At 40.2% G+C, this 144179-nt stretch overlaps 2 protein-coding genes across 6 annotated transcripts; one reads left to right on the top strand and one right to left on the bottom strand.

The window, feature by feature from the left end:
• Positions 1-43384: 43384 nt before the first annotated feature.
• Positions 43385-53287, top strand: Mettl21a (methyltransferase 21A, HSPA lysine). The gene is made up of 3 exons (XM_051190355.1): positions 43385-43538; positions 44618-44729; positions 51670-53287. The coding sequence occupies exons 1-3, from the start codon at positions 43392-43394 to the stop codon at positions 52065-52067; spliced, it is 657 nt and encodes a 218-aa protein (XP_051046312.1). The 5' UTR covers positions 43385-43391; the 3' UTR covers positions 52068-53287.
• Positions 53288-63268: 9981 nt separating this feature from the next.
• On the bottom strand, positions 63269-118583 carry Creb1 (cAMP responsive element binding protein 1). Of its 5 annotated transcripts, XM_051190349.1 has the most exons (10): positions 118435-118583; positions 103645-103875; positions 103331-103452; positions 96948-97094; positions 96230-96271; positions 89389-89489; positions 86005-86147; positions 81307-81489; positions 79225-79375; positions 63269-64306 (listed from the first exon to the last, which is right to left on the bottom strand). In XM_051190349.1, the coding sequence occupies exons 3-10, from the start codon at positions 103442-103444 to the stop codon at positions 64162-64164; spliced, it is 1026 nt and encodes a 341-aa protein (XP_051046306.1). In that variant the 5' UTR covers positions 103445-103452; positions 103645-103875; positions 118435-118583; the 3' UTR covers positions 63269-64161. The 5 variants fall into 5 exon arrangements, with proteins under 5 accessions (XP_051046306.1, XP_051046310.1, XP_051046308.1 ...); XM_051190353.1 differs by lacking the exon at positions 81307-81489; XM_051190351.1 differs by lacking the exon at positions 96230-96271.
• Positions 118584-144179: the final 25596 nt, after the last annotated feature.

The raw sequence follows: 144179 nt of genomic DNA, 5'->3' as shown, positions 1-144179 counted from the left end.
TTTCCCCAGTAACTTGTCCTTCAACTTAAATTTTGGAGTCAAAGCATTTTTTTAAATTTATTATTTTACATGTCGATCCCAGTTCCCTCTCCCTCACTCCCTCCCTTTCTCCTTCCCTCCCTTTTACCCTCTCTGCCCTCTCACATGTACTCTAACCACCCTCCCCTCCCATCCCCCCACCCCAATTCCATATGTAGGGGAATGCCATCCAGCTGGGGTCATGTAGATCTGACAGGTCCTGTGAAGTAGGGACTAGGGCTTCTCTCCTGTCTATAGATTAAGGCAGTTATCCCTCCATGGGGGATGTGTTCGCAAAGTCCTTTTGTGCACCAGGGATACATCCTGGCTCCACTGTCTGAGGTCTCTTAGACTGCTCAGTCCTTCTGGCTGAGACCCATATTCAGGGGGGCCTGAGTCAGTCCCATGCTGGCTTCCCAGCTATCAGTCTAGTGGCCGTTAGCTGCCAGGACTACTTTGACATAAGCTTGTACATATATGTTTCTGATTTCGAGTTTTAAATTGTGTTCTGATCCTAGGCATTTCCTTTGCAGGGCTATTTTTAAAGTGTTAATGCATTTTATCCAAAAATATTATGTTCCAAGGGAAGGATCCCGTGGAACTTTGGGATTTTGGAATGGAAAGAGTTATCTCAATTGGATTACAATTCTTTGAAGAGTTACTTAAATTTCTCTCTCTCTCTCTCTCTCTCTCTCTCTCTCTCTCTCTCTCTCTCTCTCTCTGTATCTCTGTTTGTGCTCACACAGACACCGTGTGTTCATGAAGGCCAGGAGATGACTTCCAGAAGTTGGTTCTCTCCTGCATCAGCTATCCTGGCAATCGGAGTCAAGTCTTGGACAGTGATGCTTTTACCCACTGAGCTTTCTTGCTAGCCTTTTGGTGTCTTCTAAACAACAGCATTGTACATTGTAGACTCTAGTGACACAGCTTGTGTGTTTCTGTTCATTTTGAGGATTGCCACAAGAGACTGGTCACTAGCCAGCGTCATCAGCGATTTACAAATTTTTTCTACCTTTTAAAATAAATTCAAGGCTCTTCCTATATGATGCCATGATCCTCATTTCTTCAAATTCCTCACTGGGTCAGAATTATCTGCCAATGAAATCTGTTATGAGTGTAGATGTTGGCAAAAAATAATGAGATGATACTCGGGGTCACACAAACACTCAAATTCCTCTCAGGCAGCCTCTGAAGTTGCTCCGACACCCAGAACACTGTTGGAATTCTCTAGAAAGGAAACTCTGCCTTAGGGTGACAACCAGAAATCTAGATTTTCTTTCTGCACCTTTCCCAAAGTTCTCCTCGTTAATTCTCAAGTGCAATTTTAGTCAAGCGAAACCTAATTTATAAAGTATGTGTTTAACTGTCTGCTCACCAGAGCAGTAAAGTGATTGTGCTTCCTGAATTACCCCAGGTCTAGTCTTGAAACTGTGAAATCAAAACAAGGGGAAAGAAACTCTTAGTGGAGTATCCAAAACCTTGGGCCTTTTTCTCCATGTCAGCAGCCATTCTTGCGCCTGAATTCTCTTGGTTTGTACCTGCCTTGACTTATTGGTGATGAAATTCCTATATGGGTATATACATGCGGGGTCATTGACTGGTGTGTTTTGATTTTTATCCATATCACTTAATGAACTATCTTCAATGACACATCATCTTGAAAAGACTCATGATAAAAATGGCCTTTAATATGTTACTTCAATTTAACTACAGTGTTAATTATATGTGTGTGGGGCATGTGGTATGCACACATGAGTTCAGGGTTCTGAGAAAGTCAGTTTCTGCTGTCTGGAGCTGGAGTTACAGTGGTTGTGAGACAGTTGATGTGGATGCTGGGAACTGAACTCAGGTCCTCTGAGAGCAGTACACAGTCTGCTAAGCCATCTCTTTAGCCCCAGTAAGTTACATTTTTGTGTGTAGAATATTACCAAGATTCTACTAAGTTGTGTCTGCCCACCATTTTACTGACAGTGCATAAGGCAGCTCTTTGTTCCAGAACCCACAGTTGTCCACTGAGTGCATCTCAGGTAGCTCATAAAACACTGATGTGAAACCTTCTTGACTCAGTTTGCCCTTTTGCAACCAGAATCTGAATGTAGTTGCTCCAGATTTTCCTCTGTGCCTCCGTTTTACCTCTGCGGAAATTCTCGCGCATCTCACTACTGCTCCACCACAACTCATCCATCTTTTGTTCCTGAAGAAAATCTGGTTGGACTTCCATACGAGCCAGCCACGTTTATCACTGTGGGCTGTACTGACCATAGGTTGTAATTCTTTAAGTTATAACAGACGAGCCAGCATGATTCACAAAGGAATGGGAAGAACGTGGGAAGAACACTGTGACAAATACTTGGAAAAATAAACATTACTTTGTACCTCACTTCTGATGGGAAAATGGTCAGTCTTTTAAAAGGCATCTGAATGTGACAAGCAGATGTAGCAATAATGTAACTACTAATATATGGGATTTTTCTCACACTCAGATAACAGCTTTATTGCATGCTAGCCCTTATCATGTATTGCTTTCTAGGACTATAAAAACAGAAAAGAGCATGGTATGTTTTCACTGGCTGACTTTTAATTTGTGATTTATTTGACAAGAAACCTGCCCTTTAACCATGGCACCTTGGTTTATGATCACAGTAGGTTAGGCAGTAAATTAAAAACATAATTAGTACTTGGCAGAGAGCTAATGCCCTAAATTAGAATTTCTAGTTCTGTTTTTTTATTTTAAGATAAAAAGTTGCTTATGCTTTTGTTTTGCAACTTTGCAAATGTTATACAGATTAAGTCATTGGAGGCCACCATGGCAGACTTTGTCACGGTGCTGATAAGGACGTTATGACTAGGATTGCTTTAGAGGCATGAGAACTAAGAAATAGCAGGAAGTGATGAGGTCATCTTCATGGAAAATAGTCAGGCAAGGATCCCCAGACTAAGAAATGCCAGAAATGAAATGATCAGATAGTATGGTGTGGTGTGCGGGAATGTGAGCCATAGACTCACACATTAGTAGAATTTGGAAGTAGAGCTTTTGGGAAGCATGATGGGATCATGAGGCTGGGGCTGCTAGGATAACATGTCTTTGCAAGAAGAGGAAGAGACTTACGCTCACACACACCCTCACTTGTGCCATTAGATGCCTTCTGTCACAGCAAGAAGGCCATAACCAGATATTAGCATCTTATAATGTTGCCCATCTCAACTGTGAAGATAGATTTATTTTCTTTTCTATAAGTTACCCACTCTGAGGTTCTGTATCATAATAGGTGATTATCACTAGATTTGGGGGGGGGTAAAAACCAATAAAACTCCCCTTCTCTCTGATCCACTCCCTTTCTGCCTTTCATTAGAAAAGAACAGGTGTCTAAGTGATAACAACAAAACACGACAAAATAAAATATAAGATAAAACAAAAGCCATCACATCAAAGTTGGACAAGGCAAACCAACAGAAGGAAAAGAGCCCCAAGAGAAGGCACAATTACCCTCTCATTCACACACTCAGGAATCCCATAAAAACACTGAACTGGAAGCCATAACATATGCACACAGCATCTTCTGCAGACCAGTGCAGGTGCTGTGCTCGCTGCTTCAGTCTGCGAGGCATATGAGCTTTGCTCAGTTGATGTAGAGGGCTTTGTTCTTGTGGTGTCCTCCATCACCTCTGGCTCTTACATTCTGTTTCCTTTTCTGTGGGATTCCCTGAGCTTTGAGGGGAGGGATTTCTGGCTGTAGGTCTCTGCATCTGTACCCATTTGCTGCAGGAGAAAGCTTCTCTGATGATGGCTGAATAAAGCACAGGTCTGTGAATATTAGCAGAATATCATTAGGAGTCGTTTTATTATTACTTTTATTTTAGACCAGTAGTATTTGGTTTTACCCTAGGTTTCTAGGCTATCTAGTCTCTGGACCATGGTTACCCAAACAGACATTACTTGGTTACTCACACAAGCTTTATGCCTCCATTTCCCTGGTGTATTTTGTTGGCAACACAGATTGTATATCAAAGGTTTTGTGGCTGGGTTGGTGTTTGTGTCTCTATTTCGGTAGCCTACAGAGTATTTTCCTGTACCAAAAATAGTAGATGTAGGAGTGAAGGCTCTATGTAGGAACCAGTCACCCTCTCCATAGCCAATGAGTTGTGTAGATGCTGTCTTCAGCAACTGGGCCTTGCTGTTCATTTGCAGAGAGCAACCAATTGTCTTGGGTACAGCCTGGGTTGTTTGGAGATTCCCGTGGGACCCCTTTGGCCAACAACTCAATTGGATGTACTTGTACTGGAAGCTTCATTTGGTGACAAGAGATGGCCAGTTGGAGCTTTGTCTCCCTCTTTGTTAGGCGACTTCTTTAAGATTGCCTTCATATATTTTAGGAAGTTCCACCGCATTAGATTGCCCCTCATTTCTGGCTGTCTTGCCTAGTACTTCCTCCCTCAACACCATCTCCCTTCCAAGTTACATCTTCACCCCTGACTTTTGTTACTTATAATCCAAGGCTGTAGCACAGAAGGGAGATCTATGACAAGAATTGAAAGATGAAAAAGTCAAGAGCCACAGGAGGAATATCCTTCTTGATAAAGCTGCATCCATTTCCTCTGGACTATTCCTGCTCTCTGGCGTGGTACATTTCAATGGTGGGGCTTTGGAGTGATGATAAAGTTACCAGGATGGAGCCCTCTTGAATGAGATTTCACCTCATCTGACCTGTATGGAGAGGAGGCACTGCTTACGAAGCAGGAAGTGAGCCCTCATCAGACACCACGTCTGCTGGCAACCAAATTTTGAACTCCTACCTTCAGAATTTGAGGAATAAGATTCTGTTGCTTATAAACCACTCAGCCAATAGTATTTTGCTGTAGCAGCCCAAACATATTAGACACTCCAACAGCAGGAGACCTTTCCTCCTTCCAAGGTGGAGTCAGTGATGACTAGAGTGTCGTTTTTGCCTTGGGCCCTTCCTGTCCAACCTCTCATGCTCTTGTTGATGACACCCATGTGTATGGTCAACAAAGGGTCTTCAGGGACAGCAGCAACACTACAAAGTACTCTGGACATACAAAATCATCATCCACCATGGCCTGAAGAAAATGGGACAAATGGAGAAGAAACTTCAAACCTTCTCCCTGGACCTCACTGTGACAGCCGTTAAAAGCTGTGGCCTTCTTTAGGTTAAGCATATTGTTTCCCAAACAGTCTGTTTCTATTTACTTTTTAGGGTGTTAGGAAGGGGGAATCAGGGACACAGATTCTGTTACTGCACCCTACACCATAAGATGGACACTGCCATCTAACATACTGTTCAGTCTTGTTAATGATCAACCATGTCCCCCCAAACTATGGTTTTTGACTCCCATATAGTTGTCTTCTGGTATCCATTTGAGGAACATAGTGCTTGCCTGTCCACGACCACATTCTGTGAATGGTTTTACTTTTATATTACTGTTTTGAAACTACTACACCATTTCTCTTATTGGTGATTAGCATTCATTGAGTAGCTCTCACTGGTTAGGGAAAAGGGATTGGGAAACTGATGGATCACTTTAGGCCTCCCATCAATAGATATTATAAAAATGTGCCTGTTGTCTCACATTTTTGACAGGCGAATTTAAGCATTCTTATGTAATCTGAAAAACTATTTTAATATGGGAACATTTTTTCTGGTTTTGGTGAAATAATTAAATGCATTAGACATAGGCATGACCATCCTTGGGCAACAAGGCCTAGGCAGAGATAATGTCAGAAGAACTATTTCAAGCATCCTATCTGACTCACTGCTGGTGAGAGATTGGGCCTTACACCAAGAAAAATGAAGCCTAAGATTAAAAATTAAAAAGAAAGCAGTCCTTTCAAATTACTGGGCAAAGGCCCCAAACCAAGTTTCTCAGGTTTTAGATGACTTTAAAAGGAGCTTTTGTAGATGATACACTTTCCCTACCACAGTAGAAAACACCTTTGTGCTTGTAGTTAAAGTGGGTCCTGCTTTCAGTATGAATATGGATTTTTGCTTATATCTACTCATGGAGGACAAATACCTCACTATCCCCATCCCTGTGGGGAAAAAGCAGGAAGGAACTTAAATGCAAGGCCTTTCCTCCCATTTTCCATTCAGGCTCGTTGTACAGGAAATGAACAAATCGTGGTTCTCAAATATAACATTGTCCTTCTCTGTGCTGAAATGCCACAAAACCTTACAGGAATTCCGTGTATTTCATGAGTTGAGATTTTAAGGACAAATAGGAAACTTATATTTTCATTCTCTGAAGAATAAACAGTAAACCAATTTGTTCCCAGCTTTGCTCAAATCCATTCTTTCTCTATGACCCCAGCTATGCTCTGTGAACCTTATAAAATATTTTTATTGCCATATTCTTTTTGGAGAGGACCTTCGTGAAAATCTTTAAGGAAGGCTTCTACTCCCTATTCTCCAAATTAGGATTTCCCTTCTCGAGTTTCCATAATTTTCTATAATTGAAAGGCATAAAACAAGATTTGGTGGCACATACATGTAATGCCAGCAATTGCCACTGTACCCAGAAATGAAACTAAGGGAAGCAAATGTCTTCAGAACCAAAAAGACGTATTTGTACTTCAACTCTCTCTCTATCTCTATCTCTCTCTCACACACACACACAGAGACACACAGAGAGAGACACACACACACAGAGACAGAGTGCATGAAAATTCCAACCAATGCAAGAATTACTAACAGAACATATGACATTGTCCTATTGACTACAAAGAAGTTTTAAACAATAGAAATGAGAAAAAAGTATAGAAACTACCTTAATAAAAAAAAAAGGTGACCTAAAAGAGGGAACATGTTTAATGAGAGATTTTTAAAATTTAAATTAACATATGCTGCATTCTTACCAGTTTAATACAAATACTAAGCAATTCCAGCGTGACTTTTAAATAAAAATAAATGGTTCATTTAGGATAACCAGACAAGTAAATTTTGAGAAGAGACTGCATCAGTATAAGTTCTCCCTAGTATTAAGAAATATAAGAGCTGTGATAATTAAAGCACTATGTTGTCATGTGGTGAGTGGGGTGGATTATAGAACAGAGGGCATAGTTCATAAGTGAATCCCACTACACACAAACCTTTAGTAAGTGACAATGAGATATGAAAGCACTTTCAATAAATGGTACTGAGAAATTTTAACTGTTTAGGAAGAAGTACTTCACTTAATAATAAACTATATTCCAAGGAGAAAGTTAAACAGTAAAATTATGAAATTTTCAAAACAGAAAAGGCTATCAAACCTTAGAGAGTTTTTTAAGGTTACAAGTGTGCTGAACCAAAAGTAAGGTAACATTTGGCCAAATGAGCCCCAAACTTTATATATATATTTGCATATATGTATTGTGTGTGTGTGTGTATTTGTGATGTGGGGATTGAACCTACAGCTTTGCACATACTAGGCAAGGGCTGTTCTCACTGAGCTACATTTCTGGCTCAAGCCCTAAACCTTGATGTCCTAGCTTCTTTCTCCCAAAAAGCTCTTCCCTCCTTGTCTTAGTTAGGGTTTCTGTTGCTGTGATGAAACACCATGATCAAAAGCAAGTAGGGGAGGAAAGGGTTTATTTGTCTTCAATTTCCTGATCACTGTTCATCATCAAAGGAAGTCAGGGCAAGAATTCAAATATGGCAGGAATCTGGAGGCAGGAGCTGATGCAGAGGCCATGGAAGAGTGCCACTTGCTGGCCTGTTCTACATGGCTTGTTCAGCCTGTTGTAAAGCCCAGGACCATCAGCTGGATCTTATGGATGCATTTTCTCAGTTAAGAGTCTCTCTTTTCAGATAACTCTAATTTGTGTGTTGAGCTGACATAAGACCAGCCAGCACTCTCCTTGTCCTCAGGCCCTACATTCATTCCAGATGCAAGTATCATATAAAAAAGGGATAAATCAGGGCTGGAGAGATGGCTCAGTGGTTAAGAGCACTGGCTGCTCTTCCAGAGAACCTGCATTCACTTCCCAGCACCTACATGGAAGCTCACAACTGACTATAACTCCAGTTCCAGGGGACGACACTCACATAGTGACAGACAAACAAGCAAATACCAGTGGACAAAAATAAAAGTAAAGAAATTTGGGGGGAAAAGGGAGAAATCAGAGTGATGCAATTGAGTTCACAAGCATAAATGTAAAAACTACAGCATCATGGAGACAAAACAAAATTGGCACAGGGTTGCACCCATGTACATGCTGGCCTCTTATTGCTGTGATTATGGCTTCAGCTCCCTCAGGCTATTACATTCTAACAGTGTTTTCCACTGTTAGAGGGTTGAGGGTTGGGGTGAGAGTTGGGGCTCCTGGTGACAGGAGATTGAAAGAGCTCGCTAGCCCTTTATTTAAGCCGTGTATTCATTAGAAGCATGGTGGGAAGTAGAGTCAGAGGAGCATTATGATGTAGGGGAGGCTTTGTGATGTCTATGATATCACAATGTTCCTCCCTAGGTAGGGGTTTCTGGCTGTTTAGGAGGCCTGGGGTAGTGAGGGTATAAGGAATGAGAAAGATGGGAAATGAGTAAGAGACTGAAACACTTCCCTCTCCTTCTACAAAAGTCCTATCCCCAAACTGTGTTAAAATGCCTAACATGCCAAGAGGTAGGAACCCTACCTTCCCATTTGGAACATGATTTCCCTGTACATAAAATCTGTTGTGTAGAACTGTCTTGCAAATAATTGAAAATAGGAACTGGAGAGATGGCTCAGCAGTAAAGAACACTTGTTGCTCTTCCAGGACCACAGCTGAATTCCCAGAACTCAAATGGTGGTCGACAACCATCTGAAACTCAAGTTCCCGGAGACCCAGTGCCCTCTCCAGGCCTCTGAGGGCACAAGGTAGTGTACAGATGGAAGCGAAACACCCATGCTCATAAAGGAAAAATAAATCTTAAAAATAGAATTAAAAATGCATGTGCCTAAGTTGCTGAAAGAGATAAATGAAAACTATTCCATTAATAATGGACATGAAAATATGATGCAAAAAATTTAATCATGAAACCAAGAAGTCTTAGCCTTTGAAGATGATAGTTTTGTAGGTCAGTTGTATGTGGTTTAAATGTACTTAACACCACTGACCTGTACTCTTAAGAATGGTTAAGAATCAGAAAGACAGATATACTATGTACTCACTCATAAGTGGATAGCAAACATAAAGCAAAAGATACCTAGCCTATAATCCACAATCCCAGAGAAGCTAGAATCCTCTTCCAGAAACAGATGGAAGCAGATGCAGAAATCCACAACTAACCAATGGGCCAAGCTCCTGGAGTACAATCAAAGTGAGGGAGGAGCGATAATATGAACAAAGAAGTCAGGACCATGATGGGGAAACCCACAGAAACAGCTGACCTGAGCTAGTGAGAGATCACTGACTCAGGTCTGACAAATGGGGAACCTGCATAAGATCCAACCAGACTCCCTTAATATAGGTGACAATGGTGCAGCTGGGACAATATATGAGCCACTGGCAGTGGGTCTAAGACCTAACTCTAATGCACACACTGACTTAGTGGAGCCCATTCTATGTGGAGAGATACCTTGTTCAGCCTAGACACAGGGGTGTGAGGGTGGAGAAGTGCCTTGGTCCTATCTCAACTAGATGATGGGACAGACCTAGTAGACTCCCTATGGACGGCCTTACCCTCTCTGTGGAGCAGATGGGAGGAGGGGGGAGTGCAGGGAGCGGGAGGAGAGGAAGGAGGAGGAACTGGGATTGGAATGTAAAATATAAATTAATAAAAAAGAATGGTTAAGATAATAAGTCTTATCTTATTTCTATTTTTTTCTCTCCTACAACAACTTAAGTGATTCTCCCTCGGAGACTGTGAATTCATTTCTCTGTAGGAGCAGACAGAGGGGAAGGAAGGCAGTGTTCATTTCCTAAAGCTTCACTGCCTTGAGAGACTCAATGGGAAGGAAACCACATATATTTATGGGGAGAAAGCTTGGGAGAAAGGGTGTCTAGAGATGTATGAGATATAAAGCAAGCCCAGAAATAGAAGAAATGCACCGTAGCAGTTAATGATAGACAAGTTAGAGTGCGAAGCACAGAGCTTAGATAACAAGGATGGTCCCTGATAATCAAGAGGGAAACCATTCTTATAAATTTCTATGTAATTATCAACAGTGTCCTTAAATATATAAGGTTTCTATTGCTGTGTTGAAACACCATGACAAAAACAAAACAAAACAAAACAAAAACAAACAACAACAACAACAACAAAAAAAAAAAACAAGTTGTGGAGGGAAGGGTTTATTTGGCTTACACTTCCATATCATTGTTCCCGCCTTTCAACTATCTCTAGTTAGTGTCAAGTTGACAAAAAAAATATCCAGCACACAGGGAAGCACATTTTTTAATAGAGCCACACACAGGTACACCACGGTGGATCCTGACATCTGTATCATACAAAACCACACAGCTACACCACGGTGGATCCTGACATCTGTATCATACAAAACCACACAGCTACACCACGGTGGATCCTGACATCTGTGTCATACAAAGCCACACAGCTACACCACGGTGGATTCTGACAGCTGGCTCTTTAGACACTTCTCTTGAGCAGTTTGAGCACCCTTATAGCATAGTGGCCTCAGGGAGGCTGGACTTACATTGTGACTCAGGGCTTCAAGAGTGACAGGAAGGAAACTCTTACACTCGGGCACAGTCACTGTCGTTTCATATGTATTCTGTTGAGCAGCCTGCCCAGATTAAAGGCAGTGACATAGCCTCTGCCTGTCACTGGGTAGAGTGGCATGAAACAATAAGTCAGTTTTCCTCTGCAGAAGCTCACAAGACCAAATGGAGAATCTACAGGACCCCAGAGGACAGGCTGCTACCAGCATTTTGTATGTGATTGTGCTCCAGTTTCATTTCCATGGCTGGGTGACTATATCGGTCCCACTTAGGATATCAAGGCATTCATTCTCACCAAAGAGTGGATGGACGTCAGGGGATTAACACACCACACCACACACACACACACACACACACACACACACACACACACACACACACACACACACACACGGGATACAAATTCAAAAAAGTAACCATACATACACACTCTTCACAAAGAACAGGTGTTCTCCAGGCCACTCCTTCGATTCCAATAAGAAGTATTTCCTGTGGTAGTGCTTGGCAGGCCTAGGCTAGGGTCAGAGCTGCCCTCTCCTGCCCTCTCCCACCCCAGCGCTCACGTTCTAGTCAGGAAAGAGGAAATAGCAGTCATGGCAGAGGGGAAAGGGCAAGTGCCGTGAGGGGAACAAATGAAGTGCTCTGGAAACCCCGGGGCCAGGGATTGCTTCCAGCTCCTCACACCTCTTTCACGATCTAGTGCTGATGTTACCGGGGAAGGGCAGCAAAGCTGTCTGGACAGTTCTCCTGTTCCGTCCCTCCATATGTGGTCTTCGCTAGGACAGGCCCAGATAACTCAGAAGGCAAAAGACAGAAGCTGCTACCCATAGACTTCCTCACACCTACCCCAAAGAAGAGAATGCCAATCAAATGCTACCTGAAGGTAACACTGTAACAGTGTAGTTCACTACCTCACCAAGATTACATGCATTAAATGAAGTAGGAAATTAAAGATGATAAAGGTCGATTTTCCCTAGTGCCATCTTTTATTTACCTTTTTACCCGACTCCTGCTTCCAATTACTGACATTTTATTTGGATGTGTTCTTTCCCTTTGGCTACATAGAAATGTCAAATAAAGGCAACTGAGAAACAGCAAAGCTCTCCTCCGGTGTGGGCATCATTACATCACAATATTAGAGGTACTGTGAACACCATTACACACCTCAGGTGCAGACCATCGCTGCATTAGTCTCCTTATCCTGTGCCCACCATCAGAATGTTGCCTTTTGTATTGCCTTCCAGGCCTTTCTGGAAAAAAAAAAAAGTCATGTTTCCCTTTTTTTGTTTCTTATTTTTAAATGACAGATGGCTAGGAAATATCTTCTTCACTCTTGTAATTATTTCCCCCAGTTTTTCTCCATCAAATAGCAATTACTCTCAGCCATCGTCTTCCTAGGTAGTTATTTTCTAGCTCCTGAGGAGAGTAATCACAGTGAATGCATTCATCCTATGGGCGTTGTGGCTTTTCACAAACTTCCACTGAATTTAATTTATACCCCAGTAACTAACATCGACACTTTAAGCATACTACATCAGTCATTTTTTTTTTAAAGGAGGCACGTTTTCTGATGAAGTAGTCATCTGTTTCATGAAAAATAGTTTCCCTAAACTCTCTCCCAAAGTATACATTCAAAAAGAAATTAGAAATGTCACTACCACACTGCAGACATTTTCCAAGGGAGAGGTGGAGTGTGGGGTTATATTAGGCTTAGGTTACTGAACATTTTTTTTGCCACAATAAGCAACTTACAAAACAGGCAAATTATGTAGAGAAGTAAAATTCTTTCTGAAGTTATTTCTGAATGCTAGCAATATTGAAAACAAGTTAATTTACATTACACTAAAAATCTCTTAAAGTAGATTTAATAATTATGTAAATTAACTCCTGGCAAAGTGTCAGAGAGAAGAAATTACCAAGTCCACAGAGGCATTATCGCTTGTTAAAACTTGGAAGTGGTAAATGAATGTCAAAGGACAAAAATCCAGAGATTTGGGCATTTGCAAATTTGTAATATTAAATGTGCAGCAACCTTATTAGGCTAGAGATCATCCATGATGGTGTTTGCTGTCACAGATAATCGAAAGCCAGTGCAAGAACGCCAGTTTGTTGAGTCAAGCTTTGAGGTATGCTGAGATCAGGGTATGCCTAGAGCCTGTCACTAGAATCTCACCAGGCTGAATCTAGGCCACTTGTGTTGGAATGAGAAAATGTCTCACACTAAGTCATTTATAAGGGGGGAGGGGGAGCTTATCTCTCTGGCTGATGAAACGGCTCAGCAGTTAGGAGCACTGGCTGCTGTTCAGGAAGGCTAGGGTTCAAGTCCCAGCATCCACAGGACAACTTACAACCTTCTGCAACTCCAATTCCAGAGCACCCAGGGCCCTCTTCTGGCTTATGTAGGCACTGAACTCATGTGGTACCTGTACAGACATATAGGAAAAATGCCCAAACACATAAAACAGTATGATAATTTAAAAAAATGTTTTTCTGGAAGCTCTCAAGTTCAAGATCAGGGCACAGGCCTTGGATGGCTGGTTTCCAGGACAGAGTCACAAATGGCACCTCATCTGAAGATGAACACTGTGTCCATACCTGGCAGAGAGTGGAAGGGTGAAAACAAGAACCTGGTCAAGTCTTTACTAACGGAATCTAACTTCACCAGGGCTCCATCCTCATGGTCTCATTACCTCTGAGTGCTGTTATTTGGCGGCTATGTTTCAAATCGTGAATTTGGGAGGAGACACAAACATGCAGACAATAGCAGGCCCCTCCCCTCCCCTCCTCAGCACTTGAACTTCTAGCTCTTTCCCACTTCCTGTGATTCACCTACAGAAGTTAAATGTGAATGCAATTGGATGAAGGAAAGCATTTGTTGCCACTGGGCATTGAGGTTTCTCGAACATGGATATCCAAAATGCACTTCTGGAGAACAATAATGTCGCTGGCAGCTGCTATAGAAGGAGGATGAAGGTAAATACAAAGTTCATGAGTCCCTGGAAAGAATCAAAACCAGGACATACCCCCCCCCCCATGGTTCTCAACATGTGGCGGGGCATGACCCCTTTGGGGGCTCTAATGACCCTTTCACAGGGGTCGCATGTCAGATATCCTACATAATAGATATTTACATTATGAGGCATAACTTAACAAAATTACATTTATGAAGTAGCAACAAAAATACTTTTATGGTTGGGGGTGGTTACCACAACACGAGGAACTGTATGTATTAAAGGGTCGCAGCATTAGGAAGGTTGAGAACCACCATTAGGGTCTAATTGGTTTAAGGGAAATGCAATCTTGAATATAAGATTGTGGTATTCAAGGAAATCAATGCTACTGTTAAGAAAAGGAAAAGGAAATGCTGGAAGAAAGAAAATAGACAAGGAGAAGCAGAGGGCCCTTCTCAGAGTCACGAAGAGCAATGATTGTAAACCCGTTAATATGAATTCGGACACTGAGCCCTTTGTCTCCAACTGTCTCTAGTGCAAGGTCAGTAATAGCCAAGCTGGACAATGCTCAGATCCCTGCCCCACCCGAGCCAGGCAGTGTCCATGATTATACACCTCAGAGGTAATGATAGTGGTTCCCAGCCACTCCCACATTCCCCGCTGTCACACGTCCGTCCTGATTTTCTCTGAGCCTGTCCCACCCTCACCAGCCCTCTTCTGGACTATCCCAGATCTCCTAGCTGGTCTTCAGCTCTCCACTGCTGTGTGAAGCATTGCCTGCAGAGGTGCTATTTAACATGCCAGTCTATGCATGCCCCAGGAAGCTCTGAAGGAATGGTCATAGCCTTCATGAAATACCCACTCATAAGCCTGTTTCTACACTCTCATGCTCTGGCCTCAAGCCTCATTCCCCTCTTCTGTTTCACAAAGTCATGCTACGCACAGCTCCATGGGCAGTGCCCAGTGGGCTGTTCTCCCTGCCACACGTGTAGAGGCAGGACAAAACCTGTTTCAGTCAGAAAGACAGACTGCCTGGAGGGATTTGCCTCTAGAAAGCCATCTCTTGCCATGTTCTTACCCCCGCACATATTTGGACTCCCCTCCTCTGCACCCAGACCCTCAGCTGGCCTCTAAACTCCCTGAAGTCAGACCCAATCGAATTAATTTTCAGGTTAGTATGGGGATTGCCAGGGTTAATATTTTTTTTAAGGGAACAGTGTGTGGTGATCATGCCTGGAATTCCAAGGGCTAGAGAGGCTGAGGCAGGAGGATTATCCATGAGTTGAAGGCCAGACTAAGCCATATAATGAGTTCTAGGCCAGTCTGGGCTACAGGGTCTCAAACAACAACAACAACAAACCCAAACCCAACAACAAATAATAACAACAACAAGACAAAAAACAAACCTAAAGGCAACAAAGGCATCAAAAGTTCTGAAGGAAGTAAGAAAGGTTGGAGGGTGAAGGTCAAATGGGAACTGTGGAAGGCAGGACTAGGAGCCTCTTCTCTGGGCCCAGCCAGCTGCCTCAGAGCCTCATCGAAAGCCCTGTCTCTCCCTCCATAGTTCAATATCCCTCCTCTACATCAACCGAGGGCCCACAGTGGACCTGAGACTCAAGGACTACGCACTGATGGCCCAGCGCAGTCTGGCAGCTGTGAATCAAGCCTTGGGTTATTGTGGAGAAAGCTGCCACTGATGAGGTACAAAAGCCTCCCAGTGTGCTGGCTCGCCAGCCTCTACACTCAGCATTCCTTTCCAGTGTCTTCACTACCAGGGTGCTCTGATGATTATGCCATGACACCCCGAGGTTGGAGCCTTTGCGGGTTTCCAATAGATGTGGTCTGCTGCTAAAATAATTACAGTCACATTTCTCTTAATGATGGGGATCTGCTCTAAGAAATGCATCCTCAGGCAGTTTTGTGGAAGAACATCACAGAGTATTCCTACAGGCCTGGACAGCAAGGGTTAGTCACTCAGATGGCCAGCAGACACTGGGTGCATGATGATGCTGTTGGTTAGCACATGGCAGATTGCCTGTTAACCAACTAAACTCTTGTTTTTAGTCTACAGGTAATATACACTAGGAACAGTAAACAGTCTAGTAAATAGATCAGTAATATAGCCATCCACTATCAAGCATTTTGTACTCTAACTAATGGGATGTTGGTCAAGGATGGCATCATAGACTTGTGGAAACATGTATGCCTTAAATGTCAGTGGTGATAGGAATTTTTCAGTTCCATTATAATCTCACAAGGTCACCCTCATTTATGACATCTATCACTGAAACATTATTATTATACCATACATAATCATATTTGTCAGCCCTTGGCTGGGCAGTTCGTTGATCTCAAGGCTTTTAGAGCTGGAAGACGTCTTGGCATCTGTGTGGTCTAATCCCCTCATTTTATAGCTCAGGAAGCTGACAGCTTGACAGGCACTGTAAGTAGAACAATGAGCAGAATAGAATACAATGCTTGGTAGAGAAAATTTCTTTTCTCTGACTTTTAACAGTCTGTTTCTTCCTTCTGCATATAAGAGTAACACAAGCTCAGTGCTGACAAAAATTAAAAGCTAAATCAAACCAGAACTGAAAACAACACCCATGGCTGAGGAAGATGGCTCTGTGGACAAGAGCACTTACTGTACAAACATGAGTACCTGTGTTAGAATCTCCAACACTCATGTAAAGTGGCTAGATCCAGCCACACGGTCACACCAGGCCACACACATGTATCCCAGTGCTATGGGGACCTAAGACAGGAGAACTTCTGGGGCTTGACATTTGCCAGCCTAGCTCCAGGTTCAGTGAGAGACTTTGCCTCATAGGAACAGGGTAGGGGGCGTCAGAGCAGGGCATCTGATGTCCTCCTCTGACCTCTGAATGTGTATATACAGGTGTGCACACCTGAATGTTGTTTTATCTTAGGTACAGAGGCTGTACTAATCTTCTGCCATTTCAGCCAGCAATTGAAACTCAACAGTCACTGGCTTGCTTCTCTAGAAGTGGCTCGGCTGCTCAGGCTCCTGAAGGCATTGGTTCTGCCACTGCCACTAAACATAGCTCTAACTAAATCTCTATCATTCTATTTATAAATAAAACTCAAACCCAAAGGCTGTGGTGAAAACCTGCTAGCTCAGAGAGGTTGAGTAGCTCCTAGCCAACCTTCTGTCCTTACTGGCATCTCCCAAACAGCCTATCCTTCTGCTCCACCAAAACAGAAAAAGCCTCTCCACTCAAAACCCCTCCCTACTACTTCCAGTGTATCTCTTTATCTCCTCCAGATGCCTTCTGATGCCTGGTTAATTTTATTTAATTAATGAAAATGCAATCTCAGGGTTCCCAATGTGATTGAATGTTCCCCAACATCCAGACACAAAAACATGCACATAAACTACACAAAACATACACAACACAACATAAATAAAAAAAACTAATCCATATTTTATAATTCATTAGTGCTGTCACGTTGAGCTATAGTTTGAGACAGTTCACTTGTGCTTTATTTTAGGCTCTAGCAAATAGATTATTTGCTTGGCGAATGTATACTATATGTTGTACACATAAATAAATGGCATTATGTCTTTACAAAAATGTATTTTATTTTATTAAAACTCTGTAGTGGCCGAATTTTGTGGGGCTTCAGTCAGATCCAGTCAAGTTGTCTGGTTCATACCTGAGAAGGGGGAGTGTGGACTGAGAAACGGCAGGTAAGGTACTAAGAAAAAGATAGAGGCACAGAATAGACTTGGGAGGACATTCCAACTTGGATGCCCCAAGTTTATTCTTCAACATTCTTACATACTTCAACCAAAAAGGAAAATAGCAAAAGACTTTTTTTTTTTTTTTATCATGATACAAGGAAGAAACAGACTTTCTTCCTTAATTCTCCAAACATTTAGTAACCACACCTTAGCCTAAATCTCTAGTTATCTGGCCTTGAGGGTTAAGTGTAACCACACCTTAGCCCAAGCCTCTTGTTATTTAGATAAGACCACTCCTAAGACCAGACATCTACAGTAGCCATGCCTTAGACCTTTAGGTCTTATGACTTTAACTTTGGAAGAATAAGGATATTTTTTACCGTAAGTTAAGATGAATCAAAGCCATTTTTATGGACCCTGACAAAACTCTACATATTTTCTTTCATGAGGGAGGTGGTTTTATCATAACCAGTGAGCACTACTTTCTCAGTAGGAAAAGGAAACATTAAAAATACAATTCCAGGGACTAGAGAGTTGGCTCCATAAGTAAAATTTATGTTGCACAAGTGTGAGAACCTGGATCCCCAGCACTGGGCATGGTGGCACGTGTCTGTAACTCCAGCATTGGAAGGTGAGTGTGGTAGTATGAATGTATATGGCCTCCATAATATCATAGGGAGTGGCACTATTAGGAGGTATGGCTTTGTTGGAGCAGGTATGGCCTTGTTGGAGGAAGTATGTCACTGTGGGGGCGGGCTTTGAGGTCTCCTATGCTTAAGCTACACCCAGTGACACAGTTCACTTCCTGTTGCCTGCTGATCAAGTACAGAACTCTGAGCTTCTTCTCCAGCACCATGTCTGCCTCCATGCTGCCATGTCCCACCATGATGATAATGGACTGGACACCTTAAACTGCAAGCCACCCCAATTAAATATTCTCTTTTATAAGAGTTGCCACGGTCATGGTGTCGCTTCATAGCAATAGAAACCCTAATGAAGACAAACAGTCCCATTCCTTTGTGATCAAGCAAACTTCTGAGCCTATGAGGACCATGCTCACTCAGACCCATAACAGCTCCCCAGTGCTGCCATTTGTATTGTTCTTGTTACTTAAAAATAGCAGTGGATTACAAATCTGGTGTGAATTGGGAAATCACACTAATGAAACGTCAGTGTTTGGAGTTTGCGGCCTGCAGTAGGTTTCTCTTCCCTAGTTAAGGATGGCATGGCTATTATGTGATGTCAGCATGAAAGGCTACCTCTGTTATCTCTAGATAATGGAGAGGTACCCATGTGAGAAGTGGAGCAGGAGTGGAGTGGAATTCTCTGGATTGTGTTTTCCAAACATCCAGATGCATGAGAACAAGTATAAAATTTTTGGAATCTGTTAAATATTATGCTGTCATCGGAAAACTGAAATTCCTTCGCATGAAATGTATTAGCCTGCCTGTGGCCATTACTTGTCAGCAATCAATGCCACCGTTGTTCTGAAGCCTTTGTGTTAAAATATGCATACAAATCACGATAATGGGAGAGTGGAAATCAAACTCCCCCCTGACATCCAAGGCCTTAGATAGCAGGTCACTCGGTAGTCTTTGAAGCTTGATCTCTCCCCTATGCGAGGCCTTGCTCCTGGGAAACTAGGTGTACAGCATTCATTCCTGCAGCCATGTGCTGTGTGCTCAGTGAGGCCATCTAGAATGTTTCACTTACTACACTGTCTGGAAGTTATGTCAATCATGGCTCATCTTAAGTATTACTTCCCCTATGACATCTCCCTCCCAGGAACTCTTCTTTGATGAATGTGTAGTCTGTACAACCTGTGCCCGGTTTGTAAAGAGCTTCAATCAGTGAGCTTACGTTGACACTTCATGATCATCCAAAAGCCACAGTTTACGTTAGAGTTTACTGTTAGTGCCGTACAGTGTGTGGATTAGGACAGATGTGTGATGACTTGTTTCCACAATAACAGCTCCTTTGAAAGTGTTTTCACTGTGTTGAAAATCTCTTGTGTTCCCTAGTCAGTCTATCCCACCTACCTACCCTTGGCAGCCATAGATCTTCCTGCTGTATTCATAGATTTCCCTTTTCTGGTATGCCAAGTAGTTGAAAATTATACAGCACATGTCCTTTTTAGATTGGCTACTCTCCCCCTGCCCCTGCCACTGTGTGTGTGTTTGTGCATGTGATACTCATGCATACATGTTTGTATGTCGATGTGTGAGTGTGAATACATGTGGAGGCTGAAGTTAGGTGTCTTCTTTTATCATGGCCCACCTTAGTTTGGGGTAGGGTTTCTCACCAAGACTCACCCAGTGAGCTGCATGTATCTTCTATTTCCACTTCCTCAGCACCACTGTGCCAGAAGTGCTTTTCACATTGATATTGGGATCTGAACTCAGATTCTCATGCTTGAGTACTGAACACTTTGCCAACTGAAATATCTCCTCAACTCTGTGAGATTGGCTTCTTGCTTTCAGTAATAATAAAAAGTTAGTGTTCCTTCATATATTTTCAAGGCATTTTTAAATTTTTTCTTTTGTTTATTTATTTAGGCTTTTTTGAGACAGGGTTTCTCTGTATAGCTTTGGAGGCTGTCCTGGAACTCACTCTGTAGACCAGACTGGCCTCGAACTCACAGCGATCCACCTGCCTCTGCCTCCCGAGTGCTGGGATTAAAGGTGTGCGCCACTGATGCCCTGCTTGGCATTTTTTATTTTAGTTCTGAATAATATTCCATTGTCTGGTTATAATACAGTTTGTTTATTAATTCATCCCCTGTAGATTCCAAGTTTTGGTGATCATGAGCAAAGCTGTGAATTTTGTGTAAACATTCATTTTTAGGTCTTTTGGAAAACTTTCTGGGCTCACAATCATGGGGTCGTGTGATGAGTATATATGGATTTTGATATGCCATCAAATTTTTCCCCAAAATGACTGTTGTGTCATTTTACATCCTCACCCAAAATGTTACTCTACTCCTCTGTTAGCATTTGTTTTTGTTAATGTTTAGAATTTCAGATACATTAGCAATGGTATCTTACTGTTGTTTTAATTTACATTTACTTAATGACTTACAATGTGGAAGAAACTTTAGATGGTTACATATTCTATTTGATGGGGCCCCTGTTAAGATCTTTGGTTTGTTGTCTTATTATTGATTTTCTGAGTCCTTTGTAATCTCCAGCACCCCCCTCCACCTTAGCAAAATTAAAGAGTTATTTGTATATTTTTCATGATAAGCACGATCATGTGTGGGTTGATGGAGCTGAGACTCAGCTCCAGCTCAGTGGTAGAGCATTTCTGAGCCCTGGGTTCAATCCCCAGCACTGCAGAAAAGGAGAACACTCTCTGCCAGTTTCTCCTCTTGTCATCTTCATTTAAATACTGCTAATTTTGATGAAGTCTAGCATGGCCATTGCTTTTTGTAGACTGGGCTTTTGTTGATGGTATAAACAGTTAGCACTGTGGTCAAAGTCACCTAGCTTTTCTTATCTTCCAGGAGACTTACAGTGTTGTGGTTTAAATTATGACATATGAACCATTTTGAGTGAATTTTTGTGGAAGGTATAAATAAGACCTGTGTCTAGGTATATTTTCCTTTTGGGGGTGGTATGAGGATTTTTTTTAACCTTTATCTTTTTTCCTTAGTCAAAATCATTTGAGGGCTGGGAAATGAAGCAGCCAGTGAAGTACTTGCCTTGTGGGCATGAAGACTGCTCATGATTCCCAGATCCTACATTATGCCAGGCCAAGCCTGGTGTCCCTGAGGCTTGCTGCCCAGACAGTATAATCTAATTGATAACCTTCAGGTCAGTGGGGACCCTGCCTCAAAGGAAGTGGGCAGTAGTCCTGGGGACAACACTGGACGTTGTCCTTAGCTTCCATATGTACGTGTACACATGCACGCACACACACACATGCCTGCAGACTCCTAAACAATCAGTTGACTTTCTTTTGTTGTTGTTTTTTAAGACAGCGTTTCTCTGCATAGCTCCAGCTTTCCTGGAACTAGCTCTTGTAGGCCAGGCTGGCTTCGTACTTATAGAGATCTGCCTGCCTTTGTCTCCCGAGTCAGGTGAAGTCTGTCCACTAGCATTTCTCCCTCAATGTTGTGTTATCATTTCAAGTTCTCTCTATTCATTACTCCTAGCATCAGTTTGTTATTCCACAAGTTAACTGTCTAGATTTTGATTGGGGTTGCGTTGAATCCAGAAATCAAGTTGTGAAGAAATGATACACTGACCCACAGACATGGAATACCTCTCCATTTATTTGATGTCTCTTTAAAATTTCAATTCTTAAAGGTAGCACATGACATTGCATTCTCTTGATAAAAGTTCTTTGACAGTGGAAGCTCCTCTTTAGACAATATGGATGTCAGAGACCCCCCCCCAGCTTGTTTTCGCACCTCTTCATTGGATATTCAATGTAGAGAAATCACTGTTTTCAGGGACCCTGGTGGCTGTGTGAGTTGTTGTTATCAGTAGAACATAACCGGAAGTAGCAAGTATCACTTCTGGGCTAGGTATTTGTGAGTAGCTATGTGTTCTCATGCCCTCCAGGACATAACTGGAAGTAACACGTAACACTTCTGGGGCTAGGGATTTGTGGGTGGCCATGTGTTCTCATGCCCTCTAGGACAGGAGCTCAAAATAGGAGTTTGGGCCTGTGAAGCAGTTTCACAGTTTCAGAAGTTTGCTCTGCTACTGAGAATTCCTGAGGATGCAGTAGTTGCTCCAGTGAAGTGAGTAAAATAAATGCCTGTTGGGTTAAACCACGGCAACCTAAAATTCTTTTTCTTACTGCACTATAGCCCTTTCCCTGACTAATACAACCTGGCATTCTTTCAGTGTTCAGGTCATTTCACATAACGGGAGATCGAGAGGCTTATATTAAACTCAACTAGATATTCGATGACAAATACAAGTACTTTTTTTTAACGGATGGAACATAGTTTGAGATACCTGAAAACATCAAAATACTCTTTTCATCTTATTTTTGGAAACTACTTCTGAAGAAAAAAGAACCATCTCCAAGCTATTTTCTTTATGAAATATAAAATCATTTACTTTGTAAGAAACTTAATGTGCTTACACTTTGAAAACAGTTGTTATTTTGTTCTCGGCAAAGAAAAAGATGTTTTGTAAACTAGCGGTCATTCTGGCCAATGTTGATGCCAAGTTTCTTCTGGCTATATAAGCCAGATGTTCTAACTGTGAGCAACAATGGCAGGATGAAGGTACTTGTTTGATTGTCAGATCCTTGAGTCAGACTTCCAGACAAGGCATAATTAGTAAATAGGGCCTTGGCCAATGGCGCTTGAACTTACACCCCAGTTAGTCGTTCATTGTAAACAGATAGTGTTTTTATGTCTGGTGTTACTTCTGTGCTTAAACTGGGGTCAAAAAGGAGAGCTACCCCTTAGCCTCAGAGTAACCTCAGTCAAAACAAGGTTGAGTCTTTAGTCCTTCAATTCCAGCTTTAGGATAATTCAGTGTGATTGAATGTTATCCTAGAATACCAGGATCTGGGGCTGGAAAGATGGATGGCTTAGTGGTTAGGAGTGCAGAGGCTCCGAGTTTGGTCCCCGGATCCCACATCCAAAGGCTCACAGGTGCCTGTAATTCCAGCTCCGGGGCATCTGATAGCATCTTCTGGCCTCCACAGGCCTTGTACTCTCATACACAGATCTACACACATACATACGCACATTATTTAAAAATAAAAGTTTTAAAAATCCCTCCCTTCTCTCCCTCCCTCCCTCTCTCCCTCCCTCTCTCCCTCCCTCTCTCCCTCCCCCACTTCCTCCTTTCATTTCTCTTCATCCTTCCTCTCTTCTCCCTCCCTGCTGTCTTCATTTCTCCCTTCCTCCCTCTCCTTGTCTCCATATCTTTTGTTGGAGGTACTTTTTAATCTTCTTGTTGAGCTCTTACATTTTTAACCTTATTAACTCAGTTTATTTCTTTTCTGGCTCGGTAAGGAAGCTTCCTTTGAGTAGAGTTTCGAGGCATTTTCTTTTGATTTGTTTTTACTCCTCTGTCACTTGAAATACCTAACAGGCCTACTATAGCATCAGATTGTTGCCCTAACACAAGGCCTGACTATCTGCAGCTGGAGATCCAGTAGACAAACATAGTGTTGTCCTGTCTCCACCTCCCCAGCACTGGGATTCCAAGTGTGAGCCACTACAGTGGATCATTTTTAAATGTTTTGGGGAATATAACTCAACCAACTAGCCATATTCTCCTCAGCCCCCAAGCTCAGACTTTTTGATAGGCTGCCTTAGTGTCTTTTTGTTTTCTGTGGAAATAACATCAGGGAGAAGAGATCTATTTCAGGTCACAATTTCAAGCACAGTCAACTGGTGAGGCAAGTCTGAACTGTTCAGTCACAAGGAGAGAGCAATGCATGGGTGCTGCTGCTGCTCAGCAGAAGGAGGGAGCAATGCATGGGTGCTGCTGCTGTGCAGTCAGAAGGAGGGAGCAATGTAAACATGCATGCTGCTGCTCAGTCAGAAGGAGGGAGCAATGCATGGGTGCTGCTGCTGTGCAGTCAGAAGGAGGGAGAAATGCATGGGTGCTGCTGCTGCTCAGGAGGGCAATGTATGTATGCATGCTGCTGCTGCTCAGGAGAGTAGTGCTTGCATGGGTGCTGCTGCTGCTCAGGAGGGCAATGTTTGCATGCATCTGCTGCTGCTCAGGAGGGCAATGTTTGCATGCATCTGCTGCTGCTCAGGACCTCTCTCCCCTTAGTCTAGGATCTCCTAGGTCTCAGGAATGGTCCTGACCATAGTTAAGATGGCTCTTCCCACATCTATTAATGTAATCAAGATTAAACCTCCCACATGCTCAGAGCCTCATCTCCCAGGTGACTTTAGATTCTGCCAAGATAACAATAACAACAATCACATAGTCTAATGATGACTTACGTCATTTTTTAGAGACTTCTAATGAATACTAAAACCAAATCAATGTATTAAGTCACACCACACTTTCAGATATCAGAGCAATATAGAAGTTGGCAAATATCAATTCATGAATCTTCCATTAATATTTAGGTTGCTATTATAATATTAAGCTGTTATATATAAGGCAAAACTAAGTATTTCTTCTTAGTATGGGTAAAAAAATTGAAACATTAATTTGGAAATATTTTTCTGGTTATTACTAAATTTCTAATTCAATGATATTGTTAGAATTTCTTAGAAAGTAAAGAAAAAGATCAAGAAGTTTTTAGTAATTAGCATTGTTCCTTAAGTTAAAATGAAGATAGAGATAATTTCCCTTTTAAAGCATAGCGCAAAACTTTATTATTAAATTATTTTACAGTGGAGAACTTGAAATCTGTTTCCTAAAACACAAGCTTAATAAGTTTATCATATATTTGCATGACAATTAGCTTTAAAGACTTGATTCTTTGCTTCCTTCCTTCCTTCCTTCCTTCTCTCCCTCTCTTTCTGATACCTCCTTTCTCAGTGCTGGGAATTAAACCTAGTGCCTCGTGCATGTTAGTAAGCATCTTTTCATTGAGCTACATCCAAGTCCAAGACTCACTCTTGAAAAACAGCTTTCTCGAGCTATCATCAGCGTACTGCCAAATTCACCCAGAGGAAGTGAACAGTGGCTGTTAGTGTGTTCATGGAGTTGCACAGCCATCCTCCGAAAAAGAACTCTCATGCTCATGAGCCAATGGCTCCTCATTCTCTGCCATCCCCACACCTATTCAACCACTATTCTTTAGTCTGTCTCTACAGGTTTATCTATCCTGGACACTTCCACAAAAACAGCACTATCTGGTTGTACAGTTGCACATACGCCCCTGCGGCATTTTGTGATTTCACTTAGCATACTTTTTCAAGGTTGATCGATATTGTAACATCTGTCAGGACTTCTTTCCCATCTGTGGAGAAGTAATATTCCATCATATGGATTCACCACGTTGTGCCCATCTATTCAATGACATTGCCTACTCTGCTAGTCCCTCTTACAGTCATCTTTGGAAATTATTCATGTAGTAGTAAGAAATGGTGACATACTTTCCAGTGTCTTTGGTCTGTTGTGTTTGGTTTAGTTGCTCCTTAAGAGAAATCTGTCCATCCTTTTCCTTCTGTCTCACATTCTGGACTGAGGTGTGACTCTTCCCTGATTACTCAACACTGTTAGTACAATCATATTTTTATAGACAGCTTTATTAACTACATCTCCCCAGTCATTCCCTTAATGTGCGCATTTTCCAGTGTCTCCCAGCAATATAACTTATGATGGCTACATGGTGATTTATAACTGCAAAGGAAACATTAATTTTGGTCAATTGATTATTTTCTGCTTTTCTATATTACAAACAACACTGCAGTGATTATTAGTACATTCTGAAAGATCAAAAGCCTTGTTTATTTTGCCTTTTTATTATATTGTATTGCATTAGAATCTAGTACAGAGTCTGTGCCACAAAGAAGATATACAATAAATATGTGCAGAATGATTGTGTTTGAATAAGAAGCTTTTAAGTGTTTAAATCTTTATAAATAAATTTGTAGAAAATCCCCAAAGAACAAATTGATGAGCCAAGATGTAGTGTGTGTGTGTGTGTGTGTGTGTGTGTGTGTATTCATTCCTTGGTCAGCATTTTCAAATTACTAATATATGAAGATTTTCTTGTTGTTAATTTCCATCCTCAGTGGATATATATGGGAGTTCCTGGGCCTTACCCTGACCAAGTATTGATTTGTGTAAGTACACAGAATTGGCGACTGAAGAAAATGTTGTTTTTGCAGCTCAGATGCAGATGCCCTGTAGAACAAATGTGTTGAACTTTCTGAGTCTTTCACCATAATTCTTCCTTGCGCTGCATGTAAGTGTGGGAAGGAAAGAGTCTGAATTTCAAGGGCCACAGCATTTACTGTGTCGGAATCAAAAGGCAGTTTGGTGATTGTCCCAATCCACTGATGTTTCTGAAGAAGCAATCCAATAAAGTGGCCTGTTCTCACAGTGTAGAACTATACCCCAGCATCTGATTTTGCTTGACAGTGATCTAATTGAGTATTCATTATATAAACATGGAAGATCTTTGAGCAAGGGAAATGTATACAGAGTAATGTAAATACTTACACTAAAACTGTTATATGGCTTCACCTGAAGAGATGCAAACAAAGGGCTATTCACCCATGTAAGGGCCTTCATGGCAGACCAAAGGAAGTCTAGCTCTGTGAACCATGACTTTATTGGGAAGGTATTGCTTATGAGGGATGAATGACTTAGAGCCAGCTGCATTGCTGAAGAGTCCACCCAGCATGTGTGGTGATGTCAGGAAAGCTGTAACCCTGGAGATCCTTGTAGACCTTGCAGGGAAACAAGACAATCCCAAAGTCCTCTCTTTCCAGCAACTATTGCTGCTTAGACAATGCTTGGGTGGGGCCTTTTGAGTCTTATACTTTTTATATTTTTCCTGAGCCTTGTAAGTGGTATTACTTCCTGATTCTTGAAAGCCAGGAAGGAATATTTAAGGTTGGAAGAAACAGCTATACAACAAAATTCATAAAAATAAGAAGACACAAGCTGGGCGTGGTGGTGCACACCTTTAACTCCAGCACCCAGGAGGTAGAGGCAGGTGGCTATCTATGAGTTCCAAGCCAGCCATGGCTACACAGTGAGACTCTGCTGCCCCCCAAAATAACAAAAAGATACAAATAGTAGCTACTGGGGAGTTCATTTTCAGAAAAACTTACTGCCAAAGTTTTCTTGGTAATACTTCTCCCTAAAGGAAGAAGGAAAGTCCTCTACTAGATTTTAATAAAAACTTTTGAGGAGGGGTAAATGAGGTAAGAGCCACGTGACACCAGATGCCATGCTGAAAAAGCCTGCTGCATGGGAAAGACAAGGGTCTTTGGAGACAACTTTGGACCCTGCACCTCGGCGCAGTCACATGATTTTTGTCCTTGGGACTTTTTATCTCTAAAGAGGGGATAAGTGGCTCTTTAGAACAACACACTAGCCCTCCATACCCACAGTTTTGCCTTCTACAATTTCAGGTATGGAAAGTTCTAGAAATATAGACGTACATATATACATGTGTGTATATGTAAATATTACATATATAACACATGTGTATATGTTATGTATGTATATACAACACATATTCATGTGTGTGCTTATATATGTATGTGTATATACATACTATATATACACATATATATCATATATGTACGTACATATGCCTTAAATTAAATTACAATAGTATGGAAAAATCGTACTCTGCATCTCTCCATCACACTCAGGACATGAATTGTTACTTTGTCCAGTGTCTCCATAAGTCACTTAGAAGTTGTGTGGGTGAGGCAGGAGCTAGCCCTCAGTGGGCAGAGTGGGAAAGGGGCCTCTGGTGAAAACTGCAAGTTGCTCACACACTTTGCATTCAGAACAGAAGTCAAAGCTGAATGAAAGATAAAGGGTTAACATGACAAACCTGAGACACTGTCTGGATGTTTGGTAACCAAGCTGGTCAAATGAAAGGAGGGCATCTCCAGTAATGCAGGCTACCGGACCCCACTGCCAGACCTTGAGGAGCATATGTAAGGTACCACTGCTCTTCAGATATCATTGTATCTAGTCCAGTTAGTTATATTTAAGTAGGGATGGATCTTAACAAGAAGCTCTTCCAATAGGAAACGACTCCGACAACTCTATAAAGGAACTAAATATGTGGTGTAATTAAGAAAGATTGAAACTACGTCTTAGTGGCTGGGGTGGAGTTAGCTCTCTGCCAAGGTAAAGCTACAGGCTGATCACTGAAGGGGAGAATACAGGAACACGGCATTAAGATACCTGCACCACCACAGGGTATTAATGCTGGCTAAGTGCCTAACAGGTAGCGGACAGTCAAGGTCAAAGCTCGAGTCAGGATAGATAGAAGGGGGTTCTAGCTACCCCTGACTGGATGAGCCATGCAATGTCATCTTGGTTGGGCAGATGATTACGGTATGTGACTTGGCTTGTGAAAGTCCAGATTACCCAGTCTCAGCAGAGACTACTTCAGCCTTTGTCCAAATTTTGCCATTGTTCTGTGAAATTCAATGGCCTTTTCCTCTCTTTGAGTCCCCTCCCAACTCTCAGGAGTTAATTTTCATGAATTTCTCACTTTCCTATGACAGCTCCTGGTAAAGCCCTCTTCTGCTTTGCCTACTCCCACCAGAGCCCACACCTTTAATTTTTATTGGTACATCAGTGAAACATAGCAGCCACTGTCTGTGTCAGTCTTGGATGACTATGAGTATCCCACTTCTTAGGTTCTTGTGTGGCATACAACTGGACCACGAAAAACCCTGTCACTCTCAGAAATCCTGCAGCATCAATTATCAGATTCAGTGTGATAGTTTTGTAACGCAGGTGGACAGATCATCCATACTTTAAGAAATAATTGCCTCAGAGTAGTGACGGTGGCGATTTGGAAATGACAAAGAGAAGACATCAAGTGCTTGCTTTGAGGTAGAAGGCAAGAATACTACTACAAAATACTGAAAGAGATCATGTTCTTGTTAATTTTGTCACAGCGTATTGTTATAATTATTCTATTGTGTTTAATTCATAAATTCAACTTTATCACACACACACACACACACACAGAGAGAGAGAGAGAGAGAGAGAGAGAGAGAGAGAGAGAGAGAGAGAGAGAGAGAGAGGAAACGGTCATGTAAGGTTTTAGGCATCTGCTGATCATATTGACCCATGTTCCCTGTTGACTAGTGACTAGTGAGGACTTCTGCATTGTGAATATTTCAAGTAGTGGTCAAAGAGGATGCTGACCAGCCCTCCATCTCACAAACGGTGATTGCTTAGTAAATACTACTCTCTTCCTTTTCTTCCTTGCTCCCTCCCTCCTTCCTGCTCTCCCTTCCTTCGTGTGCATGAGTGTGTGAGTGTGTGTGTGTGTGTGTGTGTAATTCCAGGGGTCAAACCCCGGGCCTTGCACATGGTAGGCAAATGCGGTAAGCTGTAGCACTGAGCACCGAGCTACATCCCGAGACTGCTTTCTTTTTGTTATTGCTGTTCTTTCATCATCGACAATGTAGAGATTTCTCCTGGCATTTTTAGCTGGGCAAAGATTGAGCTCTTGCTCTCCCTCTGAGAAAGGGCCTTACTCCGTAACTCATGGTGGGTTGAGATTTACTTTATTGTCCAGGGTGGCCTCAAACTTGCAGTCTGCTTTTCTGGGCCCCCTGGGTACTTTCTCTGCAAGCATACATCATTTTGCCTAGCACCAAAGGCAGTCTCAATGTTGAGACAGATCAGAATTGTCCAAGTTCTTTGATTATCTCAAGTTCACTATTCAAGTGTGTCTGTAGTGTGATTGGCATTAAAGGTGGATGGATACAGTCTCGGTGCGTCTGTAGTGTGATTGCCATGACATTTGTTTTTGGCTTCAGAAGATGCCTCACTTGGTTTTCACTTTTAATTAAAGGTGTCTCTCCTGTTCTATAAATCCACATATTCAGCAAAACACGTGCACTCCCATGAAAAAGCCTGTTTTGAGAGAAAGCCTCTCTATCCAGCTCTTTCAGTTCAAAATTTCCTTGCTCCTGATTCAGCCCTGTGAATATGGGTTTATATTTAGCCCCAGTTGGAGTCTCCATATGTTCCTTCTAAACACATTTCCTATTAAGGAACTTACAGTTTGGCTGTCTTAGAGGAATGCTGAGTGAACATGACCTAGGTGGGCCATATGTTAGGCTTGTTACCAGGACATCATGACTGAAGTGGGCATCGAGGAGTACTTCATAGAAAGTTCTCATGACACACGGTTTCTTCTTTCCTGGAACCCTTACTTCTGATGACTGGAGAGGGTCAAGCACACTCTCTGAGGAGAATGAGTTCATCTTTCTGGGTGCTCAGCTATTTCTTACCTTCACCTACTGGCAGGGCACTACTCTGCTGTGGGGTGTGAAATGGCCAGACACCTGAAGTTACCACGGCATTATGAGGGGAAGCAGGAGGAGACAGATGAGCTCTTCTTGGTGGAGAGAAGCCATGATGCTTTGGCTCAAGAAGGCAAAGCTAGCTTGGAGTTTTCAGCCAAAGCCAAGGATTTAGTTGTCAGGCACTGGCTGCTTTGTTTCTTAGTCCCCTCTTCTCTTTATTTTATTATTTTAAAACTATTTATCTTTAATTTTGGAAATTATGATATAATTACATCATTCCCCCTTCCCCTTCCTCTCTCCAAATCCTCTCAGAATACCTCTCCTTGCTCTCTTCCAAATATGTGGCTTATTTTTTCATTATTTTTTGCTATACATGTGTATATGTACATATTCTTAAATGCATAAATAAAACCTATTCAGTCTACATAATGATGTAAGAGCCAGAGGATGAAGGAGTTTACTGTAAGATTGTGACCTCTGAGAATGTCAGAAGTTACACCATAAATTCTCACCAAAACGACTGCCTAATTGTGAGCTGAATATGGAAGGCAGCAGCAACACAGAGGCCAATATGCATAAGAGAAAGTGCAGCATGCTTAACATGGATAAAAGACAGCCTAGCATGTTCTGGCCCTACACAAAACTACAAGCAATTAAGGGATGCTGAGATCAGGAGAAATGGTCTTCCCCAGGGAAGAGCACACACTGGGATTTTAATGAGTGGATCTTGGCCAGCCTCAGGCTGTACGTGACCTCAGGGAAGCTACTTATTTTTGGCTGGACCAGCAAGCTGGAAGACAGGGAAAGAGTTCAGAGCCAGGAGTACTGCCTTGGGATCCTTCCCCTGGGCTTTGGAAATCATGATAAGCTTTGATTCTGTCATGTGTACTAGTGCACTAATGTTATTCTGCAGGGCCCTCTAAATCAACGGGACTGATGGACATATGAACGCATGGAGATTTAGGCAGCATACACAGGGACCCACAGGTCTCTACTAGACAGGGTCCTAGAGCTGAAAGGAGAAGTGGACACATGTCCCTAACCAGGAAGCTATGCACAGTTGGTAATCACTTGCAAATAAAAATTTATTTTTTTCCAAGGGAGTCTCACTGGAGAAAAAAAAAACATTCTTTAGGTTGCATGCCCAGTAGTAGATGGCCAACAGAAAAAGACTTCAATGGCATCTTTGGAGGCTCCTTTTCTCATAGTGTCATAGCAGAACTTTTTAGATCACACACACACAGATACATACACAGATCATATATTAAAATATATATATATACATATATATGTATGTTCTGTAGATATCTGTTAGGTACAATTGTTTTATAATGTTAGCTTCAGCATTTCTGTTTAGTTTTTGTCTAGATGACCTGTCTATTGGCCAAAGTATCATGTTGAAGTCTCCCATTATCATTGTGTGAGGGTCAGCATGTGGTTTAAGTTGTAGTACTGTTTCTTTTATGAATTTGGATGCCTTTGTTTGATATATAGACACTAAGAACTGCAATGTAATCTCAGTGAATTTTTCATTTAATGAGTATGCAGCTTCCTTCCCTATCACTTCTGATTAGTTTTGGTTTGAAATCTTTAAAATGCTACATCAGCTTGCTTCTTAGGTCTATTTGCTAGGAATGCCTTTTCCCATCTTTTTTACTCTGGGATAATGTTTATCCTTGATGTCAAGCAGAAGGATGGGTTCTGTGTTTGCATCTATTCTGTTATTCTGTATCTTTTTATTGGGAAATGGAGACCATTGATATTAAAAGATATCAATGAGCATTGTTTGTTGATTCCCATTATTTGTCATTTTTGTGAAGTGTGTGTGTCCCCTTTTTTGATTTGCTGGTCTAGGATTATTTATTCCTTTGTTTTCTTGGATGTTGACAACATCTTTAGTCTGGAGTTTCCCTTCTAGTATCTTCTGTAGGGCTGGATTTGTAGATAGATATTTCTCTTTTTTTTAAATGTTTATGATTTAATAATTCATTCATTTGTACTAGTCCTTAATAATCAATCTTCATAGCTATACCTTTATTTCATAAACAATCATCTAAGACACACCTTGTGACAAGACTTTCAACATTATGACAAGAAACTACGCCTTCAGGAGCAGGTTTATTGTGTTTGAGATGATACATCAGTGCTCTCTGAGCTATAAAGGGTAAAATCCTCTCATTACAAATTGACAAAAGTAAAAGGTAAAACATTTTCACAACAGCATGAACCACATACTCAGAAATAGATCTGGGCTTAATCACATAATTCCTAGTCATCTACTGCTACTTTTATAACTTCATATTGATAATGAATTAAGCTAAAACACACTATAATGTTTGGTAGACTTCAGGACCAGTATCCTTAGGACATCACAAAATACATTTTGAAATCCCAAAGAAGCAAGACTTGCAAGTAGGCATTTTAAATGTAACTAAGTAGGTAGATATTTCTTAAGTTTTTTTTCTTTTTTATCATAGAATGTCTTGTTTTCTTCATCTGTTATAATTGAAAGTTTTGTGGGTATAGTAATCTGGCTGGCATCTCTGGTCTCTTAGAATTTGTAGAACATCTGTCCAGTGTCTTCTGGATTTTAGAGTATCCACTGAGAAGTCAGATTATTCTAATAGGTCTGCCTTTATATGTTACTTGATCTTTTTACCTTGCAGGCTCTAATATTTTTTCTTTGTTCTGTAAGTTCAATGTTTTGATTATTATGTGTCTTTTTTTTTGTCCAGTCTATGTGGTGTTCTATATGCTTCTTGTACCTCAATAGATATATCCTTCATTAGGTTAGGGACATTTTCTTCTATGATTTTGTTGAAAATACTTTCTGTGCCTTCTTTTCCTTCCTCTATTCCTATTATTCATAGATTTGGTCTTTTCATGGGAGATTAAATTTGGAGAAATGGAAGGAGAGGTGAAGGTCTGTAGTTAGCCTGTATCCCTGATTAAAATGGCCTTTGGATTCCCAGGGTGTTCTTGCTGGAGTTGTGGTCTGGGATAAAGTGAAGAGTCAGGGGAGGGAATTTGAGAATTTGAGAGGGATCTGTGTGATCCACTTGAGGTGAGGGTAATGGAGGAGGGGAGGTCTCAGCATGTGTTCTTCTAAAGAGCTGGGGGTGAGACTAGGGGTTTGGATTTGGAGGAGAGAGAGGTAAAATGAAGGATCTTCAGTTAGTCTACTTGCTTCCCTGGCCCAAGTGCAGACATAAGCTTGTTAACCCCCCCCCTTGTGTGTGTGTCTGTGTGTGTGTGCGCGTGTTTGTGTGTATGTATATGTGTGTGTGCATGTGTGTGTGTGTGTGTGTGTGTGCATGTGTGTGTGTGTGTGTGTAGGCATATGACTCTGAATTTGTGCCCATGCAAGTGGTAGACATTCATTTTCTTCCCTGTTGATTCCCACTTTATTGCCTTGAAGCATTTTTTTTCCCAGGACCAGAAGCTTGCCACTTAGGGCAGGCTCTCAGAATTGGGCCGTTTCTCTTCCTAACCTGGGGTTACAGGTGGATTTTTACACAGGTGCTGAGGATTCCAACTCAGATCACCATACTTGCAGAACAAGTACTCTCAGCCATCTTCCCGGTCCCTAATATAAACTTTAAACTGAATTAATGGATTATTATTTTAAATTTTACTTTCATAAAATTAACACTGCTGACATAGTTATAACTCACATGAAGGAGGCAGTAGAGCCTGTGTTTCTCATCCTACAACCAGGGACATATCCAAGACCACCAGAGACAAGGGAAGGTCCTCTTCTGGTATCTATGGTGGGAACATGACCCTGGTGACTTGTGACTTCCAAAATTCCTTGTGTGTACATAGGCATGTTTTTTAGCTAACTAGTTTGTTGTCCTTTTATCATGGCAGCAATGGGAATTAATACAGTGGCTTGCTGACCTAGTGCCAGTTGAACATGAGATCCAGAGAATGGGGCCATGACCCTGTCCAGCTGCAGCAGGCACAAGTAGCTTCTTCTGGAGAGATGGTCATGGAAGGAGCAGTAACTAGAGTGAACTGAATTCATAATCTGATGCTGGATGACTTTCCTGGGGGAGACAATAACACCCCAGATAGGGCACTGGCAACAGACTGAGGACTCCACAGCCCTCGGTGACCAGTGAGTTCACTGGGGCCACTTACAGACACATGACTCGAAGGCAACTGCAGCACTCAAAGCCTGCCCCAGCCTGAGTGGTGAGTCACGAAAGCCACATCCTTGGAGGCCGCTGCCCGGCTTGAAGGAATCTCCGTCATGGGAGAGACTCCTCTCCAGAGCCATTCTTACTGCTTTTGTAACCTTGACAAGGGGCCTTTTTGTTTACTTTCTGAGTCTTTCCCAGTCCCAAGAGAGAATGGTCTAATTTGGAGGAAATACATGCTCCGTGTCCAGTCCTGACTCTAGTTATGGAGTGAGGTCATTGAGAATCTTAAAATGGAGTAATGAGATACTGCCTGAGCTATTTGCTGGTGTAAGGTAAAGAGTGGCATATTAAATTGGACACTTAAAGACAATGAGGAGCTCTTGAAAACAGCACAGCAGTAGGGACAATGAACAGCCACAGGGAGGGGTAGGGCTGGGGATGTGGCGTGGCAGCAGCTGTTACAAGGAGAAGACCAAGGGAGGGTGACCTAGAGGGAAGACCTAGAGAGGCAGAGCATTGACCAATGGTCTGCAACTCCCTGTGATGCCCCAACAGCTGAGGATATGGCCCCTCAGGTCATCACCCGACAGTGTCAGCCTGGTTACCCCTAAATGCTGCTGTTGCTGCTGGAACAAAGATAGAAGTGTGGCCAGCCTAGGAATACTAGTGCCTCAGAGGGGAAAAGCTGGCTTCAGGGGAAAGCAAGGAGACTCTGCTATGCATGAAGTATCAAGTTCAGAGGACTAACCCAAAAGTTGGCAAATGACTTTAGTCCTTCACAGGATTTTCATGTCTCCACAGCCAGGGCTTCAGGAGGTGCTGAGCTAATGAGAGATGGAAACTTGGGCTCTTCCTGGGGCAGCTCTCTGGAGGGTCCCATTGAGGACAGAGGCCACCTGGGATTACACAAGCTGTCACTAAGCACATGTAAAATGTTGACCCTGAGAGGCAGGAAGGGGTGAGGTGTGACTCTCTCAGGTTACAAATTCTGTTTTCTGGGAGGAAAGCTGGCCCAACAGCCAAGAGTGGGGAAATAAGGGACATGGATGCTTATCACACACTGGGTACTCTTCTAATCTCTGAGCATGGTGATCACCTTCCTCCTCGCCTGCATCAGGGACCTGATACTGTTCCCACTTCGTAGATGAGGAAATGATGTGCAGAAATGCTAAGTCTCCAGTCCAGTTTCACAAGGAGAAAAAGGACAGCCAGTTGCTTAAACGTGTTCCTTTAAATCTTGTTGGTCTGGATTAGGATTAGTATGTGCTGCACTGTCCAGTAGGCTTTTCCTTACAGTGTAGGATGGACCTCATCACTAACCTCATACAGTGTGGATGGATCTCATCACTAACCTCATACAGTATGGGACAGACCTCATCACTAACCTCACACAGTGCAGGATGGATCTCATCACTAACCTCATACAGTGTGGATGGATCTCATCACTAATCACATACAGTGTGGGATGGTCCTCATCTGTAGCCTGTTTGTAGAAGAGGAAACAAGCTCAGAGACTTTTAGTGAACTCCATCAAGGTTAGAGAACAGCACAAGTTCAAGGCCCTATTATAGCAAATTTTCTGGTTTTTTTTCTATGGCATCTCTCTGGCTGCTGCAGAGGACTTGGCTTGTTTTAAAAGAGGTGCCTTTGAACAAGCTGGATTTGAGTAAAGTGGCCAGGTCTTAAGGTTAGTAGGGGAAAAATGACGCTTCCTAAGGAGCACTAGCCTAGGGAAAGCCTAGTGGCAGTGTTGACGAAGCAGGAGAAAGGCAAGACCAGAGATGGCTGCTTCAAATGGACCAGAAGAGAGCTGTGAGGCCGGAATGGCCCCTTTAAGTGCTGTTGCAAAGTCTGAGGGTGCTGAGGGATGAAGCAGGACCAGGATCTGGAGGCTGGGTGGGTTTGGACCAGTGGCTCAAAGAAAGTATTTGAGCAGTGTTCAGGGAGCAGAAGATAGACTGCAGGTAGGGGACAAGAACTCTGAGGCAAGTCTGGACCACTTACAATCCTGACAATGCTGGAAAGGAAAAGAGCACAGTAGAAGATTGCAAGGAGGCTAGAGGGCATAAGGGAAACCAGACAGTTGAAGCATGCACTTTCTCAGGACCAGAGAAGGGAGCAGACCAACCTCTAGGGCATTTGTGCTGGTGCGCTATTTTGTCCTACAATGGCCAGAAAATGGAGCAGAGATCATGTTTCATGTCTTTTTTTTTTTTTTTTTTTTTTTTTTTTTGAGACAGGGTCTTACTGTGTATGTATAGAGATCTGACTGGCCTGGAACTATGTAGACAGAGAGCCACCTGCCTCTGCCTCCTGAGTGCTGGGTTTAAGGGCATGCACCATCACACCTGACCTGCCATGCCATGAATATTTATAGAGCCTATTCAACTCTAGCAACTCTTGCTGACTGTGTGATAGGAATCAGATGTCTTCCTGATACACCTTCATCTGTTAGGACAGGGTTGTTTTGGCAAATGTTATGGTCAGTTAGCATCACTAAGTCCTGTCTACATGACTTATTTAAAAACACACACACACACACACACACACACACACACACACAATTCACCTATTCATTAGGATCCTGGGTTGTATATATCAGACACTCGAGCACCATTTTAAGCAAAAAGGGCACTTTGTCCCATTACTCTGGTACCCCTGGTGTCCAGGAGTCCACATGTATCCAGGAAGGGCTTAGTGCTAGAAATACTTGGCAGCCTGGCCCAACAGCCCCTGGGTTTCTGCAGGCATCTGCTTCTCCGTTTACATAGCACTCTGACAACAGCCCCCACTAGTGTGATTTTATATCTTCTTTGTTTAAGGGATCAGCCAGACTGAATGGATTAGGATTGTTTTCCTTTTGCAGAAAACACCACCAAAAAAGCAACTCAAAGGGCTTAATCTAATTAAGGAATTTAGTGGCTCACATAATGGAAAATTCTAGGCTGACTGGATCCAGGTGGTCAGAGGGCACTAACAGAAGCCGCCTCTGGCTCTATCAGGATCCTTCTCTACTGGTTCAGATCTCTCAGGACCAGATAACTAACTGGACCACTTCATAAGCCTGGTTTTCTGAAAGAGCCTTAGGATGGGCTCTGGTCAAGCATTGCTTTAGGCACACTTTCACTTCTAATCCAGGTGTGTTGCCTGGTCATAGGTCTGAGGACAGTACACCACAAATACAGAGCAGTTTGGGGGAACACTTCTCAGTAGGAACCTTCCTCAATTTCTAATTCAGTCATCTCACTATTCTTACTTTATATATGGAAAACTGAGACAGAAGCCCTCACAGCTAATAGTCTCCAACTTGTAACAGTTTGACCTTACATCAGTTAAAAATTTAAAGGAATTTGCATTTAATGGAAACCATACTTTGAGCTTGGCACTTTTCCCAGGCTGGTGATATATGCAGCACAGACCTCCCTTGGGATTTCTGAACAGGGCAGCAAGCTGCAGCTTCCAGTCAGCTGCAGCATTACAAGGAGAAACAACGGACTGTCTGCAGCATTGTGAGCTGCTAAGCTGCATGGTGTCCGCAAGGCTCAGTGTTTTCTGTGCATTTTCAACTCTCAAGATTTTTGACTAGCAAAGGGCTTGTCTGAATGTAAGTAGAGGGGCATTTGTAAATTGTAGGCTGGTAGCTGACTCAGAACTTGGACTCCCAAAAGCTGGGATTTTGACTATTAGCAGGAGAGAACTGCTCTAGGAAAACAGGGAATAAACGCTGAGCAGGCAACATCAGCAGATGCCCACAGCAACTCTGAATTTTACATAAAGGCTTGGTTGGGTTGGACTTCCACTTGGTGTGTGTGTGTGTGGGGGGGGGGGTGAGTAGGCAGTCAGGTTGTAGCAAAGTTGACTGCTGCTTCTGTGACCTCAAACATGGAAGAATTCCAGAAAACAGGAAGGACAAAAGAAGTGTCCTCTTCAATTCTTCTTGGAGTTGCTGCATGATGGGAGTAGGCAATTTTTGTTTGGCTGATAAAAATGAAAAGGTGTTGCAGAGGTGGGGGATGGTTCCTGGGGAAACCACTTGCCATGTAAGTGTGAGGGCGTGGATTTGCATCCCCAGGACCACTAAGGCCACATGTCTGTAATCTCAGGGTTCTACAGTGAGACAGGAGAAGCCAGGAGGACTCCCAGAAAGTTTCAGGCCAGCTAACGTGGACAACAATGACATCCTATCCCAATGAATAAAGTGAGGACTACACACAAGGCTTTCCTTTGACTTTCACAAAGGTGCCATGGCACACATGCATACACATACACGCATACGCATACACACACACACACACACACACACACACACACACACACACAGAGAAGAGAGATATAGAAGGAACTTTTCACTTATCTCTGGAGGTTTAATAATTCTATCTTTGAAGTGATAGGCAGATTAAGAGACAGAAAGGCGATTTTATTATATGCATGGGTGAACCAGGGGAAAGGAATGTGAATACCTCTAAGCCTATGAGACCTGGAAACTTAAGAGGACTACAGACAGCAACAGAAGCATAGGCCTTCTTGAGGAAGGTGTTGGTAGCAAGCTGTGAGAGGGGAAAGTGGAGAAAGTAGAGGTGTGTAACTGTCTTGTTATGAACAAAAGCTCTCAAGTAATGAAGGCTCCATCAGAAGAACAGCCAGGCAGTGGTGGCGCATGCCTTTAATACCAGTACTTCGGAGGCAGAGACAGATGGAGCTCTGTGAGTTTGAGACCAGCCTGGTCTACAGAGCGAGTTCCAGGACAGGCTCCAAAGCTACAAAGAAACCCTATTTGGAAAAACCAAACCAAACCAAACCAACAAAACAAAACAAAACCAAAAAACAGAAGAGCACTGTCAGAAGGCCCTGTCAGATGGTGTCCATCACTCTGTCTTGTGATGGAGACCATCTGAGCAAGACAATGACCTCCTGTGGCTCTGTCCTCCCTAGTTGAGGCACTTCCCAGGAGAGAGGAGCCATGACCATTGTTCTCTTTTTATGTAAGAGCTATCCAAGGAGATGAGGGAAACCGGAGAGAATGCCTGTGGTAATAACCTCCCCAGGTTATAGCATCCCCAGACTTTCCACTTGAGGGTGGCACTTTCTGAATCCCTTCACTGTCAACTAATGGACTTTGGCCTATTTGTACACTAGCCTACCCTGAGTGTGCAAGAAGGTGGCCACCCGTTGTCCTGTGATAGTGCACAGGGACGCTGCACATCTGGAGGAGGCATCAAGCATGTTTCCTGTCTGGTTGGAAAGTCCCAGGAGAGGGTCACAGAAAAGGAGCCCAAGCCATCTTTCTAGAAGGAAAAAAAAGAAAAGCACAATTTTATGGACCATTATATCTAAATGCATTTTAGAATCACAATACAAAGAGTAGACACTTTTGCATATCTTCACCAATACTGCAAGTGAGCCCAGGTAGGGTGGATCACACATATAATCCCAGCATTCAGCAAGCTGAGGCAGGGGGATTGTAATGAGTTCAAGAAAAGGCTAGGCTATATAGTGAGAGCCTTCCTGAAACAAAACCAGCCATCTGGTTAGCATTTTCTTTGGGCTGACAACCAGCTCCCAAATAAAGACACAGAGAGACATTGTTAATTATGAATGTTCAGCCTTAGCCTAGGCTTGTCCCACTAGTTCTTTTAACTTAATTTAACCTATTTCTATTCATCTACATTTTGCCTTTTTACCATTCTTTCATTCTGTATGTCCCACTGTCATGTTTCCTCTGTGTCTGTTTGTCTGGCCCCTGGTGTTTCCCTGTGGTCTCTTTTTCTTTCTCCTCCCCTCAACACCACCAGCCTAAATTCCTCCTCCTCCTTATTCTCCCTGCCTATACTTCCTCCCTCACTATTGGCCATTCAGCTTTTTATTAGACTAATCAGGTCCCTTAGGCAGGCAAGGTAGACACAGCAACACATCTTTCCATGATTAAACAAATGCAACACATCTTTAACAGTTAAGCAAATATTCTACAACACAACCAAAATCCAACCAAATGAGGCTGTCAGTGAGGTGTCCTCCCAGTTCTTAGAACTGCATTTTAATTAAGGAATCCTCAGCCAATGCTGACACCGAGACTCAAGAGGACATTGTGTAAGTTCTTAGATGCCTGGCAAGTCTCTAAAAGAATCCCTTGCCAAACAGCTCCACGCTCACTCAAACCTTTACCTCCTTTAAGTTTCTTTTCTAAGCCGCTTTTTATTTTGTATGACTCTTTAGACTGCACATATGTACGTGTGCCATATGCATGCTTGGTGCCTGCAGAGGTCAGAAAAGGGCACTGGGTCCCTGGACTGGAGTCTTGGATGTTTGCGAGCCATTTTGTGGGTGCTGGGTACTGAAACTGTGTGCTCTGCAAGAGCAAATGCTTTCACATCTCTAAGTCATCTCTTCAGGCCCCTTTACCTCACTTTTGTGAGGCTTGTTTACACCCCTGTTCTACTGCCGCCTAAGTAATGCCACAACATCCCCAGATCACAATGACAAGAAAAGTTTCTCTCTCACATCTGCTTTAGTTCTGCTCCAACTGGGGACCTTGTGCTAAAGAGCTCCTGGATGTAAGACACAAGCCCTGGTCAGGCCTGGTGGCAAACAACCTTTCATCCCAGCACTTGGGAGGCAGAGGCAGGTGGCTTGAAGTCAGCCTGGTCTACACAGCAAGTTCCAGGGCAGCCAAGGCTATGTAGAGAAGAGACACCCTGTTATAAAAAACAAATGGTCCTGGAGGAGTGGGAAAGGAGCAACAACACAGCTGTGAGAGGCACTTTCACCCTTGTTCTGATGCCCAAGGTAATTCATATGAACCAAGGCTGTGAGGAGAATCCCTTTGAGGGGGCATTAAGCAGGCCTGTGGCAGGCTGAGCACTTAAAGATGTACTCTTTCACACATGCTCATTTCCCCCCAATGACTAACATTTTATTATTTCAGATATTCAGAGGACCACTGGTTGTTTTGGTCCGATAAACTGTGGGCTCTAACGTCTACACTGCTATGTAAATTCTATTTCCCTAAGCATATGTGTGCCCTTTCTGAGCAAGTCGGTAATGATTATGACACGGGGAGCGAAGGAGGGGACAAAAAGGACACTGTAAGTAAATGTAATGTTGCAAACGCTCTTATCAGCAGAGTGCTGGATAGCTTGGGGAAGTTGGAAAGATGGGGTACAGGGATTAAGAATGGGTAGCCAGATTCCAGGAAATCTGGGGAGTTCAATCCATTTAAAAATTTGAACGTTTTTCTGGCCTCAAAACATACAGTTTCTTGTGCCAAGAGGGAGCCCCTAAAGGAAAGAAATGGGAAAGAAAATACAAGGAAGGTATTTCCTTTTTAAATAACTGTGCATATCGATGGGGTACAGTGTGATCTTTTTACTCGTTCATTTAAGTATTCACTATTAAATCAGAGTAATTAACATTTCTCAGGGAAGGAAAAAGGGAAGCTGAGAGGTTGGGACAGCACAGGTCCAAGGGGCAAGTAAGGAGAAAGGACCTACTAAGAGAAAAATGGAGAGGAAGAAATGACCGGAACAGAAAACTCAGTAACTCGAGGAAAGGGATCTTACTGGCTTACTGGTTTCCATTTTACTCCAAACCACCTGTCCCTAGCCTTCAGTGCTCTGGTGCTGGAAATGCTGAGGTGAGGCACGCCGCCTGCCGGCTGGGCGAGGCGAGACAGCCGCGAGTGGGCAGGGTCAGGCCCGCGGAGACCCTCGGGTGGCGGGGTCCGGGTTCGGGGGTTTGCGGCCGAGGCTGAAGGGCAGGGTCTGGAAAGGTGGCCGCGTCGGCGGGACGGGTGTCGGGGGCGACGCGAGCGCCCGAATCGGCTGCACGTGGGCCGGGGCGCCGCACGGCCACTCCCCACCGCACCCGCGCCGTAGTAGAGACGTCGTAGTGACTTTACCACCTCGTGGCCACAAAACGGACAAGGACTTCGCTTCGTACCCTGCTCTGGGGGAACCAACTTCACCCGCTAACTGTCCAGTTTTAAAAATAAGATCGTCACTAGAGCGCAGCCGGTGCAAAGCAGCGGCGACTCCGCGTCGCGGGCACCACACGCCCCTGCGCACTCGCCACCCCTTCCGGGCGCCCCAAGACAGTGGGGCATTACACAGAGGAACGACAAAACCGGCCTCCACCAAGCGCAGCGCTATTAAAGTAACGGACCGGAAGCCGAGCCTCCCTTCCCGGAAGCAGCTTCCGCCCGCCTCCCGCCCATCTGCCCTTTTAAAGCGGAGCTTTGCACGGCTTCGGAGGGAAGGCTAGTGCGCTTGCGCGGCTCGGGTAGCCTCGGGAACCGTGAGTGTCAGCGCTGAGACGCCGCAGGGTGGCCTGCGTGCTACGTCCCCAAGGTCGCAAAGAGCCAGGTGGGTCGCCCTTTGGAGTCCCGCTCCCACCCGCGGAGGCTTCGACTCCGTCGCGGGCATGAGGAAGGCACATCTGTGGCCCCAGGTGGCGGGCAGGACGGGGCGGCTCCCGCAGCAGCCGTGCTTTCTTGCTTCTCGCGTTTTCTGCCAGTGTGGTCCACTGTCGCCTCCAGAGTTACTCTGCTCCGCCATAGCGAGCATCAAAAGTCAGGGCGAACCGCTAGGATTCAGTCTAAGTATCCATTCGGCTCTATTAACCCCCGAACGTGGGCGTGTAGGCGGGAAGAACAAACAAACAAAAAAAGCAAACACGTGGGAGCCGGAAACTACTGTACTGTCTTGTCGTGACAGGTCAGGTGCCCAGGGTTGTCTTTGTCACTTCGTGAACCATTAGGAGGAGAGTATAGGATGGCCCTCACGGACTTGGCGAGTCTAGGTATTTTCCCCCAGCGGTATCAGTAGACACGAACTCAGAACCAAATTTCACTTCCCATAAGACTCGGAGGAAAAGTTGTTGAAGGAATTACGTGAATCTCAACCTGTTTCTTATTTGAACTTGTAGATAGCTTTCTGAAGTTAAGATTCGATGTCACCCAGGATTCTTTTTTGCATGACAGGTTTCAGCAAAGAGTTAGACTCAGAAGAAATGGCCCTGGTACCCTATGAGGAAAGTATGACGATAGGGCTCCAGAAATTCCATAAGCCTCTTGCCACCTTCTCTTTTGCAAACCACATCATCCAGATCCATCAGGACTGGAGGCAACTGGGAGTCGCAGCAGTGGTTTGGGACGCGGTAAGTCAACTCAGGAGGACCTCTGAAAATACCCACAGTCTTGACTAGACTATAATTTTAAAAAGGAAATTGATTGCTTTCTTGAGATATAATTCACATATGCTCTCCTCCAATGTAAAGTATGCAAAAGCCCTGGGTTGTTCAGTACATTCATGGCAGTGTACCCACTACTACCCCAGTTTACAAAGTTTTCTTCGTTCCGGGAGTCCCCCTTACATGGTGAAATGACCGACAAGTGATTGCCCCGTGAGTACCAGAAAACTAGAAGGAAAACAGAAGCCTACTTGTCCTGGTCACTCATTAGGTTAGTTTCTGAAATACCACACTAAGAATGTGTGGAGAAAGAGGCCGGACTTAACATCATGTCTTAAGTTTTCTATAGTTTGAAAACATTCTTGCTTTTCTGCTTCTGATAGCTCTGTCTTCAGCTGCTAAATAAACGATTTGCATGAAGACACTTTGGTTATACTCTTAGTATATAGCTGTGAAAAAAACAAAAGTAAAAATTATGGGATTGTAAGCAAATGCTCATTGAACATGTGGAATTCTAAAATTTGGTGAAAACCTACCTTCTGATTCACAGAACATGACTGGGGTCTTTGTCATGCAGTGATTCAGCAACAGGGCCTAGAGAGGGTGGGCACTGTAATGCTTCTTTCTAGTTTGGTTCAGGACCTGGACATTGCCTTGAAGAAAATCAAAGATCGTCCAAATCACTTCTTCCAGAATAGTTTTGTAAACTTCATGAAATATGCTGTGACACAGTAAAACATTGAGCTTTTTAGATGTAGCTGCCCCTGTCTGGCATGTACCATACTTAAGGAGCTTTGTGCACACCGTGCCTGTGCTTACTCTAATAGATTACCTTACAGCAGCAGGTAAGGTCCTGTGTTAGGGAGTTATACTTCGCAGGTAGAGACGGAAGGAGAAAAGAGAGAGGAGAAGGGAGAGGGGAGGGGAGAGAGAGAATATGGATGTTGGGTCATTGTTTCTTCCTGCCAGCATTTGGCATGTTGAAGCCATACAGCTCTTCAAATACTTGCTGACCTTAATCATAATCATGTTGTGTTCTGACTCAGGCCATCGTCCTTTCCACATATCTGGAGATGGGTGCTGTGGAGCTCAGGGGCTGCTCTGCTGTGGAACTGGGTGCTGGCACAGGGCTTGTGGGCATAGTGGCTGCCCTTCTGGGTGAGTGCAATGGGCTGACTCACTCCATAGTGAGCAGTACTCATTGAGAGGTACACTTGCCGTTTCCTTGTGCTTGGGATCCCAATTACTGAGCTGACTTCTTTCTCCCATGCTTAGGAGTTGTGGGCCACTGGCTGGTGCTCTCAATAATTTCTTCTCTTTCTCTCATCCTCTTCTTATTCATACTTCTGTTGAGAGATCACCTTGCTCTCTTTGATTTTATGATGCAGACAGTAGAATTGGACAGTTTCTGTGTACAGTTTCTTTGACTTAAAGTGCTAAGACTATAGACTACTAGACTTAATCCCTCCTGGGGAGGACGGTCCTTCAAGTGTACACTGACATCTTAATTTAAGAAATTATGTTAATGCTCTGTAATTTTTAGTTAATGCCAACCTATCTGTCAATCTTCATCTGATATGGGCATTATTTTTTTGTTTTTCTTTCTGGAGATAGTGTCTTACAATGCTGTCCAGGCTGGCCTTGAACTCATAAACCTTCTGAGTAGCTGGGATTATGGGATTACTGGCAACTGGTATGATGCGCCACTGTGCTTGGCCACTCCCCAAGTCAGCACCCCACTGTGGCCTGATGGAGCTTTTGGTCCCACACCCCGCTCTGCTGTGGCTGTTGTCATATAGGTTTAAATTAAATCTTACCAACAAAGATTCAAAAGTTGGATGTGGGGATGAAGACCTGCTAGATTAGAGAAGCTGAGAAGCAGCCAGCTGACCTTGCATTTTGGCCAGAGACCCTGAAGGAGATGAGTCTCTTCACTTGTCCCAGAACCAAAAGGAGGCCCAAATTCTAGTCCCTGCCCATTCCTTCCTGTGTGTCTTCTCTGTCCAAATTTCTAGCTTCTCTATGGCTAATTCTGGTCAGCTGGTCTCGGGCTGTGTCCCTGATTCAAGGAAACTTTGTTGACAGTCTGAAGTGTCACAGTGAAATCAAAATATCTGAAAACATCATAAGTCATTGGTGAGATTCTTGTTGGTGCCATCCTCAGATGATCCTTACAACATTACCATGTATGTTATATATTATTTTTAATTTTTGTTTCTCAGCTAAAACTGTTATTTTGAGATATTAAGCCATTTTAAGTGTCCTTATCAGCAGAGATCTGAGACTCAAGAAGCAATCTTGTCAGACATAGCAGCTCAAATTAAGGTTCTTTGTATGCTAACCCCCCTCCACACCACATTTTATACTAAAAACACAGGCAAAATTTTTTTTGGCTGGTATAGGTATGTTAGTGCATACCTATGTAGTTGTAGTTGATTTAATTTAGACACTTTGCTTCTTCCAGCTCTTTGATCTTGGGCTCAGTATTTAATCTCTAACAATGACTTCTGTCTGTAAAATGGGTATAGTGACAGTATTTGTTCCACAGTGAGGCTCAAGATGGGCTAGTTACTGATGGAGATGTCAGTCTATAAATATGTTTCTCTTATTGGTTAATGAATAAAGCACTATTGGCCAATAGGAAAGCAAGATAGGTGGGACTAGGAGACTAGGAGGAGAGAAGAAGTAGTAAAGAGGAGAATCAAGATGAAGGAAAGAGAGCAGAACACCAGCCCCTCTCTCTGGTAAGATAAGACCACGTGGAAATACTTAGATTAATAGAAATGGGTTAATAATTAAGACAGAGCTAGCCGATAAGAAACCAGTAACTGGCCAACAGAATTATATCTAATATAGTGTCTCTGTGTGTTATTTGGGGCTGGCACGGCAGTGGGACCAGACTGGCTGCTGGGGGAAAATCCTACTCATAACAAGTTACCATTTATACATAGTTTTATAGATGATCTCTGAGCTGACAGAAGGTGTGCTGTGGACGGGGTGTGTGTGTGTGGCTATTTTTGGTGCTTCTTTTTCTAATGAGAAATCTAGCTCTATAGGATTGAAGAAGTCAGGATAAGGTTCTTCAAATACTTATTTCAGAATGAAGGATAGCAATTGCTTCATGAATCTGTATCTTAGATTGTGACTCTTGAGAAATGAAACCATAACTCATTCTGTGTCCTTGACCCTTGAACAGCCACTCAGGTACAGGGATACCTGGGTAGTGTGGGAATAAGTCTTGAAGGAACCAGGGGCTAGAGAGATGGCTAGGCAGTGAAAAGCATGTTGTGATGACCTGCAGCTCATGCACAGGGCCCGGGTTTGGTTCCCAGCACCCACATCAGCTATTTCACAATTGACTGTAACTGCTGCTCCAGGGAGTCCAGACCCCTCATCTAGTCTCTGGGCACTTGCACTCACACATGCATACAATAGTTTAAAACTTAAAAAACAAAAAACAAACAAAACATGAACCAACTAGGTTAATGACTCTGGCCTTGAACTCACAAGGCCTATCTGCCTCCCGAGTGCTGGGATTAAAGGTATGTGCCACCAATGCCCAGCAATTAATGACTTTTTGGAAATTATGAAAAATAGTAAGACTGATGCAACTCTATTACAAGAATAATTATCATTGCAGCAAAATTCCTATTGCATTTTGACATATTCTTTTCCCCATCTGTATTTTACATAATCACAGTTGTCATTAAGGTTTTATTTGCCTGTGTGTGTCTGTACGAGTGTGTGTTTCATATGCCTGTCATAAGCATTTGTGTTCCTGTGTTGTGATTTTCATACTCATTAGAAAGTATTAGATTCTTCTTCTATTGGAGAACAAGAAAAGAGATACCATAATAGAGGGGGCCATTATAGATTTAAGGAGAAATCTGGCACTAGAGAAATGCCCAGTGATCTACAAGGATGGCCCTTACTAACAATCTAAGCAATAGTGGAGAGGATACCTTTAATGCCCTTCCATGATAATGAGATTGATGACTACCTTATATGCCATCCTAGAGCCTTCATCTAGTAGCTGATGGAAACAGAAGCAGACACTCACAGCAAAATAACTAGCTGAACTCCTGGAATCTAGTTACAGAGAGGGAGGAGTGATGAGTAAAGGGGTCAAGATCAGACTGGAGAAACCCACAGAATCAGCTGACATGAACAAAGGGGAGCTCATGCACTCCAGTCTGAAAGCTGGAAAACCAGTACATACTGACTCAGACCCCTTGAATGTGGGTGTTAGGAGGACTGGGCAGTCTATGGGGCCTCTGATAGTGGATCAGTATTTATTCCTAGTATCTGAATGGACTTTGGGAGCCCATCCCACATAGAGGGACACTCTCTCAGCCTAGACACATGGAAGAGGGCCTAGACTCTCCTCCAAATGATATGACAGACTTTGAAGACTCCCCATGGAAGGCCTCACCCTCCCTGAAAAGCAGAAAGGGGATGGGCTGGGACTTGGTGGGGGTGATAGGGGAGGATGGGAGGGTGAGGGAACTGGGAATGCCATGTAAAACAACCTTGTTTCAAATTTAAGTGAAAAAAGGAAAAAAAAAAAAAAAAAAAGAGAGAGAGAGAAAGTATTAGATTGGAGACATTTTGATGCTAAAAAACAGAGTAAGAAAAAGTTTCAAAAATAGAAACAGGACTAAAACATGTAGTGATTTTGAAACATTTGACAAGGGATTGGTTGGTCTCTTCCAAGTTGATGTTTTGGCACTCAGCCATTTATCCCTGAATTCAGGGATTACTTACCAAGTGCCTGCTAGCTCAGTGTGGGTAGCTCATGCTGACCAGGCAGACAGGTCAGCATCTTGAGAAGCTTACTTACATTCTTAGTCCAGAGGGAAGGACTAGGTAAAGACACATTGTGTAAAAAGTAGACAGTGCTATGCAGAATGTTAGTACTGGGTGTGAGGCTTCCTCAGTAAGAGGAGCAATTCCTGTGTGTGGTTGGGCTGTATATTCCCGGGGTCATTATCAGAGTGACCTGTATTGTAAATAGACTTGATCATGAGTTTTCCTCAAGTGTTGGCAAAAGTTAATTGAGCAAATAACTTGCTCAAGGTTGCAAAGCTATGGATTATGGCAAGACTTTGAATCTAGTTCTGACTTTCAAACAGGGTTTTAGTTTGAAAACCCCCTGGATCTTTATACTACTTGGGGACTACTTATACCTAGGGGAAAACTAATCCCATTTTGAAGATAGGATTCTGTAAGTTGGGTTGGGTTAGAGAATCTGCATTTTAAAAAATCAGTGTGATTTGATGACAGGGAGACCCCTGTCCTAAAGTACAGTGCTCAGGAAGAAGCTGACTTGCTGCCATTCTATTAGAATTCTGTAAGTCTTGGACCTGCATCCCTGAACACTAGCCTCACCCCTGGCGGCTCCCTACCCAGCACTTCTTCCCTTCCCTCCTTTGTTCTGCATTCATACCATTGTCCTATTATCATCAGAGTTGAGGGAGAGACTATAAGGTTAGTGTCATTCTTACAACAGCCTGCATGACAAGTGGCCATGGTGGACTTATATTCTCTTCATGTGATATAATGGATGGGACCACAGAGTTACTTAATGGGTTATAGTTTCAAATTCAACAGCCCTGAACCCTGTGTCACAACTGTTTCTCCAATGTTGACTGGAGCCCTCCCCATCTGTCCCCTGCATGACTGTAGCTTCCTCCCACCTGGCCTCTGCTTTCTCAGACTCATTTCCTGGAGTGGCTGCCAGATACCTATCTAAAATGTGCAATTAATTGATGGTGTGGTGTGTGTTTAGACATCCGGTGCCTTTCTGTTGCTGCAGACCACGTCCCTGGCTTATTGGCAGGGCTTTGTAGTCTCATCCTGTACAGTTTATCAGCTTCTTTCATGCTTTGAGAAGTTCCCAGGACCCACACTGCTCACGCCTGCTGGCCTTTTCTCCTTCCCCAGCTCATGGCCTTATCTGATGAGTAAGTTCAGGTTTCCCTTGCCTTGGCCTCTCCCTCTCTTGAGGAATTTCTTTCTGACTGTGTGAGTCCTGGTGCACAGCACATTCCTGCTGCTCTGCCTCCCACGGCATCACGGTTATTCTTAGCTTTTTTTCACTCATGAGACTTTGTTCCAGGTAAGGATTTTCTTGCTCAGCTTTGTGTTTCTAGCACATGGGTTATGTTTGAATGTTTATCAAAAGTAAAGCAGTATTTAATAAAACAAAAACTATGCCAGGCAGTGGTGGTGCACACCTTTGATCCCAGGACTTGGGGAGACAGAGAGATGTAGATCTCTGAGTTCAAGGCCAGTTTGGTCTAGAGTAAGTTCCAGGGCAGTCAGGGCTACACAGAGAAACTGTGCCTCAAAAAAGCCAAAACCAACCAACCAACCAACCAAAAGAACAATACAAACACTAAAAGTGATGACAACAGCTTACACACTGTTTTTCCATTCCTGAGTGACAGCTCACTGTGTGTCTGTTAGGTCCATTTCCATTGTCACTTATGGATAATATTAACTTGCTTTTCTACTTGTAGTATATATCTTACAGGAAGCCATTTTATGTCTTCTTGTTTGGTCCAACGTCATTCCCTTCCTCACCTTATCTTCTTCACCAGGCTGTAACCAACCTAGGTAAAATGCAGGTTTTCCTACCAGGCCTGTGCTGGCTTAGCTAAGTGTGGCTGTGGTGGGCACTATGCTGGGGCTCCCTGGCTGGCAGTAGTCCCTTAGATATTGGTAGATAGATGTTCAGGGTAATGTTCGGTTGACATTAAGATCTTGTATCAGCTCTGGAATACCTGGTAAGTTAGTAGTATCTAGTAGGTAGAGACCCCCAAGATAGACACTAGAGGAGTGCTCAGAGTAAGGACCAAGGTGAATCCTGCCTGAATGAGTAGATCACTCTGGTATTGCCAGTCAAGTGCTTTGTTTCCTGCCAAGAAATACACAAATAAAAATACTAATTCAAACCAGGAAGGCTGCTGTATTTTTCATTCTCAGAGACCAGTCATTGATTTCTGCTTATTGGGCAACATAGTCTGTCAGTGAATCATTGCAGTGGTAGGTCCAGGCTTGAAGACCCAGACAACTTGAGCAGTTTTTATCGGTATCACCATCTAGAACTGCAAACCTCATATTTAATTACATACTACCTTAGTGTCTTATTAAGATAAGAAACACCTGATGTAAGCTGCCACTGGAAAGGTGCTGGGATCCTTTGGAAGATTAGAAAAAACAAATACAAAGATACTATTATGAAGGAATAAAACAACTTTAAATTTAAAGCTTTCTGATGTCAAAACTAGACATGATTATACTTTATAGATGAGTTGTAGTAAGACTAAGCAAATATGGTTGGCTCAGGTTCAGTTTTCTCTTACCCAGTTGGTTTCAAAAACATAAATAGATCTTCGAGTTCACCGTCAGTAAACCATAAAGGCAGATGAATAAAATACTGTGCCATTGATGTCCTCATTTGTATGTGGAATAGCACTTGGAGCACATGAACTACCCTTTAACATGTTACCCAGTACACACTAAGTCTATACACTAATTGAGAGGACAGTTTTTCAGTAGTTAGGTTTGTATCACATAAACAGCCTAGCTGCTTCAAGGTAGCATGAAAAGGTAGTCTGGATGTTCTCAGTAGCTGAGTTCTCTCTTGTGACAACTCCATTTTATTGTTAGTCCCTTTAAAGCAGATACAATGTCCCTTTGTATCTTCTCATCTTGATAGTAATCAAATTCTCAATTTTTCATTCTTGAATTTCATTTTACTGAGCCCTACTGATGTGAAGGTTATGACCTAACTGAGTCAAATTGAATGGTGAATCCTCACAAAAGTTGGGCCAGCTCTCTTGGGAGAATTGAGGAGCATCACCTTGTGTCACTCTGTGACTCCACAATTTACTAGAATCACTTTGGCAAGCAGTAGGTGCACCACAGAAGCAAGCTGAAAGTTTACTTTTATTTACACAGCATAAAAGGAATCTAGTTCTGGTTTGGTTATCTCTCTGTGGAAGGTCATGGTATTCTGCATAACATCTGGGATAGATCTGTCCACTACAGTTATATGATGTTCATCTTACTTTCTGTTTGTCCCATATTGTAGGTGCTCATGTGACTATCACGGATCGACAAGTAGCATTAGAGTTTCTTAAGTCAAATGTTGAAGCCAACCTACCTCCCCATATCCAACCCAAAGTTGTTGTTAAGGAGCTGACTTGGGGACAAAATTTGGAAAGTTTTTCGCCTGGAGAATTTGATCTCATACTTGGTGCTGATATCATTTACTTAGAAGATACCTTCACAGATCTTCTTCAAACACTGGGACATCTCTGTAGCAGCCGCTCTGTGATTCTTTTAGCTTGCAGAATTCGCTATGAACGGGACAATAACTTCTTAATGATGCTGGAGAGGCAGTTTACTGTGAGTAAGGTCCACTATGATCCTGAGAAGGATGTACATATTTACAAAGCACAAAAGAGAGACCAGAGGGAGGACTTATAGTGGACATTGTTTTCTAAGAATGGAATGTGTCAATTAAGGTCTTGCCACCAGAATTTCCATGTTAATGTGATGGCAGACTGCAAGTCGGTCCAGCCAGAGCTGCTCAAGGAACAGAGCACTTGTGCTCATTGAAGACAAATTCATACCTTGAGCCATTGCTGTCATGACTGGCTCACTGCTGAGCAGTAAATGTACATGTGAGGTGTGGCTGGTGTTCTTTCCTTAGCCATTGTGCCTACTTGGTAAGCAGTTTGCACTGACAATCTGAAAAGAATGGTGTAGAGGTGTTTTTAAACTGGTGAGATTCAGCCATACATTCTGGGCTGTATGTTTGTCTCAGTTTTCTTGTCTGCTGGGTGTAAATGGGGTTTACTGCATATATCCCTGAAATGTTTGTGCTGTCTTGAAGTCTGTTAATTTTTTTGTGAGATAAGGCCTTACTCTGTAGACCAGGCTGACCTCAACTTGCAGTGATTCTCCTGCCTCTACCTCTGAGTGCTGAGATTACACCTGTGTGTCACAACACCTGGCTCCTTGAGATGAGGATGAGATTTCTGGTTCTCATATGACACCCTTTTACCAGATTTCAGGGGGTATATAAGCAAAGGAATAAAGAAAAATACATTTTTACATTTAAAATTACATATAATTATGGGCTGGGCTGAAATTTTCTTCCACGATGATGCTTTGTTTCAGCTTTGCTGTTTCTCACTGTTGCTGTATTTGTTTCTTGGGTGGCTTTTTTCCCTGCCTTTTAATATGTTAGTTTTTTAAAGTTAACTTTAATTTCTTCATAAAGCTTAGCTCCCAAGGTACAAACCCTTAATTGTACCTATAATCACTCCTTGGATCTCAGGATCCCTGGTGGGCTGCAAGCTGCTGGGAGGCCTTTCTCATTTTCCTTCCCTAGTATCTAGTAAAAAGCATATAACCAAGTGATTGGGTAAATTCCATTTAGAGGTCACTAATGTTTTGTGGTGCTAGGGATCAAACCCAGGGTTGTGCCCACAGTGGGCAATACCAACCCCAAGTTAATACATCCCTAGCAGGAATTGTTGGCTTTTGAGTTTTCTCTGTGTAGACTTTATGAATAAAGTTATCAATACAAGCTTTTATTATTATTACTATTATTTGGCTTTATAGACCAGGTTTCTCTGTGTAACAACCCTAGCTGTTCTAGAACTAGCTCTGTAGACCAGGCTGGCTTCGAACTTACAGAGATCCACTTGCCTCTGTCTTCCATGTGCTGGGAGTAAAGGCATGAGCCACCACTGCCTGGCTATAAGCTTTGCTTTTGCATTAAAGCTTAACTAAAAACTCAAGCAGTTTAGGCCATGGGATATTATGAGCTCACAATGGCATTTGGTAATAGAAATTTGTTGAATTTGTTGTATAGACCATTCAAGGCCTCATTTTCTTTTGATAAATATTTTGGATATGAAAGTACCTGACATTGTTGATTTCTGTATCTATTTAAAATGGTAATTGTATTAGTCAGGATCCTCTCTAGATGAACAGAATGGGGGGGGGGGCTGAGGGAGAGGGGGAAAAGGCAGAAAGAGTATTTCCTCCTTCTATGTCCTTTATATAGGCTGGCACCAGATTAGATGAATCTTTCTCTCAGAACATCTGTATTTAGGGTGAGTCTTCCCACTTCAAACGATTTAAGAAAAATCCCTCACAGGTATACCCAGTCCCTTGGGTTTTAGTTAATTTTTAGGTGTAGTCAAGTTAAAGATTTACTTTAGTAAAGGTAGGCTAAAAGCTATGAGCTCTCGGTGTTGTCCTGTTTCAACAGTTCTGATAAATGATATGAAACAGGAACATACATAGCTTACTGACTCTGATAGCATCACCAACATTGCAAGGAAAAACCCAATGCTGCTGTTAGTAGGCTTCTTGGTGTGATTTCATAAAATAGTAACTAAGGAGAAGGTTGAAAGTACTGCCACCCCACTCCCTTTGTTCTACAAATAGAATGTGTGTGTGTGTGTGAGAGAGAGAGGGGGGGGGGAGAGGAGGAGAGGATGAGAGGATAGAGAGAATGAGAATATTTGGTCATTAGAAGTGGAAATTAAGTTTTTTTATTGGTTTGGTGTTTGAAATATTTTTCCAAGTCAGAGTCCATGGGGGAACACACACACCTTTACAACTCAGTGTGGTCTGGCCATTGGCTAAAAGGGGCACAACCGTGGGCAGAAGAAAATACCTGTAGAGGAATGCAGTTGTCAGAAATTTATTTTTTTACATAGAAATCAGAATTGTAATTCATTCAAATAAATACCAGATTTTAAACATTGGTATTTTAATTATGTATGCCTTTGTGCGGGTATATGCATGTTAGTGTGTACAGAAGCTAGGGAGCTGGTATCGGCTGGAGCTGGCATTACATGTTATTGTGAACTTCATGGGTGCTGGAATTGAGCTTGGTACTCTAAAAGAGCAAGTGCTCCTCTCCAGTCCTGAATGCTAGATTTGTTTTTGGGATGGAATAATAACTGTTTTAGACAGCCTTCCCATGTTGTACAGAACCAACAGATATATGCCATCATTCCCAGCTTTCCTGCAATATTCTTTTAGCAAACACAATTTATACTAGAAATATAGCATACCACTAAATTTTAGGTGGTCATAAAGGCAGCTTAATAGCACTGATTGAAAAAAAAAAAGTCCATTATAGAAGATTTACCTAAACAGATCATTTCATTTGTTTCTTTTTCTCTCTCCTTCCCCAATGTGTCTCCAAGAAATAGATTCTTGGGCTATTAAAATAACAAACATGAGCCTGGCATTGGCGGCTCACACCTTTAATCCCAGCACTCGGGAGGCAGAGGCAGGAGGATCTCTGTGACTTTAAGACCAGCCTACAGACTAAGACTAGTCTACAGAGCTAGTTCCAGGACAGTCTCCAAAGCTACACAGAGGAACCCTGTCTCGAAAAACCAAACCAAACCAAACCAAACCTAACAAACAAAAAACTTAAACAGGCTGTCAATAATGAAGCTACAGGAATGTATATAAGATTTACCAATAACCAATGCTGTTTAACTGCTATTTTTCTTTGTCCCTCGAGACCTTGTCTCATTATATAGTCCAAGATTATCTTAAACTGACCCTCCTGTCTCACTCTTACATACTTTGCTATAACCCCAGATAATTGTTCTACGTTATTGGAAGCATTTCCTACCAGTTCTTTAACAGAACAAAACTTCGAGTACTAAAAACCCAAACAAACCAAATCCAAAAACCCACTAGTGTATGCAGTATTGTTAAGTTGTGCTGGATCCAGCACTTGAGTTGGTAGAAGGCAAGTGTTTCTGTTTTGTAACCTTCCTGCTGCCCATGACCACCCCATAGAAAACAGCACCCAAGTTCTTTAAAGAGTAAGGGGTTGTGAGAAGCTAGAAGCATGTTCTCCCACTTGCACAAGCTGAGCAACCTTGGCAGTGTTCAGTTGTGTTTTAGTATTTGAAGGATTGTTAGCTCAAAGGTTCTTTTTTTTTTTTTTGTCATTTTTTTTTTTATTTTATATAACCAAGTCCATTTAAATGAAAACAAACATTTATAGACAATATTTGGGAATTTGGGCGTTGTTCTTTCCAAACTACTTCCTGCTGGTAAGGGGCGCTGTCATGGGGAATTTGAAGAAGATTTAGAAATCCTGGCTGTAGTCTGTAAGACTGCTTTGTCCAGCTGTTTTGAATGTAGGATCACCTGGTACTCTGTTTCAGGCGGTCTGGCTTGATCAAACCACATTAGTCTGGAAGGAATCCACATTTTTTCATTTTCTGTGGAAACAAAAATAGAAATCCTTTTCCCCAGTAACTTGTCCTTCAACTTAAATTTTGGAGTCAAAGCATTTTTTTAAATTTATTATTTTACATGTCGATCCCAGTTCCCTCTCCCTCCCTCCCAACCTCCCTCCTTCCCTGCCTTTTACCTTCTCTGCCCTCTCACATGCACTCTAACCACCCTCCCTTCCCCCCACCCCAATTCCATATGTAGGGGAATGTCATCCAGTAGGGGTCATGTAGGTCTGACAGGTCATGTGAAGTAGGGACTAGGGTTTCTCTCCTGTCTCTAGATTAAGGCAGTTATCCCTCCATGGGGGATGTGTTCACAAAGTCCTTTTGTGCTCCAGGGATACATCCTGGCTCCACTGTCTGAGGTCCCTTAGACTGCTCAGTCCTTCTGGCTGAGACCCATATTCAGGGGGGCCTGAGTCAGTCCCATGCTGGCTTCCCAGCTATCAGTCTGGTGGCCCGTTAGCTCCTCCTTGTTCAGGTAAGCTGCCTCTATGTGTTTCTGCCACCTGGTCTTGTCCTCTCCCTCTGCATCTGAATTCTACTTCGACTCAGTGTTTATGTTTGCTTTAGCCCAAAGGTTCTTAATGCTGTAAAACTAAATGCTTCTTGTTATGACCAGGAAAGCATTAAAAATTCCTGAGATGGTTTCAGAAAAGAAACACTGTCAACATGGGACAATAATTGTGAGGGCTGAAGGGAAAACTAAGACTAGGAAGTCTACCCCTGTCATAACCTTGTGTGAAAGTGGTGCTGCCATTCTAGTTTTTCTTCCAAAACCAACAAAGATGTGGAGTCAGACATGGAAAAAGTGAAGGGATGCAGCTCAGCAGTAATTACTGGCCTAGCATGACAGTGACTACTCAGGGTTCGGTACCCATATACATGAAGATACAGGATGTGATAGAGCACTTGATTAGTATGAACAGAGCACTGGGTTCAACTCCAGTGTCACAGAAATGTTTAATGAAAAGTCATACACATTATGTGAGTATTTGAAATATTCAGAATTGGCAGATTCCTAGGAAGCAGGAGGAAGCAGATTATGGGTTGCCAGAGGCAGGAAAAGGTGGAAGTTAACCATTTATTGGGAGTAGCATTTTATCTAGGTGATGGAAATGTTTCTGAACTACACAGAAATGGCCATTGCACAAGTATGTGAGTGCACTCACTGCTACCAACCACTAAGCGCTTCAGTTTACAATGTAATTTTGCTACTTGTATCGTAATGAAAAAGCAAAAATAATATTCCTGGAGATGAGCCTGCCTTTTACTTGATGTTAGCCCCTCATCCGATGACTGCTTAAAATGTGGAGAAAATGTAGTATCTAATGGGCAAGGTGTCATAGAGGAAGACAGTACTTTCCTGACAATGGCAGTATTCATGACATGAAAATTTTGGAGAAGTTAAAATTTCTCTTTGGGACCTGTTCTTTGCACTGAGTTTAATACGTGAAAGTCTAGAATTCATTGCAGAGGAAAGGGTTACAAACTATACAAAGTTATTACAATTATATTCTTGGTGGAATGTGTTAGAATTTGAGAAAAAGGACTGCCACTCAAGTGTGTCCTCAAATGAATGTCAGGTGACAGCCATCATGAAGATAGGCATTCTAATTTTTCCAGAGGTCCATTTACACCTCCTGTCCTCATAAAATTAATAGTGGCCTTTCACGTGTGTGTGTGTGTGTGTGTGTTTAAAGAAAGGGTCTCATGATGTAGTTCTGACTGTCCTGGCATTTACTGTGTAGATCAGGCTTGCCTCTGCCTCCCAAGTGCTGTGATTGAAGGTGTGTACCACCATGCCATGTTTCATCCTTTCACTCTTGAAGTCTCAGTAATTCAGTAGGTGTGGTTGTTTTGTAGAAAGGAGAAACATGAATCCAAGTGACTCAAGCTTCAAGACTGCATTTGATGATCAGGAAATACTATACAGTTTAGGACTAAATTTTTTCACAATTTCCAGAAGTTACCTCAGAATATTACAGGTAACCGAACTCCTTATTCATACCCTTCCCTGCTTCCCCACAGAACCTTACCAGAGAGAACCCAACCTAGCCTTTGATTCTGCCTCTTGTGTTCCTGACAAACGCATACTACTGTACCTGTCTCCCACTGCAATTTATACACTCACTAATTCAGAATAAAGGTGATCTGAGAAGTTATGTTATTGTTCTTTAATACACACATCTCCTAGCTGAAGGCTGCTGTACATGCCTCCATTAGTTAATTAGTTAGTTGACAGGACAGCAACACTTGCAAATCTTTAGGTCACTGCTCAACATTTCTGGGGGGGGAAAAAAAAAAAACCAACCAAAAAACAAAATAAAGTGCTAAAAACAGGTTCAATAAAACTGACTCTAGATGTGTTGAGAATTACCACTGTTGCTAAGCATCACAGCCTGTGAAATATACAATGTAATCTTTGCTCAGTTGACAAAATTAATGAACTCAAGTTCAAGAGAATGAGGGTAAACATCTACAAGCTGGAAGAGGGGAAAGAGAGGGATGGAGGGAGGGAGGCAGGAAGAGAGAGATTATCCCGGCCCAAAAAAGAGACTTTACAGAGTTTTAAAAGCATGTTTATGTGTCTGCACATAAATGTCTGTGTAAAAAGGGCATTATGACAGTTGATACCACAAAGATTACAGTAAGAAAAGCACTTTATGACAATATTTCACAAATTCACAAGGATCACTTTAATATACAAAGCAACTGCTACCATTCTGAACACAAAGCAGCCAGTATGTACATAGTGTTAATAAAATGCATGTTATCTTGGTACTTTTATTCTTTACACATAAAGCACAAAAAGATTTAGGTAAAAAAAATTTAAACAGGGATGTTTCTGGATTGTAGGGAATTTTATTAGAAATGTATTTCCCTCCTCATAGTTATTAGTACTCAACTCCAATAGAAACATCAGAGTTAGAAGCGGGATACCCTGTTTTGTGCTGACAGTTCTAGGGGAGGTATTCTCTACTCCAGTATTCAAGGAAAACCCAAAAAGCCAAACACTGTCTGAGGACTTCCCTGGCTATTTATTTATTTATCTTTTCAAAAAAAGTGGCATGTCTAGGTTGGAAATGATCCCTTCTGCTGGGGGCATTATAACCGATGTGCACAGATGAGCTGAAGACAGTTTTACACACACAAAAAAAACCTGCTAACTAACACATTTCTCCATCCTAATAAATCTACATGCACAGAAAAATGTTGACAGATGTCCTACTTTTAATATAAATAATTTTATTACATATACATTGAAGTGGCACCTGGGTAAAAATACGTCTATAAAGCATTTACCAATTCAATTTTAAAAAACATAAGAAAATAAAACCTCCCAAATATAATAAATCATTTTATGTGGCCAACATAGATCATGATCTGCAGAGACTTTTCTTCCCTACTATTCTTTTTCCACATCTCAGATTGACTCTATCTCTGAGACGCCCCTCAGACAGAAGCTTAGAAATGCTGTGCTTCTATGGGCAAGTAGTGAATCATGCCTGGGAAGTAGGAGTTTCCTACTGTTTGACCTTTCTCACATACTTCCTATAGATTATTCATCTTCCTTTACTTGCTGGTAATAATTTAACATTTACCCAGCTGGGACCTGCCCCCACAAGTACCAGAAAGAGGACTGGCCAGCATTTGCTCTACTTGTTCTTATACTGTTAACTTGCTTCCCAAACTTTGCTCTTATTTGTTTTTTTAATTTTTCTTTTTTTAAAAAATAAATTTCAAGCTAAAACACCTGAAATATAATTCCTCCATTCAAATGTTTCTGGTCCTTGTTAAAGTTTGTCTGCCCCTGAGGACATATACAAAGGCTTAAAACTACATTCACTCACGAGGAAGCATACCACGGGCAGATGAGTCAGCAGGAACCGCAGCACCCTGTTTGTTTGAAATTCTTCCATACTGACTCAACCTCATGATATGTTCAACCCCTCAAGGATTATATGCCTCTCTTGGCCATTGATTCTAGAAAGTTAAGGAAACCAGTTCCTACGACATAACAGTGACGGTTAACTTAAAAGTCAACATTATTAACATTGAAAGTAATCATGACACACGTGAGCCACCCAACAGAAATTCTAGTTGTGCTTTGTACAACTCTGTGAACAAGTTTATTCTATGGTGATTCACCTGTACAGGCCTAACAAAGCATCCTTTACTTCCTCCTCATCTGAAACCAGTCAAGTTTAGGCAGCATTTCTTTGAAGTTAACAAAGCCTAATTTAAAATGAAAATAATTAAGTAACAATGATTATTACATAGTCTCCTGTGATGACAATAAGTTAGCTGCTTTAACAATGTTTGCACTATTTTGGAAACATTTTTGGCATACTCTATATAGAATTAATGTTGGGGTGAGGATGAAATTTAAAGTTACAGGTATTTATTTTTTCTTTCAATATTTACTCATGATGAAAAAAGTCTCAGCTCACTTTTTAATTAATTGGGCTAGTCAAATCTAATCCCTAGATATTGAGCTTTTATAACATGCTCTAGATTAGCTGTGAAAAGCTTGCATTAAGGAGTCAGGATTTGGAGAGAGGAGGAAGACAGAAGAGTCAGTGGAGAACTAACTAATGGGAATTTCCCAAGTTGCTCATACCCAAACTGGGCCATTACAAAAAAAAAAAAAAAAAGTGCAAGTTACACTGAACATTTACAAAGAATTAATGTAAATACAACCCCAAGTAAATATACAACCTTTGTATTGGGCCCCGGGAAATAATATGCCACCAGTTTTCAGTGTTACAAAGGCAAAACCAAGCCTCTGGAAGGGGCTGAAAATGAAGCAGCTATTGGTAGAGAAACGGACTTGTTACTAGCTCACTGGAGTCGGCAGAGAATAAACGCCTCTTCAACAGGAAAGAAGACATTTAGATTGAAGTCACTCCAAGTAATTAAAAGCACCCAGGTTATATAACTGTTTCTAAGCCCCAATCTTTGTATTCCATGTCACCTTAAATGGTGAGAAACAGGAGGGAGGAGTCCTGAGAGACAGACAAACTTCAGCCAGATGACTTGTGATGGACAGCCTGCCTGCCTGGCTTTGTGCACTGCTTGCTGACCTGTCATCAAAACACATTTCCTGACAAAATCCCTGTTCAAATGAAACACCAAGAAGTCTTTGCCTAATATGATTCTAAAAACAAAAAATAAAATAAAAATCTTTGAAAAGCTATTGTCAAAATGTTCTTACCAATTTTGTAGCTGCCAGAAACAAAGCAGGAAAAACAAAAACAAAAAGCTGTGGGGGATAGGAGTTTTCAAGTGACTGGTAACACCCAAAAGCATCAAGCCAAAGAAAACTAAAAAAAAAAAAAAAAAAAAAAAAAAAGGACAAAAAAATAAAGGATAAAAACCAGTTCTGAGTGCTGGAATAATAGTCACTGAAACCAGCAAAAGAGATGCGGAGACTGCGCAGAAGTGTGGGATTTCATCTGACCTCAATACGCTATAATATTCAGCATTCCTGACGTAACAGCTCTCTCAGAGCGTTTAGATGATATACTGTATGTATGTATGTATATATGTACACATATATTACAAAATGCCACTTCCCCACCCATTCTATAACATCTAAACAAGCACAGCACCTATGACAATATGATGGTTGCTAATATGGTACTTGCTTTTGATAAACAACTGAAAAATTATGTCTCATATCAGTTTTTTAATATGAACATATTGGATCTAGCCCTTTCTAAACCACTTTTCAGTTAAACACTATCAAAGCTTGAAAACTCAGAAGAGTAATATATCAAAAATAAACCCCTCCCCATTTCATTTTTATTAGAGTTAATCTGTCCTATAGATAAAAGTGCCACATGGCCCTATATATGTAAAGTGAGCAATACCAAACTTGCTATTTTCTAGGCAAATCAGTAGCATATGTACAGATTCCTATGACAACAGTTTCATTCCCTTTTGGCCAATATCAAGAGGAAAACATTACTGTTAATGTGGCCACATACAATCTTGGATATAAGTGTTTTTAAAAAATTATGTTATTTTCTTAATAAAGATTCTCCAAGTAGCTCAAAAATGAAGTTTTTTTTTTTTCTAATTCTTATATTTAAAAAACAGCTTGCATTAAAGAGGCTTCTTTCTGTATAAACTGAATCTTCAAGTCAGATTTAGCAACACCACATATTTCTTTCTCACCTTATTAAGTAGCCAGCTTCAAATCAGTGCAGCCGTGCTCCATGCACAAGGCCCCAGGCCTCTGGATTCAAATCCATCCAGCTAGTAAGAGTGCCTGAGACTGCTGCCTTGGCCTGCAAAGCACTAAGGAGACCACTGATTTCCTAAGTATGGAGAAAGCCTAAACTTTTGAAGACAAACACCTAGAGATTACAACTTCTACACACTAGGCAACTTTCCACTTGTGACATTTAAAATGCTCAATCTGACATTTTTGACTTCAAGTGAAGTAATTCCAGCTCATCAACAGATTGTGGTTTTGCTTCATCTCTGTTTAACCAAGTTTAGTAAATGATACATCTACATGATGGTACACAGACAGTTTTTATGCTGTCTCTTTCCCATTAAGCTCAGCAGGACAGACATCAAACTTTATAGTCGTTTGAAAGCCTTCTTGAGAATCTGGTGAACTGTCCAAACATAAGGATTACATCACTCAAGTCTTAGAATGATGCTCCTTCACAAACTGTTCATCCTTGAAAAAAGACAATGGTTTGTTACAAACAAGATATAACATGTACAGATAGTAACCTAAAAATTTATTTTTAAAAATGGGCCAAACATCTAATGCTCGTATGTATATGCTGACATTAAAACCAGCTTTCTTAATATCCCATGAGCAAATATAGAGCAACCTCTGACTCCATGTTCTTTCTCAAACATGAAGTAATCTAATACAACAGCCTCCACCTTCCTCATATTTGTCTTCGAAAGAGTAACTTTTAGATTTTATCAGACTTAATTACTAAGTCTTATCAGAAACATCACACATAAATGCAGACATTGAGTCGGGATTTAAGTAGGGAGGGACTTTAGGAACAATAGAATAGCTAGCTACTGGATAGGTAAAGCAGTACATCTTTTTATGGGAGGAAAAGAGTGTCTTGCTAATTGCTGTACCACAGCAGACACTCCAAAGTCTGAAAAAACTGCTTTTCTTGTGTGCATTTAATACCACATTTGAGAATCACATCCTTGTAACTTCTTTCATTTTAAAAAAATTGTAAGAGATTTTCTGATAAACTATTCAAATATAGAAATGGTTGTAAATTTTGTACTTCTCTAAAGAAATCAAGTTTGTTTAGACATCTTGAAAACTTTCCTGTTGGTGGCACAACATAAATGCAACAGTGAATCAGAAATAGCTTTTTAGGTAAATGAGTGACAATATAAGGATTTTGAAGGCAAGGGCAAAAGCTTTTATTTATTAAAACCTTGTTATATAACTCAAGGAGTTGGCTTCCTGGCCAGCATCTGTTCATTAAAATTTAATATTAACCAAAATAAGCTTTGTACTTGGATTTTAACTTAACTAAAACTCAAATACCATGCTTGTTTTCAGCTGGTTACTTCTTTTAATGTATTCAAATTGCTGAACACACAGAACTGAATTCAGAAGTAACAACTGACCTACATAAGAGCTGTGGTTAATACAGAATGCTTGTCAGAACCAAGGTCAACTTTTAGTTAGTACTGAAGAAAAGAACATACATAGTCTACTCTTCAACACTGAACTAAAACCCTTTTTTAGAGGGCATGTCTTTGAACAGTTAGCGTCACATAATTCACAATGAAACTGTAGAAACATCAATTTGGGAATCAACACTTCTTCATTGTATCTTACTTACTTTCCTCACATGCCCACACATCACTTCAGCTCGAGAGGCTGGGTAATTCTGTCCCTAAGGCAATCATGGAGCTCAGCACAAACCTTGAAATCACTAAAAAGAAACGAAACAAAACAAACAAAGCCAAGATTTCATTTTCCTCATTTCCCAACAATTTACAAATAAACAGATGATTACTTCTTGAGGGTGGGAGATGGAGAGCAGAAGTCTCTTCATGGTTCCTGGTGCTGCACATTTCTTGAGGGGAGGAGTGGAAGCAGGTGTTGGAACATTCACAGTTTAATGCAAAAGCAGAAACGAATGAAATTCTCTAGTTGCTTTCAGGCAGTTTTGCGCATAGAAAAAAAGAAATGTTTAGAAAATAAATGTTTATTTTGTCTTTCTGGTTGTAGCCAATCCAGTCCATTTTCCACCGTAACAGGTGAAAATTTAAATCCCGAATTAATCTGATTTGTGGCAGTAAAGGTCCTTAAGTGCTTTTAGCTCCTCAATCAATGTCTTGTTTTGGTTTTCAAGCACTGCCACTCTGTTCTCTAAACATTTCACATATTCTTTCTTCTTTCTACGACATTCTCTTGCTGCTTCCCTAAAAATGAAAACACACACACACAAAATCATTTCATGAATTCCATTCCACTACTTTTAGAATACAATGTTTTCTAGAGAAAACAGATGAAATGAACAAACGGTCATTATTGTACAGACAATAAACACTCAATAAATGACATTGAGGTTGCCTGGTGAGATGGCATGTGTGGAATGATGGAATGACCCTTATTGCCAACCTGAGTTTCACCCTGTATCCCACATGGTAGAAGGTGAGAACCACTTTTTTTTTTTTTTTTTTAAACAGATGTGCTTACACACACACACACACACACACACACACACACACACACACACACACACACACTCACACTCATACACGGAAATGTAAAAAAATTATTTCAATTATTTAATAGATGCTTTTGGGAGCTGGAGCTATAGCTCAGCAGGCAAAGTGCCAAATGCACCATTAGCACTGGGACTGGATTCATATCCCTAGCACCCAGGTAGAAGCCAACAGTGAGGTGGGATAGAAGACAGAAGACGCCATGGAGTGAATGGCCATAAAGCCTAGCCAATTGCTGACCTCCTAAGACTCTGTCTCAAAAATGAAGGTTGATGGGAAGCATGTACACTCATGCAGATCTTCCCCTCTCTGCTCCTCCAAATCCACACCCCCAGTCTCATCCCCAGCTCTGCAGTGGAATACCTATTGGGGCTCCCCATACCCTTATTGTGAAATAACTGCATACTATGAATATGTATTACTCTCTGATGGGAGATGTTATTCTGTATATGTTTTTCATACTGGTTAATAATAAAACACCATTGGCCAATAGGAAAGGAAGATAGGAGAGACAAGGAGGAAATAGGAAGTAGTAAGGAGGAGTCAAGATGGAGAGTCTGGAGAGATCTGGATGCCAGCCGCCTCCCGGGTAAGAGAAGGCCATGTGAAAATACATAGATCAGCAGAAATGGGTTAATACTTAAGACAAAGCTAGCCAATAAGAAACCAGTACCTGGCCAACAGTATAATATCAAATACAGAGTCTCTGTGTATTATTTGGGGCTTCTGCCGCCTGGGCGAAACCCAGGTAATCCCACTTCTGACACCAGATATCGCGGTTAAATAAGGATCAGGATAAACAAATAGGCCGAATAGATGTTTATTCAGGGAGAAATAACTTACAACCTAGACAGATGAACACCAGGAAATTCAACCCGATCCTCTCCTGTCTGAGTCACGCCAGAAAGAGAGCGCCTTTCCTGGCCCCCTCCGACCTCCTTCCACAGGTCACTCCGCCCATGGCTCCACCCCCAATGGGCGTGGTCAGTGCCACAGAACTACCTCACTACAACTCTCCCTGGCTCAAAAAAGTCGATTGGCCAACAGCTGGGCAAAAAGAATAGGCGATACGATCAAACAGAGGATGCAGGGGGAAAAGGACAGAATGAGAGAGTCAGGAGACTTCTCCTTATCTCTCCCTTCATTCCTCTAAGTCCCAGTCCCCCAGTATCATCCACAGTTATGTAGCAGACTACCTCTGGTGGCCTCTCCTCACTCTCTGGCCCCATTCCCAGGGGACTAAGCAGATACTGGTGGAACACCCTCTGCTTTCCTCCTTTCTGGGCACCTTATCCCCAGACCCATCGTAGACAATCCAATACTAACACACACATTTCACCCAGAAACCCCAGTGACCACACCTATCAGAATCCCATGAGAATTTCCTAATAGGGAACACATGGCAACCACATTCTCCTAAAGATCTAGAGGGCAACAGAAACCAAGGAATAAAATACCCTCCCAACAAAGACAAGACTGGATATCAGCACCTAGAATTACATTCCTCTCAAAGCAGATAGATGCCTAGATATCAGCATATAAACAACAACAGCTAGGACAATATCTCTACTAGAGCTACAGCAGGACCCTGAGTACTGCAACATAGCTCAAGACAAAGAAGACCTTAAAATAGCCTTTCTTAGTATGATAGAGGTCCTTAAAGAAAAATAAATCCCTTAAAGATGTTTATGACAACACAAACATTGGAAGGGAAGATTCAACAGTTCAAAACTTGAAAATGGAAATAAGACTCAAGAAAGAAAACCCAAATTCACCTCCGACCCCACCCCCAGAGACAGGGTTTCTCTGTGTACAGTCCTGACATCCTGGAACTCACTTTGTAGACCAGGCTAACCTTGAAATTACAGAGATCCATCTACCTCTGTCTCCCAAGTGCAGCACCACCACCACCTGGCCAGAAAACCCAAACTGAGAGAAATCTAGAAATGAAAACTTTAGGAACTTGAACAAGACAGATCAACAGAATGGATGAGAAAGCAGAATCCATCCTGCTGCATTCAAGAAACACAACTTGATATCAACTCAGGGTAATGCATGGAAAAAGGAACTCCTAGCAAATGGACCTAAAGAAGCAAGCTGGTATAGCCATTTTAGAACCTGACAAAATAAATAAGACTTCAAACCAAAACTCATTAGAAGAAATAGGGAAGGACATTATACACTCATCAAAGGAAAAACCCACCAAGAGCATATTGTAATTCTCAATATCTATATACCACACAAGGGTACCCAAGTTCATAAAAGAAACACACTGACTCTCATACCTGGATAGTGGGAGACTGCAATAATCCATATCCCCAACAAACAGATCATTCAGACAAAAACTACAAGAGAATTGTGGGTGCTAACTGACATCATGAAACAAATGGACCAAACAGATAACTACAGAACATTTCAACCAAACACAAAAGGATATACCTTCTCAGCACCTCATGTAATGTTCTCCAAAGTTGACCATATACTTGGACACAAAGCCAGTCTCAACAATATAAGAAAACTGAAATGACACCCTGTATCTTATCAGATCACCATGGATTAAAGCTAAGTAACAACAGCAGAAACAACAGAAAGCTTACATACTCATGGAAACCGAAGAAGCTACTACTGAATGAAAAAGTCAAGATAGAAATTAAGAAATTAAAGACCTAGAATTGAATGAAAATGAATAAACAACATACCCAAACATATGGGCACTAAGTATCTACATAATAGATAGATAGATAGATAGATAGATAGATAGATAGATAAATGAGATTTTGCAGAGATCTACTAGTAACTTGACAGCACACATGAAAGCTCTAGAACAAAAGAAGGAATCACACCCCAAAGGAGTAAAGGGCAAGAAATAATCAAACTTGGAGCTGAAATCAATAAAATAGAAACAAAGAGTGGAACAAAGATTTGATTCATTGAGAAATATTAGTAAGATTGACAAACCCTTATCCAAATTAATTAAAGAGAGAATATCCAAATTAACAAAATTGAAAGTGAAATGTGGGACATAATAACAGGCCATAAGGAAATCCAGAGAATCATAAGGGCACACTTTATTTTTTAGAAATAGGGTTTTTCTGGGTAGCCCTGGCTTTGTTGGAATTTGCTTTGTAGACCAGGCTGATGGGAGATGTCATTCTGTAAATATATTTCTCTTATTGGTTAATGAATAAAGTACTGTTGGCCAATAGGAAAGCAAGATAGGTGGGACTAGGAGACAAGGAGGAAAGAGCAAGAAGTAGGGAGGTGTCAGCATGTAGAGACTTGAGAGAACGAGGACCGGACCCTCTCTCCAGTAAGAGGAGACCACGTGGAAATACTTAGATTAATAGAAATGGGTTAATATTTAAGACAGAGATAGCCAATAAGAAATGCTAGTAACAGGCTATAACAACATTATATCAAATACAGCGTCTCTGTGTGTTATTTGAGGCTGGCGCAGCAGTGGGACCAGACACACCAGAAAGGAAAAACTACTGTTAACACCAGGCTGTCCTCAAATTCAAAGATTTACCTGCTTCTGCTACCCAACTGCCGGGATTAAAGGCATTTATCTACCATTGCCCAGCTAAAGGTTTTTTATTTTATTTTTAGTTTAAGACATACTTGAAAAACCATTATTCTACTAAACTGGAAAAGGTTAGAAGAAATGGGTAATTTTCTGTATGGGTTTCACTTACTAAGGTTAAGTCAAGATCAGATAAGTAATTTCAATGGACCTATAAATCTTAGTGAAATAGAAGCAGTCATTAACTGCCTCCCAGCCCTCCTCCAAAAGCCAAGAACCAGATGGTTTAGCAAAAAATTTTTTCAGACTTTCAAAGAAGAGTTAACACCAAAATCCTTCAAATTATTCCACAAAACAGAGAAAAAAGGGAACATTGCCCAATTTGTTTTACAAGGCCATAGGGTGCCCTGGATATAAACCACATAAAGGCTCAATAAAGAAGAGAATTATAGACCTACTTATCATTGTGACCATAGATGCACAAATTCTCAATAAAATATTTGCAATTGAATCCAAGAACAAATCAAAAAGATCATCTACCATGATCAAGTAGGTTTAATCCCACTGATGCAGGGATGGTTCAACATATGTAAGTCAATAAATGAAATCCATCATATAAACAAATGGAAAGACAAAAACCATATGATCATCTCATTAGATCCACAAAAGGCCTTGGACAAAAGCCAAAGCCTCTTCACAATCAAAGTCCTAGAGAGAATAGGTATACAAGGTACATATTTCTATATAATAAAGGCCATTTACCACAAGTACATGGTCAACATCAACTTAAATGGAAAGAGAAAGTCAAAGTATTCCACTAAAATCAGGAACAAGACAAGGTTGTCCATTCTTTCCATACCTATTCAATATAGTACTTGAAATCTTGGCTAGAGCAGTAAGGTAACTGAAGGAGATCAATGGCATACAAATTGGAAAAGAAGTAAAAATATTTTTACTCAGAGTATACATAAGTGACTCAAAATTCCACCAGGAAATTCCTACATCTGAGAAACACTTTCAGCAAAGTTGCTGGATATAAAATTAACTCATAAAAATCAGTAACTCTAGACATATAGACTGAAAAAGAAATAAGGGAAACAATACCTTTCATAATAGCTTCAAACAACATAAAATAACTTGGGGAAACTCTACCCAAGCAAGTGAAAGACTTGTGTGTTTAAAAACTTTATGACACTGAAAAAAGAAATTGAAGATATAAGAAGAAGGAAATATACTCATGAATTGGTAGCATTAACATAGTAAATGGCTATCCTACCAAAAGCAATCTAGAGATTCAATGCAATCCCCATCAAAATTCCAACCCAATTCTACACAGATCTTGAAAGGGCAATTTTCAGCTTCATATGGAAACACAGACACACACACACACACACACACACACACACACACACACACACACACACACACAGACACACACACACACACATACAAATGTCCCAGACAAAACAGCATAGCTAAAACAATTCTGAATAATAAAAGAATTGCATGAGGTATATCCCTGACATCTTGTACTACAAAGCTATAGTAATAGATACAGCATGGTAGTGACACAAGAATAGACATATTGATCAATAAAATTGAATTAAAGACCCAGACATAAATCCACACATCTATGGACACCTGATTTTTAAAAAAGAAGCCAGAAATACACATTGGAAAAAGGTCAGTATCTTTAACAAATAGTGATCAAGCTGAATGGCTGCATGTAGAAGAGTTCAAATAGATCCATACTCATCACTCTGCACAAAATCCAACTCCAAATGGAACAAAGATCTCAACATAAAACCAGATAATAGAAGAGAAAGTAGAGAATAGCCTTGAAATAACTGACACAGGAAGAGACTTTTCTGGACAGAACACCATTAATACTGGTACTAAGATCAACAATTAATAAAGGAGCCCTCATAAAACTGAAGAGCTTGTGCATGGCAAAGGACACTATCATTCGGACAAAGTGACAACCTATGGAATGGGAAAAGGTTATTACCAACTATATATCCAATAATGGGATAATATCCAAAATACATAGAAGAACCAAAACAACTAGATGTCCAGAAAACTAGTAACACAATTAAAAAAAAAAAAAAAAAAAAAAATGGAGCCAAGTGATGATGGTGCATACCTTTAATCCCAGCACTTGGGAGACAGAGCCTGGTAGATCTCTGAATTGGAGGCCAGTGTGGTCTACACAGTGAGTTCCAGGACAGCCAGGGAGAAAGAGAGAAACTCCATCTTGAAAGACCAAAAAGGAGGGAGGTGCGGATATAGATCTAATAGAAAATTTTCAAAAGAGGAAACCCAAACTCAAATGGCTAAGGAGCACTCATAGGAGCTTCAACATAGTTAGTCACTAGGTAAATGCAAACTAAAACTACTTTGAGATTGTTACAGTACTCAGAATGGCTAAGATCAACAAAACAAATGACAGCTCATGCTGGTTAGGGTGTGAAGTAAGAGAGCAGTCCTCCATTGATGGTAGGAGTGCAAACTTATACAGCCACTCTGGAACTCTGTATGGTGGTTCCTCAGGAGGACGGGAATAAATCTACCTCAAAATCCAGCTATATCATTCCTGGGCATACATTCAAAGGACACTTCATCCTACTGCAAAGACACTTGCTCAACCTTGTGCAATGAGGCTCTATTCATAATAGTTAGAAATTGAAAACAACCTAGATGTTTATCAACAGAAGAGTAGATAAAGAAAATGTGGCACATTTGAACAATGGAGCATCACTCAGCTGTTAAAAAAAAGACATGAAATTCATAGGTAAACTTAAAAAAAAAACCATCCTCAGAACTAGAAATACAAATATGGTATATATTCGCTTATATATAGATATTAGCTGGTAAGTCAATAATAACAAGCTACAATCTGTAAAACCACAGAGGTCAGGTATGGAGTGAGGGATTGGGCAATGGACAGAAAATAGGTCTCTTATGGAAAGCAAAACAGAATACAGTTTTTGATGGAAGGAGGTACTTTCTGTGTGTGGATGTGGCTGGGACAGGAGGATCAAGTAGGGAGAGGGCAGGAGAGGACAAGGGAGGGAACATGGGGAGAGACAGCCAAAATCAAGAGCCATTTGAGTAGTACAGAAACCTAATACAGTAGAAGCTTCCTGAAATACATACATATATGAAGGCGATCTGCACAAAATTGCCAAATAATGAAGTAGATAGAGCCCCAAGTAAGGATCTGTTGTCAACAAATGAAGTTTCCATTTGGAACTGGGTTATACCTGAGTTGTTGGCCAAAGTGTTCCCAAGGGAATCCACAAACAACTCTGTGTTGCCCTTGCTTTCTACAAACTGACAGTAGTGATCTATTGCTGAAGCTAACATCTATACTACTGTGACCAAATTGAAGTTGAGCTGGTGCCTACATGAAGCCTTCATGTGTATGTTCCAGTGTTCGTTTCTTGTTACAGGAAGGTATTCTGCAAGCTACCAGAGGAGAAACATTAACATGAGCACAGTAACAAACCTTTTGAACTACAATGGTTTCCTGAATGCAAGATATGCTAGGACAATGGTGGCACAAAGTTTTAGGAAGTAACCAACCTATACCTGAATTGACTTAAGGGTCACTCCACAAGATGGAACCCATACCTACCTACACTGCTTAGGTTAACAAGGATCTTTATAGATCTGTTTCTATAACACTCTTCACAATATCCAAGATATGCAAAAAGCAACGAAGTGTCCCTTGACAGATGAAGAAAATGTGGTAGAATCATAAATAATTACTTGGCCTTTAAAAAATGAAGGAAATCTTGATAAATGCTGTAAGGTAGACAATGCTATTTGAAATAAGCTAGTTATAAAAGACAACCTCTTCTAAGAGGTAGCTAAAGTAAAATTCATAGGACTGAATGGGGTTGCCAAGGGATAAGGATGGGTTAGTGGGGAACTGTGTTAAGTACAGAGGGAGTTTTAGGGTCTTGTTTTGAGATGGGATCTCACTCTACTGCTCAGAGACTGGGTTGGTTTCAAACTCAGAGCAAACCTTCCATTTCAACCACCTGGGTAGCTGGGGTTACAGGGATGAACAATCAGGCTGAGTGTTTTTACAAGACAAAAATGTTCTAGAAATCTATTAAACTATGATGACAATATACACAGCATTACTGAACTATAAATTTAAAAAAATGGTCAAGATATTAACTTCTGCTGTTATTTTTACAGTAATTAAAAAATGGTTAGAAAAAAACCTTAACAGATTAAGAAAATAAAAAAGTACTCTTTAGCAAGCTTCAAAAAAAACTCACAAACTCAAAAGCTACACCTATTGTTCAGTGATCACAGCAGTTAAAAGTAAAGATTCTAGTTTTGTAAAACATGAAAAACAGCAATTTTACAGTCGAACATTTGTAATAGAAGCAGATATATCATCCCCCATGAACTCTGCAAGGAAGAGGTAAAGTACTCAGCCTTATTACTGAGTATAAAAAGAGATGACAATGTTATGTATCACAAAAGTTTTACAAGGAATAAATGAGTATGTACATAAAATACTGCCTGTTATATTATTTTTAGATATTTCAAGCAGTACTACTATATTATGATAGATAGTACACTAGTACTGAAGAAATTTTCTCCAGAAATAATACTTAGAAAATTCAACATACCACTATACAATAAAGAAGGCAAGGGGAGTGTTTTAGAGCCTAGAGGAAGGTGCTGACAGTGGAAATGAGTCAGAGGTCAATTTCGTATTCTGTTGGACTCCTTTTTCAGCATCTTCAATCTTTCCACACTATCCACCTTTTTTCTTTTGCCTACAAACCTATACAAGTTTTAACTGGGCATGGTGATACATGTTCACAAAATCTAGTACACATGAGGCTGAAGCAGGAAGTACATCTGAATCATGTACTGTGTACAACCTGTACCACAAATAACAACCCATCTAAAATACACAATTCATATAGGTCATTCCAATCTTAATCTGCGTTCATGATTTAATTAAAAACTATGTGTCCTGGGGACTGGGGAGATTGTTCAGTTGGTAGGGTTTGTCTTACAAGCATGGAGACATAAGTTAGACTCCAGAGCCAGGTAAAAAAGCCAGGCAAGGTGGCATGTGCTTGTAATCCCAGCACTGGGGAAGCAGAGATAGCAGGGACCCAGAGCTTGCAGACCAGCCAGTCAAGCTTACTTGCTGGGTTCCAGGCCAATGGGAGCAATATGAATGACAGCTAAGAAGACCATCAAACATTGTTTCCTGGCCTCCACACAAACAAAACATGTATATTGGTTTTGGCTTTTGCCCCAGGATGTAGTGAAAGGATAAAGTTACTCCTGCTCTAACTGTTGTAAAGAGGGTCACTAAAATTTAAGGAGTCAAAAATCATACCCTCATTTGGGATAGAGGCAATTGGGTAATAGTAAATGTATTTTATTACCACCTAAAATATATGAAATTTACAGAGAAGGGTAGTATTAACTTCTGAAGAGTATAGAAAATGGAGGAATTTGCATGGTTTTACATGTCTTCTTCTCTAGGAACCCCTCAGGGAGTAAGGAAAGAATTCAGAGTCCAAGGAATTCTAGTAGTACAGACCTGAAGGAAGGAATGCAGCAGGGTGGGAGGAATAAGAAACTGGTGAATTACATGCATGACAGCATATTTCTCCTCCTCCCCAGAGTCTTGCTAAGCAGACCAGGTTGGCCTCAAAATTTGGTCCTCTGACCTGAGTGCTGGGATTACAAGAGTCCACCACACCCTGGCTAAGAAGGCTTAAAGAATTCCTGGCTTTAGGGCATCAACCGGCACTCACTGTAGTTGAGAGAAATGTGTTCAGTCCAACTCTTTGAGAAAGAAGTTTCACAATCTTGCCACCAAGAAAGATAGGTGCCTGAGGTTAAGCCTTAATCAGAACAGATACCATACAACTCCTGGAAAATTTCTCTAAATATATATATCCTATGTAAGCCACAGTACAAAGATGACACCAAATTCAAATCAACAGTTAATGCTCTGGAGACTCTTCCGTACCCTAAAAAACAAGCTAGTTCTCCACTCACCTGAAGCCTGTGTGTAGTGAGAGTGACCCTAACGGAATAGCCCAACTCGCTCTAGACACCAGCAGCGCCTTCCTTCCCTGTAGAAAAAAATGTGCCTACAAATGACCCATCCTACCCTGTTATTTAAAGTCCTTTGCCTTATGTCTGACTTTCAGGTACTAGACAGTTTTGAATAAGCAAGCAAACTCACAAACTATGACCCAGATGTTGGAAATACTTAATAGAAAATACAAGGTAACTCTAACTAATAGGCTAACGTCACAGAAAAGGTGCATGATATGCATAACAGAGGATCATTTCGGCAGTGAGGTAGACACTAATAGCAACAGGGATAAAAATGCCTTTGATCTCATCATATGAACGGAAGTGACAGAGCTGAAGAAAGCATCAGTGCGGTTGAACACTACAAACCACTCACACTGAAAAACAAGGAGATAAGAACCAAGGGCTGTGTCCTGGTCTCAAACACTGCAACATATGTGAAATGAGATCTCAGCTATCAAACTGGTAGAATTTGAAATATTAATAATAATAAATGTGATAGGGGTAAAAGAGCATTTCTAGAAATCAAAGGTAAAACTGAAGACAGAAAAAGGAGGCAAAACTATCTTAAATGTGATCAAGTATTTTCTCAGAGCTGGAAAGAATTCACTGCCAATAGATACACATTCCTGAGAAATAGATTTACAATTAGTTTTTAAAGTAAAAATACATCAGTCTAAACCATGGGCTAAAAAAGAAAATAAGAGTTGAAAGTTAAATGTATTAAAAATTTCCAATTTTAAAAAATATTCTAAAACAGGTATGTCCAACTTAGAACCCACAGGCTGCATGTGTCCCAGGGTAGTTATGAATATAGAACAAAACAGCTACCCATTGTAATGTTATGTTGTTAGGTCAAAATGTTGAGACAGTCAAGGAAGGATCAGGAGACATCTCAGTCAATCAAACGCCTACCATGCACCTGTTAGGATTTGAATTTGGATTCCTAACAAACATGTAAAGCAGGGATGAGGGCACACCTAGATTTATGATCCCTTCCCTGGGGAGGTGAAAACAGGCTGATCCCCCAACTCACTGGCCAGCTAGTCTAGCCAATCAATAAGCTATGTATGGGTCAATAAGAGAAACTGTCTACAAAGTACGGTCAAGAATGAGGAAGACACCTGTTGTCATCCTCGGGCCTCCACATTCAATTGTATACACACTCAAGAAGGATCTGTGCTAGTGTGCAAGCACACACATGAATTATCTACAATATGCATATATCTTTAAAAAGGATCAATTAAAGCCAGGCCTTTAATCCAAGTATTTGGGAGGCAGAGGCATGAGGATCTTTTGAGTTTGAGGCCAGTCTGGTCTACAAAGTTCCAGGACAGCCAAGGCACATGCATGGACATATATAAGTGAAACTGATTCTGAGCAAGATCTGATTGATGGTACGGTTTGTGAATTCCCGATCTAAACCTAAAAGTAAACAAATAAATAAATAATAATAGTAAGTTTTTGGTTTTGATGGTTAATTTATTTTTATGTGCATTGATGTTTTGCCTGCATGCATATCTGTGTGAAGGCGTCAGGTCCCCTGGAACTGAAGCCACAGAGAGTTGAGCTGCCATGTGGGTGCTGGGAATTGAACCCAGGTCCTCTGGAAGAGCAGTCAGTGCTCTTAAGCTCTAAGCTCTCCAGCCCCCAGGCAATGTCTTAACTATATGTTCTTTTGAAGATGCCTACCTACCTACCTCAAAAGACAAAGATATGTGAGGATCTAAAGGCTGGTGAGGACATGCTCTGTAAATACTAATTAGCATATTTAATCTTGATTCTCAAATTGTCTGGCTTGAGAGAGATACCTAGGAAAGGTTACTAAAGATTCCTTCTCATGGGAAGACTCTTTTATTTGAGACAGGGTTTCTCTTTGTAACCCAGATCTCCTGCCCCTCCTCCCCCAGCCTTCAAATGCAGCGATTACAGGCATCACCACACCAGCCTGTTAGATAACATCTTATTTATATACACAGGGATTGCCAACTGTACCTTGCTGCTGGTTCTGTGGGGGTAAGAGGGAGGGCTTACTACATCTTAACCATGTTCACATATCTGTGAGGACGTATCCGGAGATGATTAGAATGCAAGGACTCGGACATAATGCTTTCACTCACCGATGGACTAAACTCTATAGGCTATTGGGAGGTGGCAGGATTGTGTACAGTTGGTTATAAATGGAGGAAGTTTCTGGGTATGGCTCTGAAAGATATAACATGGACATGACCCCTTTCTATTACTCCTACCTGCTATGAGGTGAGCAACCTCAGCATCATGTTTGTACTGGCACAACACTCTGTATTATCTCAGGCCTAAAGCAATGGATCTAACTGACAGGGAACTAAAATCTCTGAATCCATGGACCACAGTCCCACCCTCCCATCCCCACCCCCTCACCCCCACTTTAAATTTTTCACAGGTACTTTTCAAAGCAACATAAAGTACTAGGCATGAATTCCCTCTTGGGACAAGTCAATGCAGTGAAAATCACTGCTGCTGTAAAAGCAGGGCCACTGCTGTGTTCACCTGTGGACACATTTTACCTGGCAGAACAGTATTGTAGCATGCATGGATGCACAATCCTGCTTCCAGAAGACCTGAGTTATTACATGAAAATCTCAGTGAGATACCTGTAAGGATTCAGGCATTATGATGACCTGCCCCTGTCACCTGGCATAATACACTCAGGCAAGAACCCTGGTCAGCCCAGGTGCAAGGGACATCTTTAAAAGTAAGACCTCCACCCATTTGCTCTCTCTCTGCTTGTCTAACATGAGAATGGCCCAAAGGTCAATCCCTAGTACTGCAAGGAAGGGAGGAGAGGGAAGAAGCCGCAGTGCAGCCTCCTCCTGCACATGCTCCCACAGCCTCTGCATCTTTCTCTGTAAGGGGATGGAGCTCAATTCAACTGAGCCAAATTACATGGACATAATCTAAAGTCCTTTTTAATTCTGACTACTGTGTCTACTTAAAATGGTTTTCTTCAGTAAGTGCTGCTACCTTAGATTTTATAATTAGGTCTACTTGAGACTTCTTAAGACATAATAGTTTCTTATTTTAGAAATGCTCAACCATTTCTTAACAAATACTTTAAAACTCAACACATTAATTTGTAATTTAATTCATATTTTCAAATACATTTAAATAAAAGTTAGGCATTTACATTTCTGTTATGACTTAACTACTTATAGCTGTTTGATGCACTAGGCATCTTTCCAATTTTCCCCTAATATCTCAGAATGGCTCTTCCTTTTCTCAGGGCTAGGTATAATTTACTAGGACTGTGATAGTTACCACTATTTTAGGATAAAAGAGGCTGTCCCTCTGAAACATGGAACTGCTCAAAGAGAGCAGCATTTCCTGGAGCACCACAGTTACTGCATGCTCAAGGGACTAACCTTACCTGACCCCAAGAGCAGCACTTTGGGTGCAAGGAATGCCCTTATTTTACTCAAAGGCAGAAACTCAAGTTCAGAAACATAATGAGTTCTTTCAGAACCATAGTTGAAGGGTGACTTGAAGTGAGATCTTCTAAGTTCAATTTGTTTCAGTTAGTTTATTATAGTACATGAACTAGGAGTAAATACAAGAATTTCACCAAGTTGAAATAGTTGCTAACTTTATACATCTCGGTTTTCATCCCACCCGCCCTGCCTAGCCCCACCACATTATTTTTTATATATTTTGTTAGTGAAGGCTATCTTCCTTGATGCTATTTCTAGCTTACCCTTTGTGACAGGGTTTCTTATCAGAGCTTACAGAAACAGGCAGTTTACCTAACCAGCTTACCCTAGGGGCCCCATCTCTGCCATCAGACTGTGATTAGAGGACCCTACCAAGCATTTCACGTGGGTTCTGGAGATCTGAAATCTAGTGCTATTGCTTGTGTGGCAAGTGCTTTAACAAATGAGTCATTTCCTTAGACCATTTGCTTTGTTTTTTCTTGCTCATTTCCACATTAATAATTTCCTTTTAGATGTTGAAACCACTGAAAGCTAATAAGTTTCTAAGGAAGGCTTATGTATGCATGTTTTATAGATTCTTCTGTTAGCACTTTAATTACTAAAGATTAAAACTGCACACCAAGGCTTTGTCATGAATACCAAAATTTTTTACAATTACTCTATTTTAAGAGTGTTTGGATGTTAAATTATTATTTTGAGTAAAGAAATGAATGTTCTCTAAAGCCTGGCATGATAGCACAGGCAAGTATACTCAGCGGACTGAGGCAGGAGGAGCAAGAGTTGCAGGCCACTCAGGCCCACATAGCAAGACTGATTCAAGAACACAAAACAAGGGGCTGGAGGGAGCTCAGCAGGAGAAGCACTTAACTACTCTTAAAGAGGGCCTGGGTTCAGTCTGAAGCACCCACATCAGGTGGCTGACAACTACCTATCACTCTAGTTCCAAGAGATCTAATGTCTTCTTTTGGCCTATGTGAGCACCAGGTATGTATGCATGTGGTGCTCATATTACATGTAGGCATTCACACATACACATAAAATACATATAAATAAATCTTTAAAGTGAATAAAATGCAAAAGTATTCACTAAAACAAAAAATGGCTACTGCACATTTATTACAAACAAATTTAATGTGAATAAACTAGAATCTAATGTTAGTACAAATATGACACTTCGATGAATATTACTTATGAAAACATTTTTCCACTAACCTACCCAGTTGGTTGGGATATATTAAATTCCTTGTGGAAAAACTATGAAAAAAAAAATACTTTATGATTGCCAGGCATTGGTGGTGCATATCTTTAATCCCAGCACCCGGGAGGCAGAGGCAGGCGGATCTCTGTGAGTTCGAGGCCAGCCTGGTCTACAAAAGCTAGTTCCAGGACAGGCAGGCTTCAAAGCCACAGAGAAACCCTATCTAGAAAACAACAACAACAACAACAAAAAACAAAACAAAAAAACAAACAACAACAACAACAAAACCACTTTATGACCCATAGCATTTAAGTATCTGGAATATCTCTACCTGTTCTTCATTAGCCGAACCTCTCTCTTCCGGGCTGCTTCTTCAGCAGGCTGTGTAGGAAGTGCTGGGGAAGATGCCATAACAACTCCAGGGGCAATGGTGCTAGTGGGTGCTGTGCGAATCTGGTATGTTTGTACATCGCCAGAGGCAGCTGCAAAAAAAAAAAAGTGAACGAAGTATAAGATACAGAAACACTATAATTCAATTATGAGTCAATCAATCTAAACATACTTGGATTAGAAGGGAAATGAAACAGATGATTCTGGCTAAAAAGAAGATGCCAATTTACTGTACTATTAGTACAGGTACAGGTAAGGATGTCTTAGTGTCTCTGCTGGGTCTTACATTTATGTTGCATTGGAATGGAGATCTATTCTGGTTAACATGCTTACCAACCTTAAGTCTAAAAGGAAAGTGAGGCCCAGCATAGATGGTCTTCCTAGATATAGTCCTCAGTGTCCTCCTTTGATTTGGATAAATTCATATTAAAAAATTTCAAGCAGACTCTTGCCACGACATAAAAACGACCATGATTTTTCATAAATAGCAAAATAGAAGAGAAAATAAGCATATGGTCAACTATTATAAATTTCTAATTCAAACAAAACTCAAAGTACAAAAAACTGGGCTACTGGGTGCCAATCATGGTATATGTAAACATATTATTTTAATGTAAGTGATAATAAATAAACTCAAGCTGTATTTTTTTTTCCTTTTGTTTTTTGGGGACAGGGTCTTACTATGCTGTCCTGCAACTCACTATGTAGACCAAGCTGGCCTAGAACTCAGAAATCCACCTGCCTCTGCCTCTGTCTCCCAAGGGCTGGGAATAAGGTGTCCACCACCTCGCATGGCTCTGGATTCTTCTAACCATACAATCTACCATATGTGAAAAGAAACATAATCACAATTTGTCAATTATTTGCTTCTAAAAACAGCTAATGATACACTGTCCTAATACGTAACCTAACATGTTCAAAGATTTTGAAGTCTTTATAAAATCATCCATATCAGTTAAAATATCAATTGTATCGTTTGAGTGACAAATATTTATATACTAAACATGTTACCATCTTCAAACTGACGTTGAGAATTCAAATTCACTGACATCCTGCTTTACAATTTTTTGAGTACCTGCATGTAAAGTGAAAAGGTGTTTTACTCCCATTAATAAGCAAAATATTTCTTCAAATATCATTGGTCTAATAACAGGATATTGTATAACTATATTAGGGACTGGTTAAATAAAAGGCTTTCTACTTAGTGTTTTGGTACCATTAAAAAATAATTATCCATGGTGAAGGGGTATAATCCTCATTAACACAGGCAACATTCATTATTATTAACAAAATATTTTAGAAGCAAATATTATTATTTTCTCAGTCTATATAAATTTTTAATCTGGTATAAATTATAAACTTTTCAAATAAATTAATGGAGAATAGTTAACACTCTCCAGACTTCTCTAGTCCCCTAAAGACTTAAGTACAATTTATTCTCCAAAGAGCACAAGATTTACATCATGACATGTTCTTTGGAATGTTTTTAATCTAAAATCAAAATTGATAACTTAAAAAAAAGAAGATCTAAGTTCCTTTTAAATAAATAAAAAAACTAAAAAAAAAAAAAAAAAAAAAAAAACCACCAAAAACCCCACAGAGAACAGAATCCACTAAAAACTCTTTAATGAAGACTTGGCACATATGAGGTATGAGGGGAAAGAGGCCCTTAGAAGGTGAGTGTTAACTTGAGTCCATATAGCCTACCTGTGATCTCCTTAGTTTTTTTCTGATTTATAATGTTTTTCCTATCCCTGACTACTGAAGGTATTAAAGATAGGTATTACTCTTTTAAAGCTAAAAGACAGTTGTTTTTATGCCATGACATTTTCGTCTAAGTGAAAAAATAGAAAATTTCATGAGAAATATTTATTTATGTATTAAATGTATACATAGCTAAATCTTTAATATCTAAATCTACACTGAAGAAACTACTTTAATAGTGCAGTATACTTACTTTTCCTGTGTACACATTGATTTTTTAAAAAAATGTACCATATATATGAATTCTTAATTCCATTACCTTGAACAACAACTTGGTTGCTGGGCACTAGAATCTGCTGTCCATCAGTGGTCTGTGCATACTGTAGAATAGTGGTACCCGGCTGAGTGGCAGCTGCATTGGTCATGGTTAATGTCTGAAGGCCCTGTACCCCATCGGTACCATTGTTAGCCAGCTGTATAGCTCCTCCCTGGGTAATGGCAACTAAAACCCAATGAATTTTATTGTTACAAGTTTAATTAAAACCATGTAAGACTTTTAAAACACACTAAACCCATGCAATTAGCAAAGCAAAATGTAGGAGAAATTATTATAGACAGTAACATCACTAAGAAAGACTCAGTATATTCAAGTAAATGTGTACTCAGGAAAACATATCTAATTTTCATGAGAAGTGTACTCTAGGAACTGTACTACAATAAATAATGTGTGATAATAAGAATTAAGTGAAGAACTCAAATTCTTTTTTAACTTATTTAAACTCTGAGGAGGTCCTCCACAATGATACTTTACAGCACCATTAACTGCCTCATCTATTATTTATATTTGTTGCCTTAATCATAAATACATTTCTTGTAGGTAGGAAACTAATGTAAAAGGCACTCAATAAATGCTTGTTATAATTAATAGAGCCATTTGTCTGTGAATTATACTTTCTAACTCATAGAGCGAGTTATAAAATCTGTCAGTAGTGCACTCAAACAGCTATGGGATTGGCATGATACTTCTCAAGGTGCTAAGGCAGAAAAGTCACTCAAGCCTAGTAGTTTTGAGACCAGCTTGGAAAAAATTTTAAGATCCCATCTCAAAATAAAATAAATACTTAAAAAAAAAAGGAAGAAAAAGAAGAATCCAGTAATACACAGATTGGCATGAATGTTTAGGGTTTTGAGCTCAGTCTCTAGCACATTCTACCCATCAACCCCACCAAAAACTTCATCAGTGAAAGGAATGAAATAGTCTGGACCTTACTTATTATAATGTCTCATAATGTTTAAAGGCCAAGATCATCATTTAGATAAAATGTCTCACTATGCTGTAATTTGCATCTCTAGTTCTCATATAAGGTCTTCCATTGACTGATGAATAAATACATTTGCCACTATCTGGCAAATGGAAATTAACAAATATATACCTAAAAGATAGAAGACAAAATACTTTAGATACCAGAGCTTAAAAAAAAAAAAAAAAAAAAAAAAAAAAGGTTGACTCCTTAGACAAACCTTACTAAGGACCAAGTTTTCCAAAAAATATTAGGTGAACAACTTCATTGTGTGTGTGTGTGTGTGTGTGTGTGTGTGTGTGTGTGTGCGTGCGTGCATGCACACACATGCTTGCACACTCGAATATCCAGGGATCAAACCCAGGACCTCACAGGTGGTAAGAATGTACTTCATCAATTAAGTTATGTTCCAGTTCTTTATAATGGATTATAACTGCAATAGAAGAAAAGTTTAAAAATGTGGTATCAACACATTTAACTTAAATATGCCACTGATCAGAGAGGGAGTTAGTTTGAGATCCATTATCAGTAAACTGTAGGGAACTATATCATTCTGAGTGATGTGTACTCAGAAAACTGATCATTCACTGCTTAATCAAGACATATGAGTTAATGGTCATTACTTAACCAATTTAGCAAGATGAAAAACTTGTGGAAATTAACATACTAGCATATATAATCCTTCTTTGTTAGCCAATCCCAGGTTTTACTATTTTTGATGTGAAAGAAATGTCTAAGAATTATTCTACAATTAATTTTGTAAAGATTTCCTGAAAGGGGCAGGAGAGATGACCCAGCAGTTAAGAGCACTGGCTGTTCTTTCAGAGGACCTGGCTTCTATTCCTAGAACCCACAGAGAGGCTTTCAGCCATGTGCAACCAGTTCTAGGGGATTAGACACCCTCTTTTGGCCTCTGCAGGCATGCAAACATCTGGTACACAGGTAAAACATCCATACACATTAAAAAAAAAAAAAATTACATAACAAGGATTACTTGAAAGAATCATAAAGTTAAAAGAATCAAATCTTCATTTCTCATATAGTTAACTTGCAAATTCAAATGTATTTAACACTCCATTTTTTTTTTTTTTTTTTTGGTTACAGAGCAATGAGCTCAAAGTGAAATGAAAAAAAAAACTGCATATGAAAAGATATGGACACTTATTCGTTAAGCAATCATGTGATTCTGTTACTTTTTTTAGAAATGTAAAAACATCTGACTATAGAGATGTGTAGTTGTCATAAACATTAAATAAGGTCACACACACACTTCTTTGAAAATGTTTCATCTAAACTTAAACATTTAACTGTAATGCTTAATTGTACACTTGGTTATTTTAAAAGTGTACACAGTTATTTTGAAAGTGTAAGATAGTTTAGACAAAACCAAATTCATTAAAACAAGAATAGAAAGACAATCGTAACTTTTATCTTCTAGGTGTATTTAATGACTACCAAGAAATACAAACTAAGGAAATACATTACAATTTAATATAATCTAAATAAAATTAAGTTGTATTAGCTGAGATTCTGTACATATAGCTTATGTAAAAAAAGGAGGCATATATATACAATTCTTCTTACTGGTAAAGGGATGAGAGAGGTTTACAGTTTATAGATATTATAACCCTCTAACCCTCCAATTTTGATAACCGTGTTAAGTTACAAATACAGCGCTACAGAGATGGCTGAGAGAAGAGCACTGACTACTCTTCCAAAAGACTCAAGGTGAAGCCAGGACCAACATGATGGCTAACAACAATTTGTAACTACAGTTCCAGGAGATCTAACAGCCTCTCCTGGCTTCCATAGGCACCACATACATGTGGTGTTGACACACACATAGTCAAAAACACTCATATACATAACATTTTTAAAAAGCTTAAAAATAAGTTATAAAATATGTAGTTTGCTATGTGAGTATCCAGTAAGATATTTCTTAGGGGAAAAAAAAAAAAAATCAAGAACATAATGCTAAATCAGTTTCATTAAAGGCATACATGCATGTACAAAGATGATAGTGGGTAAAATAAGCAAAGCTTAAGAAAAATCTCAAAGTACTGGTGTATTTAAACTATCAATATTCACTTGTTGGAACAGTTTGAAAAATAAAAAACCTAAGGGAATGGCAGACAATCCTATACTTCTTCCTTTTAGTTTCTGTATGGTTCTTCTAAAAACCATTCTTTCTAGTTCAAGTGTGACCCTCTGCAGAAATGAATCTACTACTGACAGGACATGTTATTACCCTCAGTATGTTCATGCTCAGGGAGAATGAAGTCTTGTACAATGTTACTCTAGTTCCAAATGTCACTCTGGATCTGATCCAGAGGCTTCCCAGAGCAGTGGCACACATGTGTTGTACATAAATTCATGCACAAGCACGCACAAACACACCTACCTGTAAATAAAAGTAATGAATCTTTAAAAGAAAGCCCTTCCTTATAAGTAATATCAAAAGTTTCAGTGTTGGAAAGCTAAAAATATTGCTTTAGGTTATCTATTTTTAATGTAGCTGGAATGCAAACTGCAGGCAGGCAAACCAACATTAACCTGAAATTTAAAAGCTAGTAATTTGTGTGGGAATCATGTAAGAGACACAAGGAAGACAAGAATGGAGGGGGGAGAAAAGAAAATCACATTTTACAAATGCTCTTTATCAACTCAAAAGTAGTTCCTAATGGATTCAGGAAAAAGAAAGAAAGAAAGAAAGAAAAAAAAAAAAAAGACAGAAGTAAGACAGAATTAAATGCAGGACAGATATGAAATGGAAACTGTAATGGCTGTCAAAAGTCTTTACTTTCAGAAAAGCACAGCCAAGGCTGGAGACTTGGCTTACCAGCTAGGAGCACTTACTGTGCTTTCAAAGGACCTTGATCAGTTCCCAATATCACATAGTGACTCACAACCATCCATAACTCTATCTACTTCCAGGGGATTATGAGCCCATCTTCTGACCTCTGTAGGCACCATGGTGCACATACATACATGCAGGCAAACATTAATACACATAGGTCTTTCTTCTCCTTCCTTCCTTCCCTCCCTTCCTCCCTCCCTCCCTCCCCTTCCTTGAGACATGGTCTCTCTATGTAGTCTTGGCTGTCCTGTAACTAAGTGTGTAGACTAGGCTGGTCTTTAATTCAGAGATCTACCTGCCTTCTGAGTGCTAGGATTAAAGCCATGCAACACAATACTTGGCACACATAGGATTTTTTTTAAACTAAAAAGTGACACTATCTGTCAGTTTTAGTAGTTCTTGTGTGCATATTGTCATAATCCACTATATCACCTTTTCTAAGGAAAGAATAATAACTGAACACAATGGCATTCCTACTTGAAACACTAAGCGCAAAGATTTTTAAAAGCTATTTTTAGGAAGTAAGATTAAATAAGAAGTTACAATAATGGAACTGTTTTTGGTCTTCATCATATGTTTTCCTTATCTGAAGAAAATATCTTCTCTTAACATTATGAGAACTAAATCTAGATATTTAGACCTTCAAAAAACTTTCAGACTGCTTGATGAAGCTGTACTAAAGTGAAGCATATGTAACTGACTCACACACTTATGGACTCCTAACACTACAAAGGAAGCCTTTTCATTGTAGATTTCTGATAACAGGGCAAACAACAATGGCAGCAGAAGCCTTGACATTTATCATTTCTTCAGAGAGTTTTCCTTCTCACTTTTCATAATAGAAAAAGTTATTACTCACTATACTGCCCACTGCTTGTCTGGTAGATCGGAGTTGGCACCGTTACAGTGGTGATGGCAGGGGCTGAGGTCTCCTCCTCTGACTTTTCTTCTTCAATCCTTGGCACCCCTGGTGCATCAGAAGATAAGTCATTCAAAATTTTCCTAGAAAAATAAGAAGCTACTTTAATTAAGAATAAAATTCACTAAGTATAAATAGTAAATATTAGAAAACTGCTTATGTATAGAGCAAAAGTTTAAAATACATGAGTTATATAAGTAAACTTCAAACAAAGCAGGAATTTCAAATATAAGAAATGTGTGTGTGTGTGCGCGCGTGCACTACAACTGCTACAATAAATAACAGTACTTAGGTTTTTTGGTTTGTAATGTTATGCTTTTGGGTGTTTTGTCTGCATATGCCTGGTGCCTGTAAAGGCCAGAAGAGGGCACTGCAGACCCTAAGACTAGAGTTAGATGGTTGTGAGTTCCTATGTGTATCCTGGGAATTGAACCCTGATTCTTTGAGCAGCTGTTGCTCTTAACCTCTGAGCCATCTCTATCCAGCTTCTACAAGCCATATATATTAATTCTGTGTAAACACACACCTAAGACAGGATTTCTCTGTGTAGCCTTGGCTGTCCAGGAACTCAGAGATTTGCCTGCCTCTAGCTCCTGAGTACTGGGACCAAAGGAGTATGCCTTTAATCATCCAGCTTAATTTGGATTTTAAGACATTGTCTTGCTGGGTGTGGTGGCACATGCCTTTAATCCCAGGGCTAGGGAGGCAGAGACAGGTGGATGGATCTCCATGAGTTTGAGGCCACCTTAGTCTACAAAGTTCCACGACAGCCAGAACTAAACCCTGACTCAAACCTCACCTCAGAAAAGTGTTTTATTATTAATCTCAGGTTGGCAAAGTCACAATCTTCCTGCCTCAGCTTCCCCAATGCTGGGGTTACAGTTACACATCCTGCATTGCATGACTCTCTCTCTCTCTCTCTCTCTACATATATATATATATATATATATATATAAATAAATAAATATAATTATGCAAAAGTGTAACATAAAGATATGTTCCTTATTGGAGATTATCGTTGAAGGTTAAAAATTACCAATTTGATCTCACAATCTAATCCAGCTTCCTTTTGTATGAGAATCCAAATACACATACTAAGACATTGTTCACATTCTATTTCTGGTTGCTCTAGACCATACTGTTGAAGAGAATAACTAACCTTTTTGAAATAAATTTTTAATCTAGAATCAAATAATTGAACAACTGCTTTACTTTAAAATCAGGTTTGAAGACTTTACAATATCACTATAATATCACCCTATTAGTTTCAACCCACTTTCTTTGCCTGCTATGGTCTTTAAAGTACTCATTCTCCTAACACTCATTAACACCCTGGTTCTGTCATTTATAAATTCAATACACATGGCTTCTGTTTTTCCAGATCAATTACTGGTAGAAATATCAAGCCAAATGAGCCCAAATGGAGCACCTTCCAGCTGCACACAAATCAACTGCTTTATAAGGATAGGTTATGCCAATAAAAACCTATTTTATATTATCAACCAATGTCATTTTTCCAACCTTACAAGCATGTTATAAGCTTCTGTTAAACAGTTTGCTATAATCTAGATATAAAGGCTACATTTCAGGAATTCATAAACTTTATATCACTATTACCCCAGTATGACCATCTCATTAAAGTAAGATGATGTCCTTTATAACTCTTTCTTTACAAGTTTTGTCTCTAGAACTTTCATTTGATTATTAGAACATTACTTATTTAAATAACGTGGTAGAATTAAATAACATGTGGCCAGAAAAAAACTAAGGCACATTTTGTCTTTAATATAAAGCTGATATCTTTCTTTCTTCCTTCCTTCCTTCCTTCCTCCCATCCTTCCTCCCTCCCTCCCTCCTTTGTGAATGTGGTAGGAGGCATGTGTGTGGAAGACAACTTTGTAGAGTTGGTTCTTTCCTTCCACCCTTACATGGCTTGAGCATGTATGTTTATTAGATGGAGCCATCTGGATGACTTGCAGCTATGATTTGCACAGTTTACAGTAGTCATGTGACTTGCTTCTTGTTGGATTTGCTTCAGGTTCAAAGCTATTATATGGTAACATGATATATACTTCCATGTCTCAAAATCTAACACTTGCTATATTTTAAAACAAGAGAGAAGAGCTACAGAGATGGCTCATCAGGTACTAGCTTCAACTCCCAGCACCAATGGCAGCTCACACTGTACCTCCAGTCACAGAAGATCTGACATCTATTTTAGTCCCAGTAGGTACTTCATGTACATGATGCATAGAAATACATTTAAACACTCATATACACAAGATAAAAATAATAATAGATTACACATACTACTTATAATACATATCCCACAACATAAAATTTCTTAAGACTTCAAAATTAATTGACATTATTAATAATACTTATAAATAATAATTTGTAAGGTCAAAAAAGAACTTAGTAGAAACTGTAAGTAAATACATGGAAGAAGGTGAGGCATCAACTATCATTAAAAAAAAAAAAAAAAAAAAAAAAAAAAAAGCAAGGCCAGAGAGAAGGCTCAGTGGTTTAGAGCACTGACTGACACATAAAACAAAATAAATCTAAAACAAATTATAAATAGAAGCTTAGACAAAAAGGTACAATTTAAACTAAGAGGGAAAGTAAGTGTAAAATTCTGAATTCTATAGTAAGCTTAAGAGATTAGTAGGAATGTTGTTTCTACATATACTCAACATGGAGCCAACTGATATACATACTGCTTTTGACCTTCCTTCGAGGAGGCAAGGTATAAACAAAATTGAACCCAAACTAGATGTGAGCAAAGTACTACCCAGAAAACTACTAAACAATGGTGTTTGCTAGGTACCATGACATAAAAACATCATAGATGCACAGCTAAGAAGCTCACTAGTGTATCCCCAAAACAATGCTGTAATTCAGATGTATCCCAAACTTTTCAAAGGAAAAGCAGCAGTCAGTATAGCTACAAAAACAGAATGAGGGGGAAAATGTTTTTCAAACTGTTTACAGCAGCAATCCGCAACCTTCCTAATGTTGTGACCCTTTAATACAATCCCTCATGTGTGGTGACCACAACCATAATTTTTTTGTTGTTGTTTATACTTCATAACTGTAATTTTGCTACTTTATGAATCATAACGTAAATATCTATTTTCCAATGTTCATTTGGGGGTCACGATCCACTGGTTTAGATTAAGAAGTAGTCTTATTTTGTATTTGAGAACTAACTCAAGAGAAATCATCCACAAGATACTTGCTTTAGCAGCTTTCCAGGTGTTCTGATACATATTATCTGACAAGTACTAAGCCTTTCTGCATGTCTCAGACTATTAAATCACATACCTGTAAGAAGGCCTCCTTGAAAGAATTTCCCTTCGTTTTTGTGAATCAGTCACACTATCCACAGACTCCTGTGAATCTTCACTTTCTGCAATAGTTGAAATCTGAAAACAAAGAATAACTTTATCTTGATTATCAAATTTAGCTCCCATAAAATGTTTAAGTCCAATATAAGGACTGTATATATACAACTCTTATACATGCTTCAGTTTTTAATGGAGACAACTGCACCAATAAAACTCATCTCCTACAGACTAAAATGATGTCATGGAAACAAAAACATTTGTCCTGAAAATGTCCTTACTTTCTCCCAAGCAACCAATCCTGAATATATCACTAACAGCAATTATTCCTTGCAACTGTTAGAACAGAATTGCCAACCAAAATGATGTTCGTCATAAGGGCAAGAACAAATAGTTGGGCCTAAGTCTCTAACAATATATTTTCCTATAATTATTGTGCAAACACATATTTACCACACCATAAACTGTTTGTCCTGGTTAGTTTTATATCAACTTGATCTAAGCTAGAGTCATCAGAGAGGAGGGAGCCTCAACTGAGAAATTGCTTCCATAAGATCCAGCTGTAGGCAGGCTTGTGGGGCATTTTCTTAATTAGTGATTGTTGTAGGTGGGCTCAGCCCACTGGGGGTGGGGCAATTCCTAGGGTGATGGTCCTGGGTTTTGTAAGAAAGCAGGCTGAGAAAGCCATAAAGGACAAACTAGGAAGCAGCACTCCTCCATGGCCTCTGCATCAGCTCCTGCCTCCAGATTTGTGCCCTGTCTGAGTTCCTGTCCTGACTTCCTTTGATGATAATCATCAGTGACAGGAAAGTATAAGCCAAATAAACCTTTTCTTCCAAGTTGCTTTGGTCATGATGCTTCATCACAGCAAAGTAATCCTAACAAAGACACTGTTGTTTTCCTGTAAGTCAGTAAACATCCTCTACTATACGTAAACTACATAAACATGCTCAAAGTTGGCATTCACAATTATTTTTAAGTAAAACTTCAAGGTAATGAGCTATGCATTTTTGTTAAGGGCCCTTAGACTAGAAATTGAAGATGAATGGATAAAGACTAGCGGAGTAGCAGAAACTAGAATTTACTAATAACTTATTACGTGCCAGATTTCATGTTAACACATCCATATAGTCCATTATTTCATACAGTAAACATCAGGTATCAGATGAGCCCTGGTCTTATGCTCAAAGAAGAACTGAAACAATAATAGGGTAGGTACTCAACAGGACCACAAAGCTAAGGAGTGTGACCCCTGCCCAGTCAGCACTTCCACTTTAGACTTTACCAGCATTAAAATCCTGGTGGTCCCAGTGTCAATGCTGCTGGAAAACAGCCTTGTAGCACTTTAGGTCACTCTAGACTCACAGTCCACTCATCTGCGTGTGCTTGTCCATAAAATTTATATTATATAAAATTTTTCTAGTCTATATCAGAGGCCTCATGTGCTTTCTTCCATGAAGTACATAATGCTGTAACAATGAGGAGACTTAAACAAGATGAGAGGGCCTATGTGAGTTAGCACTACCTCAAAATAGCCAAAACAGCAATAAGGAAAACTATACTCAGACAAAAAAGAAATTCAAAGAAACTCCACATGCAGTCTGGCTCAAGGACTAGGGTGGACACTCAACGCCCCCACAATCTTTTTTTGGTTTTGTTTTTGTTTTTAGAGACAGGGTTTCTCTGTGGCTTTGGAGGCTGTCCTGGAACTAGCTCTTGTAGACCAGGCTGGTCTTGAACTCACAGAGATCTGCCTGCTTCTGCCTCCAGAGGGCTGGAGTTAAAGGCGCACACCACCACCCAGCAACACTCACCCCTTTTGACAGTGCTACACTATGTGTATGCTCACTTCAGAGAAAAATGAGGAATGCTATTTAGCTGCTATACCTAGCTCACACACTGGCTCTACACAAATGACCTCAAAGATAAATGGAAGATTAGAAACTGGAAACTGGGGGTGGGGTGGGGGTGGAGATGAGAAATCAGTAGTCAATAAATTCAATGTGAGCAGTACTATGGCAAGTGAATTTATTTTTGCTAATCTTAGTTCCCCTTTGGCTTTCTTTCTACCTCTGTTTGACTCTTACATATAATAAATCCCATCCTTACTATTTTTCCCTGGAGAAAATGGGAGGTAGATGAGTTTTTCCTGGTCATCGAGGCTGGCACCAAACAGACAATCCACCCAGCCCTGCTTCTAAGTGCTGGGGTTACAGGTATGTACTACTATGCCTTGCACTTAACTACTATCAAAATTTTAAGGACACACCCTGACACAACCCTGGATTTGATCGCCAGCACCATATGAAAGCAGGTCTGGAGGCTTATGCCTGTAAACTTAGCACTGGGGAGGTGGAAACAGGAGGATCAGTAAGTAGTTCAAGGTTATTCATGCCATACAATAGGTACAAAGCCAATCTGGGTATATGACTCAACAACAAAAATCAAAATAAGTAAACTAAGCACAGATTGGTTTTAAAATGAATACTGCCTTTTCAGTTGTAGCTTTGTTTCCTATACGAAATCAATGGATTTTGTTGGCCCTCTCCAATCTAGAAGATTTTGTCAATTTAGACAGAGAATTAACTAAAATGAGAAACCCCAAACCATATGGCTATAAAATGTACCAACACCAAGAGAAGCCTGTGTAGCACCTTTACACTTGGAGTTAAGATGATTCTGATGCGGCAATTCTAACAAAAGCAACAATCTGTTATGTGGGGTGTTAACAAGGAAAGAGCTACTCATGTGGGGCCAGGGATACATGGAAAGCTCTCTAACTCTCAATTTTGCTGTTATAAAACAAGCTGCTCTTGAAAATGAAATCTTAAAAAAAAAATCATACAGGATCCATGATTTTTATACTAATAAAAATATAAAGATCCAATTTTGTAAGTATTCATAAATATATAAAAAATAAAATCCAAATCCAGGCTCCAACACTATAACACTCTTCCCGCCTGTCCTCACACCTCCTGACAGTCCCTTAACGTCTGTCTCCCCAAGTTCCTTAAACAGGTCTTTACCTTTAGCTGTCTGTAACAGTCTGGGTATTTTAAAAATCCAAGACATTATTTTTATTTGACATTTCAAAAGAACTATACAGTTGTAAGAAATAGAAAAATATTAAAACTATACAACCCTTTGTAAACTTAAGAGTGTTTTCATTGTCTACAGTTAAGACTCATGGTTTAGATAATTTTTTACTCAAAAAAGCTTAGTAAAGCCTAGGATACTGATCCTAAAGCTTGTTCTGCTTACTTTACCTCCCTTACAAACAAGAAACCTGGGGTTTGGAGAGATGGCTCAGGTAAGAGAGCCAGCTGCTCTTCCAAAGGACCAGGGTTCAATCCTCAATACCCACATGGCAACACCCAACTCCAATCCCAAGAATGCCCTCTTCTGGCATCCACAGGTACCAGGGATGCACATCTTACACAGACATACATGCAGGCACATAAGAGAATTTCACATGCGCACACACACACACACACACACACACACACACACACACACACACACACACGTGCGCGTATATACATGCATATCTATTTGTAAATTATGTTATTTATAAAAAAAGTTCTTAGGATAGGCATAAATATTAAATTTATTTAAGTAGAATTAAGGTTTTCACTAACAGTGAAAACAATGTCCTTAAATGTGCTTTACTGGAAGACCATCAACATCTTTGAACAGTGATTCTGGACAGGTAGGAGAGGCACATGCCTCTAATCCTAGCACTGAGGCAGAGTCTGCAAGAGCTGCCTATACAGCAGCACTTACCCTACTAGTTTAAAAGCGAACTTTAAATGTAGAGATTAACAAAACTAAGTACCTTTTAGCTGTGCTTAAATGTTTTTTTTTTCTTTTTTTCATTTCCATCTATCAATGAGGTAAGCTGTTGATGAGGTTTATCTAGTGTATCTGACCCCTGGATCTAACTGGTTACTATGCTCTAGCAAGAAGGTATGGCTTTTTTTCTTTTTAGCAAGAGGATTATAACAGGATTATACATAGTTCTGGCTGGCCTGAGCCTTGCCTTGTAGACCAGGCCTGCCTTGAACTCATAGACACCCATTCTCTGTTTCTGACCCCGATGCCAATGTTAAAGGTATGGTCTCCATGCCCAGCTAGTTTCATATTTAACAGGAAAGCTCAGCAGCTACCAAGATTGAGACTTCTGAAGAAAAAAAAAAAAAAAACTGAGAAAAGTCTAAAAATTTAAAGTATATAGATAGGAGTTTTTAAAGAAGACAAATCTACATTGTTTACATGAAAAAAGTTAAGAAAGCATCTTCAAATTTCTCTCCACAACTTAAGTTTCTTCTAAAAAGTATTCTTTCATTTGTGGCTAACATCCCCCAGCCAAGAAATGATTTTTCCCCCAAAAGAAATGCATTTAAAAAAAAAAAAAAAAATCTACCACGTAAAATATCCCTTCAAAGCCCTTGCTAGCCATCACCAAGTCCAGAAACTCTAGAACACTTGTCTGGGGGTAACAAAACAAAAGCCACTCCCCCGCCACCAGATGATAGTAATGCTGTATGTAAAATGGCCACAGAACTACTATGTTGTACAAGGGTTTTACAGCTGTCCCCATCATATCACAAAGCATTAAAGAAGAGACTATCAACACTGAGTCTCCAGCCACTCTCCTCCTCCGTACTCTACTTAGGGAACCAACAGTATCATGCTAGTCTTTCAAATTCCAAACACACTCATTTCCACATCTTTGGGCTGCTTTTATCAATGGCTTGGCTCAGCTGCTTTACTGACTTCTGGTGTCTGCTCACTGTGTTCCCCAACCACCTCACACGAATTACAGCACCCTTCCCTTTCCATCTTTTCTACCCTTTCCCCTGATATTAACCTCTGAGCACTTATCCTCACCTGACATATTTTATTTTTTCATAGTATGTCTCTCTTCACTCAAATGTGATCTTCATGAGAACAGAGATGTATTGTTTGTTCACTGCTGTCTTTGATAGCACCTAGAACAATGACTGGCACATAGCACGTGATCAATAAACATTTGGTGAGGAAATGGATGTAATAATTTAAAGTAATAAAATCTGTAAGTCCTTTTTGATACATTTAGACAGCAATATTGGCCCAAACTGATATGTGCCACTACCAACCCTGTATACACTGTCAAACTGCCATTATTTTTGCAAAATTCTCACATTATCTGTGAAATGTGATTTATACATGTAGAAATAAATTAGGATGGCAAAGTGAAGCTGTACATAAAATATTAGTACAGCACAGTCTCTGCTCTTACTATATTAAAATATATCAACAGAAGTCCCACTGTTCTTATTCTCCCATTAATATACCTTGTATATTTTGGGAACTTGGTTATATAACATTAACATTCTACCATCTAGAAATCTGAGGGACATTTTCACTCTGTTTGGTAACCTCTTGTAACCCACTACTTCCTAGTTATTAACACTAACCACTGCTAGCTGGCTCAAATAACCATCAAAACTTAACACATTTTCCTAGTAAAGAATATTTAACAAAAAATAAACATATATTTACATCTCCATATAGTCCAGGCTTCAAGAAGTCCAACATCTCTCATATATATATTAAAATTACATAGCTCACTGTGATAAAAATGTATTCTTGAAAAGACAAATACATATTTCTAACAAAATTAAGGACATTTACTACCTGGGTTTAAGTTATGTTGCCTCAAAATAAGATTAAAACTAAGAATATAAGCAACAATTAAACATCACATTTTCTTAATTAAAAATTATAATATACATTTTATAGCCTAGTTTTATTTTTGTAAATAAAATAAAACTTTCTGTAAGTGAAAAAGTAAGGGTCAACTTATTACCATCCAAAGTAGGTCTGATTTCTAAAACTCTTGACTAGCAGACCAAGTTCTCTCTATTATATTCTAGAGATGAGTTAAGGTACAAAATTAGTAATGAGATATGGAAGATGACAAGATAGCATTCAATGAAACAAAAACTAAGTCAAAAGACTACTTCTTATCATTGTGGTTTCTAGAAATAAGCCTTTACTTGGATGATACTGTCACTGACTTGTTCATAAAGTCCATTCCCAGTATCTGCAGGAATCTGGTAACTTTTCCTGAAGGATTTCACATGACAACAGTTCTCTACCCCCTGTGTTAAAGCAAACCAAAAGCACAAAGGAAAAGCTCAATTTGTCAGCATAAAGCTGATAAACCCTGACACGGGTACTGATGACAGTAACAGAATGGTCCCAGGACAGAGGAGGAGACACCTTCCCCTCGCAAATATCCATCAGTTCTGCTACCATACAAAGACAATTTAACAGCTGTCATCAAAAACAATTAAGGCTAAACAACAGAAATCAAAGGTTACATCATATAATAAATGTGGGAGAAAGGAGAAGCTTGTTGAATCTGTAATTTTCTTGAAAGTAGGAAGGGTGTGGGGAAAGAAGGGAAAGGAAGTAGTCCTATAAGAAAGAATTAAATCTGCTTAGTTCTTGGGATCACTAGGTCACAATACCAGAAAGGCATATTATGGCTAGCTACACAATATTTCAGCAATTAGGTTTCACCTCTAATTGTACAGTCCTTAGGAGCTTCCTTTTTTTCAAAGCGTTTATGCAATTCTGAACTACCAGTTGGAGGAGAAATGTTATAGAGGAATTAAGCAATAACCAAGCAATGAGTAGGTACAAAATACCCAGGCTGAGAGTTTGATTCAAAGCTTGAAATTCCATGTTCATAGAGAAGGACAAAGACATAAATAATTTCTCACCTTCCTTTCTAAAAATAGTTTTCTTCAAATCTAGGACCTAGGACTCACCTGAGTTCCGGAGAAAAGTCTTTTTAAGTCCTTACAGGAAGACTGTGAAGTAAAAAATATGAAATGGGAGGCTGGGGTTATGGCCTACTTGCATGAATGTTCAGTCTTTGTTTTTTTCTTCAATCACCTGAATTGCAAAGAATTATGCTGCTATTGATCTTGGGTCCCTAGACCTAAGTAGTCACCTTCCGAAGTTTAGAGTGCCTTTATTCCCTTTCACCCCAAAGGAACAAACTCCAAAGAACCAGATAGTATATGTGATATAGTCAACATCCTCCTGAATATATTATTATTTCAGGGTTATATACTCTACCTAAAAGCTCTAAGAAACCAATATTATGTCTGATGTGATCTCTAAGTACAAATCCTATCTCAGGCAAGGTTACCAATTTCTATTAAGTCTTTCCCCATATAAACTTAGGTTCATTTTCCTTAATTGAGGTACATCAGTCCTACAAGTCTTCCCTAAACATTTTCATTTATCACATGAACTACTATCTCTCTAAATAAATGCTTTTTCTTCTGCAGCTTAGAAAAAGTAGTTTTTTAGGTCTGTCCTTACATATATTAACAGAACTATACAGATACAACATATTTCTTTACTATGAAGTAAAATAAATCTAAACTAGAAGTGTCTTTATTTTCACAACTGATAAAGGAGACAGAGATGGCTATAAACAAGTAATTCAAGCATATGCAGAACTTTTTATACACATACCTGAACTGTTTGGACTTGTGGGGATTGAATAACCGATGGCTGGGCTGCCTGAATAACTCCATGGACTTGGACTGTCTGCCCATTGGGCAGCTGCACCAAGGTTACAGTGGGAGCAGATGATGTCGCATGAGCTGCTGGCATGGATACCTATAGAAACATGGAAAGCAATTACCATCACAGAAACCTCTGTGAGACTACTCAGATTCAATATGAAGTAACTTCTAATAAGGCAAAACTGTGACCTTCTTGCTTGGTATTTCAATAATTTAATACTCTTTTAAAGAAAATTTCCAACCCTGTACAAATTCTCCTCCCCTCTACTTTTCAGCCTGACCCAAGTGACATAAAAGGCCAGTTACCTCATCAACACACACAACCCAGTCATTCTCTGAAGGCTAAGGAATACTTTATTCATATGGTGCTTTACATTTTCCTGCCTGCTTTTATGTCCAGTTTTTCTTTTTCTTTTCTAAAGGCTGAGTAATAAGGATTACCTTTACTTAAAGACAAAAACATGGTAAGAGAATAATTCACCCAAGGACAACAACAAGCATTCAGAATACTCTGGTGTTAAATAAGCCATGTTTTAAAACCTTAACTTTTCAAATTTAGGCAAATAAGACTTACTAAGTTTAGAACAACACATTCTAATATATTTATTTTAATATTCTACTTTAGACTAATTACAAGCATGTCTTTTCATTCGCAAGAAAGTATAGGAATTTTAATTAAAAATTTCCGTTCCTCCCATTCAGGAAAACAGCAACAATAACAAAAACAACAACAATAACAAAACACTAAGCTAATTAACAGGAGGGATTTTAAGACTCCTTTTTGTGCATGCACGTGTGTGTGTGTGTGTGTGTGTGTGTGTGTGTGTGTGTGTGTAAGAGGGAAAGAAGCAGAGATACAGGGGTTCAAAAGGCTTCAATGGTTTAATCATAAAAACATCTCCATGTCACCTTAAAATAGCTTTCAAGCCAGGCACCCATGCCTTTAAACCCAGTACTCAGTAGGCAGATGTGAATTCCATACCAGCCAGAGGTGCGGTGAGACGATGTCTCAAACAAAAATCTTACATTTTAATCAGTTATAGTGTCACATGCTCATAATATCAATACTAAAGACGGTGAGACAGGAGGACTGATACAAGTTTAAGCAAAGTCAGCCTAAGCTAACTTTTGAGCCCCTGTCTCAAAAATAAAACAACTTACATCTATTCTGAGACTATAGGGGGAATTGTCTCAGTTTTTGTTTTGTTTTGAACCAAATAACATGGTGAAATTTCCATTTTAGATCAATTAATGTAATGGCTGAATAAAAGACATAACACTTCAGAGAAAACTGGAGGTGGGAGGACCATGAGAAGCCTATACAGTGGTTAGGGTAAGGTGATAAAAACCAGAAACAGGGTAATGGTAGGTGGTAAGGAAGGGCTTTTTGAATGACTAGCTAAAGAGAGGAATTAAAGATGACAGAAGTGGCAAATGTGCCAAGTAAACAGAATGAAAGAGATGGTTTGGGATAGCCAGGATGTAGTGAAAGGTGTAGCACTGAATGTGAATTTGAAGAGAAGGGGATACTTCAGTAAAGCTGGGGGAGACCTTTTGGAGACAAGTTCTCTTTAGCACATAGATTAAAAGTAGAAGTTTCCTTTTCTTAGACAGCCACAAAACTTTCTTTATTAGTCCTATTCTCCTTATTCACTCCAAGTTATGCTTACCTGGTTCTCTAACTATGGTGCCAAGATTATCTTCAGTCACATAAGTTGTCCTGTTTACAACATCTTAATCTAAGAGGAAACTAAGGAAGGATACTGTCCCCTCAAGTTTAAAAGGTTCAGTCATAGAGTTACTATGAGCTGACTGTTGCATTTTAATTCCACAGGAAACCTTTTTGAATATTAAAGTAATTACAGCATCAGTGTCTTCTTCCATGCATCCTTTAAAGACGAACATAACAAGCTAACCCAGAGATTTTTACACTACTCAAAATTTTCCATAGACATTTAAGTTTAACATAAAATACTAAATAGCCTGACCCCCTTCATGTATATGTGGGTGGGAAGCAGACTCGAGCAGAGTATCTCCAGCCCCCCCCCCCTTTTTTTCACTTTTAAGACAGGGCCTCACTTGATTACTGAGGCAGACCTTGAACTCTTCAGACTCCCAAGCAGCAGTTACTACAGACCTATCCTACAAAGCCTGGCTAAAAATCCCCTATCTTCCTCCTACCAGAACCACCACAGCATTTTCACTGTTTATTTTATCTATCTAGCTCTTTTTTATTCAGTGACAGAGATTAAACTTAGGGCCTTGTGACTGCTAGGCCTGCTAGGCTGGCACTTTATACTGAGGCATGTTCCTATCCCAGGTGTCCTGCCCTCTGACATAGTGATGTTGCCATGGTCAAATGTGTTGGGCCACATTTACAACTATCTTGGGACACATGAGGCCTGGTCCCAAGTGAGACATGCTTGACAGATGTTTCTCAAGACACACAGATATATTCAATTTTTATGACACCATGAAACATATTTTTCGGTTTTAAAATCTATTATAAATATCTCTGCATAGTCTTACTAAAAATATAAAGGATATAGGATATATTACAGAATTTGTTTAATAAACTCCTATTATTACTTTTTACTTAGATTTATTAAAAGTTTACATTCTCATCTGAGTGTGATGGTGGATGTCTGTAAACCTAGGACTAAGGAAGGTAAGGCAGAACTGCTCCAAGTGTGAGGCCAGCCTAAGGACATAGTAATGTACTGTCTTAATAAACTAAAACTGTATGTTCTCATGATCAAAACCACAGGCTTCTTTAAACCTTAAATTCTAAAAGTAAAGTAAGATATATTTTTGTTGATTATCTTTCTTCCTTTACTACTTGGATTAATTTTATTTTCTTGCCCTCCTATTCACTGACAAAAGTCACAATCATCTTGCCTTAGCTTTACAATGTTTTTCTAGTTTTGAAAAGCTGCCATTATCTGGAGTCAGAATTAGCAGGAAGTTATGTTAAAATCCATGATGTACACTTCCCTGGAACATGGTAAACAAGAGGGTGGAGAGTTTATAAGAGTCAAAGGATGGGAAGGAATGCTGTGAAACTCTTTGCTGTGGACATGACATTGCTGTTACATTGACAAACTCAAAACATTCTGATTACCTGTCTAGGATATGTACAAAATGAAGCTTGTAACATTCTGTCATGGATAGGATGGGGGATAAGGCTTCATAAGTTCCCTGAGGAATTATTAGCCGTTAATGTTTGCTGGGAAAGGGACATTTTCTTTAGTAGTATAGGCACTTGCAAGTTATCCATACTTCAGTAAGTAACTCCCTACTCAGGTTCATGTAAATAGCCATAATTAAACTCAGTGGGTCACAACAATAACAACAAAAAGACATCAGAGTAGAAGGGATCTTGGAAGGAAGGGGTGTTGTGGGAGGGGAAGGGTAAAGAGGTCATGAATGTGACCCAAATACATTATATGAATGCACCAAACTGTCAAAAAAAGATTATTTTTTAAAAGTGTGGTTTATTAAGGAACTTGGATGAGCCAAAAAAAGACCCAAAAACAAACAAACAAACAAACAAACAACCCAAAACAAAACAAAAAAGTAGACAAGAAGATAGGGGAAAAGATACGCTTTCTTAAAGTTCAAGTTCAACTACACATCCTAAGTCTTCAGTGCTGAGAGGGCTGCCTAATGATAAACAGAACATGTTCCATTCTGAATTCCAAATTTATATCTCACGAAATTTATTTCACTTTTATATGTATAATCATATAAGTGTGGAAACTAGGAAAGGAGGCAACAGAGTTTTATAGGCTGAAGAGCATTTGGATCAATAATAACAAACAAAAAGCCACAGATGGCTAATTCATGGAGGAAGGGAAAGCCTGTTTTATACCATGAAAAACCAGATGCTTAGTATCTTCAACACTGTAAAAGGTGGAGTGAAGAGAAGGGCTGAAAGTAAATAAAAGGGTGGTTGGAAGCTCTTTTTTGTAGAAGAAAGGTCTGGTCCACTGTGAGAGAACACTACAGAACTGCTAGAGATAATGGGTCTTAACCACGTAACACCAGGTTGATGACTGAGGCACTATTAAACTCCAGCTGTCTTCTCTCCCTTGGCTCCAAGGCCCTTTCCATATAAACAGGATGAGTGAGACCTTTGAGAACCTGGTCAAATCAAGGAGAAGGTCCGAGACACTAACAGTTAAGACCACCACTGCAAGTCCATAGTTGGAAGCTGTTGGACTCCAAACATACCCACAAGGCTTCCAAAGTAGCTTCCTAGTCATTTATAACTATCTAGTTATTATTTCATGTTGGGGCATGAGCTTTACATGTGCTAAGTACATGCTCTACCATTAAGCTACAATCCTGTCTCCTAGTCTCCCCTCACTTTAGCAGACAACCAGAGGTGTTAAGAATTTGGTGAATAAAATGGAATATAAATGGAGAATAAAACAAATGGAAATGGAAATGAAGAGCTATATGGTCATATGAGAAAAAGAAACTCAAAATAACCCTAAACAAGGCGAAAACAAAAACAACCACCCAAACAAATCTCTACCCCTGGGGATAAAAAGAAGACACTGCCTTATGAAATGGGATACTCGGAAAACACCAAAGGACCACCCAGGGAACAAACAGAACTCTCCGAAACATGATAGCAAAATAAAATTTCACAGGCAGGATGCAGTGTACAGAAAAACCTCCCAACAAGTAGAGCAAAAAGGATGAAAACAGCAAAGAAAATATGAGGAAAATGAAGAAACAATCAAACACAGTCCCAGAAGTATAACAAGGGTCCTAAAAAGACATGAAAAACAAAACCAACACCAACTAACTGAAAGATATTTCCCCAAACTGAGGATGTGAATTCCCACTATAAAAGGACCATTGAATATAGAGAATAAAAATGAACCAAATTATTAGTATGTACTGTAAATTGAGACCTAAGGCATTTTATAATATACCAGATATAAAAAAGGAATTTAATCTCCTCACATTTTGTAAACAACACTAAGTGGACCACAGAATATTTCCAAAGAAAAATTCTTCTTACCAAGAGTTCTTATCCCAGTTAATCTTCTCTTTTCAGGAGTTGTTAGCTACACGCTCTACATTATCAAGAATACAAATTCCCTAAGAAAAAGTCATGAGAGCAGAAAGAATTTCCAAGGTGATTCTATATAGTCAACTGAGGGAACAACCAGGCGAGAAGAATAGTGCCAGGATAAAACAATGTTGAAGGCTGTCATCAAGGAGCCTGCTCAGCTAAATGCTCAGATGAAGTGCTGCCTCATCTGATATATTAACTTATCTCCAAGTATATCTGGCTTTGTCTTACTCTTGAGATCTGCAGGGGAAAGCCCATTCTCTTACGAGAAAACATAGGCAGCCTGCCTACTCTTTCTGACTATTCCTGCAGAAGCCCCAGCATCTGACTCACTTCCACCCTCATCCCAGCTGTGGGGAACCCTGCATTTTCCATGATCAGCCATTTCCATTGTAGATTCTTAACTCTTGAAGAAACTGAGCTAGGCAAAGCCAAGCCTCTGGCAGGATTTTTTCTTGGGAGCCTTCGCTTTAGAGAAGCAGCCAGGTGTGGTCATGCACACCTTTAATCCTAGCACTGTGGAGGCAGAGGAAGGTGGATCTCTGAGTTTGAGACCAGCCAGGGCTACACAGGAACATTCTATCTCCAAAACTGGGGAAAGGGAATATTACAGTCTTACCCTACAGGTTTATATGTATTTGGTTTCTATATTAAGTACTGTTTTTTGCTAATATGGAGATTAAATATTTGTTAATAAAGGAAAAACAGATAAGAGCAAAACAGCAAGTACAGAAATGATGAATGGCCTTAAGGACAGACGCTTAAAACAAAATCAGACTAAATGTACTTAAAATGCATAGAGGAGAAAAACTGCTTTTGTTCTTAAGACTGATTCACACAATAGTTAACTAGCTTAATCTACTTTTTAGTTTTAGACTATATAAACTTAGCCTTTTGAATATATCTTTACATTCAGGTCCCAAAATAAGTCTGTGTGGTATTAAAACAAAAACAAAAAACAAGACAGCTGTCATAATCAAGGTTTTATAGCTTTGAGAGGGCCAATTAATTTATGTTAGTAAAAAATAATTATTTCTGGATCATGTCACTACACACCCTATATTAATGTTTAATGATACATTTTACTATTAATCATTACTATCATTTCTAAGCATAAGCTAATGCTAACAGTGAATTTGAATTCTGATAGTCTTAATTTTTATCATCCTATATATATTTCTATTAAAAATTCAATTTTCTTGGAAGAGACACAGCCTGAAGTCTCTCCGTGTATTTTATACCTGGGCTAATGTGGCAATCTGTGGTTGGGCTTGAGCTGTCATTTGTTGATTTTCAGCTTCTGTTACAGCAGCATCTCCACTCTGCTGGTTGTCTGCTCCAGATTCCATGGTCATTTAGTTACCTACAATAATATGGAAGAGTGTTACGAGCACTACAGTGCTTTGTACTTGCGTGACTTTATAGGCAAACTTCAAGTTATAAATAGGTCTATGTGATGGTTAGGTTAGTAAATGCACTTAGAAATCTAGTTAAAACAATATAGCTGATCTTTACTCAAACTTGTTCAAATCTGCTGAGCTATAAACCCTAGTACCTTCAAAAAACAAACAATGAAGAAATTCAAGTCTTCTTTCTGGTGTTTCTTCCTAATAGGACATAGGGATGGTCCCTCTCATGCCTCTTCCTTTACTAAAGAGGAGGGCAGAGGTGGCAGCAAAGTTGATTTCTCAAGCTGCCCCAGTCAGCTTCAGAAAGAGGGTAGAAAGCAGGAGCGAGCGTCAGGTCTGAGATACTGGCTTCACATCCCTCCTCTAGGCATTTCCTCCTGTCAGAGCAAGAAGCAGAGCAACTGTCAGCCACTCCCTAGTAGACAAATATAACAAGGCAAATGAACCCAACTTTCAAAAGCCCACAGAGTGGGCTATGGAGGTAAACAGGTAAGATTAAATCAGAGACTCCAAACACTGAGAAAGTTGTGATGCTCCACTTCTGACCCACGGCACAGAAGCAAACACCATTTTATATCTCTGATTCTAAGTTCTGGATAAGTCAATACTGGACTCTAGTACATTTGCTAAGTAGTTTTGCTAAGAGTTTGTGTATCTGTGTAGTGCTCTGGCACCTCATGGCAGCAAAAGTTAATGGAAAAGAGCTCCTAGCAGCAGTAGTTACATGCAGATTAGTAAATTTTCAGATTAACTGGGGAAGCAATCCTTTCTAAACATTTGGGGGGGGTGGTAGGGGAAGGGAATACTTCTGGTGTATCCCTCTTCTAGCTCAATGCCTGCCTACATATTACCAAATAAAAACAAATGTATTATGAGTGATATCTATACTCATCCCTCACATAACAGAGAAATCTCAATGCTTTACCAAACAACTCTAAAACTAAGAATCAAAATTGACACTCATACTCATGATCATTACATACTATCAAAATGTATCCAATATTTAACATATTATTATTTATTTACAGTTTAAGTTGAAGATAAAATGTTTCTTCAGAAATATAAAAAGAAATACCAGCATCCACAAAACACAAAGTAAAAAGGTCATCAGACTTGATAACATGGTTATTTAAAACAGTCATAGAGCTCCCAAGACACTGGGAAAAATAACTGCCATGATCGCCACACTATCATCCAAAGTACGCCACACTATCATCCAAAGTAGAAGTATGAGCCAGTATGAAACTCAGCATTTAGTTTATAAAAATGCAGTTCAAAAGTATTTGATGTAGACTTTGTTTTATTAATACCATAAAACCATCTTTAGAAGGGTTATGAAAAGAATTACTGCAGTAAAAAGAAAACTGTCTACAACATAATGACACTAAATCGAAGTGAATCCAATTTATGTTATTAAAAAAAAAAAAAAGGAAAACATGAAGGTACATCCATAGGCATAGGAAGAGTATGGGGAATTTAAACACACTCAGCCACTCAGCTGCAAGTGGTACCTACAGAACTTTTAGAGGATGACAAGTCTCATCATCTGGTATTCTTTTTACATACTTTACTATCAGTATTGGTTAGGGATTTTTTTTTCCTTCAAGGGATTCAGTGTTTGTACTGTTTGAAGGAAAAAAACAAAACAAAACAAAACTCATGAATAACATTTTTGAGCCATGGACCGAAACTATATTTCAATAGTGATTTGGAGACACCCATTGACATTTCCTCAAATTTCACTTTTTTCTTTTTTTATATCTAATTACCCATTTGACTGGCTGTTCTGTATTTACAATTGGGGGAAACCTGGAATAACCTGGTTATTGTCACTCATGAAAATTTAAATTATCATAAGTTATACTCTAAATTTTTTAAGGAAAACATAATATGTAAAAATAAAACAATTTAGCCATCCCCAAATGGATCTATGCTTTTGACCTGGAAGAACATGGCACATGTGGAACAAAGTGGTTATTTCAGGAACAGTAAATGACTACTGCAATACTTCCTTTGCAGATAGAATACACACAATCATTTCAAAAGACTCAAGTCACATATATTTTTACAGCTACATTGCCATTCACACATAATTAATTTTACCATTAGCACAAAGGTAATCTACAGATGGCAGACGAGAAGGTTCAACTACAACACACTTCTTCTGGTTTCCACCTTGAAGGCATTACAATAGCAATCTGCCCAGTTGGACTGAGGTGACATTTCAAGTAGGACCATTCATGTCACACTTCATAACCTTGTGCCTGTTTATGTCCTCTAGTATGGGAAGATTGTGTAGCAACATGTGTAGTCTTCAGTTTTTTTTTTTTTTTCATTAACCCAAATGTCATAATAGAATAGCCTATCAAAAAGAATTTGTGGGACCCTGAACAAATAATATAAAATTTAGACCTTGGGGCAGAGCAAAGCAGGTAAAGGCACTTGCCATGCAAGCCTGGCTACCTCACTCTGATCCCCGGAAGACCCCCTCAAAGGTACAAACAAAACAAAAAAACTTATTATTTCACAAAATCGCCCTCTAAAAGCCATCACTCAACCCCATCATGAGCACAGTAACATTTTTTTTAAAATCATAACTCAAAGTTATTGGGCTTAGAATTTGTAAAGTGCAATGGGCTAATTCACAACAAAATTCCCTTTACTAGTAAACTTTACTAACAAGTATTAAATTTTAATCAATTTACATTATATACATTATGCTTATATTGAAACACTGTATCTGAACATGTTGAACATTGTTCAAGCTACTAGGAGAAAACAAAGAACAGAACGAAACTGTAGACAACTTTTCCATTTAGAGTTTACATTTTGCTGTGCAAGAGCAGGGCAAGAGAGCAAGCAAATGTCTACAATGTCAGAGGATGGAAAGTATGTAGGAAAATACGACTAGTGAACATAGTGGTAGTATTGTGTGTGGCATATTACTCAGTATTATGAAGGCTGACCACTGAACCATTCCTAACAAGGTAGCATTTAATTCCCCTGAGTAGCACCTATACAGAAGTATGCTGAATCAGAAATAAATTTGGCAGCACTACCTCCCTATCTGTCTATACCAAATTAACACAAATTGTCATCAAACTACAAATTAAAGTTCATCAAAGCTGACCAAACTGCCACTTTTACAATCACTAAATGAAAAGGAGGCTGTGAACCTTCACTTCTTTTTCTTGACTTTTATTCTGATTTTCTTAAGGACCTCAGTTCTTAAGATCCTTGATATTTTACAGGGGGCTAGAGATGGTTGAACAGTGAAGAGTACACATAGACTACTCATGGACCCAGCACCAACATCAGGCAGCTCACAATAACCTGCAACTCCAACTTCAGAGGAGCCAAGGCTAGCTATCTTCTGGCTTCTGCTAGCACCTGCAGAAATATGTCTAGTCTCACACAGGCAGACACATATTAAAATGAAAAAAGTCTTAAAAAAAAAAAAAAAGGAACAAATCCATCCTTCTCACAATCTGGCTATTTAAGCCCCCTAAATCTACAAATTTAATTCTTTTAAAGATGTCAGATAAAGAGTTCAAAGAAATGCATTCTAACTAATGGAACATATGCTGTTTGTTAAGATGGAAGTGACCTCAATTAGGATTGAAAAAAAGATTTCCCAGCACAAGAACAAACTCACAACTCATCTTCAACTCTTAAAATTCCAGGGATTTCAGGAAACCACATAAACAGAACTCTGAGTTTCCAGGGCAACTTCAGCAAAAGGCATATTTAGGCACAATTTAAAAGCTGACTAGGGTTAGACAGATAACTCAGCAGTTAAGAGTGTGTATTGCTCATTTAGAGGACCTGTGCTTGTTTCCCAGCAGCCATGTCTAGCAGCTCACACTCAGTTCCAACTCCATCTGCAGGATCTGACACTTCTGATCTCAGCACATACCTACACACACCCCTGCACTCACACACCCGCCACCCACCCCAGAGCAGATACCTGCACTTACATGCTCATATGTATACACACACGCACAGGAATCTTTAAAAATAAACTTTACAATTCTGTTGTCATAAATACATTAACTAAAAACGTTCTGCAGAAGTATATCCATTCTTACATGGGATACAATCATTTCTAGTTCTTTTGTACTTGTTTTAATTTTCTGAAGAGTTTAAAAAGCCTTGTCAAACCATCCTCCTACTTCTGCTATGTGCTCTTTCTGAAGTATTACTGAAGAATGGTAAAGGCTCAGCTTCTGTAGGACAGAAATTATTTCAAAGCCAATAGGCATGTGGCACTGCCTAGAATCCTTTACCTTAACCTGTAAAATTCTTTTTGGCTGTTGTCACCTTGAAACATTTGCCATTTATCTGTTCTGTTAAGTCTGGTCTATCAGAATTGAGATGTGTGTAATCAGTACTTAAAACTGAGCAATGTTCCAAGTTTCTGAGACTAATAATAGTCTCCTGATGGTAAATATAGTCAACACTCAATAAAACGAGTCATATTCAGTCATCACATGCATAACATTCTAGACACATACCCAACTCAATAGTTATTAACCCCAACTGTGTTAACTCAAGATTTGGTCAGACTGGTTATATTCTTTAAAAAGAAAAAAAAAATTATATGTATTTTGAAAGAATGAGTCAAGACAGGCAATGAAATCAAATAGCTATCTACATCAAGTTGATTAAATTCTGTTCTCAAAATTCCTGAGACCTTACCAAGATCCTTTCCAAACAGAATTTATGTCTTTTCTCTAGATAACAGAAGACAAGTTGTAACAAGAAGGTGATTATAATATAATGACTTAAATTAATTCTAGGGGCTGGAGAGAGATCAGTTAAAAGCATTTGCTGATCCTTCCACGATCAGAGTTACGTCCCAGAACATCAGATGGTTTACAACTGCTTATAACTCCTATTCTAGGAAATGAGACACGCGGGTACCCAAACACATGTGGTGTACACCCCCCCAATAAATCCTTGAATAAACTCTAGAAAAGTTTTAGTTTTCATACTTTCATAGACAATCTGTACCAATAGTAAACACCAGTATAACCTAACCGCCACTCCAAATGGAGACAGCAAATGGCAATGCATCACAATATTACTTAATAAATTCCTTGATTCATTCACTTAACTCAGAGAAATCTTAATTTCAGTATTTTATGGTTAACTGAAGTTTTGGAATTACCATGTTACTGGCATGCCAGTTTGAAAGATTAATATGCAGCATAGCTTAAGGGAGATATGTGTAAACACTGTGTAGCTTAGGGCAGTCACTACAAATATCTAGTATATAGTTCTTTTCAACAAGAAAGTTGAAAACTCCAAGTTCTTCCTCTTGTTTTTAAAGTACCGGCAACATTCATTTGCCTTGTTCTCTTTCAGGCAAGACTACAAATGGCTCTGAAAACTTTCTGCTACCTGGTCATCAAGAGACAGTGCTGCCTGGCAAGCAACTGCTCCTACACAGCGTCTGGCACTGCATTAGTGTCTTCTACAAAACCATGTATTTACCATGTGCACCATCACAGGGTTCGAGGGCAACCCTGTAGTGGATTCCAACCTTTTGTTAGCAGGTTCCTACCACTGAACTCAGGCCATGGCTTGGCAACACTTTTATCTTGTCCTCACATGTCAACATTTTTATCCCATCTCTTCCCAGTGAACTTTCTTTGCAAACACTCATCTCTACACTGAACCTTTTCAAAAAGCTGACCCTTCAGGCAATGTCTACTTGTAAAGTGCTACAAAATGGGCCTGGAAGCTCATTTCTTAAAAATGAAAATGACTATACACCTTCAACAAGTAGTTATTTTCATGTTTTCACATTGAAGGAGAGTAAAGCATCTTTAAATTTTAAATTCTGATTTTTAATCCAGTTCAATTCCCAAACTGTAAGGATCCCAACGTTATTACCTGAACTTAAATAATCTAAGTGACTGTGTGAGTCTGCTCTGTTCAATGGAGTCTGAAAATTCACTTTTTTTTTTTTTTTTAAAAAGGTCTGTAAGTTTAAGCAGCAGTATTAGATGCTTTGAACTAAGTCTTGAAATGTTTTTCTTGGTGATTTGCTTACAAATCAGACATGGAACAGTGAAAACTCAGCTCTGAGGTGAGACTGCATGCTAGGGCAGAGGTCATAGAACACACATCCTGGTTTTAGTTTTGACCTCACAGACAACTAGAGGTGCTGGGAGGTCTGTAAGGAATTTCAGGGCTATCCTTACAGACATCAATATCATAAAAGTGGAAAAATGTTTATATAGTCAACATTGAAACTCTACAGAATAAGAAATATGCAAATTATTTTAATTATATGTTACTCACCAGCCAGTCAGCAAATAAAAAAAAAATCCAAAGATATAGCATACTTTATTTAAAACAGACATGGATATTTAATAAAGCTGATAAATGGCATGCAGACAATGGTACAAATTTTATTTTTATTGTATTTATTTATTTTTTACATTGGGTTTATTCTTGGTGTGAATCTGGACAAATATATAATGACATGCACTCACCATTGTAGTGTTGTTGATATTTTGTTTGTGTTCTGAAAATTAAAGCTTGCTTGTAGTCAAGAGGGTGGAGCTAGCCACTAGTTAACCATAGAGGTCTGGAGGACTATACAGACAGGAAGTGATAAGGTGGGTGAAGAGAGGATTTGGGCCCTTTTAGTCAGAGGAATGGAAGGGGTAGGAAGCAGCTATGGCTGCTCTACTGCTTCTCTCATCTCTCGTACTTTATCCTGATATTTGGCTCCCAATTTGCTATTGGTAGGAGTAATTAGAGTAATGCTTCATCTTGCACCCAACCTGGGGCACCATATTTCCTGTCCCAAATAACTGACTCAGAAGCTGAGTATGAATTATAAATTCTCAACCTATAGCTCAGGCTTGTTAATAGCTAGTTTTTACATTTTAGGTTAAACCGTATTTCTATTTATGCTTTGCCACATGGCTCACGGCTTTTTACCTCATTTTTTACAAGTCCTGCTTGCTTAGTGGCTGGCTAGCAGCTGCTGACTCTGCCCCTCTTTATCCCAGATTCTCTCTGTGTCTGGCTATCTCTCCTATACTTCCTGCCTTGCTACCGGCCTGTCAACTCTTTATTGACCAATGAGAATAATACACAGTGTACAAAGATTTCCCCCTTTTGCATGCATGTGAAGAAGCAGGTGGATCTCTTAGTTCAAGTCCAGCCTGGTCTACAGAGCAAGTTCCCAGAAAGCCAGAACTACAAAAAGAAATCCTGCCTGATGGAGGGGGGTGGGGGGCGCGGAACTCTGCAATTACATTAAACATGTTGTATCTTCTTCTTTTAATCTATACAACTCTAAAAGAAGACTACTGTTAATCATTCCTTTTAAATTTATGGTCCTCAAAGTATAAATCACTAAAGCAGTGTGCTTTCCGCACAGTGAATGTTCTGATGAACACTCAAGAGCGTCCTTGCAAGGAGCTACAATTTAGAGATGAAATATCACATCAAAGGAGACAAGTATAAAGTAAACTAATGACCTGGCTCCCTATAAATATTTCCTCTAGACAAGTATTACTATTAAATAAGCTATTTAAAACCACAAACTTCCTTCTGGAAATGATTGGGATCTAAGAAATTAGGGAGAGGGGTATATGACATGGCACTTATTGTAATCCCTCTGATTAATAAAATAATGAAATTAATTCATTTTCCATGACCTACACTAGAATACTTCCTCCAAGTGATCTATTTATAAATTCAAACTGATATTTCTTCTTAAAGGCAAACTTTAGTAGTTGTTAATAAAACAAAAGCCTTGAAAACTTTTTTCACAAAGAGATAATACTATCAAATGGGTTATATACCATAAATAACATTTCAATAAAGCTGAGAAACAAACTATAATGTCCTTTATAAGGCACAGAAGGTCAAGAAATCTACATTTTAAGATAATTTGTTGTATTTTCTGTGTTTGTGTGTGTTTCTTGCTTCTTATATAAAACAAGCTTGTGCCTCATATTTAGGATTCCTTATAATGCCAATCTATAGTTATTCTAACAGTCTTGTCACCAACATGTGTATGTATCAAGTTCACTAAACTTCACTGGCTTCATTTTGTAGTCTATTTTACTGCCTAGAATATACTATTTTTACTTCTACCTATATAAATTCTTCAATATTCCATTTGAATGTTGCCTGCCCACTAAAAGATTCACTCCATGAATTTTGTTTTCTTCTAAACTCTATAGCTTTTCATGACAGTAGTGAGGTGTCTTTGCATCACCAGTCCTGTACAGTACGTACTGCAAGCTCTTCATAGGTAGGAGGCATATATAAACATTCTATTTATAGCACCTAAACAATCTTCACTTAATATGCAGGAATTACTTTCTTAAATACCTGAATACACTTTCTTGTGATAATTCTACCAACTACAAAGCAAATGTTCCATGAACAAATTATTTGTGCTGTTGATAAATAGCACAAATAACAACAGAATAACACTATTATTATTTGAGCAAACTATAATGCTTCTACTGATTGAAGAAAATGATAACTCTTTAAGAGTAACAATGGATATTGGTGGTGGGGTATGCCTTTAATCCCAGAACTCAGCATAGGAGGCAGAAGTAGGTAGATCCCAAGATCCAAGGCTAACCTGGTTCCCAAAGTGAGTTCCAGGCCAGTCAAACCACAAGAGGAGACTTTTGTCTCAAAACAAACAAATCACAAACTAAAAAAGAAAAATCCTAAGAATATAAATGTTTCCAAATAAACAATAATTATCACTTTGGTGATGAAAAATAAGTAGCCTCCAAGTTTCCCCCTGTCAATTGCTAAATCAAACAGGATTAAATTTCTCAAAAATGTTTTATTATATCCTGGCTAAATTAAACAGTTTGTTACATCTATATCATAATTGCAACCAGAATCTTACATTTAAATAACCAGCTTATTTAGGATACAACTAAAACAGAAATCCAAGTTTCAAAAAATATCCATTAACATTTGGGAAAGAAACCTTCCACCATGGCTGGCATTAGTCAACTTTCTGATCCACCTTCACTCCTGCATCAAGGTCATTACTTAGCTATTTTATCTTCCCATGTAACTTATTCTTCCTCAACTAAGGATCAATCTTGTCTCCTGTCAGAAAAAAAAATCTGCAATCCCCTAGATAACCTCCTCATCAAACCTTGCTTCAATTTATTTAGATCAAGTTCTTGTTCACGACAGGCAAATGTTCTCTCTCTTGGAGTTATATGGCTAGTCCTACTGTTTTGAGATTTATATAAACAACTTCAAGAATTAAGTACTTAGTAGTTCTGGATAATGTTTCATGGCTAGAATGTCTAACGTGTGAATAAATTGAAGATAAGTATATATTAGGGAAGGTACTACTTTATATTTATCTGCTAAAATGAATGAGAATATGAAAGACATTAATTTTTTTCCTTTGGTAATCCCATAGATAATAGAAAATCTAGGGAAAATAAAATATACTTTCCCATGAAATTGTCTGGAAGAATTAAGAAAAAAGAAGAACATAAGGCAAAACAACAACTTGAGTTAAGAGTGCCCACAAATTAAGGGAAGAAATGCACTTTGAATATTGGAAAAAACTAAATGGCTACCCTTATTCAAAGTTTAACTTCAAAAACCTACACTTATAGATGTAATAAGCTTACATTTATTTTAAAATGATTCTAAGCCAGCCACACCTTTAATTCCAACATTTGGGAAGCAGAGTTCAGGTCATCCTGGTCTATTGTGCAAGTTCCAGGACAGCCAAGGCTACACAGAGAAACCCTCTCTCAAAAAACAAAGAACAATGATTCTTAGCAAACATTAAACTGAAGGAAGAACTAACAAAACAGCTATTTTCACACTATCAGTTTGTTGTACATCAGTGAGCTCTGATCCCACCTCAGAAAGCAACTCAAACACATTGAGAAAACATTTACCTTACTGATAGCTGACAAATCCTCAGAAGTTATCTGACTTTATAAACTTCAACTATCTACCGAATTCTCACATCTGTTTAGATGCTTTGTGCACACCTTAATTATGCAGCAGGTAAAAATAGCATGTTACTATTGTACTATACTAAGAAAACCTCCCAGTTAGCAGTAATAGTCTTATAAAAACTGTAGCCTGCGTGGCCACACCATTTTCATTCTCAACTGAAGCCCTTACACCTACAATTAAGTCTTCTATCATGATAGCTTTACTTAATACTACCAAGAAAAAAGTGGGATGCGCTGTTTAGAAACTATCACATGTTTATGTAAAATGTGCTATAATTTCATAATGCTTTGAAGAGCCAAGAAGGAAACAAAGAGCTACTCAGTCTTGATCTGTGCTGGGGTTGAAATGTTTTTGACTTAGTCCAGCTGACTGGCTAGGGGCTTTCAAAAAAAAAAAAACAGTATAGTGTGATTTTCAGGAGACAGATGTGCATCAAGCTACTAATTTTCTATTTAAGCAAGAAATAGAAAACTTACTGTAATAGAAAAATTACACTAAAAAGAACCAACCTCCCAAGCCAAAAAAAAAAAAAAACACCAACCAAACAAACAACAGTCAGAGGACTGTAATCCCAGTACCCAAAATGCTACAAGAAGCTAAGCAGAATGATTTCAAGTCTGAGGCCAACCTGGGCTACATAATGAATTCTAGACTAGACTATGCAATAGGATCCTCTCTCTCAAACAACCAAAATAAATAAAAAGAAAAGAACCTCCCTTCAAAAAACACTAGACTAAATGGAAACTCTTTTTTTTTTTTTTTTTTTAATCAATAGAGAAAACTGCCAATAGTTTTTTTGGTCAAAATAATTAACTGAATATTCAGGATGGTAAGAATTTCAATGGTCAGCCTACACTCACATTTTGAGTTAATTCATTGTATACTTTTCTTGTCTCTCTATACATCTTCATCTTTTAACTAAAGCTTTTATAAAGTGGAGCTAAAATAAGGCAGTTTAAATGCCAGCTTCCATTATTTTTCACCCAGATGATTCTTGCTTAAATAAAGTTTCTATTTGTTTGAGACCACGTCTCACTATGTAGTCCTGGCTAGAACTTACTTGTAGACCAGGCTGGCCTTGATTCAGAGATCCAGCTGCCTTTGACAACTGGGTGCTTGGGTTAAAGCCATGAACTACTACTAAGCTTGGTGGTATTACAATTCAAATAAAAGGTCATGCATGATCTAGAAACAGAATCAGCTCAGTAAAAGGTGAATAGATTTAAGCATATCCATATACAAAGTGCTTTTTTTTAAAAAGGTCCAGGATGGAGAGAGGGACCAATTAGTTAAGAGTATTTATTGCTCTTCATGAGGACCCAGGTTCTGTTCCAACATCCACAACTGCCTGTAACTCCAGTTCCAGGGGATCGATCCGATGTTCTCTTCTGACCATCTCAGGCTCCTGCACACACACAGAGTGCTCATTCATATAATCAAGCATACACATACACACATAAAATTTAAAGATCTTTTAAAAAGATCTTTATGTACTTACACAAACCAATTCTAAGACATTATAATTAGCCTGGGAAATGAATGTCAGAGAGACAGACAGGCAAGGGAGAACAGAATTCAAGATAGCCTGTAGTACATGCTATTATTTGTATACATGGAGATACACATATTTACTTGTATATGGACTGTGTTTGTGAAGACACATGGGCAACAGTGGATAAGAGAATATAGGCTATTATTTATGTTTTGTACTATAACCATCTAAATAATTTAAAAAACAAAACTGAAAATACAAAGCCCCCATACACATACTCCTCCTTATTTCACCAAGAGTCTTCTCTTTCCTTTGATTGTTTTCTAATGGTAAGTAACTGTTCCTAACAGTTTCTTAAGAGTAAAGACAGTGAAATTTCTCATTAGATTTGTGGAACTTTCTGGCCCAGTATATCAAATACAGTAAGTTTGGAGAAATTATGACATCTGCAGAAGGCTCCAAAGGTAGGAAGCTAAAGCTAAGATGGACAGTTACAATTTGCTGAAGACCCACCTTAGGAAAAGAGGGAAAGTACTTCCTATTTATCTAAAAACACCAGAAGCATTTGCTATACTCTTAATTTTACAAATGAGGAAACCATTTGTAAGTGTCTGCAGAGAAAGCAGACACTTTCCCTTGGTAGGTGTGTGACAGGACTGGCAATGTTAGGATTCAAAGCCAGACTTGTAAGTTTTTCAAAGTAGATATAGACACAGTTTCATGATACTGGCTGTCATCAGTAAGTGTTAAATATAACTGTAATTATCTATTTTCTGATAACTGCTGTATTCTTAAGCTCAGATTTGAATGCTAACTATTCAAAATACAGAACCCAGTGCTGGAAGTAACACAGCAAGAGATGTCTACATGAATGTATTGCTGGAAAGTTCGTATGGCTGTATCTACCATTCTACCTGTTTATGGAATTATTAACATTTTACATTTCAATGACATAACAAGTAAACAATGTTCCCTACTACTTAAAAAAAAAGGGGGGGATATGGGATTAAAAAAAATACATTACTTAGTCTTCCACAACTACTCACACAAACAAAAAAAGTGCTTTAGGAGAGACAGTTACTTCTCCAAGAACAATAAAATTTCTCCTAATTTTGAGCTTATATATGAGTTTCTGAACATGATGAAGGAAATTTATGGATCAGGTTTCTGTTTCTGCAGACTCTTGACTGAAAATCTTGTTCCCAAGTGGTTAACACTAGTTTCAAATTCCAAAAGAAATGTTCATTTAGTATCCAGTAGGTAAATCCTTTCAAAAATTCATTAGCTTTCTAAATGCACAGGTCCATCCAAAAACAATAAAATAGAGAAACAAGGAGGAAGAGAACGGAAGCAGACACAGCTGCAATTTTTACCAGCCCCCGGGAGGGAGAATTACAATTTAGTGCCAGGTTCCAGGTGACTGTTTGAAAATTAATGTAGACAAAAAGTATTCCAAGTTTTACTTGCACTTGCTGAGAATCAAGTTGATTCTCCATAAATGCCTGCGTAAACAAAATTTAAAATATCTTTTGGTCAAGGCTGAAGAGAGGACACGATAGGAAAAAATTTTTTATTCTCACAAGCGAAAAATCAAAAAGTCGTCTTCATGTATCATCACTATTGACTTGCAGAAAATCTTTTGAAAACATTATTTTACCATCACCATTACTTTGTATCACTTCTTCATTGTGTGGAAATAAAACTGTCTTCTCAATCCTATGGCAACATTCCCTCTACTGCATCTTAATTTTCTTGACAATGGCAAATTGTCCAAGTGCTAAAGACAAGCAATGCAACAAAGTTTCAGAGTCCTTACTGACACACAGTAAAATCAAAACACAATGGCTCTATTGTCAATCAATATTTATTCCTACCGGAAAGCCTTGTATGCATCAATCACAATTCAATTGTACAGTAACTGGTTGTTTTAAAAACAAACTGTGCATCTTTCAAAGCAACTAAAATAATTATTTGGGGATTTGCTATTTAGATCGGGAAATGATCAGTAGGTGCACAAGATTTTTTAATAGATGGCCCAAAATTTCTTATGCTAAATCTTTAGAAGGCAGATGTGATGGAAACTAGAATCAAACTTTAACTTTTGAGAAGACACAGCAGGTTTAAATAGGTCATACTGCAATGCTCTTAGAAAATGTCTTTCACTCTTTAATGGATCGATGACTTTTTGACAGTCCCCTTTGCCAATATTCTAGATGAAGGGGGGAAAAAAAGGAACACCACAACTTCTGCTGGCTTAAACTGTCATCAATCTCAGCCTTGGGATCGCCTACTGCACAATATACAAATAACGAGTAAGAATTATATCAATTTTCTATTAACAGTTTAGACAGACGTGTATGAAAAATATGGTGGTGAGTAATATTAAGGGGAGACCTTGGCAAGACTGCCCCCCCCCGCAGTGGTATAAAACAAAAAAAGGTACCTCTGCTAATATTCGTTTCTAAGAAGGGTTTCAGAATGATTGACAAGTGATTATTATCTTATTGGAAAGGGTTAAAACCGAAACTGTTTTCAAACACGAGCTTCCCTTTTACAAGATCCCAACATTTTCTGTAAAAAAGTTATTACAATGTTTTCTTAGCACCCTTTCCTTCCCAAAAGAATGCATTTCCATGACTACTGGGTTGCTTTTTTTTATTCTTCGTCTTCAAAACCGAAGGGTGAGGGAAATAGTCAAAAAATCCTCCTTCGAGCAGCCAAGGGCAGAAAACAGCACTTTCTCCGACCGCGTGGGAGCAGGGGAGAGGGGCAAGAAGAAAATACAGCACCAGAGAAAACCTTGGGTTTCGAACTTTATTGCACAAAGAGCGGAGAGAAAAGCAGGTCGAACGCTGCAGCTCGTCCGCTCGCCGAGCAGGCACCGCCGCGAAGGCGGCAGCACCTTCACCTCCTCTGCCCTCAACTGTCGCCTTCTTCTTCCTCCTCCTCCTCCACCCCCCACGGGCATCCAGGCGGCGGCCCGGGCGGCTAGCCCGGCACAGCCGAGGCGAGTGAGCGAGCGAGCGGGCGGGCGGCGGCGAGCGGGGGGCGGCGGCGGGCGGGCGGCCTCCCCCGGGGCGGCTCCGCTCCGCTCCGGCTCCGCGCCTGGCCCGACCCGGCCCGGCGGCGGGAACGCGGGCGCCGGCTTGCCGCGGCCGGTCGGCCGCCTGCTCTGCTAGCACCCCGCCCGGGCCGCCCCCCGCCATGAGCGCCGCCGCTGGCTGCAGGCAGAGTCGCTGCCGCCCGGCCGCCGCTGGCTCCAGTCCGCCGCCATTATTCTTTGTTCGCTGCGAGCGGCGGCCGTGTTGTGGGGCTCGGGCGGAGGCACCATCTTTACCGCGGCCCCTCCTGCGAGGGGAAGGCCCCGAGCGCGGGTGTCCGGCGCCTCCCCGGCCCCCCTCTGTCCCCCCGGCTCTCTCCGGCTCCTGCCTCCTCCTCCTGCTCCTCTTACCGGTGGTACAAGCTCCTCCGTCACTGCTTTCGTTCGCGGCCCGGATCTCGCTGGAGTTTTATTCTCTCCCCCACGTAACACACCGCGTCAAACTACACCTCCGCCGCGTCACTCACCAACACTCCGCTTCTCCCAGCCGCCCGGGCCACAGGCAGCAGCAGCCGCCGCCGACTGAGGAGCCGCAGCCAGGGAGCCAGCCAGCGCCGCCCAGTGCCGAGTGCGCAGCGGCCACTCACGGAAACAGCCGAGCTCGGCCCGGAGCCGTTCGAGAGGCCCCGCCCCTGAGCTGGCGGCGGAACCTGCCGAAGGCCTTCGGCCTCTTCCGGGAGCGGCGAAGGCATTGGTCGGGCTAGGCAGGTGTAGGCGGGTTAGGACCGGCCCTGCAGGAGCCGGCCAAACCTCAATATGGCGAGCTGAGGCTTCAAACGCCGACTGAGCACATTTGGAGGAAGCGGGCTTTGTGTGTGGCCAGATGGGGGGATTCCCGGGGTGGCGGGGCCTTGATGGAAACCCCCGCGCGGTCTGATCCTGCGGCGGAAGCAGACAGTCCTGGAACTTTGATAAACCGCGAGGGTCAGGAGCGGTGCAGGCGAGCTGGAAGGGCTGGCCGATGCCGGCCACCAGCTAGGGGAATCTGCAGTGAACTGTCTGTCTGCAGGGGCCCGAGCTGGTTCTTTGCCAGGATGAAAGCTACCTGACACGTGGCAAGTGAGATTCAGCTTGGCTGCATGTACAGCCAAAGCCCTGGGGTACGTTGTACTCCCTCTGAGGCGGGAGAAGTGATTTGCTGTGGCCTATGCTGACGTTAACACTGGCTGTAGACCCTCACCCTACCTGCCTGCCACCCCCCCTTTTTTTTTCAGGCAACATCCTGTGTTGCCTTTTCTCAGCCATTTCTGCAGCGGTGGTGTGGCACGGCTTCCACCCTTCTCACCCCTGCAACTTGACAGTGTGACTTCCGTAGCCTCAAAGCTACTGCAACTGCTCTCCGAGGTTGCTCAGCCTTCTCCCTATAATTTTGTTCCCGCTAGACTCCGGCCCTTACTGACTTTTTGTAACAGAGTTTGCCTTCGTTCTGTGTCCTATCCCTTTCTACTTTCTTAGGAATGTTGCCTTGGAGTATCTTGATTTTCCTTTTCCTTATAACCAGAACTGTAAGCATGCTAACATCTCTTTTCTTTAAAAGTATCGTTCTGGGACCGGTGAGATAGATAAAGTCCCTTGCCACCAAACCTGATAATCTGGGACCACTTGCCAAAACCCGCATGGTAGAACCAGCTCCCATAAGTTGCCCTTTGACCTCAGCACTTGCACCACAGTACACAGTATTATGTGTGGCCAACAAACAAATAATGTAAAAAAAAAAAAAAAAAAAAAAAAACCTCTCCGAGTTGCTCTCAGAGCTCCACCTGTCTATTACCATCCCTCTCCATTTGCAGTGACTCTGAATTGTAACATTCTTCCTGTGTATCTAGTCTTCAGTCTCCCTTCTAGAAGACCAGCCCAGCATTTGACCCTGTTGGGCCTTTTTCAAATACTCTCCCCTCTTCTCTTGCCAGTTTTCCTCTTACCCTTACTCTTCAACAAGTAGCTTCTCCTTTATCTAACTCCTGAGCTGGAGTCCTGAGCCTCCACGAGTTCCACCATAGTCTCTTTCTCCTAGGTGATTTCACCCTCCTCTGCTGGCTTCAAATGCCCTCTCTCGGACCCTCCAGTCTTCAATAAGCGATGCCCTGGAACTCAGATTTCATTTTTCCAGCAGCCTCTGCTACAGGTCCATGTAGATGAGTGATCAGACTGTCAATCCTACTCAACATGAGTCCTCATATTCCCTCCTAACCTTCTTCTCACAATCCTTAGCTCAGTAAAGGGTTGAGATATCCATTCACATATGCTAGAAACCCAGCACATCCTGATACAAAATAGGATAGCCTGGATTGTCTGCTTCCTGAAAATTCGGGTATATGACCTGTTCCCACGACAGTCACCATTCCTTTACCTCCACTCTTTTGTTTGCTAAGCTGCCTTCCTCTCTTACTTGTAGTCCTGTAGTAGCCACTGTCCACATTCTCTAAAACTGCTCTTGCCTCACTCTAGTCACCCTGCTGCCAAATGCATTGTAATGGCACAGATCCAGTCAGGTCACTATCCTTCCTAAAGCCCTTCAGTGGTTTCATTTTGCTCAGTGTACACTGGCTAGAGCTTCATTATCTGGACTTGTCTCTCCCACTTTCTCCAACTCTCTCCTTTACTCTTCATTCTCCAGCCATATTCACTAGTCTGTTTTGCAGGCTCTTTCCCCCTTTTCCTTCTAGGGCAGGCTCTCACCTCGGCCTTTGCACTTGCCATCCCCTTCCTCCAGAATACTCTTATCAGGTTGTAATCCATCGTTTTCTATTTCATTGTATCTGTAACTTCTTTTTTCATTTTCCTTGTAATGAGGCTACAGGGCAGAGTTACCTGTCTTTTACTGCCTGCTTTTCTTCCTGCCCATCCCTAGCAACATGATGTCTAGAATATAGCAGTCCTCATTAAATATTTATTGAACAAACTGGATTTCTGTGTGGTTCCAGACTATTAAAAAAAAAAAATAACATCTTTGGGTTCAAACCCTACCCTTAGTGGATTTGAGTCCTTATAATAAAGCATTTCGATTTAGCGGTTTATAAACAAATTTCTCCCAATTCTGGAATCTGAAAGTCTGAGAGCAGACTACCAGTATGGCCAGGCTCTGGATCTGTCCATCTTCTGGAATGCAAGTTGCCATTTTCTTTTTGCAGCCTCACAATTTGAAAAGGCAGTCAAGAGCTCTCGGGTTCCCTTTTTTAAGGGTACTGACTGGGTGGAAAGATGGGTCAGTGATTAAGAGCTCTTGGAACCAGGTTTGTTGCCAGCACCCACCTGGCAGCCTATAACAGCCTGTAACTCTATTTCCAGGCATCTGTTGCCATCTTCTACCTTAACTTACATGGCTTTAGAGTTGACCTGCATGGAGCAACAGGGATGAAGAAATGACAGGCACAAGTAATATAATGCTGGAATGGGCTAGGCCTTGCACTTGGATGGAGATGCACCACAAACAGCTGGGAAACTGTGTTATTTATAGCACAAAAGAGGGGGCTGGTAGAGGAGCAGTCTGAGGCTGCAGTCATGGTGATAAGGAAGCTGCCGTAGGTACTCTATGCATGTTCTGGTCTAAGCTAAAGGACAATCTTTTATCAGTCATATTTGGAATATACTCGGAACAAGGGGAAAGCCTTGCCTTTCCCATGGGCTTTGGTATCCTTGACATGGCTGTGTTTGTGTCAACAATACACATTCACTTGGGATGTCATCCATTCCTCACTCTCTTCTGGCCTCCAGGGGCATGAGGTACACATATGGTACTGTGTGTGTGTGTGTGTGTGTGTGTGTGTGTGTGTGTGTGCAGGCAAAGATACATTAAATATATCTAAAAGGATATATACTGGTTAGTTTTTTATCAACAATACAAACCCTGAGATACCTGGAAAAGGGAATCTCACTTGAGGACTTGCCTCCATCAGATTGGTCTGTGGGCATGTTCTTGGGGCATATTTTTAATTAATGGTTGATAGGGGAGGGCCCAGCCACTGTGGTTGGTGCCACCCTTGGACAGGTAGTCCTAGGTTGTGTAAGAAAGCAAGCTGAGCAGGTCATGCAGAGCAAGCCAGGATGCAGCATTCCTGCGTTGTCTCTGCTCCCGTTTCTATGTCCAGGCTCCTACCTTAGCTTTCCTTGATGGTGAATTGGAAGCTGTAAGATGACATAAGCCCTTCTGTGACCAAATTGCTTTGGGTCAGTATTTTATCACAATAACAGAGAAACAAGCTATGTACAGCATTCATATGGGCTCCACCCTTGTGAACCATTTATCTCCAAAAAGATCCACCAACATGTTGATAGGTAGGATATCAGCATGGGTATAAACATTCAATTCATGGTACTAACTCAGCCACTTGGCTAATGACACTGGGCAAGTTACTTACTCTTGTGACTCAGTTTCCCCATCTGTAAAATAAAGAAAATGGTACCTACCTCATAATGCTGTTGTGGTGATGAAATAAGGTGATAAACATGAGATGTACCAAGAGCAGTGTTTCACAGGCCTTGAATTCGTAAAACTGTTGGCAACTACTAGTTTTATTTGGACCATTTGTCCTCATGCATTTTTAAAATTTGGTTTGTTGTCTTTATGCTATTTTTCTTACCTTGGCCTTATATATGATATTAATATCTTAGATTTCATCTTAGATTTGTCTATCATTGTCATATATTACCTCTGTGTTCTTTTTTTTTTTTCTTTTTGTCAGCTTGACACAAGCTAGGATCATCTGAGAAGAGGGAACCTCAACTGAGAAAATGGCTCTATCAGATTGGCCTGTAGGCAAGTCTATGGGGCATTTTCGTGGTTAATGATTGATTTGGGCAGGGGGTGGCATTTCGGGCAGTTCCAACCCTGACCACAGGCGGCCCTGGATTTCATAAAACAACAACCTGAACAAACCATGGAGAACAAGGCATTAATTCCTCTGTGGCCTCTACTTCAGTTCCTGCCTTGAATTCCTGCCCTGACTTCTCTTTGTTGAACTGTGACCTGGGAGCTATAAGCTGAAATAAACCCTTTCCACTCCAAGTTGTTTTGGGGCAGTGTTTCTAGCAGCAATGGAAGGCAAACTAAGATACCTGCTAAATGTTACAACTTGCTTTCATGTTTTCTTTCCCCCTTTGTTCACACATTTAAGACCTTATTTTTACCCACATCTGCCCATTCTAAAGTGCACTCTAAGATCAGGCCTGTTTTGTCATCTTCACCTGCATCATCATCAGACCAGCGGGACTCATACAGTTGAGTCATGTTTTCTATCTAATGGTCTCTGTATCCACATAACCTTGCTCTTTCGTATCTATTCATTCAGTGCAAGTTACTTTGCTGTACTGAGGCATAATCTAGATTTGAAACCCAGCCTTCCAATGGATACTCTACTTTAGCTTCAGTCTATACACCATAGATATAAACCAGGAATGCCAACCTTTCAAACACACAATTTGTGTTTCTGGGACTTGAAATAACTTACTTACTCTTTCTTTCTTTCTTTTTTAATTCGGCCTCTGTTGAAAGACAGGGTCCACACTGGGGGGGGGGGGGTGAAGAAAGAGATGAAAGTAGGCCACGTGGATATAACTTGATGTGGTAAAAAATGCAGTATCTTCAAAGAGGTGCAGGTTGGGGGGAACATCCCATAAGATGATTCTAAAAGGCTTCAAGCGGAAAGTGTACTTGAGAGCTTTTCTCTAACCACAGCTTCCTTTTTCTGTTATTTTCTTCTCTTGCTTCTACTGTTAGTCCTACTTTTCACCTTCATGAGGTTCAAGTTTTTGAGCCTGCTTACCGAGGTTCATCACTCGTGATAGCTTGATTTTCTTTCTTATCTAATCCCAAGGTTATGATGATCTACTTCTTTCAACCTAAAATTATCTGGTGAATTATCATGGTGCCATGTACTTTTCTAGAAACTGAAGTGACAGTAGGCAGTAGACAGATCTGATGACTCTGCTCTCCCAGGGACCGAAATCTTCAGACTGTCTGTTTCTTATTCATTCCTTTGTGCTCTCAACCAGTGTCATGATGGTCTCCATTGACCATATGTCTACCAGTATCTAATTCATAACACTCATACTTTCATGTTCCTAAATCACTCTTCCAAACTATGACTCATTTAAACAACTCCCTCTCCACATATCTACTTAGATGTTGTCTTAGCTTGTGTTCTCTCAGAAGGCAGAACCTGAGGCAAAAGCATCTGTACTATTTCCTTAGAGAGCAGAATCTCAGAAAATAGAAGAGGTTAAGCTTCAGTCAAAGACGTGCTTACACTACTCTCCCTGCATCTCAATAATGCACACATACTTCCATATTGTGTGGGTGTTCAACTCTTTTAAGATGTGTCACCTGGGCACAAGGCAGAGTACTGTTGGGTCTACTGCCTGGGGTCAGTTGTCCAGCAGCAGTAGAACAGTGGTCAAAGGCCCTCGTACAGAGCCACAAGCCTTTCCTATCTTAATTAGTGAGGTCCCATATCTATTCCAGGAGGGAACCTTATTGGTACCTTAAAAATATATCTCCAGACTACTCTCACTAGTACCAGTGAGCCTGGTCCATACTAACCATCTGTTTCCTGGATTGTTACAAAGCATCTTAAGAAACCTGTCATGCCATCCCTTACTTTCTGCTTTTGGTACCCTGGGCTGTTCCTTTATTCAAAAGGTCTATTTTTCAAACCTCTGCAGTGAGCAGGTCGGAAGTTCTTACTGAGGCCTTTCTCATAGAAATTAAAACTGTGACTTGACACCCCATGTACTCTCACATCAGTTTTCATCCCTTTGCTTTGTTCTCCCCCACCCCTCTCTCTCATGGGATGTGACATCAAACACATTATTTAATTTCCTACATTTTATGTTTAGTGGTGAGTAGTTCCCTGCTAAAATTCTAGAAGCCAATATCTGGAACCATTCCCTGATACAACAAATACTCTATATGTTGTCAAACAAATTTGCAACTTGTCAGTTTTGAGTCTAGTTTGTTTTCTTGGTTACTCCCACAATCAAAATGAAGTGAAGTAGGTAAGGGATTTTCTCCTCAGATTTCCTGAAGTCCTAATATGACTTAAGGAAATTTTAAACATTTTTCTTTAAGAGCCTCAATACCATGAATGGCCCAAATGTCTTCACCTCTGAATAGTAAATCATATAATTCACTATTGCCTCTTATATGTGCAATGTCTTAGTTACTTTTTTTATTGCTGTTAAGAGATACCATGATGACCTGAACAAGGGGGAGCTCATGTACCCCAGTCTGGTAGCTGGGAAACCAGCATAGGACCGACCCAGATTCCTTGAATGTGGGTGTTAGTTAGGAGGACTGGGCAGTCTATGGGGCCTCTAGTAATCAATCAGTATTTATCCCTAGTATATGAATGGACTTTGGGAGCCCATTCCACGTGAAGGAATACTCCCTCAGCCTAGACACATGGGAGAGGGCCTAAGCCCTGCCCCAAATGATATGACAGACTTTGAAGACTCCCCATGGAAGGCTTCATCCTCCCCGGGGAGCAGAAAGGGGATTGGCTGGGGTTTGGTGGGGGTGACAGGGGAGGATGGGAGGGTGAGGGAACTGGAATTGACATTTAAAACAACTCTGTTTCAAATTTAAATTTAAAAGGGGGGGAGGAAAAGAGAGATATCATGACTAAGGCAACTTATAAGAGAAAGTATTTAATTTGGGGCTCACAGTTACAGAGAATAGTGGAGTCCATGACCATCAGGGTGAAGAACATGGTAGTAGGCATGCAGGCATGGTGTTGAAGCAGTAGCTGAGAGTGCCTTAGTCACTGTTCTATTGCCGTGAAGAGACACCACGACCACAGCAACTCTTACGAAAGAAAGGATTTAATTGGAGTGTGCTTACAGTTTCAGAGGTTTGGTCCATTATCATCATGGTGGGGAGCCTGGTGACATGCACGCAGACATGGTGTTGGAGAAGTAGCTGAGAGGTCTACATTCAGATCTGTAGGCAGCAGGAAGAAAGATACTGGGCCTGGCTTGGGCTTCTAAACCTCAAAGCCCACCCCCAGTAACACACTCCCTCCAACAATGCTACACCTCTTAATTCTTTTCAAATATGCCACAAAGTATTTGCATCTGTGATCCTATGGGGTTCACTCTTACTCAAACCACCACAGAGAACATATATGTTGAGACAACAACCATGAGACAGAGAAAGAGAGGGAGAGCTAACAGGGAATGGTGTGGGCTTTTAAAATCTCAAAGCCCACCCAGTGACGCACCTCCTCCAACAAGGCCACCTTCCAATCCTTCTTAAACAGTTCCACCGACTGAGGACCAAACAGCTAAATATGCGGGGCTCTGTGGGTCATTTTCATTCAAGCCACCAAATAGGTGTATGTCTTTTTCTATTAAAGCATTTTATTTACACATCCACTCCCTTGTCCACATGCTTTATTGCTTCACGAGCTCTTTGAAGGCAACGTTTGTTTCATTGAACTTGCCTCATTAGTCACTGGTACATAATAGATGTTCAACATCACACCAATGCTTCTTGAGTGAAAGAGTGAATGGATGGTTAGAGTTTCTCTGAAGCAAGCTGGTATGTTCTACTCAGCCATTTCAGACATCTGGCCCATTCATTACTTCTTGAGACTTGAGACTATTCATAGTTGAAATCAGTGGAAGAAGGCACTGGTATAAATGCTTACTAAGTCATCTGTGATTTTGACTTTCTAAAAAGAGAGAAATCACGGATGTACTCATAACTATTCCTGATCTGTTTACCAGTTACATGTTCCCATGTTAATTCATATCATATGTTGTATCTTAAGATCAGTTTACTCAAAGAGAGAGAGAGAGAGAGAGAGAGAGAGAGAGAGAGAGAGAAAGAGAGATGACAATGATGATGAATTATAATTAGAGGTAAAAACCCCTTATACCTATAGTACAAATTTTCTGTTCTTTACAATGAGTTTGTTGTTCCAATTCTTACCAGTTTCATGCCTTGTATTCTACTGAAACTGTTCTCCATGGTACAGAACCCCATGACCAGTTCCCATGTCTATTCTGATCTATCAGTTTCAATTGTCACAGTGGCTTACTTGCTTCTCCCTGAATATTTCTTTATGTAGCTCACAAAGACACTTTAGTCTCCTGGTTCATTTTTTTTTTTTTTTGCTACTGTTCTTAATCTCCTTCACATTTTGACCAATTAATATTGGAGTTTCTCTCAAGACTCTGCCCTTGAACTGTCCCCATCTGTTTATACACTGCCTGAGTGCTCTCGATCTTATGACTTCAACCATGAATATACTCACAGCTCCCTCATCTGAAGTCCAGACTTAATTCCACTATTTCAACACATCTGCTAGGATGTCTATAGACCTATCCGTTTTAATGTATCCTGAGCTAAATTCCCAGCCAGCATTTTCCCTTGAGACCTTTTCTACTTGTAACCTTCACTATCTCAGTTAATAGCAACTTCACAGCTGCTTGCTGGGGTTAACTCAACAGATATTTTATTTGTCAGGGCTTCACACATGCTAGACAAGTGCTCTGCCACCAAGCCACATCATTACCTCTCACCCACTCTTCCATACCCTCCTACAGTTCATAATCAAATCCTGTTCTCTCTTCAAAATAGATGACCATCTTTACTGACAGCCTGTTGCGCCAGACCACTGTTACAGGTGACAAAGACCTTACCAGCCACCCTGAACCTATATTCTGTCCTCAACATAGCAGCCAGAATGGTTATATTGAAACAAAAGCTTGTGTTGGCAAGATAACTCCTAAAGGTAAATTGCTTTAGGAGCGTGGCTGCCTGGTTTTGATCCTCAGAAACCACGGAACTGTGAGTGGAGCAAAAACAACTCTCCAAAGTTGTGCTCTGACTTCTGCCTGGGTACCTCTACCTGACATTCCCCAGTCATGAATAAATGAATGTAAAGCAGACATGCATTATACCATGACTGTTTAAAAGTTTCTAGCAACTCCCCTCTCCACCCAGAGTAAAAGCCAACACTCTCACATTTGGTCCTTCAAGACTGTATTACCTCCCCATTTTTCTTCCTGCTCTCACTGCCCAGCCAATCTCCATTTGGCTGAACAGGCCTGGCGACTCTCCCAGGTCTCCCATGTAGATTTTGTACGTGCTTTTGTTTCTGTTCTGACTGCTTTGCACGGGCAGGTTCCTTGCTTCTTAAATGCCCCCATCCACCTGACATCTATACGAATTACTCAGATACACTCTCTGTCTTAGTTAGGGTTTCTATTGCTGTGGAGAGACACCATGACCATGGAAACTCTTATGATGGAAAAAACATGTAATTTGGGATGGTTTACTGGTTCAGAGGCTTAGTCCATTATTGTCATGCTGGGAAGCATGGCAGCACTCAGGAAGACATGGAGTAGGAAGCAGGAAGAGAGAAACACTGGGCCTAGCTTAGGCTTCTGAACCTCAAAGTCTACCTCCAAGTGCCATACTATAACGTGGTAAATAAGAATCTGCGAGATGATAGGCTGATGGATGTTTATTTGGGGAGAAATCATTTACACCAGAAACAGATGACTGCCACAGGTTTCCATCCCAAGGATGCCTCCCGATACTCTCTGCCCAGGAAGCAAGAGAGAGTGAGCTGGGGTCTTGGACTCAGACCTAGTCCCTCCAGGTCACACCCACACCTGTCACCACACCCTTCAATGAGAATGGTCAGTGCAACAAGTGCAGGCAGGGTGGATATCTCACTACAACATACTTCCTCCAGCAAACCCACACTCGCTTCAACAAGGCCACACCTCCTAGTAGTGTTACTTCCTTATGACTAAGCATAGAAATCTATGACTTTGTGGGGGTCATGCTTATTCAAGCCACACTATTGATGCTGATGTAGGCCGAACTTTGAGAATGATGGGGCCTTTCTGAATGCTGGTGGGAATAACCCAGAGAACTAAGGTACCAGATGCTCAAGGGTCAACAGATTCACCCCCATGTCAGTGGCTCTTAAGTTTGTTGTCTCACATTGATGTGAGACATCACAGACAAATGAGTGAACAAAGTGAAATTAGGTTTATTAAGGAAAATCAAGGAAGACTCCTGAGCGTCGAAGGGACCCCAAGAGAGGGTTATTGCTGAGTGGTGTGGCCTTTTTTTGAGATTTGTGGCAGAATGAACAAAAACTGTCATACTTTTTATTATGACTCGTTAATTCCCTGAGCAGATTTCTGTCTAAAACAATGGGGATACATATGCTGCATACGCGCATGTGCACGCATATACACACACACAAACACACACACACACACAAGTGCCACTGTGCATGTCACTTGGCCTAACCATGGAGATGATTACGAACTCAATAACTGAACTGTCTACCTTGTCAAGGACATCATTATGTTTGTGGTCATATGTATGTATGTATGTATGTATGTATACACACACACACACACGCACACACACACACACACACACCCTTGGCCTAGGTTTCCTAGCTGTTCACTAAAATACTATCTTTATTCTCAGGTTTTGTGACCAGCTTTTACTCTACCTCTCTGCCTCTCTAGGGAGGCAATTCTTGCCCTATTGCTTACTCCCACCTCAAGTCTATCTTTCTGCTCATTTTCTCTCCTTATCTCTCTTTTCCTACTGTTACATGACTTATCCTGGGAAAAAATGTAAGCAAACATCTATTCATCCCTGTTAGAGCACTGAGGGAAGACCAGATAGATAGAGATGGTGAGAAAGAGTAAGAGAGAGAGAGAGAGAGAGAGAGAGAGAGAGAGAGAGACCCTCACTCAAGTCCAGCTTGATGATTTTTGGAAGCATCCGTGACTTGAAGGTAACTGCATCATCATCAAAAGCCCTCTACAGTGTGGCTACAGCCCAAGAAAACTGCATCCCTGGAGCAACTTCAGGCACCTCACCATACCTATTCACTGCTTACATAACCTTGGGGGAGCAGCCTTGTGAATCTTAGAATTTGATTTCTCAAGCTCCGTACGTTTCCTTAGCCTCTTGAGACTTATGAGCCTCCCTCCTGTTCTGGGAGGCTATGTTTCAATAGCTACAGAACACTTGCTTTCTTTTCTTTAGTACCATTGCTTCCTGGTGTTCTACATTTTAATTCCATTATTGTTTATCGTTTGCATTCTTCAGGCTAGACACTACCCCACAGTCCTTACTTATTCTTTCATATAGAAAAGACTGGCTGGCACTCAAATGTTTGTTGAATGAATGCAGTTGAGATCCTAGCTTTGACCTTCTGGCCATTTGGTGCACACAGCAGGTCTCGCTCAGATGAACCATGCCTGGGTGCATCTGTATTTTCTGTATTGCAGCCAGAATCCTGCCGGCTCCACCCAGGTGCTGCTTTCCTGAGGACCTGGTTTTAACACAGCTGGTTATAGTCAGCAGTTTTGTTTCTATTCCATAAAATGTGAAAGATAGGACCCTCACTGACACCTTTTGCACTTTGCACTGTCTCACAGTCAGAATTGCAGAAGTGGTAGGCATGATTGTGGTTGCTTTGCAATATTATTTCAAGTACCAGATTATAATGTGCTATTCTCCACTGTTTCTGTAACTGAAAACAATGCCTTAAGTAAATTCACATGGTCCATTATCCTTCTTGAAAACTTTTAAAAGGTCAGTGGTTGGCAACTGCAAACAGTAACAGTAACGAAGGTTTACTGAATGCTTCCTTTGTGCTAGCTCCAGACACTTTAAAATATACTATCTAATTTATTGGTCATAACAACTCAGTGAAAGAAAATATTAATGTTGGGGGTAATTTACAGATGAGGGACCAGAAGTCATAGAGGAAATATGTCTGGATCCCTAGAGCTGGCGAGTGGCAATTTGTCCGCAGTCTGGGCGCTTCATTTCTGTGCTCCTGGTCCTGCTTATTAAATGCAGGGATGGAGGGAAACACTGTGTTCTCAGTGAGCCCTGTTACTACTTTCCTGCTTGACACTAGAGTCAGGTGAAAGGCCTCTAGGAGACCCTCTCTCTTTCCTGAGCAAAGAAGCAGGATGCTTGAAACTCCCTTCCCAACTTCTTCCTCCATCTTTGCTCCAAGAGCCCCTGCTCTTTAGTTGAGTTCTAAGAGGTGTTGGTGACAGTGAGGCCCTTACCTAAAATCTGTTCCCTGGTCCCATGCCAACAAGCAGTTTACTTTGGCTTAGGTACCAAACTCTATTCCTATCAAAGCCCTTGCCACAGTTACTTTTGATAGTTTAATGTCTAGTAACTGTAACCGGTGGGTGAGACACATCCTATCTTATTCATGCCTTATTCAGCATATCCTTCATGCCTAGTACATACATGTAGGAAGTATGATAGCGTGTAGGAAGAGTTTGACAAATTCTTTTGAATGTTTTGAAGGGGGTATTTCTGTAGAATATCTGCAGTCATACCCACATTACACATTTTCTATGGCTGGACTAGTCCATCCTTTTAGAAATAATGGAGAAGCTTTTTTTAAGGTTGCCTTCTAGCTGTTGGGTTTCCATGTAGTGGCCTCATTGCCAACATCTGAATATCAATTTCTTCTGCTACAGAATAAAAATACTTAATGGACTTCTGTAAGATCAGACTCTGAATTTGAGAATTAAGATCAGAGTTTAGAACTTGCAGCTATAAGTGATCTTTTTAAAAAAAAGATTTTAAGAATAAATTTTATCACCAGGCATTGGTGACACACTCCTTTAATCCTAGCACTTGGGAGGCAGAGGCAGGCAGATCTCTTGATCTACTACAGAGCTAGTTCCAGGACATCCAGGACTACACACAGAGAAAAACAAACAACATAATGATTTATGCATATGGTTATTTTTCCTACATGTATGTGTATGAGCTGTATGTATTCCTGGTGCTTTTGGAGGCCACACGAGGACATGGGATTCCTTAGAATTGGAATTACAGAAGGTTGTGAGTCACCATGTGGGTGCTGGGAATGGAACCAGGGTCCTCTGCAAGAGCACTAAGCACTCTTCACCAGTAAGTCTTCCCTCTACCATCTCAATGATCTTTTTTAAAATCGTATTGCCCTACTCTCTCCGTCTTTCCCCATCCTTATCTACTGCTTCACAGCTAGCACCCAAATTACTAAGTAACACATTTTTCATATTTATGTATGTCTTTTTTAAAAAATGCTTTATCTCCCCTTATTTATTTTTCTACTTTTACTGAGGTTCCTCTTTTGTTCTCAGCTTCCTTCCCAAGCACTAGTGGGGTTTATGAAGACATTTCTGAGACCAGCCATAACCTCATGAATGGCTTGAGAACCTTACCTGAGATTGGGTTATTTCTATTATGATGTTTATACTCTTGGTATACTTATATCAGTAATAGATGTCAGAAGAACCTCAGTGCCTGGAATCAGGACATAAGTTATTTGGATTCCCAGTCAAACAAACTGACTGAGCATATGGTCTTGCTCTCTTTTTTCCTGACCTTCCATAGTAAGGAAGTAAGAGACTTTGTGTAAGGCAGAACAATGGTTTCCTGATACTGCTATACAAACACACAGCTTCAAAGGCCTCAGAATGTCCATGAAGATACCAAAGAAAGAAATTGGAAAGCTCCCAGGGGAGTTTGAGTATCTTTAATCACTTATGCAGTCTTCAAGGCAGCTGGGAGACAGAAATTCTCGTGGCCCTGCAAGCTGTAGCAGCAATATACAAATGCAGACCCCAGACAAAAGGGTCCCAGTGCTCCAGGGTATAGTTCACTATTAATGGATATGTGCTGTCTGGTGCTGTCTGCTGGGTCTTATTTCTCTGCTTGCTCTGCCTTCTTCAAAGAGCTGGCTGGTCACCCTCCTCCCACACTAGTTTATTCTTCCACTCTGCAGAGCACTGTCCAAGGACAAGGTCACCGTGACTGCCTCAGATCCTGACACTCAATGTTCCTCACAGATGACCATGTCCTAATTGTCTCTAAATATTTATATTGTCTGGCGGGAAGGATTTTTGTAGACATGATTAAGTAAGGGATCTGAGATGGGGAGAGTCTCCTGGGATGTGTGACTTGGTGATCATATTGATACTTGGAAAAAGAGGGGGCATTAGTCAGAAAGGAGAAACCAGAATTTGCTCTCCTGCTGGCATTGAAGATGGAGGATGAAACCATGAACTAAGGAATTCAAGCCACTTCCCAGGGATAGAAAAGACAGTGTCTGGTAGTATTTCCAGAAGGTGGGCAGACCTGCCACTTGGTTTTTGCATAATGAGATAGATTGGGAACTCCAACTCTCTAGGACTATAAGTAATAAACATGTTTTGTTATAAGCCATCAATTTTGTGTTAGTTACGGTGTCCATTAGAAAATAATGCAGCCCCCTCTCCGACCAACATGTGGGCAAGAAAGAAAATAATAGCAGCTGAAGTAATTTATCACAGATAGGAAGTAGATGAAGGAAACATACCTTACCCAGAAGGGTAGGTGTCAGTGCCTGAGCTTGTGGAAGGAACCAGAGGTTGCACCTTCTTCAAACCATTCCCAGGTTCAGGAAAAGAGTACTCAAGGAGTATACAGAGCATTTAAATATTTGGAAGTTATGAATCTAGCTAACAAGATACTGATAGATGGACATACTCTCCTGTCCCGTCCTGAGAAAGGCAGAAGAAAGGTCTTCTAATAGTGGCTTCTGCTCACTTCTAGTTACTTGTGATGGTTTCCAGTTGCCAAGTCCTAGTCATATACATAGACCTTCACTTGGTCATTTTAGTGCCTTGTTCTTTTTTTATTTAATTAGTTTTAAATTTATTTTCATTCTATGTGCATGAGTATTTTATCTGTGTAACAGGCTCAGAAAGAGCTTTGCATGGAGTGGGAAGGAGAGCCCCAAAGGCTCGGCACTCTTGTCTACAGCTCGGCTGACAAGCATGGCTCCCACATGGCTGCCTTTCCTGTGGGCACTGGAAAGACAAGGGAAGGATGAGGTAGGAGACTGCCGTTTTCAAATCAGCTTTCCTTTTCATTAAATGAATTTCCATCTCATCAGCCACATAACACAGTTATTCATAACATACTTTTCTTTTGTCACCATTTGCTAAGGCCTCCAGATAGAAACCAAAGAAAGGGGTACTGTTTTCTAAGAAACCATGAACAAACAGAGTGTTAGTGACTCTGAGATGCTGAACTGGGTAATGATAACAAGTTTTCTGTTTTATAATACTATTCAAATTCTGCTTATGACCAGCCATACTATTTTCATTCTGATGCTGGTAGTCAAATCTGCCGAGTCTAGTAGTAATACACAAAGCAAGACAGAGGCTCTTGTCTATCTGCATGGTTCTTTAGGGTTTTGTTCATTTCCCTTTATCCATGCCACCCGACGTTTACTGAAATAAAGCAGAGAGTTAAGTCCACACCGATTACCACTTGGATGGGAGAACTGGGTCTTTATGTCGATTGAAGTAAACTACAATCTATCATAGGATGTAGTTCAGAAACACCAGAAGATATTTAAGAATACTTGAGATTTCTTTCAGTACATAAATAAAATGAATTAAATGGTCAGCAACTCTCTATTAACATAGAAGTTCGTGTACAACCAGACAAAACTGTTCCATGCTGGGTTTTGCTGTCATGGAAGATATCTCGGTAATGCTGGAAAATAGAACATAGCAGACTCATGCCCTAATGGGAATCCTGATGACCCAAACCCAGGTATGGGATACCATGTAAGGAAGTAACCTGTTTCTGAATTTGAAAACACTAACAAAGTGCTCGGCCTACAATGTAGAGTTCCTATGTGTCCTCTAACTAATCATATTGAGTATTTAATTTATATGTTCAGACACTTCAGGTGACTTTCTCAGGTTCTTTATTTTCTGATACATTTCCACCAATAGCATCTACAGATGGAGCAAAGGAGAGGAGTGGTGTATTTAAAACGCTTCCACTAAGCCTTGGTCCCTTCTCACACTCACCTTGGTTGGGATTTAAGTGTAATGATGATAGGAAGGGAGAAATACATTGTTATTTGTTACTGTTTTGAGACTGTATTTCCCTTGATAATAAGACGAAAGCATTACATCTCTATTTGGGATCTACCCCTCCCCACCTTTGTGAAGATATAATTGACAAATAAAAATTGTGTATACTTACAAAGCACAGAGTGAAGTTTTAGTGTGTGTGAACTGATTCAGTAAGCTGTTAGCATTTTAATCATCAAACATTATTTAAAAGAGAATTGTGGTGAGAACAGTTAAGACTCACTCTTCCATGTATGATACCTTGTTATTAATTCTAATTACTGTGTTGTGCAAAACATTCTCTAGAACTGAACAAAACTCTCTAAAACTGAAAAGAGGTGCTTTTGAAATAATGTATTTATTTTTATTTCATGTTCATTCATGTTTTGCCTGCATGTATGTCTGTGTGAAGATGTTAGATCCCCTGAAACTAGAGTTACAGGCAGTTATAAGTTACCATGTAGGTGCTAGGAATTGAACTTTGGCTTCTCTGGAAAAGCAGCCAGTCCTCTTAACTTCTGAGCCATCTTTTCTTCAGCCCCAGAAAAGAAATGTTTTTAATCTGTCCACTTTCCTACATGGGACAGTACATGTAGGATTTTTCATCAGGAGCCTTGGCTCCCCAATAATGATATGGAGCTTATTATTAATAGTGAAAGCTCTGCGATACCTTGAACTTGTTTCTAACTAGCTTTTATGGCTTAAATTAATAATATGTATTAATTTACTTTCTGCCTCATGGCTTTATTACCTTGTCTCCATAGTGCCCATCCTGCTTGCAAGCAGGGCAGAAGGGAAGCCTTCTGTCTCCCCCATCTTCTTCCCAACATTCTCTCTGCCCTGAAAATCCTGCCTAGCTATGATCATGCAGCTTTTTATTAAACCAATCAGAGTGACATATCTTCACAGTGTACAAAAAGACTATTCCACAATATTTCCCCCCTTTTGACTATAAAAAGGAAAGGTTTTACCTCTAACATAGTAAAACTATATACAATAAAAACAACAATCAGGTATTGTCTAAATAGAAAGGGAATGTATTAACTTTAACAAATGAAAATATACACAATAAGAACAATTGTCAAGTAAGAATTCACAATGGCCTGTCCATTTGTATTTGGCAAATTTATAGAAAATACTCCATTATCTTTTGATGAGTCCAAAGTTTTGAATCTAATTTACTTTTTATCATAACTAAGGAAAACTAAACTATGTAGTGTTCAACTTCATTAGAGACACAAGGAGGATATATTACCTGAATAATCAGAAAGTGAAGAACACTATGAAATGACAGAGACACCTGGCTATCTGGACAGTCACTCCAGCATTCCTCTGTGATGTTGGGGCATCCATTTTCAAGCTACAGGCCTAAAATATCTGACAGACCTTTCTGTAAGTCAGGAACTTTGAAGGACTGTCCTTTCTTGTCTTGGCAACATTGGGCAGTCAATTTCTTTTGTGAGATTTTTTTGTTCAATTTGGACAGAATACTGTCAGCAGTCTAGGTAAGGGCAGTTTCTTGGCCAAGTGGCTGCCTTTTGCCACAAAGAAAGCAAACTCCATATGGAATTTCTTTGAATCCCATCATCCTTTTATGAAATAGATTAGTGCTGCCAAGAGTAGATGTGTCTCACTGTCATGAAAAGCTTTATGTTATTAAAACATTTTAAATACCATGTTTTGTAGGTCTCTGAAGTGTTTGAAGACATCTATTTAAAGTATGACTCTGATTAACCTTGAAAACATACCTAACATGGCTATAAGATTGTTATAGATGACAAAGTATTAACCTGCATTTCTTTATTATCCTAAATAGCTTCCAAGGGCTAGAACTTTACATTTTTAAATGAGTTGGCATAGATACAATACCTTAAACAAGAAATAGAAGCATATAATACAGTATAACAAAATAACCTTAAATTTGTATCAGTATACAAATATCCATACAATGTAAAATATTTAAGACTAGTAGTTGTCCTTTTAAAGTTTAAAAGTAGATTCAATAATCTATCCTTTTATCCTATCATTTCTATATTCCCCCTTTTTTTCTTTTCAGAAAGAGATCCCTGAATGTAATCTTTGTTTAGCTTTTTTCCTGACCATGACCAACAACTAAACAATGACAAACATCTATAACCTACTAAATGACCAAAACCCACCCATCCCACCTCTTGGGAACGTGGGCATTGTGTTCTGTAGACTGCTTCTTTGTTGTCTGGAGCACTGGACTCTTTCGGTGGTCCTGAGAAAATTAGGGTAATGATCAAGTCTTGGCTGGAATAGTCTGTGAGACTGGACCATCTCAGCTATCAGCTTTGAAGTTGTTCTGGATGCAGAATTTTGAGGAAACTGCAATAGAGACATTCTGAGGCTGGATCACTGGGCTATTTATTTTCATTGGTGTCTAGTCCTTTTGTCCCGAAAATATATAAACTTTAAAGGTAACATATATATGCATTAACACAAGTATGGAAATGTGCTGTGTGTACAGGTCAAAGATGGTTTGTGTGTGCATGTTTTCTTCAAGAAAGAGTTTCTCTGTGGATTTGGAGGCTGTCCTAGATCTAGTTCTTGTAGACCAGGCTGGTGATTTATTTTGTTTTATGATTGAGCAGGTAAAAGGCATCTGTCAACTTTATAAGTTTGTTGGACTGTATAAGCAAACCTCTATCAATACCATATGAAAAAATGGCATGTAATAGTAAGTCATGAGGAGTCTGTAGCCAACAAGATTTACCACCCATCTCTGAGTTGTTCCCATGTAGAGAGATCAGTTTACGTGTCCATAGTCCTGTAGTCTTTCTGGTCTCCCTCCCCCATGTCGGAACCCTATATACTCAGGAGATCTCCACCAGTTTGATTTGATTTCTATTAACCTGGAAGAAATTCATAGCCTTTTGTTTCTTGTGGAAAACATAACCTCTTCCCCCAATGTAATATATTTTCTAAATTCCATTTTAAATTAATGTATCTTTAAAATATATAGATTGGTTTAATTTAGTAGTTTTTATAATCCAATGTCTCTTGGTAGCTATTGTCTTTGTTCATTAGCAATCAAAAAATTCAAAATTAACAAAGCACTATATAAGGTCCAAACTTCCTATGTTATAGTATTTCCTATTCTTAACATGACTTTTTTTTTAAAATTACTTTACTTCTGTCTTTGAAGACTTTAATTTGATATTTTTAAACTATTTTTTATGACTCCATATCTTTCTTTTTTACCTCTTAAACCTATGCACATTGTTAAACACAGTGTAACCTGTTTAGAGGTTGTTTTTCCTTTTTTCAGTCTGAACCTGCTTTACTACATATCTGTAACTTTTTTCTGTCTGCATGAGCTAAATCTTACACCACCTTTCAGCTTAGCTCATGGCATACTGGCTGTTCAAGTCTGTAGACAGAGGTCAGGAGACAAATCTCTGTACTGCAGCCCGTATGAGAGAAGCTACATTTGGCTCTGTTTTTTGTGTGTTTAGAACCAAAGAAAGCTTTCTCAGGCCTTACGTGGAAATACTTATCCCCACATTGGATGCTGTTTGTAGATATAGTTTTCATTGGGACTATTGACTCCCCAGTGATGACATGGAGACTTATTACTTATGAGAGCTCGGCTGATAGCTTTGGCGTGTTTCTAACTAGTTGTTATAACTTAAATCAACCCGTTCCTATTCATTTACTTTCTGCCTTGTGGTTTTTTTTTTTTTTTTGCCTCCTCCACCTAGTGCCCATCCTGCTTGCACTGTGTCCCTGGCGTATCTGTCCTTCCTTTTCTCTGTGTCCTCTGTGCCTGAAAATACTGCCTAACTATTGGTCATTCAGATTTTTATTAAACCAACCTGAGTGACACATCTTCACAGTGTACAAAAAGATTATCCCATAATAAGTAAGAACCTTTACAACAGAATCTTCAGTATGAATGTTTCCCTTCTGTGCAGAATTCTTTTTTTTTTTTTTAGCAAGACATCTGCTTAATGAATTTCTGATGTTCTGCTATTTGATATGTTCTTAGAGGGGACTTGTCCAAAATGACAGTGATTTGGTGTACGTGTTTATGTACATTGTGTAAACTACAATGTTTCTTCTTCCAGGAAATGAGGAAATGTCTTTTTAACAACAAGACATTGAAGAGAGCACACATGTCTCTGCCTCTTCCGTGCAAGGGCTTTCATCTGTGAATCAGATAAAAATAACCCCGATAAGATGGCTCAGCCGGTAAAAGCATCCATTAACTCTGAACCTAAGTTCAAATCCCAGGGTTCAAGTGGTGCAAGGAGACAACTGACTTCACAAACTTGTCCTCTGTCTGCCACATGTTCACCCCTAGACAGATGACAGATAGATAGATGACAGATGTTTTAAGAAGTCTGTTTCATCATAAACCATTAGTTGGAGCAGATACATCCTCAGTTCTGAGGTCCTTTTAAGGTAAGAGACCTCTTGGCATATATATCCTCAAATATGAATGGAAGGTGATAAGCAGTTTCTTGACCAGATCTTGGATCTTTCAGTGTGGTGTATTCATGGACCAAACCTACAAATATGTCACTGTCTAATGCTTAGTAAGTGTTGCTTTCTTCTACCTAGTCTCTGGCACTGTGCTAAGCATTTTGTTTTTGTTTTTAATTTAAATGAAGTTTTAAGCTGGACCAGTAGAATGCTTTTGTAATTGTGTGTCAGAATTTCTTGTGCTTTTCACAGGAAGCTGGAACTGAATCATTTTCAGAACGTTTATATAACCTGGTCTACCATCTTTAGTTCAAGATTAAACAAATACCATATGCTCTCGTGGCCTACATCATATGCGATGTGAGAAGTTATAACTGAAACACTCCCTAAGTGGGTCGCTACAGCTAGGGATTCTTGCCCAAAAGATTCATAATACAAGGTGAAACCAAAAGAATAAAACATACTCTTCCCTTCCCCCCCCCAGAACTTGCCTTGAGTTGTCCATTTCATGTCAGAGTTTACTGTATCAGAAGCAAGGCACCTGCCATGTGTTATGCACTGTGTTACCCATTTATGCAATTGTCTAACCTATAATCTGTAAATACCTCAAAACCAAGAGCAAAGTTTTATTTTTCCTTTTAGCCTTGATACCTCCCTTTGGACTTAACACAGCCTTCTCTGATTAGTGGCCTGAGTAGAGGAGAGGAAAACCATAGGATACAGAAGAGGCTGGCTTGGAGCAGAGAGAGCATCCAGATGTGTGGTGACAGATGGAGTCAGCAGGGAAGGATTTTGTTCTTGAGATGTCTCAGTTTGGTGTGTTGCACCCACTTCATCGTGTTTTGTAGATCCCTCACCCTCAGCACCTCAGGTTGAAGGTCCGTAGCAATCCTGTGTGGAGCAAACACATCAGCTTTCTTTTTGACTCTGGATCACTTTTGGTTATTCTCACATTATTTCAAACTCTCATCATTATGTGATATCCTTGATGTGATGATCAGAGTGTTTTGGGGCCTACATGAACCTTACTCATACTGGTCAACAGAATCAATAAACATTGTTCAGTGTTCTAAAGATCAGCTGTTCCCTATATTCTCATCTACTCCAGCCTGCCTGGTCCCCGAGACACAACAACACTGAAATCACACCAGTTAGTAGCTCTCCACTGTAGTTCTTGCCATTTGCTCTTGTTAACTCACTGGCAATAGGTCTTAAGTTTGTACGTTCTTAATTTCCTTTTTCCTAGGGCATACTTGCTATTTAGTGTCTTTGATTATAGTTTTGTATCAGGCCTAAATCTTTTCTTTAGATTAAAGGAGGAATTGTAGTGAGGTATCTACCCAACCTGCACCTGTTGCACTGACCACCTTTAGGGCATGGGGACAGGTGCCAGTGTGACCTGGGGGGGACTAGGTCTGGGGTCCCAGACCCCAGCTCACTCTTTTACTTCCTGTTTGGAGACAGAGAGCATCTGGAGGCGTCCTTGGAATGGGAACCTGCGGCGGTCATCTGTTTCTGGTATAAGTGATTTCTCCCTAAATAAACATTCATCAGCCTATCATTTCCCATATTCTTATTTACCATGCTTTACTCCATTGCCATATATACACACTGTATGTGTTCTAGGGAAAGGAAGAGACACACATCTCTCATTTTAAACTAAAACCTAGAAATTGTTAAGCTGAGAGGAAGATAGCATATAGAAAAGCCAGGAGAGGCTGAAAGCTAGCCCTCTTAAGTCAAATAGCTAAGTAGTGGGTATAATGGAAAGGATCACCCAAATGCTACAAAAGTGAAATGTCTTATTGGTGATATAAAGATAGAATGATACAGGTAGACCAAAGCAGTCCAATATTCCCCTAGCCAATGTCTATCTCCAGTAAGACCCTGCCTCTCTTCAGTACTACAAAGGGAGATGAAGCTGCAGAAGAAAAGTATGAGGTTACTAGGGGTTGGTATGTTTTGGGCCAGAGAGATGGTTTACCAGCAAGAACGTATGATTAAGTTGGTTCCCAGCACCCACACCAGACACCCAACAGCTGCCTGTAACTCCAGCACTAGATGGAGATGTACAAAGAGACTCATGTGGCTTTCCTGTCTGCTAACAGAATAGCTAGCTAACAACAGCTATTCTGTAGTCATAAACCAAGGAATGATTTTGATTTCAAGTCTTACTATTTAAGAAACATATTTCACATGGAATGCATACACAGTAATTTCCTCATAGTTATTTGAAAACTTGTGTCAACAAACAAACACATGCTATCAAACAACCTCACAGGCTACAGAGAAATAGTTGGTGAAGGGAAGACAGAATAATATGAAGACTTTACTGATGTCTTTCTCATTTGAAGAAATTACTGAATCTACTCAACTTCCAGCAACCAACGCAACCGGCCAGCAGCCTTCAACATTCAACATTAAACTACTTTAAAATTGAGGTATTATACTAATTACTTGATTCTCTGTGAAAAATTACCTGGCCAAAGCAACTTAAGTCGGGGAGGTTTGTTTCATCTCACAGCTGAGACAATGTCAGAGAAGGTGGCATGATTGGCAGTAGGGCAGAAGACAAGGTCATATTGCAGTCACAGCCAGGAAGCAGAGAGAGATGATGCTGGTGCTTTGCTCACATTCTCCTTTTTCTTTTTCTTTCTTTCTTTTTTTTTTTTTTTAAATTTACTCCAGGACCCCAATGCAGGAAATGGAACGGTCCGCATTTATGGCAATCTTTTCAACTCGGCCAACCTAATCTGGAAAACACCTCATGGACATCTCTGATGCTCATTTTAAATCCCATCAATCAAGATTAACCATTACAGTTTTGTCTATCTTTTATTTTAGACACAATGAACTGACATACTTGTGTAAACATGACTCTTACTTGCACTTAGAAACAAAAAAGAGTGTAGAACTTGCTTTGTGCAATATTAGCTTTAATAGTTTTAATGAGGTGGTTTGAAACCAAACCTGCAATATCTGATGTATTCTTCCATTAAATAACAACTGGCAAATGTTTTGTGAAGTACAAAGATCATCTCGGCCATACAGGAGATGCCTACATTTTTCTCCCCTGTCTTGAAATTTCTCAAGGGGTAAAATGATTGTTTGAGGGTAAAATGGAAAGACCCATATACATCACACAGCATTGACCCTCCCCTTCCCCAGTGACAAGGGAGACTGCAGATTGCCATTGCTGCTGTATCCAGTTAAATGGATACTTTTGCATTAAGAGAAAGTGATGAGCACTTGTTACCAAAGTTACATTTAGTTGATAAGCTTCTAGAATTTTTGTGTAGTTTTAAATTCACAAATTTTATTCTTGTGCAATATATGAAGAGACAAGTATAGGCAAATCATTTTAAGCAGTTTTGGAAGCTTTTCATTTTCAGAGTTTGTCTTTTTCCGAGGTTAAGCCTTTTAAAACACTTAGCCTCCGAGATATTGTTTTTGGGGATTTTTTTTCTTCTTCTTGCAATGCTGCTATTACATCAGGAGTGTTGGAAATTAGCAACGAGCATATCTGAAATGTGCCCCTCTGCTGAACTCAGAGTTTCCTTCGGTTCACAGACACCTACTGTCCTTGTGCTTTCTCTGTCTTACCAGAAAGTGCCAATGGAAGGTTGCCAAGCAACCACATTTGTATTCTTTCCTCAAGTCCTGCTACTTGCATTCTTATTTTTTGAAATTATGATATAATTATGTCATTACCACCTTTCCTTTCCTCCCTTCAAATCCTCCATCCATGTAGCCCCATTTGCTCACTTTCAAATTCATGGCCTCTTTTTCCTTAATTGGTGTTGTGCACGTGCGTGCGTGCGTGTTCCTAAATATATAAATACAACCTGCTAAATCTGTATAATGGCACTTGAATGTATATGTTTTCAGGCCTGACTACTCTTGGCAATCTTATGATAACTCCTGTATAGAAGCCTCTCATCATCAACTCCCCTGGCATCATTCTTGGCTCCTCTTGGTCGCTTACATCCCATATCCCACCCATCAAGATTCAAAATCCAGACTCTGCCTTCCAGTGTTCACACTATGCTGGCCTGCAGCCTCATCATCCCTCACCTATAATTACCCTTTAACAGGTTTTTCTGCTTTTGTCTTGGCCATACAACAATTCTATTCTCAGAACTGGCCAGAATAAATCTCAGAACAGTTAGATAATGGCTCTCCTCTGCTTAAACTCCCACTTCCTGTTTCACTCTGAGTAAAAGCCGGTCTTGCTCATGGTCCACAGGCCGTATGAAATCAGTGCTCCCTGCTTTACCTCTCCTCTTCCTCAGGTCTCACACCCTGTGCTACACACCTGCTCTGTCTTGGACGTTTCTCAGTCTTGCAAAGCATATTTCTTCTAGAGGGTCTTTGCTCTAGCTCTTCGTCCCTGGAATATTTTTCTTCCAGCATCTGTAGAATTAACTGCTGCCCTAGTTTGCTCCCTGTTGCTGTGATGAACACCATGGGCATAGATAATTCAGGGAGAAAAGAGTTTATTTCATTTTAGAGGTTAAAGTTGTTTACTAAGGGAAACCAAGGCAGGAATTCAATGTAAGAGCTTGAAGCAGAAACCATAGAGGATGTGCTGACTGAAAGGCTTTTGAGCTTTGTTTAGTCTCCTCTCTTATTGCCCAGGCCCATCTGCCTAGGGATGGCACTGTCCACAGCTTTCTGGGCCCTCTAATGTGAATTAGCAATTAAGTAAATGACTTACAAATACTGGCTAT

This window comes from Phodopus roborovskii, unplaced genomic scaffold (genome assembly GCF_943737965.1).
Source record: "Phodopus roborovskii unplaced genomic scaffold, PHOROB, whole genome shotgun sequence".
Classification (NCBI taxonomy): domain Eukaryota; kingdom Metazoa; phylum Chordata; class Mammalia; order Rodentia; family Cricetidae; genus Phodopus; species Phodopus roborovskii.
Note: the sequence above shows the minus strand (reverse complement) of the source record. Positions and strands in the feature narration are given on the sequence as shown.

Excerpts from the sequence above, each read along its gene's own strand:
- Creb1 (XM_051190349.1), bottom strand. The coding sequence starts at position 103,444 with ATGACCATGGAATCTGGAGCAGACAACCAGCAGAGTGGAGATGCTGCT. Across the intron at positions 96,272-96,947 it reads CACAAGTCCAAACAGTTCAG|TCTTCCTGTAAGGACTTAAA; the intron begins GTATGTGTATAA and ends TTTACTTCACAG. Across the intron at positions 81,490-86,004 it reads GACAAGCAGTGGGCAGTATA|TTGCCATTACCCAGGGAGGA; the intron begins GTGAGTAATAAC and ends ATTGGGTTTTAG.
- Mettl21a (XM_051190355.1), top strand. The coding sequence starts at position 43,392 with ATGGCCCTGGTACCCTATGAGGAAAGTATGACGATAGGGCTCCAGAAA. Across the intron at positions 43,539-44,617 it reads CAGCAGTGGTTTGGGACGCG|GCCATCGTCCTTTCCACATA; the intron begins GTAAGTCAACTC and ends GTTCTGACTCAG. Across the intron at positions 44,730-51,669 it reads CATAGTGGCTGCCCTTCTGG|GTGCTCATGTGACTATCACG; the intron begins GTGAGTGCAATG and ends CCCATATTGTAG.